At 37.2% G+C, this 144,179-nt stretch overlaps 3 protein-coding genes across 5 annotated transcripts; 2 read left to right on the forward strand and 1 right to left on the reverse strand.

Moving 5' to 3' along the window:
• Positions 1-33,979: 33,979 nt before the first annotated feature.
• On the reverse strand, positions 33,980-78,550 carry myom2b (myomesin 2b). Of its 3 annotated transcripts, none has more exons than XM_028474962.1 (39): positions 78,425-78,550; positions 75,854-75,957; positions 73,061-73,118; positions 71,809-71,963; positions 71,638-71,724; positions 66,996-67,084; positions 65,268-65,318; positions 64,957-65,121; positions 64,406-64,567; positions 64,124-64,265; positions 63,449-63,648; positions 63,260-63,313; positions 63,046-63,173; positions 62,745-62,928; positions 62,137-62,311; positions 61,933-62,054; positions 61,603-61,790; positions 61,322-61,448; positions 61,018-61,196; positions 58,893-59,007; positions 58,634-58,796; positions 58,437-58,543; positions 57,465-57,509; positions 57,058-57,194; positions 56,697-56,841; positions 56,140-56,202; positions 55,412-55,479; positions 52,046-52,159; positions 51,673-51,760; positions 49,631-49,669; positions 48,786-48,891; positions 48,110-48,176; positions 47,813-47,909; positions 47,330-47,366; positions 44,452-44,474; positions 44,311-44,366; positions 44,134-44,223; positions 34,877-35,002; positions 33,980-34,490 (listed from the first exon to the last, which is right to left on the reverse strand). In XM_028474962.1, exons 2-39 carry the CDS (start codon positions 75,934-75,936, stop codon positions 34,287-34,289), a joined length of 4,239 nt encoding a protein of 1,412 aa, XP_028330763.1. In that variant the 5' UTR covers positions 75,937-75,957; positions 78,425-78,550; the 3' UTR covers positions 33,980-34,286. The 3 variants fall into 3 exon arrangements, with proteins under 3 accessions (XP_028330763.1, XP_028330755.1, XP_028330766.1); XM_028474954.1 differs by having other exon boundaries at positions 34,287-34,490; positions 75,854-75,960; positions 78,425-78,547; XM_028474965.1 differs by having other exon boundaries at positions 34,287-34,490; positions 75,854-75,966; positions 78,425-78,547.
• A 1,863-nt stretch (positions 78,551-80,413) lies between these two features.
• Positions 80,414-89,072, forward strand: rnaset2 (ribonuclease T2). The gene is made up of 10 exons (XM_028437219.1): positions 80,414-80,581; positions 82,175-82,252; positions 82,507-82,561; positions 83,931-83,980; positions 84,173-84,230; positions 84,532-84,596; positions 85,935-86,048; positions 86,870-86,915; positions 87,006-87,080; positions 88,387-89,072. The coding sequence occupies exons 2-10, from the start codon at positions 82,182-82,184 to the stop codon at positions 88,585-88,587; spliced, it is 735 nt and encodes a 244-aa protein (XP_028293020.1). The 5' UTR covers positions 80,414-80,581; positions 82,175-82,181; the 3' UTR covers positions 88,588-89,072.
• A 1,125-nt stretch (positions 89,073-90,197) lies between these two features.
• On the forward strand, positions 90,198-111,872 carry rps6ka2 (ribosomal protein S6 kinase, polypeptide 2). Its single transcript, XM_028438135.1, has 22 exons — positions 90,198-90,768; positions 92,468-92,584; positions 95,638-95,719; positions 96,570-96,650; positions 97,199-97,278; positions 97,771-97,877; positions 97,957-97,994; positions 98,083-98,225; positions 99,337-99,407; positions 99,849-99,937; positions 101,176-101,240; positions 103,605-103,707; positions 103,853-103,995; positions 104,925-105,047; positions 105,733-105,822; positions 105,927-106,085; positions 106,270-106,431; positions 106,570-106,646; positions 108,339-108,456; positions 108,534-108,590; positions 108,675-108,755; positions 109,921-111,872. The coding sequence occupies exons 1-22, from the start codon at positions 90,664-90,666 to the stop codon at positions 110,080-110,082; spliced, it is 2,253 nt and encodes a 750-aa protein (XP_028293936.1). The 5' UTR covers positions 90,198-90,663; the 3' UTR covers positions 110,083-111,872.
• Positions 111,873-144,179: the final 32,307 nt, after the last annotated feature.

Genomic DNA, 144,179 nt, shown 5'->3' on the forward strand with positions numbered 1-144,179 from the left:
GTTTTAAAAGAAGTAAAGTCATTTCTTGCATTTCTACACCCAACTATTACTGAGTACGTTATTATTTTTTTTGTTTTAAAATGATCAACGGACATTGTGAAACTACAAAAATTAAAATGACCAGACAACAATCAAATGCATCACATTATAGCCGACCAATCAGATTTAACGTAATGCACGGAGCCAAAACAACATTAAATGAAAGTTATTTTCTCAGTTTTAGGGTTTTATCATTTAGCTATACTCAGTCTGAATTTTGTATTTTTTTTAAATTGAATTCATTGGTGTTATTTTATTTAAAAAAAATAATTGTACATTTTAAGTTGTGAGATGAGGTGTTTACTGTATGCAAGGGAACCGTGGCAAGATTCATTACCAAAAATAAATGTGTGGGGTGAAAGTAACTAGTAACTTTTACTTTGAGTACTATTTAATTGAGCTACTTTTTACTTGTACTTGAATATTTTATGTATGACTTACTTGTACTTGAGTACAATTTCAATCAACTAACAGTACTTCCACTTGAGTAGGAAATATCAGTACTCTTCACACCTCTGTGTTTGTTACAGAGGAATAAAAACCTACTGCTTGTTTTTCCATGTGTTATTCTCTGAGGAAATTGTTGCAGGTTGTTTTCCCTGGGTTTGTGTCAGTAATCAAAATCCTTTTCCTCCGCTGATAGGAGCTGGTTTTAATTTGATCCACAGCTTCTTTAAACATTTCACTGACTTTATCAACATAGCCGTCATCAACCGTCACAGACTTTATGTAACCTCAGCGTAGATGCTTATAATCTGCCTTTTTTTTTTTTTTCAAAGCAATGCACAACTTCAATCAGTCGCATGTGTCAGCTGCTGGATGCACACATTAGTGCAAAATAAGCACACAGACTGTTTTATTCTCCCTTTAGTTCACTCATTAACATCTCGTTTTAATCTGATTCACATCTACAAATCAAAGCCTTCAGTAGGTTTGTATCGCAGCGGCGCATACAGCAGTTCTACTCACAAGCATTTGGGCTGCAGGTCAGTCTTCTCTTTCCTCTTTTCTTTTCTTTTCTTTTCAGAGGATTATCCTTTTCAGCTGTGTGAGGATAATCTTCTTCATTTTACCCATCAGCTCATCGGAAAAAGGAGGAGGAATAGCTGAGCGAGCACTACGAACAAACAGAACCAGACAATTGTGTTTGTTTGCTAAGTGCACAAACTTTAAGTTCTTTACCTAAACTTTGTAAACATGTAAATGTGTTAAGACTTACCTACTCAACAGGGCTGAACTGCAATCATGAAGTACTATAGAGTTAAAAAAGTGCAACTGAAACTAAATCAAAGCAAAGGCACTGTTTCCTTTATGAGGTGCCAATCAAAGTAACATAAAGTTGGGGTGTTTTACCCCAGATTACTTGACCTACTATAGCACATATGGAAAGCTGGTTGAACATATATTAGATATCTTTGATATCAAAGCTCAGTTTCTTGTACTAGTGTAGTTTTTGACTGCACTAGTTACTAGTAGATCACTGAAACATGCACTAGTAAACTAGTAGAGAGGAAAAATCCCTACATGTTACCTAGTAAGGTGCTAAATATCCACTGGTTAACTAGTACCATGTATTTTGTGTTTACTAGTTAGAGCCAAGATGTCCACTAGTTAAACTAGTTTGACTATTTTTAACCTTATTAGTTAACTAGTTAGGATACACAGTTTTTACAAGTTAACTAGTAAAAGCAAAAAGGTTCACTCTACTAGAGATGGCTTTATACTTTTCATACTAGTGAACTGGTGAGGCTCTAAATTTTCACTAGTTAACAGAGAACATATGTCCACTAGTTGCACTGGCATTGTTTTTATGAGTCATACCAGTTAACTAGTGAGACTTAAATGTTATACTAGTAGACTAGTTAGATTTAAAATGTTACTAGTAACACTTGTTCCATAAAATGATAATGAGGAGGTGGGGAATAAGTGAAGATTGAGGCTTCCAATAGGTTCTCAAAATAAAAATAATATAAAATCAGGACCCAGGATTTTGTTATAACCCCACCCACCTCATTTATATATTGCACAATAGTCAACTAGTTGGTTTAAAGGATTTAAACAAGTTAACTAGTTGATATCTGTCTTCATCGTACTAGTTAACTTTTTACTTAACGTTTTTGGCCTCAGTAGTAAACTAGTGGAAGACTTTGTGTGGCACTAGTAAACTAGTTGTGGACTAATCAGGGTACTAGTGGACATCTGTCATAGTCAAACTAGTTTAACTAGTGGACATCTTGGCTCTAACTAGTAAACATAAAATACATGTTACTAGTTAACTAGTGGATATTTAGCACCTTACAAGTTAACATGTAGGGATTTTTCCTCTCTACTAGTTCACTAGTACATGTTTCAGTGTTCTACAAGTAAACTAGTGCAGTCAAAGACCTCACTAGTATAGGAAACTGAGCTTTGATTATCAAAGATATCTAATATATGTCTTTCCATACCACCAAGCATTGGCTACTCCGTTCACTGCAAGAAAATTACACATTTTGTCAGGATTGTTTTACCATTCTAGAGAACTGCACCTGACGTTGAGGGTTTACCTTGTTGAGCATCAAAGGAGAGACTGTAAATCTTTGGTCCACAAAGGTTTTCTCATGCTGTAAGATTGAGGCTAAGAGTAATCCATTTAAACAATTCAGAAAGTGGGCAAAGTCTTTTTCCAGGTTTTGTAATATTTGACTCTGACTGTTTATCTATGCTGTCAAATATTTTCACACAAGGCTTATTGGCTGTTTCTCTTTCCTTCTTCATTGAACAAACTTCTGTCACTTGATTTTTCTGAACCAAGGTAAAAGATGCCATTTGGCTATTATAGGTTATTACTTTTAGGACAAACATTAACAGAACACACGCAAAAGGTTCAAAGTGAATATCTATATCAATTGTTTCTCTCTTTCTTATTGCTGCATTGTTAACAGCAGTTTCCTACATATTCACTAAATGTCAAGTCAAAGAGCATGTGTTTAAAGGATTGCGTAGTCTGTATTTCTCCTTCCACACGAATGACCAACCCTTGACAATAATACTAAAGGATGACTAAAGTACATAAAAAAAATGCAAACATTTTACATTTCTGTGCAGATATTATAATGTCTTTCTTAGTTGAGAGAGTACCACTGACCCCTGCCACAATATGTGACATTAACAGTGACGTGCAGTAAGGGTAGGCAGTGCCTAAGCAAGGGTGAATTGACATTTTGATTATTTGTTTTAATTGTATTATAATTATAAATTATTTCCATTTCCGATAGGCTACAGTACCTATAAGATTGAAAGTGTCAGCATTTTGTGCTTTTCATAGCCCAAATGACTAAAAATTCCTATTTCCTGGTACGGCAGAGACGCTGCACATGTCTCAATCCGCTGTAATGCAGGAGGAGGCCACACCCCCTCCCAAAAGCACATTGCTGCTCTGCCTCTGTTCCCATAGCATGTTTTTATGTGTTTGCGCAGTCAGTTCCCCAAAATGAAAACTATTTACGTAAGAAGGCAGCTCTCTACGCTGCCTTTGGACGTAACCGTGCTATGCTAAATGCTATACGTAAGTTCGCAGTGCATTAGTGAATTGATATCACGTGGCCGCCGCTGCTACGTTCTTTAGCTAGTGGGTGGGATAACACTACAGGCAGGATGACAGCACTAGAGATGATAAAGAAACTTTCATTTGAGGAAAAACAACAGCTTTTAAAAGATGGAAGACCAACACCTGAGCTACCAGACCTTCAGCAAAGGTAAGGTCAGAAAACGAGCAATCCGCCATTTTTATTTCTCACTTTTATTTTGTAGTTCAAGCTCAAGGAAGCCGAAGTTATGAGAGGATAAGTCAAAATGTTTGGTTGTTAGATGTAGTAACCCACAGGCTTCATTACACCGTCTCCCAGCATCAGAACCTTTTCAAAGTGCCTGGTTGAGTTTTATTTTTAACAGAAATGTACCCACATCTGTGGTTAAGGTCATTTTTGTGTCCGCGAAGCACTTCAAGGATGACTGCTTCAGCAACCTCCACCAGTATAAAGAAGGATTTGCCGAAAGACTTTGTCTGATTGAGGGTTCAATTCCTTCTATCTTTAGACGACGAACAGAGCACTTCGGTAAGCTGTAAATAACGCTAAAAAGTGTGATGATGTCATTGTTTTGTTAGCATTAGCAGTTGCACCGTCTTCAGACTTCATAAGTTAGCGCTGTGTGCTCGTTTTAGATCCTTGATGATATGGCCTACGTGATTTAATTTAAGTCTAAAGTTTTCATTAGTCATTTCATTTTGCCGTTTTTGTCTCCGAAAAGACTAGATTAAAATGCATTTCGTGACGTTAGCTTGGCGCTAGCGTTAGCTCGGCGCTTGTATTAGCTTACTTGTTAGGATTCTGCAGGGTCATCATCTTCATTTTCATTTCGCGACGCCGGGTCCGACTATGGCTCGAACATGTAAGGCTGGATGGACAAGTCTTCTGTTGTTGACATTTTGTAAATAACGTGTGAATAAACATTTTCTGCGCCGCTAAATAATCGTATCTCTTCTATCAAACTACAAAAATGGCCGAACAGGGTGGAGTTGAACCGAGTGTCACCTCTGCAACCTGGAGAGGGGGCGGGGTATGGAGTGTCTCATTTGCATTTAAAACCAAAACGAGTTGCTCTCAGAAGCACATCAGAAAAGGAGTAGGAAAGGGGTGGAGCTATAATAATGAGGAATTCAGACCCAAGCATTGCAGTTCCGCTTTATATAGACCACAACTGTATGATTTATATGTAAAAAAGAAAGGATTTAAAACCATGATATGTCCCCTTGCCAGCAGAAACATATGGAATTGTCATTGGTGTTGACATTGGTGGTCTCGATTTGCAACGCCCTGCCTACCCAACCCTAGTGCTCAGGGCACGTCACTGGACATTAAACATTCAAATGACAGATCAGAGTCAATGGTAGATGCTCAGCTATTGCATTATCTGGCCGACATTGACCAACATTCTGTTTTAATGGTTGGGAAATTGGAATACTTGTTGAAAACCTGCATTTTTTTTTCTGATTCAGCTTCCTTAAGAGTTTATTTGTGTGCATGAAAAGGGAAGAACTGTTTAAACACTGTGCAGATCTTAATGTTTCATGTTACCGTGAGCGGTGACATGCCAGGAGGTTGCATTAAATCATCGCAGCGCAAGGGAATTAATTATTACGAAGTAGTTTTTATCCACCGGCCAAAACAAAACTTGGTGCCATCAAGACGATTGTTCTCTAATGTTACCACCTCAAGCTTATACAAAACTGTGGGAATTCTTATCCATCTCTGACAAGAGTGTGCAATGGGCTTTGACAAAAAAGAAAGAAAAAAACTACTGTCTTGAAGAACTAAAAGACCTTTTTTATATCATGGACTAATTAAGGAACATTGCTTGTGATTAAATCAATCAGACAAATCTCTACCAGATTTCTCTGCACACTGCTGGTTCCGTGGTTCCCTGGGATTTAACAGCGTGTGTTTCTCTGTCACATAATTACGTTTAAAGTTTCCCTTAATTTGTTTTATTCTCGGTTGATTTCCCAGTTCTCTTTTGGTCCTGTCTGAACATATGTGAACTTTGGGGCGACAGATGGCCACTGTGATGCTCTATTAAACTGATCTCATTACTCAAAACTGTTTTGTGTCAGATGAATCAGAATGAAAAAGAGCAGGAGAGACAGAGGGTCACATTTTCACTTATTTCTAGATGCACGGTTTATAAAAGTATGAGTTTTACTGCAAAAAAATATATATTTACAACAAAAAAAAAAAAAATCATTCAATGGTCTTTATAATGTAATATGTCTTTTTTGTGTGTGTGAGTGTTGCATCCACAATTAAAATACATTCCTCGATTGGACTGAGATCAATCGACATCAACCAACACCATTTGAACCACAGATCCAACCACCTAAACATCAGAAATTAGGCCCTTCAAATGAGACAACACATATTTCTAATCTTAGCTCTTGTTTCTTGATCTTGACTCGCAGCAGGTGTAACAACCTGTGTGATATTCTGCTCCTGATGAACATTAGCTTCAAGCTCTAAAATGTTGTGCAAGTATTGGTTTTCTGCACACCTTGGCTGCAAGAAACATTTCTATCATTGCTAACTCGTCTGATCATTCTTCTTGCCTCAGACTCTTTACGTGTATATCTGGAACTACTGTATGTAGCCATCATGAGATTAGCGGACATTAATGTAATTGTAAAATCCTGTGTTAAGACAATAGCAGGGTATTTAATTAATATGTATGCTACTGACGCGAGGTTATTGGGTATCAACTGCAAGGGGTTATTATTAAGGAATATTATGCTTTAATATGCGTAACTCAATCATTATGTTTTAATCACTGTAATATGCCAAGGGAGCTTATCAAGAGTTCAGTTATAGTCATATATAATTGTGTTAAAGATTTCATTGTTTGGATTTATATAGAATTTTTCTCATCTAAAATAAAAAAAAATGGATGGACAAAAATTCTTATTGATTAAACCGAAAGTCATACAGTCAGAGATAAACTACACAAGTAGCAAAAGCTGCTGTAAGGTGTCATGGCTCTAATTTTAGTGCTTGAGTTGAAATAAATAATGTTTTGAATTGCAGATTCCAACAGTAGAGTATCATACTAAGCTACAATATTTATCAACCAAATTGTACTGTTTTTTTAGAAAATAAAAAAAGTATTGGTTTCTTGCCTGTAACCAATAACCTTATATGGAAAAGCATAGAATGCTAAAATGCTAAGAATGCTACAAATCTTTACAATATATTTACATTCACAGTCTTTTCTTATGTTTATTGCCTAAATAGCAAAAATAAATCTGTTACAATAATAAAAAAAAAGTGCATGGTTCCTTAGAAGTGGTGGCCGTGTGTGTGTGCATGTGTGTGTGTGTGTGTGTGTGTGCATGTGTGTGTGTGTGTGTGTGCGTGTGTGTACGTGCGTAAAGAATAACATTGAGCCATGAAATATCTTGTTGTGTATATTTCTGGTTGAACCATGTCATGTCGTCCTGTAATCTTTATGATTGACAGGCTTATTGATACGTCTTAAACTTGTCATTTTTATCTGTCAGGGACCCTTTCTACATATCTGTTTTCTGAAATGTCACTGACTGTTTCACATAATCAATTTACATAATTAAGTTTTACCTTATTATGGTGCACTTGCCCCAGTTATCACAGTAATGCAGGCTGTACAATCTATTCACCCAGATAGGACATATGGCAGTGTTCCCGCAGGAGTGGGAGGGCTCTCGTCATGAAAAAATAGTCATCCTGATGTTTTGAGTTCCCTCGTGTTTATCAGTTAGGGCTTTTATTAGTCAAATATTACACTTGTTTGTGGATGATTTAACTGATTGTTAAAAACAGGAAGAAGTCTTCTGGATTAGGCTTTGATGTCTGTTGCTTAGATCAAAGGTCAGCGTTCCCCATGCTTTGGGTTTTTTCCTCTTTGACAAACAGCTGTTGATTTGACTGAAGGATGTGATTGGTTTGCTGTCACAGATTATTATTCTCAATGGAGTATCAAAACTAATTGATGTTTCAGTGGGATTTACACACTGCCAGAAAACATATCTTTGGGAAAAGCTGAAATGCTATTATGTGCTTATTGTATTGGCTGGTGGCCTAAAATGGGAAAATGCATTATTGCAGGGATTGGGACATGATTATCATTTTGGCATCGCTCGCAGCTGGCATGAAGAGTGAATCCTTTTTCCTCTGTTTGCTCATGCTCTTTCCTGTTCTGGAGATGAGTGTAGATGGAAGAAGGAATGGAGAAGTCGGGATTCCTATCAGGTAAATGTCACTTGTGTCTCCTCTCATTATGCACTCTGCTCTCTTTTGTTTCATTGCTCTTCCTCTTTGCAGCATGTGACTGTGCTCTTCTCTCTCTCTCTCTCTCTCTCTCTCTCTCTCTCTGTGTCTGTCTGAGGGACGAGGGTGGATATTCAGTGGGATGACTGGATGTATTCCGTTCAGCAGAGAAAAATAGGATTCCCTTTGAACTGAAAGCACAGCTGCAGAAGAACAGCTTTGACCCTGGAAGGAAATACTTGATCAGTTTTAACAAGGGTACACAAGTAACATGTAACATGAGGAATGCACAAAGTGTGTTTGTGTGTGTTGTGGTGTGTGGGGGGGGGGGGGGGGGGGGGGGGGGGGGGGGGGGGGGGGGGGGGGGGGGGGGCGTGAAGAAACAACAAGGAATGCAACACAAGAACTGTAGATGAAAACACTGCTGTGAAGAGTCCCTTCCATGCTGCACTACAGGATTTCACACTTAACATTAGATGACAGTTTCAAAATGCTGATGAATGCCTTGCAAGGACCAATTTCATGTTTGCCAATTTTACTCCTACCGCCTCAAAATATCAGTGTGGCAATGAATCTTATAAATGTCACAATGCAAAAATGTGGTCAGAACAATTCTAATGAAAATGGATACAAAACTATTTACTTAGAGATAAACATGGCTTTAAGACGATGCCAGAATATTTGAGGCCATTTTTGCTTATTTTTTACCCTTTTTCTGCAACTACACCAAACTTGCCATATTTAAATCTATTTATAAGTGTTTTTGCTACATTACTCCAATTTCTGCCACTTCTCAAAGGAATTGCTATACATTTTCTGCACATTTTATTTCCAGTTTAAATAAATTTCTGGCACTTATATACCCTTTCCACCACTTTTCCCACCTAATGTCACATATGTTGACCCATTATTGCCATTTTAACCTCTTTTCACCATATTTTTGCAAATTTAACTACATTCAAGAGTTGTCACGCCCATTAGTTGCCATTTTAAACTAATTGTCCCTCTTTTTTTGGCCACTTTTAAGCCAATATCGACACTTTGAACACTTTTTACCACTTTTTCTGTACGTTTTTGGCCACTCTAATTTGCAGCTTTTAACCAATTTCAGTGATTTTTAAAACCCCATTTCATATTTCACATTCCTATAACATTAATTGAATACACATTCAATATTTACTATTACTCCTATGAACTGTGTAATAGTATGGTAAAGGAATAAGTACTGCATTGTGCAAGACCTTCTTACTATGAGGTATAAGCATTAAGCACTACACCAAGCTTCTTAACTTAAGTACAGCTTTTGATACTGTCACAATCTATTTTTACCTGTCACTTTAATGTTTTATTTAAATGATAATGACATACATATTCACATTTAATTTTCATTGATCATTTTTGGTTAATATTCAGTCCGCACAAGCTGAACTGAGAATCCACACCAAGTAGATCCAGTGATGTGCCGTGAGCACTAGGGTTGGGTAGGCAGGGCATTGCAAATTGAGACCACCAATGTCAACACCAATGACAATTTCATATGTTTTGGCTGGTAAGTGTTAATCTAACAAAATCAAGATTGTACAACACCATTAAAGAAATGTAACATTTATTCAATAGCAGCCTCCATACTCTCCCAACAAAATATATCTCATGACACGGCAGCGCATCCGTTGTTTGTGTTGGAAACACAGAGAAAATGACACCAACCACTCAGAACAGCCTCAGTGAGGCGAATCCACAAAGCCAATCCTTCCTTTTGTACCATTCACTGTGGAAAGTACCAGCAATGTTCTGACCTTAGCTTTGCTGAACATGTAACAACCCTGGATCAATCTGTCTTATTATTATTATTATTATTATTATTATTATTATTATTATTATTATTATTATTATTATTATTATTATTATTATATTTTATTATATTTTTATTTTTATTTTGTCATTATTATTATTATTATTATTATTATTATTATTATTATTATTATTATTATTATTATTATTATTATTATTATTATTATTATTATCTTGTTATTTCATTTAGTTTTGCACATTCTAGTCTAACTACTGTTTATATTTAAGTTTATATTTATTATAATTTTTTCTAGTTGATTGTTATTATTTAATGTTTACACTATTAGAGAGAGCACAGTTCACCAAGTCAAATTCCTCGTGTGTATAACATACATTACTTGGTCAATAAAGTTGATTCTGATTCTGATTCTGATGCTGATGCTGATTCTGAAGGTCTGGTAGCTCAGGTGTTGGTCTTCCATCTTTTAAAAGCTGTCGTCTCTAGCGCTGTCATCCTGTCTGTAGTGTTATCCCGCCCACTAGCTAGAGAACGTAGGAGCGGTCACGATGTATCAATTCACTAATGCACTGTGAACTTACGTATAGCATTTAGCATAACACGGTTATGGCGAAAGACAGAGTAGCAATCCGTCTTTTTATGTAAAAGGTTTTCATATTGGGGAACTGACTGCGCATGCACAAACACATATAAACACAGGCTACAAGGACCAGAGGCAGAGAAGCAATGCGCCTTTGGGAGGGGGCGTGGCCTCTTCCTGCCTTTTACAGCACAGGACTGCCGTACCAGGAAATAGCGGTGTCATTTAGGCTATGAAAAGCACAAAATGCTAACACTTTCAAACTTATAGGTACTGTAGGCTATTGAAAATTGAAAAATAAGTTATAATTATATTATAATTAAAACAAATTATCAAAATATCAATTCGCCTTTGGGTAGGCACTGCCTACCCTGCCTACCCTGCCTGCACATCACTGAGTAGATCAGTGTTTCCCAAACTTTTCACAGTCTTGTACCCCTTCAGACATTTAACCTGATGCCATGTACCCCCTGCTCCTGCACAGTTAAAAAATACATAATATTGTAATGCAGTATTTTTCAAAATATGGGTCGTGATCCACTGTGCGGTTGCCTGGATTTCAAATGAGGTCCACTGAAAAGTCTAATATTTCATAACAATAGAAAAAATACTGATTAAAAATTCATTTTTATAATGTTTTAATTATTATTCTTTTTCAAATTATAACACCACCCACAAAACAATCTTAAACAACTGTATTCTTTCCCTTTCTGAAGTATACTGTAAATCTAGTTCAAATGAAACCCAGTATAAAAATATCTGATCTGGCACATTACTTTGTGCACTAATCCTGGCAACAACAATTATTTGTGATATTAAAATGGGGTCACGACTCAAAAAAGTTGGGAACCACTGATATAATGTCACAAACAGTACAATGTATCCCTACAGTGAAATTTGTCCCTGAATTGTACCTATCCTGTTGAGGAACAATATCTAAAAATAAGGTTTTGGAGGAGGTCTCATGGCTGTTTGGATGTTGTTCTGGAGCCTGAATCTGCGCTCGGCTGCTACACTGTGAACACGAATTACAAGCAGCACTTTAGCTAAAGTTTTAAAATTAGGGAACATTTCTCCATGGGATCAGAATTCGACAATCCTGATCCCAAAAGCACTCACTTCTGCAGGAGGAAATCTGGCACTATAGCTATTATGCTCACTTGCTATCAAGTGGTTAGGGGTGTGATTTGCAATCAGTAAAATGCACAATGGCTTTCAGTATTTCCATCACCATAGTAAAAATATGGTCAATGGCGGAAAATATTTGATTAATGCTACCCCTGTTTGATAGATAATTAATTGTGATTTACTCTTACTCTGGACAACACAGTCAATACTCCTTATTCAATGCTATTTGTGCTTTTTTTCGCTGGTCATAGAAAGCACATTTCCCCTTAGCAATAGATAAATGGAAATTGATTAAAATGACTTGAACATCTGTAAATATCTAAAAACAAAAGTGTACCTATATAGAGGAGTGTCTTCTCACACCAAGTATGGTCAAGTAAAACATAAATTGACCTTTTTGGTTTTCTTTGGAGCCTCTGGATTTTCTTCCACAATCATTAGCAAATAATTTGGCTGCTGGTATTAGTGTTGTGTAGATAATTGAATAATACATTAGGTTGGCTGGGAGGGACCACATGAAACCCAAAAGTGTAAACCTAACCTAAAAAATGCATAGACATTTTTTTTGTTGTTGTTAGGAGGAGCGGTTAAAATGACCCATAACCCCATGCAAAGACACACCTCAAGGTTTTTGCTGTCATGTAAAATCCCAATGTAATGGGATGTGTCAATGGAAGAGTCGGAGGCAAACAGAAAGTGCATTCCATTTCTTTTGTGCTGCCATTATAGCCTCGCTGTCTGCTGCAATATGGCTTCAAACAAACTCTATCCATGGAAATCCTTTTTGACCTGAGGCTGGCACTCATATGGAATCTTTTCTTCCCCATTGTCAGTCTTTTTTTCCTCTTTTCTTTGACCCAATCTCCTTTAAAGAACCTCATCATGTTCTCCTCCACTCTGCATGCATGGATTTTCTCTCAATACTCTTTTATTCCTCAGTCCATGGAACAGGTGTGTTAGAGAAATTGAGTGCATGAATGTGGTGGTCTTGCAACTGGTAGCCTAATGGGATGGATGGATGGATGGATGGATGGATGGATGGATGGATGGATGGATGGATGGATGTGATATTAGATAATAGAGACAAAATAGACAGACGTGAGTTGGTCTTTCAGTGGGGAATGTATGCAATACAAAGGGAGAATCACATATACTTTTGTATTGTATTGTATTGTATTGGTTTATTTGAAAGTGGACAGTGCAATTTCATATAACCCATGAACAAACATGGTTAAAAAAAAGCCAGAATTAGCCAGGAGGCTATTTTTCATCTGTAGTCCCCTGGCCAAGATGTAAAAAGGCATTAAAATACAAGCATGACAATACATGTGCAAGTCAATAACAACAATAACAGTACCTGTTACAATTATAAAACACACAAAAAACCTGTTACAATATTAAAACACACAAAAAGCACGTGTTCAAAAGGCTACGTCATCTAGTACAATACAATGCAGTGCAACATGCTCGACTTTTAATGTTGGCAGACGTACATGTTAATAAAACAAATTTTCAATTTTTTTGTAAAGGCCTTGTAAGTGGTTTGCTGTTTAACCTCCTCAGGTATTGAGTTCCACTCAGCAGCGCCCCTAACTGACCAGGCCGAGCGACTGAAAGCACTCCTGCGCAGAGGGATGACACAATCGCCTCTTGCAGAGCCTCACAAGTACATCACAGTTTCACTGTTTTCATTTCACCAGTGCAGTCCTTAAAGGTAGGGTAGGTGATTTTCAAAAGCTAGCATGATTTTGAATGTAGATTCACTGACGGCTCTGCCTTTACCCCACTCCCCTCTCTCCCCATGCTTCGTCTCCGTCACATGCACAAGCACCGTTGCTCCAGAAGCAGACCTCAGCTCATCGCTTGTATTGTGTAGAAACTTCATTGTCTCATGTCTTATTCAGCAGTAAGTAAACACTAAACTTTATCATTATATATGTTAAAAAACGTGACTTAAAACTCTGTTTTAGGTCAGTCACCAGTGACGGGCTTTGAGTGTGGGCTCGTGCACGCGTAGGGTCGAGAACGAGCAGGGAGACGTGATTGGTTAATAAAAAAGGAACCGTATTTTTTCATTGGTCGAAGTTATTACATGTCTTAATTTCTGTCAGGACATCAAGAAAATTTCAACCAAAAACTTATAAAGTGTATCTGGAGAAAATCACCTATCCTACCTTTTAAGGGCACAAAGTGGGCGGGGCATATCACTGCTTTAAATACTAAAAACTGCTTTACAGTTCACTAATAGCACGTATGTAAATACTGCTCAGATAGATGAGTTTGATGGCAAATTATCGCATATGTATAGCTGACATGTTGAATTGGTCTATTTCATGGACCTCATTTTCTCCTATTTTCGCACCAGGAACCCAGATGCGTACAAATCAAAGCCTTTTACATTCCTAATATTACATGCTTTCACTGTGTCATGGACCAGTAGGTTCTATTGTTATCATCTATTGTGGTGTCCATTATGAGGTTACGGAATCCTACCCTCACTGATATGTTCGAGACTTTTAATCCACCTTTGGTAAAAAAAAAATTGAATAAATAGACTTACCAATAGCAAGGCTACTTTAATCTTAACTGCATTGGCCCTGCTGAGCACATATTCCAGTGATTCTTATTTTACACCTTTCTGCACCGTTTGACAGCAGTCGATACATTTTTCCCACCTACAGTGGTGGCTCTGGAGCCTGACAGCAGCAGGCAGCTAGCTGGCAATGAATGGATTATAATCTAATATAGTTCACTGGGTGTATCTTTGAAGGAGGTGTCCTGCATCACGATGAAAATAGTAGATAGTCAAAAAAAATATAATAATAATACGTTTTTAGATTTCATTTCAGATTTGGGGGTTACAAACTAACACTATTAAAATACTACTTTCATCGGCCTGAATGTATTTATATGTTCAACAATAAGCACTACTTCATTAAACCCAATTTCATGTTTATTTGTTTGTTTGTTTGCGTTGCATTTTTTTAATTCTATAATTTTAATTCTAAAAATTTATTCTATAAATTATATGTGTATAATAAATAATGATACTTGATTGCTCTGAATATCCATCTTTAATAATTCCTGCTATCATTAACTGGTTTCTGCAAATCATGAATGTAATGAACCCTAATCTTATTGCATTTTTTTTTCTTTTTTTTTTTTTTACACCAAGTCATGATAGCAGCCAAGAAAAATAGTCCCCTTTTTGCAAAATAATTTCTTGAAAAAAATAACATGCATTATTGTTCAGTATCTCATACTGAACAATATAATATTTGACATTGTGCTTAAAACAACTCGTCAAGAATTACAAATTATTATACACTTACAAATAATTTTACACCTGTTTGTTTAAAACTACCCAGAATAAAAAAAAAAAAAAAAAGTATCCATATGCAATTAAGGTGGCAATGTTGTGTCAAAAGCAAATCTATGTCTCTGCATATCTGTATATATTCATGTGAAATCTTATCATATTTACTAGTACATTTACTAAAGCTTATGAATTTGCATCAGAACCCATTTTCCAGCGAGTTCAATGTATACGTTCCATTGCTGTGCAGATATACAAAGAATGCCTGCCTGGCTGCTTGAGCGGCCACCCAAATCCCACTTAAACCTTTTTCAAATACCATCAATTTGGTTTGCCAATGCAGCGAAGAAAATGCACTGACAGTAGGAGCAGAATGCGGAAGAGACAGAGGCAGTGACAGATTAAAAAGGGGAGAGAGGGACCGAGAGGGTGAATGAACAGACCAATAAGCAGATGAAGTCTGTTTAGCTTGTGGTGCTCTGCTTACAAAAGCAGCTGTCATAATCATCTGGCATTAGCAAACACACATACACACACTGTTAGACATCACACAATGTGATCTGCTGATTCTACTGCCACGTGCAGATGTGTGCAATGAGTACCACAAAAATATCATAGGATTAGCACCATTCACTCCAAAACTTTTTAAGGGAAAAATAAGATCCAAATGACAAGGATTTTCTGAATCTGAAGAGTTGTTTTACTGCCAGAGTCGGTACTCGTCAGCTTTTACCACACGCACACACACAAGGATTTTTACGTGTCTGGCTCGACATGTTTCTGAACCATTTATTGGGACAAAATTACTCTTCACACACCTGAGACCACAGAATAATCCTATAGGATAATCTTATAAAGTAAAGGAAAATCTGGTGTTAGCTGTCCTTGGTTGGGAAGGGGAAAATTCGGAAAAAACAGTTTGATTATCTTTCTTTGTGTACCCGATTTAAGGAAAATGGGTTATGCTCCATCCGATCCCTGTGATCCCAAAGCATTAACAGTTACTAATTATCTATCAGCATTCCTTCCTTCCTGCTTTTTCTGCAGCAACAGTGTTGTTTTTGGTCTGAATTATATGTTTGAATTCTTTAAATATCTAAAGAATTATTCCTCAATTTTGATGTAAGTTTTGCTCTGCATGATTTATTTGTGCTTGTGATTGGCCTAAATCTGCATTTAAATCTCCTGGTTTAACTTCATATCCTGCTGCTTTGTAGTACAGCTGCTCTGTGACGAAGAATATTTGGTTTAAGTGATGCCCACTACTGGAGAGATATCTCAAATTAGAAACTGAGATTTGTGCCACTAGAAAACTATTTTCAATAGTTGGTATTGCATTTGAAAGTAATAACTTGAATTTACTGTTTTCAAACTGAAAAATTGTATTTTTTCCCATTGGAAAAAAAATCATCTTAGTACATTCCATATATATATATATATATAAAACTCTTCCTCACCCTCCGCGGGCGGTCTCTTTTTTTCCTCCAATCTCGGGTCCTCTACCAGGCCTGGGAGCTTGAGGGTTCTGCGCAGTATCTTTGCTGTTCCTAGAACTGCACTTTCCTGGACCGAGATGTCTGATGTATTTCCTGGGATCTGCTGGAGCCACTCTTCCAGTTTGGGGGTCACTGCCCCGAGTGACCCAATGACCACGGGCACCACTGATGCCTTCACCCTCCAGGCCTTCTACAACTCTTCTCTGAGCCCCTGGTATTTCTCTAGTTTTTTGTGTTCCTTTTTCCTGATGTTGAAGTCGCTTGGTATTGGTATGTCGACCACAATGGCTTTCCTCTGCTCTTTGTCCACCACCACAATGTCCGGTTGGTTCGCCATTACCATTCTGTCCGTCTGTATCTGGAAGTCCCACAGGATCTTTGCTCAGTCATTCTCTACCACCTTTGGAGGTGTTTCCCACTTTGACCTTGGGGTTTCCAGCCCATACTCTGCACAGATGTTTCTGTACACTATACCAGCCACTTGGTTATGGTGCTCCATGTAAGCTTTCCCTGCCAGCATCTTACACCCTGCAGATATGTGCTGGATTGTCTCATTGGCCTCTTAGCACAGTCAACACCTGGGGTCTTGTCTGGTGTGGTAGATCTGGGCCTCTATTGCTCTGGTGCTCAAGGCCTGCTCCTGGTCAGCCATGATGAGTGCCTCTGTGCTGTCCTTCAGTCCAGCTCTGTCTAGCCATTGGTACGATTTCCTGATATCCGCCACTTCAGTTATGTTTCGGTGGTACATCCCGTGTAGGGGCTTGTCCTCCCATGACGAAACCTCCAGCACCTCATCTTCTGTTCCCCATTATCTGAGACATTCCCTGAGCACGTCATCTGTTGGAGCCTTGTCCTTGATGTACTTATGGATCTTGGATGTTTCATCCTGGATAGTGGCTCTCACACTCACTCACATATATATATATATATATATTTGGAATGTACTAAGATGATTTTTTGATTGATGATTCAGATTTACTGCATGGACCGCAGAGTTTAAGTAGACGTAAACAGGAGTTCCATGAATCAGTAACTGATTGCTCGACTTCGCAGACTAAGTGTGTCTCTGTGTAGTGAAATTGAATTGCATGCAGTGAATCTGAATTTGAGAAGCATAAATATGTTAAGAAAAAAAGAAAAAAAGAGATGCAGAAATATATTGAATTTTTGGAATGTGCTAACATGATATTTTTTCAACATGAAAAAATACAATTTAAAGTTACTAATTCAGCTTCAAAACAATAATTTCAAATTCAAGTTGTTACTTTCAAATTCAATACCAACTATTGAAATTCAGTTTCTAGTGGCACAAATCTCAGCACATACCTGATAAACTTATCCAGCTTCATAGTACAGGCCCTCAAGGATCAAGGCATACATGACACGCATCTTCGCTACGTGTCTACAAACATGCTTCAAACATTGTGTTCATTTTTTTTCCTGAGGTCAAAGTGCTGAAAAGTAGTGCAATCCCTCTGCAGCTTGTTGACGTCCTCTCCTCTACATGTTCATGAACAGAAACAGTGTAATAGCTTTGGTTGAGTGCTTCTGTTGCTCGAAAGCAAAAGACTGTGTGTGTGTGTGTGTGTGTGTGTGTGTGCGTGTGTGTGTGTGTGTGTGTGTGAGAGCTGTGGTCTTCTTGACAGTAATTGATCATGACATGAGAAATGCACGGACCTGGCTGCTACATCACAAAAACAAAAAAGATCTCTACACATGTTCTCACTAAAGAACTGGTTTGAGTGCTTTTGGTCTTTTCACACTCAACATTTTCAAACATTAGTCACTTCAATTTAATAATTATTCATCACTTATTTCAAATAATTAAATCATCTATTTATCTATTTCATATGGGTCTTTTTCTGTTTCTTAAAGAAAATTTTGCATACTACCATGCAGGGTTGGAGTCAATTATATTGTTCAGTTACAATTACGTTTTCAATTATTCTTGTTCAATTACAATTCAATTATGATTACAGTGACCACCATGTTTCCACAATTACAATTCAATTACAATTTGTTTTCTTCTCAGAAAGTCAATTACAATTATGTTCTAAATTACTAAAGTTCAATTTCTGTTAATTACAATTATTGAACCTGAAATAATTAATCTAATAAAAGTTAACATTATTCTTGTGTTAGCTTTCTGTTAGCATCTCTTATAATAAGGGGTCCTAAATTAGCTGTAAAACACACTAAAAACAAATATCTATCATCTAATTTCCTTCCTATCGATTGGTTACCTGCTTCCTAATCAATAAAAATATAGGTTTTAATATTTTTAGTGTGAGCGTCTGAGCCTTTTTTGTGTCACTATACACCTCGGTTTCAATATTTTTAAATGTGAAATGTGGGAAAGCTTGATATTAAATAGATTTTAATAATTGTAAACTAGACATGTTTTGAACTACATTGAACTGTAACATGGTTCCCTAGTTTTGCGTTAAATTATACAGTTTTCATGGCAATTACAATTACAAGTCAATTATCTAAACTCAATTACAATTTAACTACGATTACGACAGTAAAATATTTTTAAATGTACATTTAAAAATATAATTAAGCCATTATTGTAATAAATTATCAATTGTGGTATTACAATTATAATTGACCCCAACCCTGCACTACTTTCCTGTACAGATAGATAAGCAGTTCTACCATCGAGGCACACAAGTGATAAAACTAAGATATCATGAAACATGTAGAAGCAAGGGTTAAAAAAAAATGCTCACAGAATGTGACTATGAAAATGCTCTGAAATATATTATTCCTGATTGGGAAAAACCTGCTAACAGAGATCTAAACCCCTGTCATCGAAAGTGAGAGTAAATCATTTTCACAGAACTTCTTTTGATTTTTTGTTACATTAGGCATTTGTATCATCGTGGTCAAACTTCCCAGGGTTTTATCTGCAGGGATTCCTGTTGGATGTTGTTTTCTTGTGACAGAAAACAACATCTGTTTGTTTTCTAGCATCATGTCACCTTGTTTTGTGATAATGCCCTTGATGTAATGCCAGATTAATAATGTACATTTCACTATGCTGAGAGGTGGAGTCTTTAGTTACAATCTGTCAACTTGTCCTTTAACTCATACATGCAACATTTTATTTAAATTTTTTGTTTTGTTTTGTTTGTTTTTTGCAAAAAATGTTTGCGATTAAAATGTGAATAAAGATGAGTATTGTTTCATCCCATTCTGATCATACCATAGCAAATGATTATCTTATTATGGTCAGCTGACATTGGCACACTACTACAGATTGTTCATCAACACCAGAAAAAAAAAAAAAGAAAAAAAAAGTTAAGAGGCCAATATATTGTCCAAATTTTTTTTTAACTCGATCACCTTATGACTGAACCTATTTCCCTATCTCTTAAAACTGAATGGAAAAACAATGACATGTTTTATAAAATGAGTGAGAATAACTAAAGGCTCTCTGTCATCCAATTCCTGTTGATTCTTAAAGATTAGTTAATGCTTCAATTAAACTACATCCATTAAGGGATTGAAAACGTATGTTAGTATTACATTTTTAATGATGAATTATGATATGTTCCAAAAGTTCAAATGTTGAGAAAGTGAGGCACAAATTAAGTGATCACTCACCACTTCAGTGAGCCTTAAAACAGCTTTGTTTTTGTTAATATGTAATCCGTGTTTCAACCTTTGACTTCATAATCAATGAGCATGCTTGTACTTAGCCAATATGTACACGGTTACACACATCTGAGTCTTTCTCATTAGACTGTTGCAGATGAAAATGATCCTGATGACCTTGTGGGTAGAAGTTTTCTCTATTGAATTTAAGGTCAGGACCACAGGTCTCCGTGCATGCATAATAGTGCACATTCTCCAATGAAGTACAGCTATGGGTGAACTAAAACATATATTCAATATTAACTATTTATCCATTGTAGTAGAAATGTAATCTCATTTATATTTCAAATACTGATCATTTGAATATTTTTTATGATCAAATCCAATAGATGTTTTTTCAGGTTTTTAAAATGATTCAGTCGGATTACGTTTAGTGGGTATTCAAACACTTTTTTCCTAGTTTACTCCAAAAAATATTGGACAGTCAAGATCTGAACATCATTGGACCACTGTGGATAAGATCTGTCATCTCTCTGTTGAATGTAAGTATAAAGTATGGGAGAAGCAGTCCAATAATAGCTTTGTAAATAAAAGATAAAATGGTGCCATTGTGAGTGTCTATGCAAGGGCAGCCATTGTACTTTGTTGTATAGCTCACAGTTGTGTGTCAAAGGTTTAGCTCGCAAAGAAAATGGTATTGGCTGGGACTTTAATACACTAACCTCTGACCTCTATGCATCCCATTTAGAAAGAAAACATTCAGTTGAATCTTGTAGTTACTATACTGGACATTAGGGTGGCCATTTTGATTGAATCAAAACTGAATATTTGGGGGATAATTTCTTTCTTTCTTAGTAGTAAAATGGCAGCGTATGTGGATGCAGCGACCCCACAAACCACCACTTCTCAGCTTCTCCCTCGCAAACGTAAGATCCCTCACCAACAAAATAGACGAGCTGAGGCTCTAGACGGCTTTGGATTACTTCATCAGAGATTGCTGTGTCTTACTCATCACCAAAACATGGTTATATTTATCTATTCCGGACTCGGCTATAGAGCTAGCATGCTTCACAACACGGCACTTCGACGGGACCAGTGACTCCAGTAAGAACAAAGGAGGAGAGTTGTGTATTTACATCAACAACAACTGATGTAGCAATACAGAGACTGTAGCCAGCCATTGCTTCCCAGTTTTGGAATATTTGACTGTGAAATGCCTATCGTCCTACCTTCCTCGGGGATCTCCCGGGGTCATGCTAATCGTTGTTTACATTCCACCGGATTCTAATGCTAGCTAGGCCCTCGGACTGCTACATAACAACGTTAGCCTGCAGCAAAACGAACATCCAGACGCAGTGCACATCATCGCTGGTGATTTCAATCATGTGGATTTAAAATCAGCGCTCCCTAAACTTCATCAGCATGTAAAGTGTGCAACCAGAGGAGCCAATACACTGGATAAGGTTTACACCAACATCAAGCTGGGCTACAGGGCCATACCTGCACCACACTTTATACACCTACAATGAATCCCTGCATATACCCCCCTACAAAAATCTACCCTCGCCATCACTAAGACCATCAGGACGTGGCCAGATGGTGCTTCTCAGCAGCTGCAGTACTATTTCAACAGCACTGACTGCGACATCTTTGAGGGCGAGGACCTGGATGTATTTACGGACACTGTGCTCTGTTACATCAAGAACTGTGTGGACACGGTCACAGTGAAGAAACGCATCCAGGTCAACCCCAACCAGAAACCCTGGATGACCAGAGAGGTGAAGCAGCTGCTGAAAGACAGAAACACAGCCTTCAGAGCTGGCGACAGGGCTCTCTACAGCATGGCCCGTGCAAACCTGAAGAGAGGCATCAGGAAGGGCAAGGTGGACTTCAGGAGGAGGATTGATGACCACCTGGACAGCAACAACAGCAGGCAGGCATGGATGGCAATCCAGCACTTCATCAACTACAAAACCGGCACCAAAGCAGCTGTGGGCAACGCTGAGCTGGCAGAGGAACTCAACCTCTTTTTTGCCCGCTTTGAGACTGAACCTCCAGGAGCAGTCACATTGCCACCAGCTGCGGGGAGGCGCCACACCCTCACAGTGGGGTTGCACAAGGTGAGGCGCATGCTGAGGGGGGTCAACCCACGTGAAGCAACGGGCCCTGACTGCGTCTCAGGGCGAGTATTGAAAGACTGTGTAGACCAGCTTGCTGGAATCTTCACCAGGATTTTCAACCTGTCACTGACACAGTCTGCAGTCCCATCCTACCTGAAGACCTCCACTGTCATCCCCCTTCCCAAGAAATCAACCAAAATCAGCCTCAATGACAACCGGCCGGTGGCGCTCACACCAGTTGTGATGAAGTGTTTTGAAAAACTGGTTAGGAGTCACATCGTGACCTTCATAACCCCCAGCTCGGACCCATACCAGTTTGCCTTCAAGGTAAACAGATCAACAAAGGATAGCCGTGAATGCAGTGCTACACACAGGGCTGACCCACCTGGAGAAACAAGGTAACTACGCCCGCCTTCTCTTTGTGGATTATGGTTTGCTGTTTAAGACAATCCTTCCGTATGGTCTAGTGAGGAAACTGCTGAACCTTGGTCTATCTCATTCCACGTGCCTCTGGATTAAGGACTTTTTGACGAAGCACCCACAGAGGGTCATGATTAGCCCCCAGACCTTCGCACCCCTCACACTCAACACCGGTTCCCCTAAAGGCTACGTGCTGAGCCCCGTTTTTCACCCTCTACACTTCAGACTACACCCCCATCCACACCAACAACACCTTCATTAAGTATGCAGACAATACCACAGTGGTAGGCTGCATCACAAGAGGTGATGAGTCCGCTTACCGGGATGAAGTGCAACAGCTGATTGTGAAGTGTAGGGACAATAACCTGCTCCTGAACACATCCAAAACAAAGGAGCTCATCATAGATTTCAGGAATAACAAAACAGACATTTCCATTCTCATTGATGGAACCTGTGTAGAAAGGGTCAGTGACCTCTGCTTTCTGGGAGTCCACATCAAGTAGAAGCTGACCAGGAATAAGAACATTAAAGAGCTGATAAATAAAACACAAAAAAGACTCCACTTCCTGAGAATCCTCAGGAAGAACAACATCAACCAGAGACTGCTAGTGTCTTTTTACCGCTCCACCATGGAGATCATCCTTACATACTGCCTTTTTACGTGGTTTGCCAGCTGCACAGTGGCAAACAGGAAAGAACTCCAGAGGGTCACCAAAATGGCTGAGAAGGTCATTGGGTCATGGAATTGATCAGCTGGTCTTTCTTTGCTATTGGTCAAATTTCTCAACTAGGAGGACGGGCATTGGGAGAGTTCTTAAATCTCACCAGATTAGAATTATGACAACGGGTCTTCTGCTGATTGGATCTGGCATTTTCCTGATTTATTGCAAAATTCGGATTATGTTGCCCGCAATATTGGAAGCCTCTTGTCATTGATGGAAGGGGTCAAACTCTCTGATTGATTACACCGTGGTGAACTTTAAGAGTAGAGTGTTTTTCTCAAAAAAAAAATGGCCACATTATTGGATTATTGGATTGAATGACCAGGAACAATAGGGCTGGCAGTCATGTTGTGGCTAGTCCATCTGAAAACAACTTCTCTTATCTCGTTTGGCCCCCTGAGAACAGCCTGTCAAGGTCATCTCTACGGCAACACAGTCCCACGTCATCGGCTGGAGAACTATGAGAGACTATAGCAGAGTAAACAGACCTATCTCAAACAAACACTGAACTCCCACATTCACATGCACAACCTGTTTCTTCACCATCTCCTCTAGCCCCAACTTCTTCTCCTTCCCTGCAGCGGCAGCAGGAGGCATGCTGTAAGGGCAGCGCCATCCTGTGGCTGACCTGCGAACTACCCATCCTAAAGACCCATTCCCTGTGCTAACATGCTGTTGTATTGAATTGAATGTTGTGTTTGTTGGTTTTTGTCGCAATGTTTGCTGAAGAGTTTTTTCATGATCTCAAACTCTGCCCCTCTCTACAAGGGCGTAGTTTGGTTTTTTGCCTTTTTTTAAACCTCTTCTTGCTATCCATTGTTTCATATTTCTCACCTAAGAAACGGAGCGCTGCCCTGTTGTGGCTGCTCCCGAATACTCCCGTACCTGTCCCCCCATGAGATGTGTTAATGTATTTCATGTTTCTTGGCCGGTATGTATCTGAAACTGAATTGCCCCTCGGGGATGAATAAAGTTTTCTGAAACTGCTCTCTGCCCACACTGGAGGACTTCCATGGCTCTCACTGCCTCAGGAGAGCCAACACCAACCTGAAGGACTCCTACCACCTGGGCCACTTCCTGTTTGAGCTACTGCCGTTGGGCAGACGGTAGAGGGCCATCAAACCCAGGACTAATAGAGCTTCTCTGCACCATATGTACATACCTTTTATATTTGTGTTTTAGACTATACCTATTTAATTTTATTTCATCTTGTTATATTTTGTTTTTATTATTACATAGTTTATATATATATATATAACCCAACCTGACAACGCAGCTTTTGCAGTGGTTTTCTTTTATGTCTCAACCTCATTTTTATTCAAGCCTATTATTTAGTCATTATATATGATTAGATAAAATAGAGCTGTGGTGTGTGTGTTAGCAGGCAGAGAGTCAGGAGGTGGAGGTGATTCAGGGAGGAACTCTGTAGGTAATTAATCACAGTTGCAGTGCATGTGATTGTGTTTTTTATTCTGCTTGAGCGAGAGTTACTAGCAGTCTGCATGGAGCCGACAGCTAACAGTCTTGCACAGTAGAAAAAGCCTTTTGAACAGACAATACAGCTAATCAATTTGAAGCTTGCCTGTGTGTCTGTGTTCAAACACTTACCTGGTCAAGCTGTCTTGCTACAAATTATTATCTCAAAAGTAGAACAAATGAGCAGACTGTCAGACCTAATGCCGGACGTATGACCTCTGTACTAGACATTCAGATTACACTTATTTAAGACACTGGCAACCCAATACTAATTCAAATTGAAAGCCACTGAAACAAGGTCAAACACTTAAGTCAAACCTTATTTGTTTTTATCAATATTCCATCCATCAATTTTTGTTTGTGCGGTGAATGTGTTCAGGGAGAACATGCAAACTCCATAAAGAAAGGACCCGAGTGTCCACTCCAGGGCTTGAGCCCAGGACCTTCTTGCCGTGACGCAGGCGTGCTACTACCCCACCATGCGCCCATTATTAATATCTATTATTATTATTGTTGTTTTTGCGCTTGTCATCATTATCTAATTTGACTTTGCAATGAACCGTCACTCATAGATGAAGCGAGGCCTTCCTTGTTGGATGTTTCATAATTTTTCAGCAATTTTGAGGCAAGAACTCTGATACTCATTTTTGAATGAACATTGCTTTTTTTTTTTTTTTTTTTTTTTTTTTTTTTTTTTAATACCAAAAGAGGCCAAGCAGTCAACTTGTGTTTTATCTCTGTGATTGAAAGTTATCCATATTTCAATCCAGCCCTGGTTCTCTGTGTTCATTTAAAGGATAAACTGTAGATTTGTCTGTACCAGTATTTTTCTAATAGAAGTACGCGATTAAATAATCATAATTATGATGATGAAAATGATCTTGATTAGAGCATTAACTGAGAATACAAGGGTCAGACTTGGTCCCACAGGTGGGAGATGACCAGAATTGTTAAACTATAGAAATACATCTATTCAGGAAGCACTAAATACTGTGTCAGTCCACTTATTTACAATGTTTGATTCTTTAAAATGACTGTTAACACTCATTCATTCCATCATTATGCTCTATAGTTGTTGTTTTTATAGTATTCTCAGCAAAATTTGAATTTAGATTCAGAAATAAGAGAACAAGTGTACTTGAGCAGAAAAACTTTGAGAACCACTGGTCTCTACAGTAAACAGAAATGCATGAAGAGAATTCAGCGTCTGCTTGCCGCTCTCTACTGTTTTGTTTGCTGCTGGTAGCTTGATGTTTCCTGGCATTGAGAGAAATGTGGAATTTTAAGTGTCTGATTATGATGTACTCTAAGCTCTGGATCTGCCCCCGAGCCCGGGGAGAAGCAAACACCTGTTCCTTGCTCTCTGCAGTTCAACGCATAAAGCTGAGAGGAGCATATGATGGATGGAGAGGCAGGTGAGACCAGTCTATTGTGCTTACGTCCCATAATAATCTCAACCAGACAGCTTGCCCCCACGCATGAAGGAGAAAAAAATAAAAATTGTCAGCAGGCTTGTGCTTTTTCCTCATTTGCGGCACTTCGACTTGACATGTTGACGCGCGTTAGGTGCTGCACTAGTTCCATGAAGTCAAAAATGTATCAATGTGCACTATGGGACGGAAGAAGGTATATTGTTCCTAGTTTGTGCACAGATGTGCTTTTTGCAGCACAGATATGTGCGTGCAAGTATAAAAACATTATTTTTATCTTAATGATGGGTTTTGAGTCGATCCATTTCTGTGTGCCTCCAGCTGCATTTCAACTTTTTTTTTTTTTTCATGTAAGAGCTTTTTCCTGCATGCAAAAAGCTTCTGAAGTGACTCGATGGGCCCGTGCTTGTTGACACCTTAACACTGACAGCATTTTTTGGTTGGAACTTCTTGTTTTTGTTTCGATGGTTGTGACATGGGAAGCAGGAACTGAATCAAAGAGTGGTAGCAAAAAGACAAAAAAAAAGGAAAAAGAAAATGGTGATGGCAGAAAGGCTTGCATGTAGTTGTCTTTGTGGGATTTTCTCAGAAGATCATTTAAAATTTGGGGGAAATGCAGGAATACTCATGAGTGATTATCATCGGCCAGCTGTCAATTTCACAGTGATTGGAGAAAGACTGTGAAAAAAATAATGGGGGCAAACAGAAAGATAGAGAACATTGGGGGAAATGAAATTAAAAGATAATAGGAGTCTTTGGAGTGTATGATAATTGTGCGACTCTTTCCTGACAGTAATTCAGCCGGCCTTAAGGTAAGAATGGCGGTGTCTGACATGGTTCCACATCTTAGAAAACACTTTCACAACGGAGCTACAGAAATTGAATTAAACATCATTGCCATTGTCTCTCATTTCAACAGATAACTTTAAAATTACCCTGGAAATGGTTTCCACGAATAACGCACTGCGTTTCCTCTCAATTTTTTACTCTCCATCTCCAGTGAGAGCAGGGTGACACAGGCTCCCACAGATCATGAGTCACATTCATAAAAGTGAGCAATTTAGAGACTTCAATCAAACAGGGTTACAGATACGGTCAGGTGCACTCCACAAGGGAAATAATCACAAGTCAAAGTAAAAGACTGAGTTTCATAATCTGAAGGATGTTTTGGAGTTTTCCCTTAATTTTTACAGTATGAATTTTTTTTTTTTTTTTTAAAAAAGAAGGAAAAATGCCCTGTTTCCATGGGTTGTGTAAGTGTTATTATTGAAACTTCCTCACCCAACCCAACATGGTGATGAGGTTGCAATGCATGTAGTTGAGCGTTTCTCTTTTTCTTTTAAGAGAGAAAGGTGCACCCTTATGGTTTTTTTCACTCCCCGACACAATGTAATGCGCTGTGTTGACACCTTTAGATGTGGCAGCAGAGACTACACCATGAAATGGTAATGCTGCATTATATCCTTACACTAGAGTCCAAGCATTCGCCTGGCTTTATAACGCAGATGTTTAAACATGTACTTGCATTCACATTCGTCAATAATAACGTTGTTGTACACAGTTTGAATAAAACACATTTTCTCACACATCGATAATTATATTTATGGGGCGCCGATTGTAAAGTTGCACATGCTAAAATAAACAGCAATTTTTTGCAACATTTAGCAACAAACCATGTTTAAATATGTATGTGATTTTTTTATGTTCCTTATGAACAGATTTACAGCATTATTAGTGATTTTTTTAAATTTTTTTGTGAATTTTCTTGTAAAAATATAATGTCTATGTTAAATTTCAATGTTACATTTAAATCTAAATGTTAAATATTAAGTCTAAATCAAAATGTAAAATCTACATTTTAAATATTAATTCGAAATGTTAAATCTAAATCTAAATATTAAATCTAAATGTTTCATTTAAATCTAAACGTTACATTATTTAGATTTAACATTTAGATATAATATTTTACATTTACTGTAGACTTAACGTGGATGTTATATTTTTACAAGAAATAAATATCACAAATTTCACAAACATTGCAGTAAATCTGGTCAAAGGTAACGTAAAAAATAAATAAATTCACTTACGTTTTTTAAATGTGGTTTGTTGCTTTTTTTTTTCCAATCGGTGCCCCATATTATCTTGATAACTGACATTGTTATCTTACCATGTGAGCAATTTACAGATTTCTTCTTTACCAGTATGTGCAGACATATTCAAGGTAGTGTGGTATTGGGTATGTATATAGGTAAAAATGCATCAGCTCTATAATGTTTGCCGTCATAATTAGAATATTGTGTGTGGTAAACAATGATTATTCCCATTATGTCCTAGGATGATGAATTAGCAGTGTCCAGGCTGTAACCTTTGTTGTAATCTTGAAAGGGGTCCAACAGCACTTTATAGCAGTGGAAGGCCAAATAGGAAAAAAAAATATTGTTATGAAATGTTTTGACATTATCACTTACTTTATCTACATCTCTACCTTTACTCTTCTACACTTTTTTTTATCTTCATTTTACTAAAAGAGTAACCAAACCCCAAATTTTGGGTGGCATTAAATGCCTTCATTATGGGCGGGGCTTCTGGAGCCTTTAAGACAGTCAGTATGTGCCAGGGCAGCTATGTCTACAATGTAGCTTACCACCACCAGTGTGACTTTTGTGAATGAATAATGGTTTCTGTACACGCTTTGAGTCTCCTCAAAAAAAGCATTATATAAATCAAAGTAATTATTATTATTATTATTATTATTATTATTATTATTATTATTATTATTATTATTATTATTATTATTATTATTATCCATCCATCTTCAAATCCGCTAATTCCCGTTTATCAGAGTCGTGGGGGTCTGCCGGTGCCAATTTCCGGCTCTCATTGGGCGCTGGGCGGGGGTATACCCTGGACAGGGCGCCAGTCCATCGCAGGGTGACATAGACAGACGACCACTCACTCTCTCATTCACTCCTATGGGCAATTTAGAGACTCCAATCAACCTTACAGTCATGTTTTTGGATTGTGGGAGGAAGCCGAATTACCCGGAGGAAAATTATTATTATTATTATTATTATTATTATTATTATTAAGACATACCCAGTCTATATTATAAAATCTATGATATATGCTGATTACCTCTCATAGTTCTGATCTAATTCTCTCAATCCAACATATTTGCAACAGATTGCAGAGTCCACAGATGCTGGTTTTTATAGGAGGGGCGGGGCCAACAGTGCTGGTTCATGATGTAAGAAATCACCAACTACCATTCTCAGCCAATAGGAAAGTGTGATTGTAACAGATGGGTTCTATACCCATATAGAGGGAAGTCACATTTGCAATTTTACAACAAAAACATGCCAAATTGAAATACTTGTTGGACAGATTGATCAACAACACTTCTTTGTACACACTAGTCTGATTTTTTTTCAGCAGAAAAAAATTGTTTTGGGCATTTAGTTACACTTTAACACTAATTTTCTCCCAGTGCTGTTCTCTCATTCAATACAGCTAAGAAGTTGTGTCAGCTTTGCAGCATGTCATGCCTCCTTCTATCCCCTTTCTCTCACTGCTTTTTGGTTTGTCACTTGCCTTTTCCCCATCGCCTTGTGCTCACTTTTCTCTCTTTCTTCACTTTGGGGTAAAAATCAATAATCAGTATCATCACAACAATGATAAGCATTTATTCTCACATTGAGAATTGCAAATTATAAAATATGTTTGTGAGACAGAGTGCATGTGCACATAATTCCATTATTTAAAGTGTGTGTCATCGCACACCCAGAGAATGTATCTGCTCCTAGTTTATCTCATTGTTTGAACAGTACAGCTTTAATTAGGACAAGCCTGTCCATCTCCCTCCGTGTGTGTGTTTTTTTTTTTGAGAGAGAAAGCAGCATGGGATGTGTGCATGTTCCCATAGTGCCACCATGTGGAGTAGCAGTTGGGATCATGTATTCTGCAATCTTGTTTCTCGAAACACACACGCACACGTGCACACACACACACACACACACACACACACACACACACACACACACACACACACACACACACACACACACACACTCACTCCAATGACACAGTGTTATATTTGGAAACACAATTTCATGCTATTATCAGTACTGGCCAGCTATTCCATTTAGATAGCATCCATTTACGTGTGCGTGTGCGTGTGCGTGTGCATGTGTGTGATGTACTTGCCTCCACTTCTGCGTCTCTGAGTGCACATGCCGTATATGCGTCACATGAAGCAGTGAGTTTTCCCAAGTTTCCTGAAATTAATAGTCGGTAGTCATGGTAACATTTGGATTTATGGTAATTATCTTGATTAAAAATGTGAAAATTAATTAAAGAGTCAGAGAAATTATATGATGGCAGATCATCCAGCAAAACATCAAAATGATTTAGCTCACCGCCTCTAATGTTTCTCTCGTTCACTCTTTCTAATAATCACCTTGCTTCAATTTTTCCCTTCTCTTTTTCATGTCACACTTCACAAGTCCTTCACTACCATTCAGACTGAATTAGCAACACTCATTGCATACGCAAACTTTACCCCATAGTTTCTACTTTTTTTCACACCTGCTATTGAAGTGTCTCAAAATCACAAATGCAGTGTAGGCACAACAAGCCCTTCCCTGAGTGCTGCATCTCTGCTTTTCACCCCCAACTCATTCACAAGTTGTTAACAACGTGCCTGGCTTTGTCTCAGAGATATCGCAGACGCCACATCAGCAGCACCACTAATATGAAACACTACAACCTCACAGCCTCACTCTTTCTCTCCATCAACCTCTCCTTTGCTCCAGTGCTCCCACTCACTCAACTCGTCTCTTGTTCTCGAGTTCTCTCCTTCTGACAGGATGAATAAACAGGCTGAGCGAAGTGTAATCTCTTTCTTTTATTAGCAACAGCAAACAGAGAAACAATTACTTCATCCTCCGCCCCTCCCTCTTGTTTTCCTCTGTCTGCTCTTCTTCTCCCCTCAGCTTTAATGAACCACAAATCTCATCAGCTATCTTTTCATCAGCTCTGCCATCACAGCCTTCTGCACTTCAGCACAAATCTTTAAACCTTTTTTTTTTCTTCTTTGCACGACTACCTTTTGCTGATGACCGTGATGGCTGTACATAATTGATATTCAGCTTTAAGTTAAAATGCATGTGATTTTCTATAAATACCCTGCAATCAGGGATCACTTTGTGGCTGGTGAGCATTGCTGTTAGTCAGAGCAGAAATTATGGGTTTGAATCCCTCGGTGGCCCCCAAACTTGTCTCTCTAAGGCCCTTTAACTCATTCAGTGCCAGCCATTTTCAAGATTTCTACCACCATCAGCGCCAGCCGTTTTAGAGCATTTTGACTGATTTTTAAAGACCCACAGAATATTTTGTGTTATGACAATCTGACATCTGAAATATTAGACTCTCTACTTTCATTAGAAAAAAAACATTTTGTTTTTAGCTTGTTTTGTTCTTCTGTTATCAGCAGTTGAATAGAGGAAAGTTTCACACAAATTGCCAGTTTGTGACAAAAAGCTGAGAAAAACGGCTTTTTCTGAAAAAACCTATTAGTGACTTTGAAGCAATTTTTTTTTTTTTTTTTTGCTTTAGTGACACCTCAACATAGGTTTCCTTTTATAAAACTACAAAAACAACACTGAGACCGGGCTTTTGATGGCAACATTATTATTATTTTGCTATCTATGTCAGAGTTGAATGGTTTGCTTACTGTATTTTGGCCTTCCTCTAAGTCTCTGCCCCCGTTACTTCCCACACAACTTCCTCTTCCTCCCGGACATGCCGAGTGTCAGCGCTTGCCCCGTTTCTTTGATCGTTTTCTTTCACCATCGCCACACTCTCAATAGTCCACTTAGGTTCTAGACATGCTCTGGTCGAGTGTGCGCTGTTGAAAACTTCAGCATCAACTCTCGTAGCTCCATTTTCTATTTTCCTCTCCCTCTGAGCTCTGCCCGTAACGGGTGATCTGTCATCCAAAGGTGCACTGCTGCCACCTACATGTCACCAGTAGGTCACTACATCATTGTACAAGATAGATATTCACAGGAGAGTTTCGCCACACTGTCTCTTAGCAACCTCAGCCGAAAAACACAATTCACATCAATAGACGTGAGTGGCACTAAATGAGTTAATATTCTGCCATTCTTCCTTAAGCGTATGTCAGCTGGAATAGGCTTCAGCCAGGGTTAGGGGCAATTAAATTAATTACATTTTTAGTTATCCATCTTCAATTACAATTACAGTGACCAGCAATTTTCCAAATTACAATTAAAGTACAATTATTTTTCTTATCCTCGGAACATCAATTACATATCTCAATTACTAAAGTTCAATTACAATTAATCACAATCACTGAGAGTGAAATAAATAACCGAATAAAAGTTAACCTACCTCTTGTGCTAGCTTTCTGTTAGCATCTCTTATTATAACGGGTCCTAACGCAGCTGTAAATACACTAAAAACAAATATCTATCATAGAATTGTGTTCCTATCTATTGGTTACCTAGGCTTCCAAAGCAATGAAAATAGGTTTTAATATTTTTGGTGTGGGCGTCTGAGCCTGTTTTGTGTCAATATACCATTAGAATAAATTATTTTAAATGGTAAAATGTGGGAAAGCTTGAAATGAAACATAATTTATTTATTGTTAATTACACACAGTATGTGTACTGTACATAGAACTGTGACATGTTTCCCTAGTTTTACATAAAATTATAAGACATTATTTATGGAATGTTCATGGCAATCGCAATTACAAAGTCAATTATGTAAAATCAATTACAATTTAATTACGATTATGACAGCAGCTTTTTAAATTACAATTACAATTACGACATTATTGTAATTAATTATCAATTAGGCAATTACTGACAGCAACATATTTTCGGAATTACAACTACAATTTTAATTGCAACATAATCAATTACAATTGTATTTGACCCCAACCCTGGCTCCAGTATACCCTTTGACCCTGTAGAGGAAAAGTAAATACAAATGCTGAGACCAGACCAAACAGTTGAAGTGGATTTTTAAGTGATTTTGGTTTTGACATTTTCCAGTGGCAGGTAGGTTAGAGTGACAGTTCTGCTTTCCAGCACCGTTTTGGTTTTTTAGTTTGTTTGTTTTTTCATCGAGCCATGACTCACAGCCATCCAATCTGCAGCATGTTCAGGATCTCACTGAGGTGTTGTTATGGATGACAATTATATATATTTGATAGTGTTGAAGAGGTGGTGCTATAACGATTGCTTTGTATTTCCCGAATCAGCTTTTCTTTTGAAAAAACGCAGCGTAAATATCAATCTATTTGGCTGGCAGCAGCGACTGGGGGCTGTGATACGAAGCCTTCATTGTTGTAGGGAATTTTCAACAGCATGTAAATGTGTAAATCTCATGACAGTGAGACTGAGCCAAGCCACTGATCATTTGCCGAAGCACAAAGTGAGAGTATGCCCACCTCTCTCCACTCTGAGCCTTAATGTGACTTGGCTTGGCCCCATCTTCAAAGAATGTTGATAGTAGTGGTGTGCATGTGAAAGCATGTGGGGGGAATTAGGAAAAAGTGCCAAAGATGTCAGTAAACATGATATATTGTACAACATCAAAAATGCAGGCAACAATGACAAGTGGGACATGTCTTTAAAGACAAGGATTCACAGTCATATTTTGAATTTTAATGTCAATGCTTTTAAAAACACCATGCATGGATGTGAGGGGCTGTACAGAATAATAATTGTACTGTACTGTAGTGTAAATACGCAAACTCGTTGCCTAAAAGAAATCTCAGTTGACTTAAATCATAGATTTGATTAACCTATAAGTTAAGTTTACTTAGATCAAATAGATTTTATTAACCTTTAATCAAATCTTATTACTCTAAGCCAACATTAATTAGTTTTTCAAGGCAATGACTTTGCATAATTTTGCTAAGTAAAGTCCACTTTTCAGTCTTTACAGTGAAGGGTGACCATTAATGCAAGTGAAGCAAGATTTATTTCAATCTTAGTTTTATTCATGAAATGAAATTATTTGTTTTGTGATGCACAACTGCCAAACTAGTCTTTTTCACATTTCCAAATTGTATAGAATAGAATAGAATCAGCTTTATTGGCCATGTAATGTATGTTATACACATGGAGTATCAATAGTATCATTCTCGTTATCAGGGTTTACTTAAACTTTAAATCTAATTCTAATAGTGTAATCTATTTGATACCAGGGAGCACCGTAGACTTTCTAAATTACTTGTGGTCTACGTGTGCACCATTTTGGGCCTTATTAATAACTGTCATGCTTTTTACTTCCTCCTTGTGGGAGTGGGACTCTTCACCCCTCTTCCCGGTGCTGCCTTCGGAGGGCTTGGAGTGGAAGGGGCGGGGCTAGGAGCAGCCTGGGTCTTTGGCTGAGGGATCTCAATGGGGAGTTTAGGAGGAATAATGGTCTTAGGGGTCAGGGTTGGTTTTGCCTCAGGGATTTTCTCACCATGGCGGTACACGCTGACCTGGAGAGGGAAGGAGAAATGATGAATGTAATAGTTTAGCAACGATTTGTCCTCTTTTCCGAGATAATACTTTAAAGGGAGATAATACAAAGGGGAAAAGAAAAGGTAAGGCAAAAAAGCCTTCTTAAGAACTCACAGTACACAGGAGATTAATTTAACATTCTATGCAAAGAGGATTTCATGTATAAAGTATTTTACATGGATAGTGTTGAATCCAGTCAGACATAAAATAGTGTAATATCTGCCAATATGTCTGTTAGTTGTTGGACATGCAGACATTATCATGGCATCCTTTAATGTCATGCGTCATTTGCAATTTCTGTCAGATAACAGTGCACCGCACCAAGTAAATCCAGTAGTTTGCAGTTCATAGCAGAGATACTTGCCACTATGTCCACAGACTCCCCGCCATATTTATTCTGGACAATCATTGAATATCTGCCAGAATCCTCCACGGAAATGCGCTTGATTGTCAGACTGGCAAACTTGCCCTGGTCAATGGAGACCACGTACTGAAAGATGGAATTACAGGTTAAATAAGTAAAAAGGCAGAACAGCACAGGGTTTTGACCCCACATTATATAAATATCACTTCAGGCTTTATTACATCTGGATAACTTCGTTAGAAAAACATACTTCTTTTAAATGTGTTTTTTCCTCTGATTCATAAATATTTTCATGTTCTGGAGAAGTTTGAAGTTCTAATCCAAGCGTTTGTTCCTGAGCTCTAAATCCACTGTTTTCTTTACACGAGCAGAGCCAAACTGACGTGTAATACACTGCTGTATTTAAATTTGCAATGACACCTGATCTCAAACATGGTGTACTATAACCAATATTTATATAAAGCATGTTTATCACCTTCATAGTTGAAGGCTAAACAAGATTATATATTAAAAACATCACCACCCTAACCACCAAAGCTGTCACACAAGTTATTCACTATTATTTCATTTCCCTGCAGTTTATTGTTATGCCACCCAAAGCCAGAAACCAAGGGATTGAACCATCCTTCTTGTAATTAGTTGAAGTAAACTTACTTTATCACCTGAGCACTTGGTGACTAACTGGCAAAAAAAAAAACACAGGCCTCCTGACCACCTAAACTAACCTTTATATGTTTGCAGTCTTTCTCCGGACTCCTGGGACCAGAAGAAGTACATTTCTCTAGACCCAATCCATGAATGATGTTTCAAACAAGAGTACTGTATTTTTAATTTCCCTCTCATTCCGGCCCACTCATTTTAAAGTGGCCATTAAAACCTTTGTTGGAGTAGTGCTTGAAACAGGCTAATTATATTCCTATTGAAACAATTACTTTTCAATATAAAAGATTAAAAGTTCACAAAAAATTTCTAAAATGATGGTCATTTAGTAGCATTGTTATGTACTTTGGAAGTATTGCGTTTGTTTTTAAAAGAATGGTGAAGAAGGTTAATCTGAAGGCTTTACTGTGCTAGATGAAGCCAACTTAACATCAGTCTTTGTTAACATTATGAAGATCATTACCTGGACCATAGCAGTGATGCTTTTAATTCACAATGAGGCACACACACACATTTCACTGATTCCCAGAGACTGGGTCGCACAAGATTTTTTTTGGGTTGCCAAATAAATTTGCAATATTACTTACAGTTTTTTAAGATTTATATTTGCATTACACATTTGAGCCACATGAGGCTACCACTCTACCACACCCTAACAGTTGACACCAGTGACGTGCAGTCAGGGTAGGCAAGGTAGGCAGTTCCTACCAAAGGGTGAATTGACATTTAGATTTTTTGTTTTAATTATAATATAATTATACATTATTTATTTTTCCATTTCCTATAGCCTACAGTACCTATAAGTTTCAGCAATTTGTGTGTTTCATAGACCAAATGACTAAACAGTGCTATTTTCTGGTACGGCTGCACAGTCTCACTCCACTGTAAGGAAGGAGGAGGCCACACCCCCTCCCAAAAGCACATTACTGCTCTGCCTCTGTTCCCACAGCGTGTTTATGTTTGCGCATCCGCAGTCAGTTCCCCCAGATGAGGTAAGGTCAGAAAATGTTTGGTACTTTTCACAGTAAATGGTACAAAACCTATTGTTAGCCTACTACCAATACACTTGCTACAATATTCCCCCATCAATTTTATGAGCGTTATGTCTAACGTGGTGCAGGCTAGCCAGTTTGCTAGAAAACCATAACAATCCTGAAAGCAGCAGCAGCAGCAGCAGCAATATATCGTTGACTTGTATTCAGAACTTCCCTTGTTGTTACGCAATGGCCATGTAATAATATTACTGAACTATACGGTAACAACATTTGTTGTAGGTCAGCTCGTCTTCATCTCAGAACAAATCCAGTAAGATTTATTCATTCATTCTATGCAAACATTAACATGATCAATAGTATCTGTTGGTTCATCCTGAAATATTATTATACACTATTTACTTGAATTTATACTTGTTTATGAATAAATGAATCTATTGTAAATAATTTATATTATTTTAATGCTTCTATGCAGGAAAAAAGAGGAAGCTAATTTTCTTCCATTGAGCAGTCAGGGACACGGTTCATGGAACAGAACCAGCAAAACCAGGACCATGTCCATAACCTCCAGCTCATAATGAACTCCACAGCACTGGTTGGACTGGTGTTGATTCTGGAGCAGATAAAGACAGGCTTTGGCTCTTTGAAATAGAAAATCCAGAATCCTTTTTTTAAGTAAATGTTTATATATATTGAGTTGGTTTGTAAATCTATTTTCACATTGTGTAAATTAAGTTCCTTATTCTGTATTCTACAATGACTTTGTTACAGAAACGGTGATGAAAATAGTCAATGTTAATTCATGCACAAACTTGCTTCTCTCACAGTTTATCTACAAGGCCTATTGTGAATTGGGTCACGATGGTTTGTCATTTTTTAAAAAACGGGTCACCAGAAAAAAAGTTTGGGAACCACTGCATTAGATAGTAGTGTAACACAATTAAAAATAAACCTGTTTTTATAACTATATACTGCACAAAATAAAATGTCAAATTATATAATGGACATAAGTATATTCACACTTTAATTGACATTCCTTTTTCTACCATACTTTGAGATTTGGAATGATACTTTCTGCATCTGTATATGGTATATACTAGTGTTGTTTAGTTGACAAAACATTTTGGTCATAGTTTTTTGTCCACTACGTTTTTTTAACAATAACTAGACCGTGAATAATTCAGAAAAAAAAATGCATGAGAATGAAAAACATCTCAAAATATATTTATATTTTTGTCAAGTAATAAAAACAAAAAAGAAAATTTTGTCCCATTGGAGGGAATCCAATCAGAACTCAAGTAATCATGTGGTCTTATGTGTCTGTGTGTATTTAAAAAAAACATTAATACTATCCAGTCCGTTCTCATTAAGTTTATGACAAGGACACAAAATGGATTTAGATGAATTTTGCGTTAATCCACTGTGTGACACGTTTTTTGTTTGTGCTGTGCATCACGTATTGTTATGGTGCATCCTGGTGGATTGTTGTAAGATGCAATTGCAATAAAATACCTGGCAATCAAAATTGAATGAGTTTGAAAGTCGTGTACACAGCATGAAAAAAAAAAAAAAAAAAAGGCGGAATTCACCGTGGCAAACACGATAAAGTGAAACTATTGTTTTTGTGGCTGGGACCCATTTCCCTGTGAGCTCGTGTTGCAACATCCAATATCAGGCTAATGAATGGTAACCGAATCTTCAAAAAGTGCATAAACTATTGGGGTTAATATTTTAGTAAATTATATCTGTAACATTTTTAGTCGACTAAAAACCTTAATGTCATTTAGTTGTCTACAACTGAAATAGTGCTGATGACTACATTTTTACTAAAACTATGTTGCATGTTAGTCAAAAGACTATGACTAAAACTATAGCAAAATTTGCTATCAAATTCAACACAGGTATAGGCTAGAGAGTACAAATGCAACACTGTTTGTTTTCATGTTGTAAGCTTATCCTTTTGTAGTCCCTCTGATAACAAAAGTTAGGGGTTGAAGCACTTCGGAGGTTTAGAAAGCACTTCACCGAGGACTTCTGTTCTTTTTTCAGGCAGATTATTAGTAGATGAGGGACTGAATGAAGTAGAGGGCAAACTTGAATAGAAAAATTCCTCCCAGACCTGGATCTCTCAAACTTAAATCTTCAAAGCAGGGTAGGAGCCGCAGGATCCTGATACTGTTGAAAGAGCATTCACTTACGGGGGACCGACTGTAGAGTATAGACTTAAACTGATTGGTAAGTAGGGCAGTGAGTTACAGGTGGTGCATTTGTACCAATTTGTATGAAAATGATCGCGTTCACCTCAATGGTTAGATAGCTTGTGATTTAGCTGCACAGGCACAGACACAAGTATTGGTGCAGTTACCTTCAAACATCATTAACAGTGGACCTTATTTGTAGAGAGTTTAATGAGAAAAATGTTCCAGAAGAAAAAGATGATTCACAGCCAGTTCTCAGCTTCTAGGTCATTATTATCAGTGTTTTGTAGACCTTTGCTGCTGGGACAAAACCCTAAAAAAGCTTTTATTTGTTAAGAAGAAATATTTTATTATTATTATTATTACTACTACTATTATTATTATTATTATTATTATTATTATTAGTGAGGATGCATTGGCATCCTCACTATTGTATTCGTTCCCCTTTATTATTAGTGAGGATGCATTGGCAAAGTTTGGCAAACTTTTTTAACTTTTTAAAACTTTTTCAACCTTTTCAACCTTTTTCAACCTTTTCAAACTTTTGAACCATTTTCGACCATTTCAAACTTTTTCAAACTCTTAAACACTTTTCAAACTTCTCAAACTTTTCAAACTTTTTCACCCTTTTCAAACTTTTTGAATGCTAAAACAAGGCTATTGCTAACCCTATGCTAATGCCAACGCAATGCTAATGCTTGTGCAATACTAATGCTAGCGCAATGCTAATGCTAGCACAATGCTAATGCTAGCACAATGCTAATCTTAGTGAAATACTAACGTAATGTTAATGCTAGCACAATGCTAATGCTAGCGCAATGCTATTGCTAGCACAATGCTAATGTTAGCACAATGCCAACGCAATGCTAATGCTAGTACATTGCTAATGCTAGCGCAATGCTAATCCTAGCGCATTACTAATGCCAAAGCAATGCTAATGCTAGCGCAATGCTAATGCTATCACAATACTAATGTTAGCACAATGCTAGCGCAATGCTAATGCGAGCACAATGTTAATGCTAGCGCAATGCTAATGCTAGCGCAATGCTAATGCTAACGCAATGCTAATATTAGCGCAATACCAATGCAATGCTAATGCTAGCATATTGCTAATTTTAGCGCAATGCTAATGCTAGCGCAATGCTAATGCTAAAGCAATGCTAATGCTAGCACAATGCTAATGTTAGCGCAATGCTAATGCAAGCACAATGCTAATGTTTGCGCAATGCTAATGCCTCCGCAATGCTAATGCTAGCGCAATACTAACGCAATGCTAATGTTAGCGTAATGCTAATGCCAGTGCAATGCTAATGCTAGCACAATGCTAATGTTTGCGCAATGCTAATGCCTGCGCAATGTTAATGCTAGCACAATGCTAATGCTAGTGCAATGCTAATGCTAGCGTAATGCTAATTCTAGCGCAATGCTAATGCTAGCACATCGCTAATGCTAGCGCAATGCCAACGCAATGCTAATGCTATCACATTGCTAATGCTAGCACAATGCTAATGTTAGCACAATGCTAATGCTAGCACAATGCTAATGCTAGCACAATGCTAATGCTAGCACAATGCTAACGCAATCCAAATGCTAGCACAATGCTAATGCTAGCACATTAAGGCTAAATGTAAATGCTAACGCTAGGTTCATCAAACTTTTTCAACTTTTTCAACTATTTCAACTTTTTCAACCTTTTCAACTTTTTCAACCATTTTCAAACCTTTTCAACCTTTTTCCATCTTTTTCAAACTTTTCAATCTTTTTCAAACTTTTCAACCTTTTCAACCTTTTTCAACCCATTTCAACTTTTTCGACCCATTTGAACCTTTTTTTTTGACCTTTTTCAACATTTTTCAACCTTTTCAAACTTTTTCAACCTTTTCAAACTTTTTCAACCCATTTCAACTTTTTCAACCCATTTCAACCTTTTCAACCTTTTCAACCTTTTCAAACTTTTGCAACCTTTTTTGACCTTTTTTTAACCTTTTTTAAGCTTTTCAACTAATGCTTCAGCAGTTTGTTTACTTTCAGCTCATACTGGGAATTTACTTATACTAGTATATAAACTGGTTTTAGCGATTGTTGCTATAAGTTATTACAACGTTAAGGCTATTGCTAGGTTAATGCTATGCTAATGTAGTGCGACGCGGGCCAGCACATGCATCCTCACTTGCATTTTCTTCAGGAAATGCAAAAATTCTAGTTATTATTATTATTATTATTATTATTATTATTATTATTATGAGTAGTAGTATTTATGTATTTCTTTTTACAAATCAATATGCTTTTTTTCCTAAATTGACATATTATCATGTGTCTTTCTTATTTAAAATTCCACCATCTTTTCTCATTTTATTCATATCGGAATATTTTCCTTGATTTGGGTTGTAACTGGGCCTTCTAACAAAGACTGAAGGCAAACCATTTGATAGGCACAACTTTGGAGACTCTCAAGCCACACCCACTAGCACAGACACGCAAAAACCATAGACATTGTCTGCGCACTCAGTGAAACTAAACCAATGGCTCTGTCTTTCTGCACTTTAATTGAAAAATTTCTCTTTCCACTCCTTCTCTGAACAGTTCAATCACACTGGTTCCAGATCCATTTAACCTTTGCTGGTAATGTAGGTTTTTATCCCTTTTTTTCCTTTGGCTCCTCCAACCTGGCAAAGCCTGATTTGTGCCCTTTTGGATGGAGCTCATCAGTCCCACTGAGAACACCTGGCCATTTTCCCAGGGGAGTCTAAATACAGATGCAGCAGTCTATCACTGTCACTCCCATCTAACACAGAACAAATATCTTGGTTTGTGTTGTCCTTCTTATTTAACATTTGTACCATTCAGCATATTCCCCACTCATGTGTAACACTGAGCAATGCACCTCACATCACGCCTTTGTGGTGACTATTACTTTGATTTTCTTAATAAGCTAGAGTTTAGACTTCAAATCTCTGCACTTTTCTTACATGTATTATGACCTTTGAGCTAGAATGTCAAAAGTCCATTTACCTGTTTCCAGTGGCAATATTGGCTCTACACTGCTCCACACTCCTTGCTTTCGGGACCATATACTGTTTTTCCGGAGAGTTTCCATTGAGCACCAACCTGCGCTCGAAACTGCCAGACTCCACGGATTGCACCTTTTTGCTGCCATCCTCACAAGATTGCCAACAAAAATCAATAATGGCCAAATGTTTCCTCTCCGTGCGTGAGTTGATGACTCTACGCTGTGATGATTCTCAGACCCAATCAATGTCTGCTTTGAGCCTACGTCAGATTATCAGACCAGGGCTGCTTTTTTTGGAACCTCAGCAAAGGAGGTACTAAAAAAAACAGCATCAGGTACCATGGAGGAGGTACTTTTTCTCAGTGGAAATGCGCAATCAGAAAGTATAGCCGAGCCGAGTAAAGCCAATACTGCCAGTGGAAACGTGCAATTAAACTGCATCAAACGTTCTCCTCCACTCACGTTACCCATTATTTTTTTCTTATTATTATTATTAATTTATCTGAATATTATTCATTTGAGAGAGGAAAGATTGGGTGTTCGTCCGGGAGCCAAACCCCTAAATTTCAGTGAACATGGTTTTGTTGGCTTACTTTTTTCTGGTATTCTAGAGCATTCTTGTCATGTATCAGGGGCGTGAGGATTTATATCTGTTGGCCAACTCATGATATTAACCCCTTTCTATCGGACACAGCCAAATTCTGATTGAAACTTGACATATGCTTATATTCAGCAATAATTGATGTTAAAAGATTGTCAGAAGCATTTTAGGAGTACAATATTGCAAATTAACCCTTCCCCCTCAAATTTGCATGCAGGGTGGGCGTTGGTCTTGAAGGAACTATGGCTGTCATTTCTGTTTTGCCCCTCATGTCTTATAAATTAGTCGAGGGCCTAGTTACTGAAAAACACTTCAGATGACACTGTACAGTCACTATTGCTTTAAGCACATGTTTACGATGCCTTTCATCAAAGTTCTTTTGCTTAGGGAATACATCAAACCATGACTATCCACTGTTTTGAGGTCACCTAATGTCAGTAAAAGTACTAAAGCATCACTAGAATGAGGTATGTTTAAAGTTTGACCAAGTTTAATGCCAGTTTTAATTGTGTTTTAATAGGATTAGGCAAGCACTCAAAATGAGTATGTGCTAGCATCTTTTCAAAGCTAGCGTCATGATCTGCAAATTATATAAATGCCATCGTGATTGGAGAGGCAATGTTAAAAGACTTCAAGCATGGCCAGAGTGATTTTACAGTACAATATTTAAGAAGCTAGAGAACATTCCAGCAAATTGAGCATATTGTAATACAAAGTGTTCTGAACAGACAGTGCACTTTTACTCCTTCTCCTGGCCCTATATATGACCTTTATAAATCCAGGAGTGTGGCACAACCTTTCAGCCAATCGGAGATCTTTTTACAAACAGACTGCTCCATGAGGTGTTTTGGAGCCTAACTATTGGCTGCCTGACTAAAGTCGATGTGCGTTCACATCTTCTGTAGTAAAGTTCATTGGTTCCATCAGGAGAATTCTCCATCACACAACGGTTACACAGCAAAGACAGAGGAAAAAAGAAGACCCACGTAGAGAAGCAACCAAATAAAGGAGGAACGGACCCACGGAGGTCTTCAACATTTTGCATTATTCTTTCCTTTTTACTTCGGGTATTCAAAGTCTTGTTGACAGAATTCTGATAATTTGCTTTGTGACAATAACCAGAAAATGGTTAATTATTTTCTACTTGGATTCAGATGTCATCCAGCATTAAACACTGCGTAAATAAATATAAAGTTTCACAAATGTGATGTGTTTAGTGCAAATTAATACCATGGAATCATAGGAAATTCCCATGTTCTGATGATTTGGGAGTGTCAGACATGAATGGGTTAATAACTAAAATTGCCCAAAGGATATCAACTGTCACCCCCCGATTCATGGTAAGAAGAGAGAAAAAAAACTTAATCCGACAAAACCAGGTTCACCCTCCCGGACTATGTTGACCCTTGTAGAACTATTGCATCCCAAACAGTGAGCACATCCTTAGCTACCATTCCCAACTGCCTGTATTACCAAAATAGAAAAACAATCATACATGAACATTGAGCAACAAGTCTTATCCGTTGGCAAAGCTTACAAATAAATCAAGTGTTTTTTAAGGTCTATAACACCCCTAGCAAATGTGTAGGATTGCTAATTGGAAAACATGTATAAACAAGGCTCTTATGATAGCTAAATAGGTCAGAATGTCACATTGACAGGAAGGACAAAGCTCCCTGTTGAGGAGCTAATCATAACCTACATACATAATTCAATTATATGCTTAAGTGACAAGTAAAGAAGGAGCTGTGAAATACATTCTGATCCCTGCCTAACACACAATACCATGTAATTACCTGATCATCTGGTTCCACTTCTGCTCCATTCTTCAGCCATGACACCTGAGGCTTGGGGTCTCCGCACACAGTGCATGTTAAACTCAAGGTCTGGGAAGGTAATGCAATACCTTTTTAGACAAAAGCCATTGACACGTTAGAACAACAACAATAACTGCCCACAGACCAAACATCTACCTTCTTTTCCATAATTGTGACCACATCTGGCAGCCCCCCAATCACTTGTCCACGATCTGAAACAACCATTTCAGTAATGTATCAATAGTTGATTGGTCTTGCCAAAAAATTTTCACCAATAAATAAAGAGACTATATTTACTTTTCTCGGCATAGGCTTCGGTCCTGAAATACACAGAAAGTAGGACAGGTTGTTTATGGCAATGGCATCATTGATTACAATGCAATAACATCACCAAAGTCTTTTCAAATCCTTTTCTAAATTGCAGTCTTTTGTAGTCTTTTGGAACAAAACTACAATACATTTTTATGCTCCAATTGGTTTTTGAATCCTCATACAGATATGAAGAAAAAGTATTTTTGGACCCTGTGAGCAACATGGCAAGACCAGTGGTCAGCCACAGGACCAGATGGCTGAAGCTTTGGCGTGTTGATGTTCAATCAAAAGGGCAATGGGGTGTTTCTTGTTTAAATGTGTTTGTGAAATCTTGAGTTTAAATATCTCTCTTTGAATGTTAACTACAAGAGGGATTTGGAAGGTTTCCACTCTGCATGCAGTGTTTAGTGTTTGGAGTTTCAATCTTTTTCCTCCAAATGGATTTGCAAAATTCATTGCGTGGGGTTGCTTTGGCTCAATTAACCAAAAGACCCCAAAGGATCGCTCCTACCTGATGGCTTCTATTTATATTCTTGGTTCAAGCCTTAAATTTGGGCAAACTGTATTCCAGATAATGAGTTCAGAGCTTTTGGATTAACTGTGGTTCTTAAAATATTCAGCAAAGGCATTTGAAGCTGTGTCATCCATGAGCTTTGCCATCAATACACCTGAATGCAGCTTTACTATCTTAAGTTGAATGTATTACGAGTGCCTTAATATACAAAATCATCAAATAAAATGTACAGAAAGAAACTAATTGAGTGCAAGTTAGTATTTTAAAAGTGGGTTCTTTGTCAGAAGGCAACATTTACATTTTGAACCCGTTGCTGTTTCCAAACTGATTTCACTGCACAAAACATCCGTAAGCAAACATTCAAAGTCAAACAAAATTATCTTGAAAAACGACTGAGGTTTAAAATAATACTGCGGTCCCTACAGAGGGCTGAACGCAGTATCTCAAAAGAAAATAGGAGACAATAAACAGCCTGAATCCACACAAGAATTACTACCCAAGGGAACTTAGAAAATAATGACTTGAAGGGATGCGGGTTGGTCACACATTTGTTAAAGCTTATTAAACTGTGTTTTTAAATGTTGGTCTGTGTTTTGAGAAAAGTTTAACCAGACAGCTGAGCACAAAGATTCTGGCAGATTCTGCTCCTCAACGAAGGCGGACGGTTACCTCTTTGCTTTCCCTCCCTTATTTGCCCTACTGCTGCATGCTTCATCTTGCACTGTGCTTCATCTTGCACTGTCTTCTTGTCTGAATCGAAAAGGAACCTCTCTCTACATCTATAGCCAAACCGAAATTATGGAATTGATCAGCTGGTCTCTCAATGCAATCGACCAATTTTTTTAGAAAGGAAAATGGTCAGAAGTGAGCCCGCCTGTCCTAGTGGACTCATGGAAGTGGAGGATCATGTCTCTGTTCATCTTTTCCATGGAGGACATGGACAACATCGACATGATTGGAATTATGATAGCAGGTATTCTGGTGATTGGAGCTGGCAGCTATCTGACCTATTGCAAAGTCCGAATTACGTCAGCAGGTGGTTTGGGAAGGCTGCCAGTCATTTCTGATGGATTGGGCAGGGCTCACAACACTCAGACTCATGTGATAAACAAACTCAGATCATCTACACGGGTTGGAATCGAGCTTGGAGGAGTTAATTGCCCAGCAATCGGGTCAAGGTCACTGTATTGGATTTACTGCTGAGAGATGAACTAGGCTGCATGATAAAATTGTGCTGCCGGCCGAAAAACAAATCCTTCTCTGCATTCAGTTCCCTCACAGCCGAACCCTTCAAGGCTGGGTTATCTGTTCACCACGACGTTGTGTCGACTCAAGCTCCTCCTCTTCCTTTCCCCACACCACCACCTGGAACTTAGTTTTTGAACTCTGATCTACCTAAGATCATCTGACGTCATCTGCGCCTGGGCTGAATCAGTACAGAATGAAGCAAACGGATCATGTTTCCACACCTTCTTGGCCCCCATCCCCTCTCCTTCCCACACAGTGGCTGCTGGAGGGACGCTGCACTTGCGCGCCCCCTGCAGCCAGCTGCAATCCTCCCCCCCACAAATTCCCTTCCCCCAACCACAAGTGCAATGTCCTCTAATTTTTTGTTGTAATTGCGTATTTTTGGCGCTTCTGTGTGTGCCAAGGTTTTTTTTTCCAAATCAGCAGATCCCACACTGTGCTCCACAAGGAGCACAGTGTGGGATCTTCTTGCCTTCTTGCATCATGTTTTTCCCACTTCTCATTTAAGATAAGGGGTGCTGCCTCAGGGGTGACCCGCAGTTCTCTCTGCTCCTGTCCCCCCATGTTATATGTTTGTGATTGTGTGTTATATGTGATTGTCTCCATGTTTTCTTGGACGGGATGTAACTGAAACTTAATTGTTCCTCGGGGATAAATAAAGTATTCTGAATCGGAATCTGAAAGACCAATCTTAATCGATCTTTAAGTCATTTTCACCCCAGTGAAAACTGAAGGTTTATTTATGTGTTTATTTTTTTTTTTCAACCTGGAGAGTCTCATTGAAATTAAGAATATTTTTCAAGAGAGTCCAGGAAGCAGTAAGGGTTAAGGGACTTGTTAAAGGCCCCACAGTGGATTCAAACGAGCAACCCTCCAGTCAAAACCTGCTTCCTTAAGCATATATCAATAATATCACAGATATTTATTTATAAAACCGAATCTGTAATTTTTTTTTTTTTTTTGAGTTCGCTGTTTAGTAAAAAATGTATTCTTATAAAACAATCAGTAATACATTATTACTAGTAGAGTTATACTGATTCATTTATACACATAAAGACGCAATTAAACAGACATAATTCAGAATTTAGTGTGTTATCTTACTTGAGCTTCTGAAATCCAGCATATGCCGTCTCATAAACTGTAAGAGTAAAAAACAAAGAAAGGCTGTTACTGTTCATCACATTGAAGTTAGTCAGAATCATGGCACAAGCATTGTCACTATTGAAATAAAATCCCTCAACCTTAACTTTAAATGAGGTGTTCTTTATTCTTTTATGACAAGCTACAGCAGGGCTGTGACTGTTAGTTTTCTCTACTGAAAAAGTGGATGAACCACCTGAAGGAAGAAAACATTGTCCAGTACTTTTAGAATGCACAGATTTGGATGCATGTGCTGGAAAGTTATTTTATTCCTAAGGGTAAGACTGCAGACACTAAACATAATAGGTGACAACTTAACAGTCCTGAACTAAATTAAAAACAAGGCTACTGTGTTTACATCCTTTTTTTGTTTTTACAGTCTCATCAATAAAAACAGTGAAGAATACCAAAAAAGAGATTGAACAACAAGCAAAATGTACCAACCATTGCCGCTGAGGTCCAGGATACGTTTATGGCAGCCGTCAGAGCTTGCAATTTCTATGGTGTATAAGCCTTTATCCTTATCTGTAGGTTCAATCACCTGTAAATCAATCAAATAATGATCACCTTAAGCAGCTGATCAACAAACCTATCAATCCTGTTTGTTTTGGAGTACCTGAACCAGTAAATACAAATAAAAAACTGAGATTTTGAACTGCCCAATTACTGGAGAATATCTCACTGTAAGAGTTTCTTTAGTGCCATAGCTTTACAAATGTGTGATTGTGTTGTGCTTAATACCTCCATTGTCGCCATTGCAGGAGTTCCTCCAATCACGTTCTTGTTGCTGTGGGTCAGTTTAGTCTCGCTTTGGTAGATGTAAGAAAGGAAAGAAGAGGTTAACGTGTTTCTTTCTGCATGCAGTTTTGTATATGTAGAGAAGTCTGTTTGGGAGCTTATTGATTCGCCTGTTTTAAGCAAATCTATTGCTCCGTTTGGAGGAAACGATTAAGCTCACTAACTTGAACCTTTTCTGTCCCTTTTTTTTTGTATCCACCAGAATGTTGACTTAGCTCTGTTTTACCCCATTGCTGCACATAGTTTTATCTCAAGAGACAAATACCTGCGTTTACAAGCTGAAAAACCTCTTTATAGAAATAATAGGGATGCTAGGGAGATTTTACTGCAGCAACCGGGATAACAGAAGCACTTGCCAACAGCCATCACAAGTTTTATTGTGTAGCTTACTGTTTTTTGCAACTCCCAGTGGTTTAACTTGAGAGACAAAACTAAATGAGGCGTTTGTGGTAAGCATATTTATGGGAATACTTTAAAATAAGTACTTTAATTCCATCTGAATATTCTTTATACACCTAGAAATACAGGAGGTTGCCTTTAAAGGGTCTGTCACATCTCCGTGATGTTATTTTGCTGTGGCAGTGTTAGTACTATTAGTATTATAAATCTGTTTTCTTACCTATGATACCAGGTGATGTTCATCTCCGGAGTGTAATACTTCATGTGACACTGAAGCTGAATGCCTGTTCCCGTGCAGTTAATCACCAGCTCTGCTGCACTGGCTCCTTGAGGAGTAGATGGAGGGTAGAGCACAATTGAAATAAAGATGAAATACATGTTTACCAACTGTACTGGGTCTACTATGAGACCTATATCTACTCTGAGAGCAATGGCTTTGAGAATGAATCAACTGACACACTTTATTTCCTATACAGTCCATGTGTATGTAATGTTTTGTCCTGAAAGTTAGAATAAAGCAGCACTAATAATAGGCAGAGCACAGTACATATTTGTGTGCGTCATTCAGAAAACCATCAACTTCACTTCAACCCTCAGAGGTCTAGATCAAGTTGCTTCATTAGTTAAAAAGCTTCTGCTTCTGTCTTCTTTTTTCTCTCTACGTGGGACTGAGCTCAGTACATGTTTCAAGTGGACGATTGTGTCATCCACCTGGTCACATCGCCATGGTTTCCCATTATCACAATGCCGGCCCTTTTTCTCTTGTGCGACCACTGCTCTAACAGTTGCTGCAGAGCTGTCAAGTGATGGGAGGAAGATGCTCCTCCAACACAAATGCTGACAGCACAGAGGATTTTTAAAGTGATTTCACTGCACGATGGCATGATGGCCAAATGCTTCCAGCATGACAACTTCTGTCACACGCAGATCAGGGTCTCTGTGTGTGTGTGTGTGTGTGTGTGCGTGTGTGATTGCACTGGTGGTGATGGATCTAAATTTCTTATTGCGGTGGTGTAATTGCCAAGTTACATTTAGTGTGTGTGTGTGTGTCTGTGTGAGACCTACCAGCCAGCTGGCTGAGCTTGTCTAAGGCTTCATCAAAGACTGAAAGGGAAACAGAATATCATGAAACCAGTGACACAGTCAAAGAAGAATCATGCTGCCCTCTGTGGGCCACGTCTATATCTCAGTCTGTTTAAATCCAACACATTCCTTTTGCAAAGCCTGCCGATGAAAGGACACCCAGGGGGAACGTTTAAGTGACACAAATCAAAACTCTACACTTAAGTAAAGTTAAGTGACAGCGAGCTAGTTAAGGGCAGCATGGAGAAGTCTATGTTGTTGAGCACTCCCAGCAGGAAGGCCTCATGGCTAGAAGTTTCTGTTTTAAGCTAGCTGCAGTTTTCCATTGCTTGGGTGAATTTAGCCTGGACATACTCATTTCCTTCCACAGTTGAAGCACGTAGGGTAGGGTATTTGGTAAATTGTAAATTGGCCAAGGGGGTGAATTGGTTGGTGAATCTTGTTGTCAGCTCTGTAATAGACTGCATGGTTTTTCTGTTCAGGGTGTAATTTGCTTTGTTCTAAATGTCAAATGCTATGAGCTCCAGCACACACATCCTTTATAAACTGTGACTATTTAGAAATGTGTGAATCAAATATGAAAAAAATTACATTTAAAGGCATATCTGTCAAGTCGTTTTGGCTGAGAAACTACCATATTTTACCCCTCTTTCACGCCATCCTCCTGTATTAGTATTAACCCGTAAATATCCAGTATTATAATAATAATAATTATAAAATAAATAAATAAAAAAACATTCCTCTGCCTCTCCAAACTAAACGCTGTTACTAGCCTCACGAGAACGGCCACCTGAAGTGGCCTGGGTGGAAGAAAAAAAATAAAAATAAATAAATATATATATATATATAATTTTGTGTGTGTAGGAAAATATGTCATGGAAATAAAATGTCAAATCTAACTCAAAGACAAACAATGTGAAATTACAGTAAATATGCAATGTGTTGACTAGTATATGAACTGTAAGTATATTAAATGAAAAAATGTGCTTCATATTCTCTATATATATATATATATATATATATCTTAAATTATAAGGGTTTCTGCTGGAGCTTGGTTGGGGTGAAGGGGAGGCTTGTAGCGGGTGCCAGATAATGTCCCATATTTTCAAATCGAAAACTTGACAAGTTTAAAGGAGTTCAGTTAAGAACTCCAAACGGTGATTGCACTCATTTGAATAGTCAGTTCATAAATGAAGTGTACACTGTGCTTTAAAATCCCAGATGGATGAAGAAACAAACCTAATGAAATGTTAAATAAAAAGCTATTTGTCATTTCCTTCTTTTAAAATAGAATAATGTTCACATGGAGGAGAAAAGGTATACTGCTTACAGACAATAAGATGAACACACACGTGATGGCGTTAAGCACCAAAGGCTTCCAGTGTAAGCTTGCTCAACAAAAACCCTTTCAGGGATTCAGATGGATCTTCTTCAGAATCGATACAACCAGGAGCCAAGCAAGCTGCTTTATTGCAGGCTCCATCTTTTATGCTGATGAAAGTGAAACATTGACATTGCACAGTTTGTTAAAAATTCATTAGGTTATGCTGTGCACAGGTATAGAGATGTATTATACATTATTTAGATCCTATTTTTCCTGTCTATTATCGGGGCTCACAGTGTTGAAAGCAAACCCACTCTTTTCCACATCATTACACTGTATGTTTTTATATATTATGTTGCTCAGTTAGACAGCACAGACATGCACCCAGATGAAAAATTAATCCAGGTCCTCTATCTACTCATATTCCATAATGACTGCGGTACATTGCTTGGAAACGTTGTCGGATCATCACAGGGCTGACACGAATCACTGCCTCACACATTCAACCCCGTGGCAAATTTCTCTAATGATAACGTTCTTGTTTTTAGAATGGTGGGAAAGTCCCTGGAGTAAGCCCATTAATCCTCATGGAGAACCTGTAAACTCCTCACAGAAAGATCTGGCAATGGTGATTTCGAGGCAGCTATAATGACTCAACCAATTACGGTGCACACCCACTGAAACAGAAACAGATGTTTACCTTTTCCAGAAACATTGATTTGGCTCATATCTTTCCCTCTGTCATCACTAATGGTTGCCTTGTAAATTCCTGTTGTCTCTAGTGAAAACTGAAGAAGAAGAAGAAGAAGAAGAAGAAGAAGAAGAAGAAGAAGAAGAAGAAGAAGAAGAAGAAGAAGAAGAAGAAGAAGAAGAAGAAGAAGAAGAAGAAGAAGAGTAAGTGCATTCCAAATGCCTTGTAATTATATTTGGAATTAAAACATGTTTTTTTTTTTTCTAATTTAAAAACAAAAACAAACGTGCAATGCTAAATTAGTTATCATACAATTTAAAAGTGTTTTAGTTACACATTAGATTTATTTATAGCCTGATTGATGGGAAAACTGGTCAGTCACCTGTTTAATTGGCAGTTTACAGACTCCTGCTCCGAGGTCAGGCTTCACATCAGGGATAATCTCTGTGTCTTCTTTGAACCAGTGAAACACAGACTCTTTCTTCAAGTTTGCAACCTGCAATGAGACACATGTCATTGATTAAACCTATACAATTAAGGTTTTTTATTGTTTTTTTTGCCTTAGCACTTTCTGTGCAATCAATTAACTCAAGGGTTTCCAGTAGGAACAGGACAGAAACAGTTTTCTTTTCCTGACAACCTATCGATTATGCCAGGTGTAATCGCTACATTATGAATTACTGTCTAGTGAACCATTAAGATGGAGCAGTTTTTTTCTGCTATAGCAGCACACTTCAGTTAATATGTGCCTCACACGGTGTGAATCTATCCAATCAGGTGTAGTGTTTTGTTTATGGTTATTTTATTCTGAAAGGTTTGAGACCATTAACTTGTATTTGTATGCAAAGTTTTGATAAATACTAAGATTGACCTTAAAACCATTCATATTTCTAATGTTTTTTTTTTCTTTTCTTTTTTTTAAGTTAATAGTTTAAAAAAACACATTTCCTGTGCCGCTGAAAACACAAAGCATTATACATTTTAAGTCAAGGATTCCCAGGTCCCTAATCAACATGTTCCAACACACCTAGGGTTGCCCTTCACCCCCTAAAAACGGGATTGTGTCATATTTATTGAACTGATAAGTCAAATATTTATGTCTCTACCTCAATATTTGCCCTATTTGAAAATCTAATAGTCTGAATGCTAAAATGTTTTTATTTACAGCTAATATGATGCCATTATGTTCATTTCATAGCATGGCAGCAGGGTGAAAAAAAGAGCCCACGCAACAGTTAATTTTTATTAAAAAATGTCAGCAGAATGAACAGAATTGTCAAAACAGATTTGACAGCTACTTAATTACCGACTATACTGTATATATCTATTACAACTGAGGTTCACAAACTAAGCAGTTTGATTATATAATAATAATAATAATAATAATAATAATAATAATAATTATTATTATTATTATTATTATTATTATTATTATTATTATTATTACTTTACATACTATAGTCTTACTTTATTTATAGTTTTATTGTAAGACAAGACATACATTTGTTTCATTCATGCCAAACCACATAATGACTAGAACATTTCCAATATATTTGCATATTGTCAGTCAAAATAATTTTCTTTATTTACTGGTATTCAAACAGAACCAGTTTTGAGTCTTGTGAGTGCACCTTAATGCCTGTGATTGCTGGTGTGTTTGTTTTTTTTGTTTTTTTCAATATGTTTTTCCAAGCAACAAGACAAAGTGATAAAATCATGTTGGCATGAACAAAACAACAGATAACTAACATGACAGTTTCTCTATTCCCCGTGAGATTCTGTTGGACATTTAGAGGATATAGCCTCTGTGTGTAGAGTAACACAGAGCAGGACTCCAGCCATTATAATGCTGCTGCTTCTCTCTTTTTTGCAGTCATGTGGGTGTTGTTTTGTTCCTCTTTTGTGCCCATCAGACCAGAAAGTTGTCTTGGTCATCCAGATCTCGTATTGACTTCCCTAGTTCTCCTTGACTGCCATATCTTAATGACATTTCAGCCGGTGGAAACTGCAGGCTGGAAGTGCTTTGGGAGCTATTTATAGTATTTTCTTGCAATGTGGAAATCTGTTGGTTTCATTGCACTTTATTGCGTTCCGTCTCAGTTCACCTGCTAGGAGGAGTCGATTATTGTTGAGATTTTGCCACAAACTTGAGTCAAAGCATGTTTTCTCTTAACCTATCATCAGGTGAGGAGTAAGTGCAATTTTGATCCAATTTTTACACTTCAAACCATAGAAAAAATTAGGTTTTAACAGAGATGTCCAGAAAAAAAGTAGTAGGCTTTAAAAAAAAAAAAAGTGGAAGGCTTAAACTTGCAGAGAGTTGCCACCGCTGCGCGCGAATGACGGGGGGTCGGGGGTAATGCCCCCCTTGGAAAATTTTGCTGGTGCTTATCTCTAGCTCTCATTGAGCGTTAGGCGAGGGGTACACCCTGGACAGGCCCATCGCAGGGCATCACCCACAGACAACCACTGTCTGGTCATAGCGGGAGGAAACTATCATTAGCTTTAGTATTAGAATTAGCTAGCATTAAAACAAATTAGCATTTGGTTAGCATTAGCATTAGCATAGCATTCATTAGCATTAACATAGCAATAGCTAGCATTAACATTAATATAACATTAGCATTAACCTAGCATTAGCATTAACCCTGTGTTAACACTATCTTAGCATTAGCCTAGCAATAGCATTGAAATAGCATTAGCTAAGCATTAACCTCGCATTAACATTAACCTAGCAATAGCATTAACTGGCATTAACACTAGCATTAGCATTAACATTTGCATTAGCCTAATATTAGCATAATATTAACATTTGCATCGCATTAGCATTAACATAGCATTAATAAATATTAACGTAGCATTAGATAGCATTAACATTAATATACTGTAACACTAGCATTAGCCTAGCAATAGCATTGACCTTACAATATCTTAACATTAGCAATAAGGTTGAAAAGAGTTAATTGAAAAGGTTGAAAAAGGTTGAAATGGGTTGAACATATTAGCTGAACATGTTAAACGTTGAATAATTGTAATTTGTTTGCAAAGATTTGAAGGTAAAAACAGGAGCAGCTCCTCTACTCTAGCTGTCCACTGTAAAAATGGGATCAGAACTGAAAAGTCAATGCTGTTTCACAAAAAATGTAATAACTAAAAAAGTTTAAAAGTTACTAATTATAAAAGCGATAGCATAAATCTCTGGAACTTTCTGAACGTTTTGATAGCTTTTTTGTCAAAATCGGACAAACGCAGACGAAAGAAAAGAAACGAATAACAATAGCGAGGATTCCTCCTGCATCCTCACTAATTATATATGGCAACAATTATGGCTAGCTTTTTCATTTAAATGATAAACTGAATAATTAATTGCATTTTCCCACAACCTAATCTAGCATGCCCGAAAAGAAATTAGCAACAAAATTAACAAATGTGTGCTCAGAAATAACAGCTACCGTGTGAACAAAATGTTTTTGGGATTCACATCCTTTAGAAATGTATTTTTTTCCTTTGTAAAAATGCTGTCTTAAAAAAAAAAGATGAAGGAACGGATTAAACCAAGATCTGCTCCTTAATGTCTGGAGGTATTCGACATCACTTCATTCTTCAACAGGCTTCTAACAATGCAACATCGCAATGACAAAAGACACCATTATTACATCTGAGCACGGACTACAAAACAATTACAATTCCACCTCTAATTAGACTTGATTGTGGGTATTTAATAGGTATTGAGCTCGGCTGTGCCTACCTTACAGACCAAATTGACTGAGCAGTCGTCTCCAACCTGGAGTGACAGGAACTCACTGAAGTGGGGTCCTGTGATGGACAGAGATACCAAGATTACTGGAAAGCGACAAAGACTTGTACAATACATTTGAAAATGCATCCTCCATTATTACAAATGACATAATTAGACTTTTTTTAAGCAGCCAGAAGGGTTGTTATAAGGCTTCATCTGGGGTCCATTTAGTATTGCAGATGCGCTGTAGTAGTGATGGACCCTGATACAGCCTTGTAAACTGAGTTTGTATAATGTTCTAAATGAATTTGCTAACTATAATGTGGTTTCACTACATTATTTTGTAATTATAATGTAATTTAGCTTCGGGCTAACATTAGCTTGTATCCTTTTTATAGTGTGTCAGAATCACACAGTTTAACTGCAAGAAACATGTGCGTTGTTGGCCTATTTTAAAAGAAATAATGAACAAACTTTAAACTTACAGTAATATCAAGGTTTTTATTGTGAATGACTTATTAATCCAAATAAATGCCTCTTGCACTGTAGCTTCTCCACCCCCTGGCAAAGGCACTTGTGGTGCCTACATGGATACATCCCTCCAGTAGGGCCGAGAACAAAAAGTAGCTTCCATCCCTACATAACCACTACTTAGAAAACTCAGTATTATCTCAGTCCAACCTGGGGAAAAAAAGCTCATTAAACATTAAACATGTATGAAGTTTTGTATTTCTTACCCTCCTTGACTCTAATATACTCTCTCCTCTGGTAGTCAGCCTCAGCCAGTGCTGTTTTGAAAGCTACAGATACAGATACACAAACAGAAGATGATTAAAAGATCAAAGTGTTGCCGTTAGTTGAGATATATGTATATATATATATATTTTTTTTTTTTTTTTCATTCAGCTAATGGTCTTCTGTAAGAGAGTAAAGTCACGGTTTATGGAGTTATGAGAGCAGCCTGATTACATCAAGTGTTCTTCAAACCCAATGTAACATAACGAGGGCAATACATTCTATATTTGCATTCTATAATCTATATGGTAGCGTTTCCACATCTCTAGCACAAGGTTCATCAGCTTATCAACTGATCTGTAAGGAGTGGTATAAATTATCACGCTTCTTTACTATTTATATCCGTGCAGTGTGTTACTGTGTGAAGAAAAGAGTGTGACAGTCACTGTTGTTAATGTGGCAGCACTAATTTGTCTCTGCATGGCGATGAATGATTCTACTGGTTTAGAAACGTATCAGGAGTGCAGTAGATAATGGATCAACAGTGTCACACCCTTACCATTTCCAATCAGAACCAATGAGCTCTGTGCTTTGCCGCCTCCGTCTGTGATCTGGCAGGTAAACGTTCCCTCGTTCTCAACAGTAAAATGGTCCATGATGAACTCAATGATACCTGTAGCGACGTCGTGACCCATCTTGTCTGGCTGCAGAAAATAGCCAAGTAGATTTTCACAGAGGCAAATGATACACTTGATGATAGACTTTGTAACCATGGATACATTTTACACTCTAAATGGGGCTTTTATCTTGCGTCTGATACCTTGTCAGGCCAACAGACGGTTTATTCACCTTAGAGCTGAATTGAATATTTTCAAACACTCCTGTCTGTTTCTTGTTCCTTAAACTACACCATGTCTTACATCAGCTCCAGACAGTTCTTTGTTGTTTGCAAAGAATTTGTAGGTGACTTTGGGGGAAATCTCTTCAGCCTGCAGCCAGAACCTCATTCTGCCTCTCTCCAAAATCTTATAGGCCAACTCAGATTTCAGTGGGATGACTATGAAGGGAAAGGAGAAAAAAAAAGGGGAGACAAGAAGAGAAAAATGATGGTTAGGCAGGTGATGCAAAAGCAGGTAATATTTTTTTTCAATCAAATGAAGAAACATAATATCCCTCAAATGGGAAAGGTTCAAAGGTGTTGAGAAAAACTAAAAAGAGAAACTGGGAGAATTGGTGAAACGGATTAGGATGCAGCAACACCATAAGGGGGAGTAATAAGAAAAAAGGGAGATTGTGAGACATTGACAAGGCAGTCAGAGGTACGTACTTGGGTGTCTGAGCTCATAGCTGAGTGCCAGCATTCTGGCCATTTCTGAAAAAGAACAACAAACCGTTTGTACTCATTCATTTGCAAACAATCAATTAAAACATAGGCTTACTGTAATTCAAGCATGTGGTTGTTTTTTTTTTTTTTTTACAATCGCCCCCATTCAAAATGGACAATTCAGACACTGATCATGAAGAAGGCTCAAAGCTTGTAAGTTTGTGATCCAAAATGTATCAAATAAATTATTTTACCATCAGCTTGTTGGATTATTTAGCCCTTCAGGAATACTTGTGATACAAGTAAAAAGATTAAACTGTATATAGTAAAAGTCAAGAAAATATTGAGAGTTACTGTGCAGTAACTGTGGGCCAAATGGGAAACAATCAGAAATATAGAGCAATGAATAACACATTACAACCCAGCTGCACAGTCGTGCAATAAAGGGGAAAAAAAAAAAACATTTGTGCAACTTTCAGACTGAAAGACTTTTTTGCCAAGGAAAATATCAGAATAATGCACACTGCCAGCTTGGAGATATTATCCCAGCAATGCGCTGTGCTTCTTTTCATCAGATGAGTAATATGATTTTTTTTGTTGCCTCCATATCTTTGTTTTTGTGGCTACTGATCCTTTGCTTTCATCTTTATTTCCTTTCCCTCAGAAACTTTGTTCATCAATACATTTCCCTTGGATTTTTGGTCAGGTCTGTCTTTTTGATGTACTTCTTTGGTTGTTGCTCTATAACTGCTAAAATATTAACAACCACTGCAAGAAAAACATTTACATGAAAATCCCTACCAAAATAAGAATATCGACTCTTAATTTTTAAATAATTTTCTACCTACTGATAAAATAATTTAAAAAGTTGACTCATTATTAAAATGAAAAATAACTAGTTCTAATAGTTTAATAATAGTTTAATATCATTTTTGGTACATATTAAAAGTTTGGAATAAAAATCAAAGCGTATACCTTCATCAGAAATCGTATAGCTAGAAGACACTCCATCTGTGTTAGTGGTCGACACAGAGAACGTTCCGACATCCTCCTTATCTGGATTCTTGAATATCAGCTGAGAGCTGTCATACAACACAGGCACATGAAGTTCATAAGATAACACACAACAGAAAGCGACGTTTAAAAAGACGCAGTGTTGTCTGTGGTCATACATGCTGCCTTCAGTCTTGATCTCAATTCCTTTAGAGAAATCTGTAACTTCTTTATAATCTTTCTTCCACATGAACTGAGAGCCGACGTTCATCTGACAAGCCTCAAATGACAGAATGATGTTGCCTGACTTCTCATCCACCACACAGGACACCTCCTGGGATCCTGAATAACAAAATAAACGTATATTTTGTCTGTTCTATGGCTGAAACGCGACTGAATTATGTTTTTCAAACCTCAAACTGGGCTATTAAATATCACCTGCTATGGCCTTGGCAGTTACAGGGTCAGATGGCATTGAAGCCATTCCGACTCCTGCTGCATTGGCGGCACGCACTCTGAATGCATAGCTCGTGCCAGTCTCCAGACCAGTTACCTAGGAAACAAACATACAAGGTGGGGATGAGAATATTGATATTAGATGTTAAAGTGTACCTCTAGTGACGATGCCAGAAATGGTGTTTTTAGGTAACTTCTTATTAATGTAAACATATTATAGACTTCTGTTTTGCAAGGGTTGATGTACCAGCATTAGAGAGCATACATTTCACAGGGTTTTTTCATAAATTTGGACATCTAAATAATAACAAGAGTATGGGGCACCGTTTGTAAAATTACGCATGCTAAAATTATATATATATATATATATATATATATATATATATATATATATATATATAATATAATGTCATTGTTAAATATACATATAAATGTTAAATCTAAAGGGTGAATCTAAATCTAAATGTTAAATATAAATCTAAATGTTACATCTAAAATCTAAATATCACAAGTGAAACTAAATATTTAGATAATATGCAAATTCACCGGAAGTACCAACATAAAATCTCATTCCGATTTCACATGTGACATTTATATTTAACATTTAAATTTAGATTTAGATTTAAATTTAGATTTAACATTTAAGATTCACATTTAGATTTAACTTTTAGATTTAGATTTAACATTTAGATGTGACATTTAAGATTTACATTTATATTTAACATTTACATTTATATTTAACATTTAGATTTAGATTTTACATTTACGTTTAACATTGACTTGTTTTTACAAGCAAAAAAAAAATCACACATTTCACAAGTATTGCTGTAAATCTGGTCTTGTCGCAAAATGTTGCAAAGAGTTGCTGTGTGTTGTTGCATTGTTGCTAAATGTTGCAACGATTGCTATTGTTGTCAAATTGCCCACAGATTCATCAACTTCTATAAAAAGCAGGCTCATTCACAGTGCTTGGATGGAAAAGGTAAAAAGATCAAACATATTGGTGTTGATAGCAGCTAATGTGTAACGAGTATCAGCGCACCATGAATCAACCCCTTCAAAAGACTTCTCAGCTATTGATTATATTCTACCATAACCAGTAAATCAGTAACAGTCTGATGACTTTTTTGATTAGATGTTTGGTTTTCACGACTACTTCCTTCATCCACTAGATGTCAGTGTCAAACAGATTATTAAGACTTTACCACTGCGTCACCTCTGATCTTGTGACCACAGTATGTCAGGAACCTTGTGCTGCAGGTTATTTTTGGAGCAGTAACAAACAAGATTTTTGAAATGTTTTAAATAATTGTGTCGGCTCTATGTAATACAGGATATACTGTAATTCATAGAGCTGTGAAAACTATGTAGGGAGCAGCAATAACAATCATAGCTACAGCTTATTTTACATGTATGTCCTATTTATGGTGCTCTAACAGTGCTCTAGATTTTTTTTCCACGTGCACTGCATATTTTGTTTCACTGCTAAAAATCTGGTGTAAATGTTCCCCTAAAATATTGCCTTATGTTGTCAACCAAAAATTACACTCCCTATTTTTATTATTCTTTAAAGCACGGCTCCAGTATAACCTGTTCCATCCAAATCTTTCCTTAGTTTAGATCGTCCATGCACAGCCAATAGAATGTGCCAATAAAAGTTACTCCTGTTGTTCTTGTGTCAAAAATGTCTCCACTGGGATTAACTATGATAATGGATATTGAATATATATATATATTTTTCTTCCACCCAGGCCACTTCAGTAACAGCGTTTAGTTTGGAGCGGCAGAGGAATGTTTTTTTATTTATTTATTTTATAATTATTATTACATTATTATACAGGATATTTTATTTATTATATATATATATATATATATATATAAATCAACAAATCAACATTGTTTACAACAACAACAAAAGCAATCTCAGTTTTCATCAAAAGTTTAAATTATCCAACCTGGTTGACTATTATTTATTGCCTACAACTGTAAAAGTATATTTTGTATGACCTTTTTACAGAGAAGTGTCCTTTGTTTCCATCAGTGGACAACATAAGGTCTAAACTGTGTTCAGATGTTTTCACTGACATTTTTTTGATTCCGTCCTCACCTTCATGAAGCGGTGACTGACAGAAGTCTCGTTGGCTCTGGTCCAGTCATTGCTGCCCTTCTTAGCATACTCAACATGATATCCTGTGATTGGTCCAGAGCCTGTGTAGATGGGCTTCTGCCACTCAATCACCAAAGAATCATCCCTCACTTCACAGAAAGTCATGTCATAGGCGGGACCTATACGATATAGAAGATGTCAGGAGGAGGACAGACCTAGGTTTGTTCAAATAGTTACTCACTTTAAGGGCTTTTTTATCTGTCAGAAAACACAAGGAGGAAGAGAGAGAATGACATTTACTGACCCGGTTCTGGCATGTTCCAGGCTTCACACGTGTAATCAGCTGATGGTTTGGAAACTGGCCCAAGGCCAGCCAAGTTGGCAGCGTACACCTGGAACTGATAGACTGCTCCACTTGTCAAGCCCTCCACCTTTCAAAAAAAAAGATGAACTCTTTACCATTTTATCAAATACAATAAGAGACACAATTCTGGGTTTATTGAAGCTAAGTTGCCTACAGAAAAAAGAAAGAAATGCAATCTTGACGTAATTAAGTGCTTCTTTAAAAGAAACCAAAAGCTTTACCTTATAAACTCTTTCTTTGACTGGTGGGATATTGACTTCCCTCCACATGGTGGTACCACTGCGTCTTTTATCCACATAATACTCCTTGATCTCTGCTCCTCCAGAGTGCAAAGGCTTCTTCCAGTTGAGTACCATTGAATGACCATCACAGTTCAGCACCGCAATGTCATAAGGAGCAGAAGGAGTAGCTGAAAAGAAAGTGCTGATGTGTGAATACATTGTTTTCTTCACTCTGTTTAAAGGCATCAGTCTTGAAGGGTGAAGTGAGGCAGACCATTAATATTTTCATTTTAACTGGATTTGTGAGGAAAAAGCAGCAGTAATACTCACTAAGAGCAGCCTTGACAGTAAGTGGTGCAGACTCCTGGGACTCATCACTGAGACCCAGTTCATTGATAGCCTGAACACGAAACATGTAGGATTCTCCTGTGGTCAAACCACTAACCACAAAACTGCGGGAACAGTCGCAAATCACAATTATTTATTTCATGCTTATTTTAAAGAGCATTATTTGTTTATCAGATTAATTCATACCTAGTCTTCTTGTGAGGCTTGTGATTGGCTGAGGTCCAATTTTTGGACCCTAAAACACATTGGTCAATATAGTAACCAATCAGGTTGTTGGGTTCTTTTGGAGCAGACCATTGAATGAGAACAGATGTGTTGGTTTCCCTTGTAGAAATCACCTGACCAGGAGCAGATGGTACGCCTGAGAAAACAAGGAAACAGCTTTGATCAGTTTTACCATGAAGAATCAGAATCAGAATCAGAATCAACTTTATTGACCAAGTAATGTATTGAATACACACGAGGAATTTGTCTTGGTGAAGAATGAGAGAATGATCAAAGTGAACCATGCCAACTTTCAGTTAAACAGTTTTTGATAGGTAACCCTAACCTTGAAAAACCTTGTCTGAATAAACAAAACCTCAACCTAACATACTGTTCAAAAAGAAGACAAAATTAATCCTTCTAGAACTATTACATGGAAGTCAAGTGAAAATTCAAAGGAACCATCAAAGGTGATCAGCAGAACTCCTCTGACAAAGACTGGCAGTTGACAGATAAAAAAATTCCTAAAAAACTTTGAATAAATAAAACCTCAACTTAACATAGTGTTAGATGGAAAACGTTGACCAGACCTTTGAGTTCCAGGGTCTTGATGAGTGCACTCGGCTGAGATGGCTCACTGGTTCCATGGATGTTTGCGGATAAAACCCTGAACCTATATTCTTTTCCCTCAGCCAGGTTGAAGACAGCATAACGAGGAGATCGAATAGGGACCTGGGTGTTGACGCGCTGCCAAGCACCACTGCCTTCCATGGACTATGTAGACAAGGACACACAGATAAGATGTGTATTTAGTGTATAATCTTACCTAATATACTAAGTTTGAAAAAAAAATGGCTCTGTGATATAACCACTGATACAACTCGTGACTACCTTTTCTATGTAGTACCACATAGGAGCCTTGCTGAAATACACTGGAGCTTTCCAACATAAAACCACGTAAGTCCTGTCAATTTCAGAGGCCTCAACTCCTGAAGGGGCGCCTGGGGGCTTTCCATCAGCTGCAGCCATAAAACATTCCCAGAGTTTATAAATGACATTATCAAAACCACACATGCAACACATGAATATTTATAATTATTTTTACCTTCAACTTCATCATAGTAAGACACAATGTCCACGTGCCCACCAAGGTTTTTGGCTACAAAAGAAAAAAAGTTCACTATACAAAAGTCAGCTTGAGATTGATACTAAATGTAGATAGATAGATAGATAGATAGATAGATAGATAGATAGATAGATAGATAGATAGATAGATTGATAGAGTTAAACCAACCATGGAGTCTCTCAAACTCAGTGGGGTCCAGTGCAGCGATGGGATCGGACATGCGGGATGGTTTACTGATTCCATGCGAGTTGACAGCTCTGACTCTGAAGTAGTATGAGTGTCCCTCAAAGAGTCCAGACACTGGGTATTTACAGATCTTTATGGGGTGGTCATTGCACTGACTCCAGTTCTCAGTTCCCACCTCACACCTGAGGTACGAAAATGTATTATGAGGTAAAGAAAACTTAAAGTGTATTTTGTAAAATGCTATCAATATACACATTTATTTTTGTAAACATGCAACAGTCTGAAGTTTTTTGTATGTTACAAGTAGTTTCAATCTGATAACCTAGATTAAAATGAAAAATGATTTTTTTGCTGGGTTACTAACCTTTACATTATAGACATTCCCAGTTTAAGAGGATGTTTTTGATCATTTGGTCAACTACACAATAAGTTGGTCAGCAAAAACAAAAGTACTAAAATGTAAAAAGGTGCTTGATTATGTCCTACATGGCTGACATAGAACAATGCAAAGAAAATACACTAAAACTCATAAACAGTGCTGGGACTGAAACCAACCTGATAACAGACAGAAATCGGTTAATTCAATAATTTTGGCTGCTTTGGCGGTCTTTGTTTTTGTTTTGTTTTTTTGGTGATGTGTGTTGCAGTAAATCCTACTTGTCCACAAAATATCCCAGTATTGGACCTTCTGTAGTTGTATTAGGAGGCTTCCATGACACAATAACATAGTCTCTATTGGCGTCATGGATCTTGATATCCATAGGAGCACCAGGTGCAGCTGGCACTGGGGCAGGTCCGTCTGAACAACAGGAACATATGAAGCAAACGATGTTTAGAAAAAAAACTGCACATTTTTAAACAGGCAATAAATAGTATTAAATAGTGCGTGCTCTATGAAGTCTGTCAAAAATCCTGGCTATGTTTTATCATCCATCTCACCTGCAACCGACACAAATGCACTGTGCTCTGCAGTGCCTCCCTTTGTCACCATCCGAAGGGTATAGACTCCTTCATCGTCTTTGTAGAGGTTTGGAAGGCTCAGTGTGGAGAATCCTCTGCCAGTTTCAATCTTCACCCACTTGGAGTCAGACAAGCGAATGTCTAGAATTAAAAAGGATGAAATCATATCACCTTGTATTTTATATTTCAAATGCTTTTATTTAGAAATTTCATGACTAGGGTTATTTGACAAGCCTTTAAAAAGTACAGGTATATATATATGTACTTTTTAATTCTTTCTGACACACTCATCAAAGCAAGCACCTAATGAAAAGGGAATATATATTACAAGTGCTTGGCTAACGATTTTCAATATAAGTAATTGATAATTAAAATAGTCTCCCTAACATTTTTTCCTTTTCCTGTGCAGTGCCTCTGGCTGTGTGTCTTGATGATTGGCTCTACCAGTCATCATTACAGCCAGGAAGCATTACTAATGATTAGAGGGTAATCACGTACTTTGTCATAAACTGCTGCTTTATAACTATTACCGTCTCTGTACCACTGTGCCTCAGGCTGCAGGTTGGCCAGGTTGGGGCTCAGAGTCATGGAGGCAGACAGAGTTGCAGAATCTCCTTCTGTAGCAAAAACTGGACCAAACTTTTCCACAAAAGTGATGCAAATTTTTGTGTAGTGTATCTGTGGAAGCATAGCAGCTGGGAATAAAAAAAAAAAAAACAGTGACAAATCAAATATGGATAAAGTGTAACATAAGTTACAGTAAAGGTAAATACACACGTATTTTAGACATAAACTGTTTAGGGTAAAAGTGGAGGCGAAATCTGATAACAAGACAATCTACCTGTAAAAGGCAACCAAGCGTAGGGACAGGTCTCCTCCTCCTGCCTGTATCCTGCACGAAAGATACATTGGTCATGTCATCAAACAAACTAGATGTATTATTGATGCTTTAGACCACTGCATGCATGTGACAGATGTATCCCTCTTCTAACACACCTCACTGTATATTTTGTGTCATCATGCAACTCTGTTCAAAGCCTCATCCATGTTTTTACTACCTGGTGTGATATGGTTAACAATGGCTTATAGTGAAAAAAAAATTTTCAAAAAAAGAAGGCAAGATGTCAAAGGAGTAAAAGGTTGGCTAGTCAAATGACATTTGGTGCAAAATGTGGGTAGCTCCTGGGATGAATTGTTGAGTATTTTCAGTTCCTTTCACTGTGCTAGTGAACGCCAACATTGTTGTGTGCTTTATGTTAGGAGTGGGGCAACATTCAAAGCTCACAAGACACAACGATATACGATACTGGGCTCACAATACTGATACTGGATGATATTTTTGGGAAGGAAAAAAAAGCAAAAAATAACCATTAAATAGCCATGCTTTTAATTGACATTAACTCTGCTTACATATACTTTGGGTATAACCTTTTCAGCTCAACTGATTATAAAAAATAAAGTAAACGGTAACTTAAATAAGACCAATTTTTCCCATATACAATGCAAAAAGTGCAAATAGAACACAAAAACAGAGACTGACAATTAATGCCTGTCTAAAATTGAAACCAAATCATGTCATAGCATGTTCATTCTTATCTTTTGCAGGAACTTGGACATTTTATCTGGAAGAATTGGTCTTTTTTCCAGAATATTAGCCAATTGCTGCCATTACTACAGTATGTGTCCTACAACTGAAAAGACACTCGATTTGGACGGATGTTACTGTAGCTGTGTTTTCATTGCCCTTGGAAATGCACAAAATCAAAATAGCGAAATAAAAACTGGTGATGGAAACACCTGAAAAAACACTTGCTAAAAAGTTTTCACGCTTTCATGATGAGATTTCTCGGGAGTTACAAGGCTCCTGTCCAAAACAACCTTCAATGGAAACATTCAAAGCGTGATTATACTTTATCGACATTTAGAAATATCACTTTTATTTTGCAAAAATCTGTAATGGAAACCCAGCTAGTGATAACAGATGTTCCACCCACGCAATATCGCAATACCACAAGTACCATCAACGCTATATCTCCTTGTGACATTGAAATATCGTCCCACCCTTACTTCAGTGATATTCCGCAGAGGGATGCAGGTTCTCAGCAAGCTGTAGTTAAACACCGGTTTGTTCGTTTTTCATGATTCTGTTAGCATTCTAAGACATGTGTTGTGCTTTAGACTGAATAACCATTTGGATAATGATGCCTTTGTATTTTCTTGTCTTCTTCTGGTCACATGTTAGAGATGTGTCAATTATACCATGGACAAAGTCTTGCCAGGTTTGAGGTGCGCTTTCTGTTTTGTGTTTCTCTGATGTCAAATTGTCAAAATTATCACAAAAAACTGTCATATCTATATTATTTTAGGCCTAGCCCACACATACAATAGATGTGTTTGTAGAATATACACCTGTGCTAGGTTTGTAATACAGCAAGATCCCAATGTCATATATTTCAAGCCATAAAGACATCATCTCTATTGTTATTGTCACTCGGGAAATCTAATCATTTACAAGGTCAGAAGGAAACTGTTGACATGCCATATTATCGCTCTAACCAAAACAACTTACTCTTGACAATAACAGACGCCTGACAAGAAGCTTGTCCATGGATGTTGGAGGCCACAGCTGTGTACTGGGCAGTGTCGTCAGTCGAGCACCTGTTAAGAAGAATTCAAACAGGCTTTATTACAGATTTCTCTTGGATCATTTTAGGATTCCTCATGACTGTTTATTTCAGAATAAAGCCATTATTAATGTTTGATGTTGTCTCTGAAAAGATGAAAGATGCATACAAACCAGGCACGCTGCGTATTTACAAGGATCAGCTGTGACAGGCCCAACTGTACACCACTGAATAAATGCCAGAGCATATTTACTCTAACAAGGTGTATTAAGCCAAGATACAAATAAACACATATGTAACCCTTCATTGCTTTATGTTCCATGGGATTATCATCGGCAGTGATTAAAGCCCCAGGCCTAGTTACAAGTGAAGCCACTCAGGGAGTACCACCTGTAATGGAAAACCAGGGGTTTCCCAACATTTAGCTAAGAATTTTATGGCGTAGGCTGGGCAGAAATAGTAAGCCCTGAGGAATATTACTATTTACATTAGACCTGAAGACAAAGATCCACAATATGTGCTTGATGGTGACATAAAAGCAGAATGTACTGACCCTTTTCATGTGAGATCTGCTGAAAAAATTGCATGAACATATTGAAATAGAGTGATAATGTGTCACCTCCCCTACAGTGCTATTTTTATTAGCTATTACAGCTCCATTAAAACAAATTCCCAGTGGCAAACTGAGGAAACAGGATACTACAGTTGTTTACAATCAGATGTTAAACCAGATTCAGGGTAGACTATATTTGGTCCAACTGATTTTAAAGACATAGAAAGGTAACAGTTTCCATTTGTTTTAGTGGCAATATGAATGAGAGACTTAAAGGACAGGATTCGAGGAAAAATAAATAGCGCTCTAAACCAAAGAAAATGAGCCCACACATATTTCTACCTATTGCCTTGAAAAGTTTGTGTGATACATTTTGTACTGCTTTTCGGAGTCACATTTTCCCGCCCAGTTCTTTGGACGTGGAGTCAAATGACGCTGGTGCGTGTTCACGACGACGTGGAGGTTATTTTGCAGTCACGTAACTAATACGCATTTGGGTGCCATGTCAAACCATGATGAACTTCATCTGAGTTCAACCAAATAACAGCGCAATTATTGCTTCAGCAAAATGGATGTTCAGAATAAAAATGAGAAGAAGCCTTAGAGAGAGAAACTCAACAAGTACGCCAGAGACCGGTATTTAGAGAAGCTTACCTCAATTAGCAATGTAGCTCCATATGAGTTAGCAGCCAAGGCATGGACAACCGACCACCAACAACAAATATGGTCATAATCTTGTTAATGGGGTCAGTGCCTATACATTTGTGTTATTTTTATGTAATTTGTTGTATTTAATATGGCTTTAACTGACTAATAAATTTTGGGTTTTTGCAAGCCTTTCTTCACTGTCTGTGCCGTAGTTTAATGGAAAAATGCCTAATGGAGAGCAAAAGGAAACTCAGGTTTGTGGCTTTAAATAATCTTGTGACACAACATGATTTTAGCCATTTGTGTGTTTATTGGAGGCAACAGTGTCAAACTACTTACAAAGAGTTGGGCACAGATTTATTCATGCACAACACATTGTAGCCACTTTAAATAAAAGGGTGACATCCTCTCCTTCACATTACAGTATGAGAGAGATTGGCACTGTACCAGACAATATCTTATAATCCTGGCACACATATCCGATCAGCCTTTCTACGTGTATTCTCAGATGAGCAATTTTCCTGGTTTTCTCCACATTTTTTGCATCCAGCTCAGACATGCCTTTATAGTAAAAGTTGGTATTTTAACCTCTGCACACAACATTCCAACATTTTCTTGAATATCAAAACCCCTGTCAGCCAAAACAATGTCCCCTGGCAACAATTTGTCCAGAAATCCACTATTCAGGGTCGTATGTTTGTCACTTGTACATAAAGTGACAGACTCCAACACCAACAATATTTCTATGAACGTTTGATGATCTGGCAGTCCTGTGTAGCACCTCACTTTATCATCGTCAGCTACAGAAAAAAAAGCAGTCAATTTTCCTCTGTTAAGATGCTGCCTCAGCTCTCAATTTATTGAGAGCTGAACGGATTCTTGCTGAACAGTAACATCAGCAGACATCTCAGCCTCGTCCAAGATATGATGGCCACAAACGTCTCCATCCTGCTCGGCCACCGTCTCAGGCTCCTGCTGCATGCTGTTCCTTAGCTGCTCATGTTTACATCGTCTTTCAGAGCGTCACACTGTCAGTTGGTTTGACGTCAGTGTGTCCCAGATGTAGGGATGAATGGAGACCAATCAGCATCACTCTCCATCATTTCATAAGCTGGCTGACCTGCAATCACATTATGAGATGATAATACAAACTTTGTTATGTCAGGAATACAGTGTTCTCTACATCTATCTATCTATCTATCTATCTATCTATCTATCTATCTATCTATCTATCTATCTATCTATCTATCTATCTATCTATCTATCTATCTATCTGTCTGTCTGTCTGTCTGTCTGTCTGTCTGTCTGTCTGTCTGTCTGTCTGTCTGTCTATCTACCCATTTATCCATCTATTTATTTATCTATCTATGTATTTATCTATTTATCGATTGGTGTATTTATTTGTCTGTGTATTTATTTTTCTATCTATGTATTTATCTTTTTATCCATCAATGTAAATATGTATTTATATATTTATATATTAATTAATTTATTTTTTTATTTTTTTATCTTTTTATTTATCTGTCTGTCTATCTCTATGTATGTTGACTTTGATTCTGGCTTTATCTTAGTTACGTCTTTTGTCCTTGTTTACTAAATAGGTAGATCCTGGTTCAGTTTTGACTTATTGCTAGTTTTTAGTTCTAATTTAGACCACATTGGGTCAAGTTGTGTTGAGGACCTTGTTACAGTTATTATTCATTCATATATTTAATAGCAACAACACAAACTTTATTATGGCATATATAATGTCATACTACGTAAAGTACATCATGTTCACTGTAGTATCACAGACCAAAGGGGGGGGAAAAACATGCTTACTACCAACTTACCTTTATGAAAATGCCGGGAACAAACTCTCATGTTTGCAGATATTTGATGGAATGTAATTTCCTTGTGCCTGACAGCCGCAACTCAGGCTAATCACCGTCTTCTGGTTTTCTTCCATTTGCTGACCGCGGTCTTTCCTATAGAAATCTGAAAAACCTTATTCCAGAGTATCCCGTTTTATGAGAACAGCCATTTACACACCACCAACAAGCTATTTAAATTAATGTTTTGAAAAAATAGAAAGTATGATTTAGGTTAAACCACTTTGTCACAGTTGGGCAGCTGTAGCAAAGAGGCACGCGATTGTTGTTATCCTCCAACAAGGTACTCGATCCCCGCAATACACCAGGCGTGATGCCACGTACAGAAGAGCCATTACCCGGAATTAAAAAAGAATGAGAAAAAGACGGCTTGGAGACAAGCACAGTGGATTAAACTATTGTTTGGTTCCACAGATGAATGCAGAGGCATGTGCACAGGTCTTGCAGTGAACAGTCAATGAACTGCGAGTAAATAAATAACCGTGTCACAGTTGGAGTACGGATCGGCCTGCATTGTCTTGTCCGAGTCCGACCAGACAATGAAAACCTAATTTTTTAAATCCTGCCCTGTACTCCTAAGTTCTCAGCCATCTTGGCCCAAATTGGTGACAAACAGATTCAAGAGATTAATCCTTAAAGTCTATCACTGTCTATTTTTTAAAGTATGAATAACACCTTGAAAACCCTTTCTTAGTAGCTGCTGTTTTGACAGTTCCAACAAGGTGTTTATTCTGTTGGTGTATAACCGACGATGGGAATCCTGTGATGAGATCTAAGGAATGAGAGATTACTAAAAAAAAAAAATAAAAGAAGATCCAAATGCATCACGTAACACTGAGGTCACCCTTTGAACAGCTAAGCTTTCTAAGACTGGAAGGAGTGTGGGGGTGTGCTCATGGTCACCTGACTCAAACAATATCACAGAACCACACTCTTTTGTCAACTGCAGGTATGCTATAGAAAGTTTTTTTAAGAAACACAAGATTTTTATCAAGAAAATGTCACAAACAGTTGCAATATATGCAATGAAACATTTCCATATTTCAAGAGTCTGATTAGAAAACGTAACTTGAATATGCAGCTACAAATTGAATACTAGATTGACACAGAATTCCTCAAAATGATGTCATAAATTGTTACTTTTCTTTTTCTATCACTGGACAAAAATCATCTATGGGGAAACATTTCATATATATATATATATATGTATTTTTTTTTTAGCCATTACTGATTTTTTTTGTTGTTGTCTAAGAACAGATTCTCACTCTGGCACTTTGGTCAAATATTTATGGTTCAAATTTTAAATGTGATCAATATTTGGAAATACATTATAATTACAAGGTTGCTATATCTTTGTCATATTTAAGTAACATACTTTCAAAGATGAACGTAATGTCACAAATTGTTCTTCTGAGTAAAACTACACTGACTTTTACATTATATATTGAGGAAGTTGGTTCAAAATTTGTAGCAATTATTCAAAGTTTAAATCACAAAATCACTAACGTGCATTACCTTGGAATCTCCAGGGAATGGCTTCCACCTTTGGTTTCAACTAAATACTTTCCAGAAGACAAGTTCAGAGCCACACCTTCTTTGTACCTAATAAAATATAGGAAAATGTATCTTAAATTCTGTAAAGTTAAATGACACTATTGAAAACACAAGGTATCAGTTTATACTTACCATTTCACAACAGGCAGTGGGAATCCTTCAACCGTGCAGAATAATTTAACTGGAGTGTTTTCAAACACGGTGTGAGATCTGAGTCTGACCAGGAAGCCTGGTCCTCTGATCATGGGCTCCTCGTGCACATATTTATCCAGCTTCTTTGCACTTATCTACACAAATAAACATGTATACGGATAAATCACTAGTTGGTTCTCTCACATCCAAAGTGTACCCCTCGAAGATAAAAAAGAATTTCTCATTTTACATACAATGTCTGTCGACTTTGTATTAACGTACATGTAATCTAGAGCAGTGGTTCCCAACCAGGGGTACGTGTACCCCGAGGGGTATTTGAGCACATTGCAGTGGGTACTTTGAAACATTGATGAATCTATTTCCAACCTGATGAGTCATTTTTAAGCCTATTTCAGACACTGTGCATGCTGATCCAACATCTTTTCCACCTGTTGACAATAAACGGCATTAATGGAATAAACAATATTGTGGCCTTAATATTCTACTAAATTGTTACTAACATGTTATGCACATTACTAAAAATGGAGGTAAATATCTTCTCTGATATACAATAATTGTAATTCACAAAATTGATATTTAGTGTGCGTGATTCAGATGCGTGATTACGTGTTGTTTTGTTTCCGGTGTCACGGTCTGAGTTTACCTCGTACTGAGATCGATTATGAGCATATATGCACATGCGCGCGACGCATGTTTATTTACTTTTGGCAAAGAATGGAGTCTGTTTTGGGTCCCGGGCCAGCAAAACCTTATCGGCCCGTAACATACGGCAACACAAAGAGAATGAGCAATATCGGAAGCAAATGGTAGATCATGTCGTGCTTTGCACTGTGAATCTTTTCTTTTTTTTTCTGTTTGTAGCCTTCTATTGAATGCAGCTGGCTAGCGCTAGCAGTAACACAGCACCGAGCTGTGGTCTAAAGCCTGCAAAGTTGTTTTAACATCAACTCACACACTGTTTCGCATTTTCAGATGTCTGTAAATTTCAGCAAAATCTCAGGCTTTGGTTATCCTGTGCAAATGCTCAACATAAAAAGCAGACAATGAGGGGGTCATTTATTTATTAGATGTGGTCCGTACGTAAAACTAATCCTGTGCGAATGGTGCTTAGGTTAAGATGTTTTAACTTTGTTTGTGTTTACCCCACTTGATATTTTCATTTAGATAACATTTTTCTTCATTTCAAAACCAAAAAAAAAGAACTTATATGTAGAAATGGATGATGTCTTACCATTTCCTGGATGTGAATTCTTGTTTTGTGTTCGTATCTGTCCTCCATCTGCTCAGAGCTACAAATAAACAACAAAATTGTTTCACTTGGAAATATTGCCATTGTTTTCTAATACTAGTACTAAGAATTTAATGAATTGTTTGATATTAGGGTTAGACTATCAGCAATTTAATTAAAACTGTAAATATGTGTCTTAGGGTTATACATTGGGATGCACAATGTGACGACTGTGACTCGATTTATTTTATTTTGGTATTAAGAATGTTCAGATGGTAAATGAAGCAATATCACATAAGAGGGAGTGATCCAGTGTGATGTTGCTTTTATACAGCAGCTCTAGAAGTGCATTTTTATTAGTCATCAGTAAGAAGTGACAAGAGATTATGATTTGTTTGTTTATTTAATCGTTCGGCTCAGCCAACAAAAATAGTTCCACAAATGGAGAGCACACAGTGTACTACGGTGTGTTGCCCAGGATGTATCAGTAATTAAAGCTATTTAGACCATCTGTACAGTGGAGGGATATGATCCGGTGCTGTTGTTACTCTATATCAGCACTCATGGAATGGCTGCTGCCCAATCAAATTACTTGGTCGGAATTAACTGTCATATAATAAGCTTTAAATAGTCATTACACAGGTGTTGCCGTGGTTGTGTAATTGTCTCGTTGCTACCATCCCAAAAAGGACAATGCCTATCATTGGCTTTAGGTATTTTCCCACCAATAACCCAAATAGATTAAGGGTTAAATGCTGTGTCTGTGTTTTTCTTGTCCATTCTCTTTCCTCTTCTGTAATCTTTTTAGGTGCAACACTTCCTGCATCGCATCCTAGTGCAATGCACTGCATGAAAACAGAAAAGGCAGAGGGCAGGAAACAGTATGTCATCTAACATGCAACGATATATTTCAGCAAGAAGCTCAAATGTGCAGTGGGTACTAATGATGGTAGAAAAGAGCACTGACTGTTTATTTTCCTAATATGTATAATCTGTTCATTGGTACTTTTGCACAGTCAGGTTTAAACGAGTAGACGAGTAAACAGACTTATAAGGAAGTATTTGTGACACCATCGCCTACAGTTTGGTTTTGTTCTTGTTTCATTTTGACACTTCCTGTTTCTGACTTTCAGGCTGCTTCAAGCTTTCAATCAGCCTCATCAGTTTCACCTGTGTCCCAAACTGTCACAGATATCACTATTTATCCCCAGTCTAATAATCTCTGCTCCCTTAGTTTCTGTTTGCCAGATTATCTGTGTTTGTTCTTGTGCAGTGATCCAGAGTTACTCCAAGTGCTTATCAGTCTGCTAGGTACTCATCGGATGTTTGCCTCTTGTAGCTCTGCCTACCTGTACCTAAAGTGTGTACCCAATCCTTTTTGGAAGCGATTACAAACTCTGCCTCTGTGGTACTGCATTGGAGTCCTTTTCAGTTGGTCCAGTTTTACAGGCAGTATTAGAGAGAAATCCAATTTGACACACAAAATAAATGTATTCCTGCCTGGCTAACGAAATGCAAGAAGAAGTGCAATGGACCTTAAATCTAGCTGTCAACACACACCCATGACCAGTTCCTGTGTGATGGCAGCACCATTTAGAACAACGAAGAGCCAGATGAAAAAAGATTAAAAAAAATAGAAAAAAAATAGAAAAGAAAAACTTAGGGACAACACATAAATTTGGCCCACTTGAAAAAGCTTGCTTTTTCTCTCTAACTCATCATCTTCCTTTATTGTTACTCTCTGTTTGTTCTCCTTTCACATATGTATAGCTGACTCATGTTTCTTGTTATTTGTCTTGGAGACAGTGCAACAAAGAAAATAAATGTTGAAGTTGAAAGCTGACATCATTTAGATGCCAGGAACTTGAGCGTAACTCACTGAAATGTATACACAAACTGGAAGCACATACACCAGAATGTAAAGAGGAACTTACAGTAAATTTCAATTTTTATCTTAGTGTTTCATTTTTCTACAATCTCTTTTTTTCACTTTTATAAAATGAAGTGTGGAGAAAAACAATTAATACAACTTTTGAGGTAAAATAATTCCTGATTGTTTCCTTGCAGGAAACACTTTCTACTTAAAACATTAAGAAGAAATCTGACTCTACACAAGCCAGAGTGCTGCCACGAAAAACCAGCATCTGTCACAGAGCTTTATGCAAATGAAGAGATCTTCATTTGCTTTGGTTAGATGTGGTTAGAAAAAAATAAAAGATTAGCAACAGTTAGTGTGTCCATGATGTAAAAAAGAATTGTTGGTGAGTAGTAAAAGAAACATGGCAGACTGAGTACTTCTTGGTGGCAGTATTAAGACTCTGCCCATTAAAAAACACAAAGAGGGACACAAACACACACACACACACACACACACACACACACACACACACACACACACACACACACACAAGTTGTTTTACTCAAGGTTATGATTAATATTTTTTTTTTTAAAATGGGGGGAAAATGGGGTGCTAACTACTGTTTCTGCAGTCAAATTGCATTTCTTTATCTTAATATTAGTACAAAGCAAAGGTAATGCAGCTTGAACATTAAATAGTACAAGCTAAAACAAAAAAAAATTCGGGTGAATGACCAAAAACATGAGAATAAATCATGTTTTTATTCATGTTTTGGTAGTATCAGGTTTAGTTTTGTTTAAAGCTAAGTTAATGTTTTATTCCGTGTTGGATTAATTTGACAAAAACTCTTAGTAGTAGCAGCGAAGCTTGCTTCTAAATACTGTTAGCAATGATGGTTGTTAGCATTAGATGGCTAGAAATAGAGAAGGTCCTGTACCTGGAGTACTCCTTAACCACATATTTGCTCTGTTTGTGGTGATATTCATGGTCGTAACTTCCTCGTTTCAGCCACTCTGACATGATGACACTGAAGATACTGACCTGCTGGACCAGTGGCACAAACACACACCAGCACAACATGGTAACGAAACAATGATCACATAGAAATACGAGCAGGAACACACACTGCCTAACAAACACTGACAAACGTCACAACAGTGGAAGACTTTAAGAGAGTTTCCTGGAGTGAAGTAAGATTGGAAGGAAGATCATCAAAGAGAAAGAAGTGATGCCAAACACAAGATACATCAAAGATAATATGACAAACACACACACATAGAGACACACACTAACCCAAACCCTGTAAAATGACAAGGTGACACTACAGTGATTTAAAAGCACAAGCACTTCAGGCACACGTGTACAAAAGTGTAAACAGACTACTGTGGACAGGCATTGCGCATATACAGCATGTGATATTATATAGAGAACTCTCATCAATTAACATAACAGCACTAACAGCTTTGATATTGAACAATTACTCTTCAGTGAAATAACCATTTGGAATTTGTGCGTGAAGCCGCAATACAGCATAAAAAACGACGACAACAATCACGATGGAGCATTGAAACAAAAAAATCCCAGAGCATCTAATAAAGCCATACTAAGCATTTGATCATTTTCAAACTTCAAATCCAATGACATGTTTTGTACAGCTTCATAAAAGGGAGTTGTTTCTTCCCACTGTCGCTAAATGCTTGTTTATGTGGACCTTGTTGGGTTTTTTTCTTTCTTATTATGAATTTTATATTTTGATAAGCGCATTGAGATGACTTTGTTGTAATGTGCGCTATACGGATAAATTTCAATTGAATTGAATTATCAAAAAGTCTGATGAGAGCATGTGTGCAGTCGTCTTGCATCACACATTTACAGTTGTGTTTAATTGCCTTGCATCATCTCATGGTCATCAGAGTCAAGCAATAATAAGGTCAGATGAAACATGAAGCAATATTCCACCAGCTGCACTTTACGCTGAGGACGTGCTGCTCGGGATTAGACACAGTATTCTGTTTCCACTTTAACTTTTTCCTTCAAAATAAAATCACAAAGAAAGATTTTGTTTGAACGTATGCGCAAACATTAAAAAAACAGTGTTGGGGCAATAATTCATAGAGCACTTTAACTTCACGAGACTTATTGTTTTGAGTTTAAAATCTATCTATAAAAGCAAAAAAGGTCTGCGTGAGTGTGCGTGAGTGCGTGCGTGCGTGCATGCGCGTGTGTGTTTGTGGAGCAAATATCTCCTCGGCACGATCACTGATTGACCTGAAACTTTGTCAACGGCTTCCAAATGTCCAGAGTGTGTGCATCTGTAATTTTGGAGTAATTTGGTCAATCCAAAAGCAATTTAAAATCAATTTGAAATGACCAACCCACACTGTGGAACTCCTGTCAAACATTGTTTTAGAACACTGATGATGTCATCAACAGTGATGTCATCAAAGTTCAATCAGAATGTTCCAATCGATGATGTCATCAACAGTGATGGCATCGGTGTTCCAGAAATGTTGAAACTGATGATGTCATCAACAGTGACTTCATCATCAGTATTCTATTCTGCTAATGCTAACGCTAATGCAGTGCGACGCTGTATGTCTGTACACGATAACTTGAAAAGTTATGAACGAATTTTGATGAAATTGTCAGGAAATGTTGACAATGGGTCAAGGAACAGCTGATTAAATTTTGGTGATGTTCTGGCTACCAAAATAATATATATATATCATTCATTTTCCCATCCACACTGTGGAACTCCTGTTAATGTCAATATAAATACATACCTCCAACGGCCACTGTACTAGTTAAAAAAAAAAAAGAAATAGTGGAGATCGAAAATAGCTTTACTGTCCTTCCTGCCTGGATTTTTGCACAGGATTCTGTAACAGCACACGCATCTGTCATTGACGCTCAACTCAAGCCTCTGAGATGTAACAGTAAATATCTGCCTTCACCAAACAGCCATTCAAATGTAATGCCACGAAATCCAAAAACTGCTGGGCAGTGATGACAATGATAACACCCACAACAACATTGATATAATTTATGTTAAAAAGCAATCAAATGCAAGTATCAGCCGAACATAAAACCAATATATCATCAGACTTGAAAGTGCATGCAGGGAAATCTGTAAAAAAAAAAAAACACCTTAAAACTCAATTTACTGTCAGTTACTTGAAACCAATCAGTGTTGTTCTGATCAACAGTCGGTATTATGACAAATGACTGATTGGCTAATAATAGCTAATGGCTAATAAATCTTGGTCACTCATTTATCTAAATTGAGTAACTCAGCATCCCTAATGAATAATAGAGTCTATCAGTAATGAGGAAGTATAATTATCTGCAGTTTAGAGCAGTCAATCATCTCCACTGGTCCCCTTGCTATAACTCCAGCCCTGCTCTCATCTGCTGCTCTTCATTTATAAACACCAGAAAACAAAAGTGAACAGGCAATAGGACGGAGAAGACATTAGCATAAAACAGGATTTAAAATGATGTTTCTTACCACTTGAGATTTCCTATGCAGCAACTTTGGTTGTCAGCCTGGATCCACAGGGAGTCGGCCTGAACCAAGCAGCGGGAAGGCCAAACCTCCACCAGTCCTCCACCTGCCTCTCCTTGAGGCCTTATAAGGAAAGAGCTGCCTATATATAACTAGTATCCTTCAAGTCTTGTTGCCACTACAGCTAGAAATATATTTGTTGAACTGGTTTTTATTCATTTAAATTAAGTACTAGTCTCATTTTCTGTGGCATAATACTCTGACACAACATCAGCAAACTTGCCTATTAGGGCTAATCTTGACAATGCAGACAATTTACCATGTGAATATTATGGTGGGCAAATAGCATAAGTGCACTAAACAATAATAGGGAGTTCTTTCCCGTTGCATATCATCAGTCATTACTTTTAACCACTTACCTACGGCAAGAACAAAAGCATTAACAACAAAACTTGCTTTGAAGTTAGAGTTTGCAATATTTATCTGTTTTATATTTCATTATTTTTACAGATGTTCAGGCTTTTACACCACATTAGTTTCACAAACACATTTGTAGCTGTAAAGCAAGTGGACGAAACCTTCTCCAAAGTTTTTTTCTTGATCTGCAAACGGGATTCATCTTGACTTGGTGCGTCTTCCACAGCGGGAGCATTCTGAACTTTGGCCAGTAGCTATTTATAAAACTACAGTTACAGCAAAACTATTCCTGACCCCATGAAGGAGATGCTAAACACATTTTTACATTTGAGACTAACTCGTATGAGTGGACAGCTTGAAACCCTTTGGAGAAGAAATAATGGAGACATGCACAGGGAGGGCTTGGAGAGTTGTTTGGGTGACGTAGACGGGCTGAGGGGGTACAGGAGGGCAAGGAACGTTTTTTTTTTTTTTTAAATCAAGTGTGGCGACAAAAAACTACGCAAATCACGGCATGTTTTGTTTTGTTTTTTGATGGGGATGTAGGTGTTACATCACAGTGCATCACTGGCTGAATATTTTACTGTATACTGATAGATATAAACACAATCTACTGTATAGAACAGGGAAGCACTATTCAACTACACTTGGGACAGGAACTCTGCACTCACCCCAGGTGACAAATCAAAATGTGTGACAAAAATCAGCCTTTAAGTAAATTGTGACTCTTTGTGTGACTGTAAACAATTCACAACAAGATTGCAAATTGTTTCAGGGATGAAATGCTTAAACAATTAAGTATTTTTTCCATTTTTCACAGTCTACAATCAAATTTTAGGTGAAATTAAACACTTTTGTGACAAACTCTTCAGAGTAAAAACAAATGTACAATTATGTGTTATGTAATTGGCGCCTTCTATATTCACTTCAATTCAAGTTTATTTATATCGCGCGCCAAATATAATAATAAGTCATATTCCATGAATTCCAAGTATTTAACCAATAATGATGACATTAACAGCATTGTCTAGAGTCACCTACACTGTTACTCTTCATATAATAAACATTTGAATAAAATAGAGAAATGTCAACTTTCAGTCACAGTTGCAAATGCTTACCGCTTTATTATTTGATATATGTATCTTGTCACTGTCTTGTGAAGCTGAAGAAATATTTTTAAAAAGATCAGATTTCTTCATGTTTATGAATTAACACATTTCAAGTAATTAGAGGAGTTGCAGTTAAACGATAATAGGAATAAAACAAAGTAGAATAGAATACAATCATTGTATTGTCATTGCAAAAAGTACAACGAAATTGCACATACCCATCCCAACAACATTCAAGTACACTTCAAAGATTCCAGCCACACAGACATAATTATCATAAAAACAACATAAGGTACGATAAAAAAAAAAGTCAATCAGTACAAATTATCATCCATATAAAAGTGGATGAGTAAAAATAAAATAAAATAAAATAAAATAAACTTCCTGTGTGAGCGCAAAGATACCGGAAGTGGGGCTGCTGGTCCGCCCTGTTAACAAAGCACGCACGCGTCACGGTCGTTGATGACGCAGTACGTACACGGCATGTGACTGGTTGTGAAAATCAGGCAGGGAAGCGGCTGACACACAGGAAACAACGAGCAGTAGTTTAAACAATAAACAACGTGTCACATCTGCGTTATTAAAGCTTGAAAACAAGCTACTACGAGTCCAACTGGGACGTAAAGAATCTCAGGTGAGCCTGTTTCACGCTGTATATTTGGTTAAAAAAAAACAACTTCCTATTCATTCTGAAGCTGAACAAAAGTCTCGGAAGAGCTCATTTGGCAAAGTCCAGCTGTGCTGTGTTTATTTATTACTACTGTTTAAGACATTATTCATTTACAGTTACTACAAAAAGCATGTATTTTAAGCGTAACTGTGCGTTAACGTTATGTTTTCTCTCTGAGGGAAAGACTATTAATGACAAGCCAACTTGTCCTTCATTGTTTCACTTTTGTTACTTTTATTGCTTTACTCAAGTTTTGCACTAATGACGCACAACCAATACATGTTTCCCTCTAGTTTTTAGTAGTTTAGCACTTTTTAGTTTGCTTGAGACTCTTTGTCTGTTAGTTTCTGTCTGTACAATGACAGACAGACACAAGTACTCAGTCACGTTACTGTAATTTAATTGAGTTGCTTTAATGCAGGGGTTCTGAGCTGGTCTCACCCTGGGACCCACATTGTGCCATAGTCATCAATCGCAACCCATTTTTTTTTAGAATTCAACCAACCAAATTTAGTTTTTCAAAAATAGATCTTGAAAACACATGTATGATTTTTCTTTTTAAAATAAATCGATATATTTTCCTGTGCAACATGAATTCCATAGCATGCCTGTCCTAAGAAGTTTCTTTCAAAACAAAAGACAAGTCCAACATGAGAGACATTAAGTAAGCCATTTATTTATTTTTGACCAGCTGTCCGTGACCCACCCAGTACAGGTCCGCGACCCACCAGTTGAGAAACACTGCTTTAATGGGTACTATTACATTATTCTGTATGTTTATGAATCAGTAATTTCACTTGTACTTAAGAACGTTTTAAAAGAAGTAAAGTTATTCAGTACATTTCTTTACCCAGCCATTACTGAGTAAATTATTAATTTTTTTATGTGTATTATTTTAACTTAGTTCTGATCCATGGTCTCTTCATAAACTGCTGATCTCACATTTGACATAACCCATATGTTCTTAGTCATTCTTTTTTATTTCTTTTATTCAATTTTAGAATATTCTTATTCTAAAAGCTAATGTATATATGTAATCCATAGGTTTATAATTCATTGGTCTGGTTTTTTTTTTTGTTTTTTAAATTTTTTAAATGAAGCCTTTTCTAACATTCCACAGTACAAAATAACTAGCTATACTTAGAGCCTGATAATGTATTTATTTTCATTTGAATTTAATTTATTGGAGTTATTTTATTTTTTAAAAAAAAGGAGAAAAAAAGGACTGTACTTTGACAAACATTTTTTATTTTTATCCAGATGCCTTTGTGGAAAATAAATTAAGTTCCAATTGTGCAAGATTTGGTCTCTTCCTTTTTAAGTTTATACATGAGATGTTGACTGTATGCAGGGGAAGATTTATTACCAAAAATACACATGGGGGTGAAAGTAACTAGTATACTAGTAGTATAATTTCAATCAATCAAGTACCAGTACTTCTACTTGAGTAGGATATATTCGTACTCTTTGCACCTCTGCCCATTTTGTAATGTGCGTCTTCTCTGATAGTCTCTTCTGGAATGAGGACAAACCTAATTCTGTGTTGTTGTGTTTCAGGTTCATCATGAGGCGCTACGTTCTTATTCTGGTCTGCCTGGCTGTAGCCACGTCCTCTGCATTTGTCATTTCGCATCCGTAAGTAGCTGTTGGTTTGTACATAACATTATATGAGTAGGTAATGTTTTACACACATTTTAAACTCGAGAACTGTTCATTGTGACTGGGTAAGAAGTGGACTTTTAATCGGAGGGTCACAAGTTCAAATCCAACCTGGGCCATCACTATAAGTTGTTAAACATAGTTAACCCTAACTGCTCACGTTCTGTGTCACATTAGATTAAAGCATTCGCTAAATGAAATTCTGATTTTTTTGTAATCTTGTAATTCAGGAACACATGGACCAAACTGATACTGACCCACAGCTGGCCAAGCACCTTCTGTTCTGTGAGTGTCTGAATGTATGCTGTACTTTATGATGTTGGTCTGGGTCATACACTTAACTTAAATATGGTTGCAGATTAAAATTTCTAAGTATTTTTCAAAGATTTTTTTTAATGTGCAGTCCATTTTTTGGGGGAATTTGAATGCTGAATTCAAACCTCAGTATCTAATACCCCCATTTTTATACCCAAGTGCAATCATTTTAACACAGCTATGCATGTTTTGTTATTGCAATTAAATAAAGGAATTTTATTTTACTGCATAATTGTGACCATCACCAGCCCTCCCTGAGGAAGGGTAAGAAACATTTTATTATGGGGAGGAAATAAAAAGAGATGGCGGTGTTACCCCTAGGTGGAGGGGGAAGGGAATAGGGAGGAAAAAGAAGGGTGATTATTTTATTGAGAGTGAGACATGAAGTTGTAGTAGAACATATTGTGCTTATTATGTTGTGTAATCAAGCCAGTCTGGTGACCAGTGTGAAGCTTAGGTATAATGGTGGTGGCTGTGGACAGAGGGAAGGAGTGACTGGTAATACCTAAAACCGGTATTTGGGATCAACATGTCTAAGGTTAAACCCAGTACGAGTTTTATCCCACATCCCAAGGCATTATCCCCTTTTTATTTATTTTTCAGTCTTGCGATCAACTTCTCATTTAAAACCATAATTTAAAAAAAAACACAGATATTCTTTGAACCTGACACTTAAAAATAAATAGAAACTCAACCCCACTCTTTTCTTTCTTCTTCTTTTCTTTTTATTATTTTTTTACTGTACTAGACCATTGATATTGCATCAGACTGCCTGCCATTACCTTTAGAAAGCTGACATGCAGGACAGAAAACCATTTAGACTTCTTCTGGCACATTTAAAATCATATTACTGTGTCACACATGTTATCTAGATGGCGTTAGAGGTCATAATAACGTGGTTATTTTTGAATAATATTCCTAATAAGTGAGATAAGGACAGAGAAGGCTACGCTGATGTTTGCCACAGTTGTGTTGTTTGCTGTGGCTGTTTCTTCTTAACAAATTATATTCTGCTCTTGTCATGTGACATCCAGTGTCCCAATCTTTAGTTGCATCGGTCGACTTTCAGTTTGTGGTCACATGCTTTGAGTTTGGAAAGAAACCTCACATTACTCATGACTCAGCACTTCAATGTTCTTTAGGCTTTTTTTGCAGAGTCAGACTTCAGAAATATCAAATAAATAAAATGAGTATTCAGGCTCTGGCTGTAATATAGACATAATAGACATTGTGTGTGGATACTGATTGTTCCTAAAGGATGGTCATTGACACATTTATTTGTCCTGTTACTTACAGCAGCTGATTGATAACCGATTATTTAATAACCAACTCATTTCAGATGGAACACTGTCATCCTAACATTAGCTACTGGACATTACATGGACTCTGGTAAGTTTGTTCTGTAAAGTCTATCTTTGTATTTTCACAGTTTTTTCTTTTGTTTGTATTATATAAAAAGCTTAACGTAACTGTCCACTTGATATAAGAATAAATTCCTCCATTGATCAGATTGATATATTCATTTCTTTAATACGTTTTGTCAGCAAATGGATAATGATGTTCTTTTTTTTTCTATTTTAGGCCAAATAAAGGACAAGCCTGCAATTCATCATGGCATTTTAATTCCTCAGAAATAGAGGTATTTATTCTGAACCCCAGACAGACTGACATTCTATATGAATTTGGCATTTGTTTGTACAACCAGGGCTATTGTAAAGCAGTTCAATAACAAACACAGAGCACGTTTCCTGTTTTCTAAATGGTCTTGATCATAAAATATTTTACTAACAGTAAAAGCAGAAACATTTCCATCAGTGTTTCTGATCACATACAATTTTTTTTTTATCCCTTCTTATGGAGCACGTGTCAAATTAGTTGTAATTATAATGAGAAAACTCCTCCTACATATGGATACAATAAGTGTGTTGTTGGTTTTGCAGGACCTGCTTCCAGACATGTTGAAAAGTTGGCCTGACTTGAAGAACCCCACATCAACTACATTCTGGTGCTGTCTATTCCTTCCTCACTTATCTTTATTATTGTTTAACAAGCTTTTAATTAAATTGTAATTGTAATTGCCATGAAAGTTCTATAAAAATTGTCAATTATAATTTCAAGCAAAAATGGGGATACACATTACAGTTCTATGTACAGTTTTACATATATGTAGTTAAAAGGGGTTCGGCTATATATCGCGATATTACGTCCCGCGATTCTCGGATCAATTCTAAATGCATCCATATCGATTTAATTTTAATTAAAAATAAAATACATATTTTATTTATGTATTTATTTATTTATTTTCTTTTAACCTTTATTTAACCAGGAACGTCTTTTCCACTGCAGGAGACATTGTAACTGCACAAAGAAGCGCACTGAAACCTGGGCATGTAGACCAGCTTGTGTTTTTTCAATAAAATCTAAAAAGAAAGGACTAACTTTTTGCATTTATTTGTTGTTCTAGGCATATACCTCAGTTAAGTTGCACTAAAGTCATGTTGCACTAAAGTCAAAGTTGGTTTAAAAGCCACAGGCAGATTGTGTTATTTTTTATTTTAAGTTGTTGGCACATGGCATGTTAAAGCCAATGTTTTGAGTGTAAAATATGCCGATAAAATATATTTCATACATAATGTTCTCATGAAGGTGTACACATGTTTCTTAAGTCACATATTTAAAAAAAAAATCACATTAATCGCCTTCTACTTTAATATCGGGATATGTTGTATCGTATCCTGACCTATGTATCGGGATACAAATCGTATCGCCAGATGCCAGGCAATATACACTCCTTAACAGCAATTATTAAAATATGTTTCAGATCAAGCTTTCTCACATTTTACCATTTAAAAAAAATAAATAAAAAAATCGAGGGGTATTCTGACACAAAAAAGGCTCAGAAGCCCACACCAAAAATATTAAAACCGTTATTTTCGTTGATTCAGAAGTCTAGCAAGGTAACCAATAGATAGGAAATAAATTAGATGATAGATATTTGTTTTTAGTGTTTTTTACAGCTGATGTATGACCCGTTATCATAAGAGATGCTAACAGAAAGCTAACACAAGAGGTTAACTTTTATTAGGCTATTTATTTCAGGCTCAGTAATTGTGATTAACTGTATTTGAACTTAATAATCTCGTTTTATTTACCTGTTTTGTCAGTAAAACAGTAAATAGACTTAATATTGTTGATAGTGCTCAATTGAAGAGTTTTAGAGCGCTCTAATTAGAGGTTGAGCTGCCGCATGAATTGGCATCTTATTGCATTTTTCACTTGTGGAATTGATTTTGTATAGAAATGATTAGATGAATAACCTCCTGCTTTTTGTTTGTTTCAACAGGAAACACGAGTGGGATAAACATGGCACATGTGCAGCTCGAGTGGAGTCTATGAACAGTCAGTATAAATACTTTGCCAAAGCACTGGAGCTGTACCATAAACTAGATTTATATAGGTAGGTACAAGGTACAAACACACATCCTCTCCAGCTAAGTGTTATAAGTGTAGCCGTATTTGGAAAAATATATTTGTGTTGTCATCGTATTGAAATTGTAATTGAGTTCAGATAATTGACTTTGTAATTGCAATTGGCATGGAAATTCTATAAAAACATGTAATTTACAATTTAATCGAACGCAAACCTGGGGAACCATGTTAGGGTTCTATGGCGTACACATGTGTAGTTAACAATTATTGAAATATGTTTCGGATCAACTTTAACTGTCATTTCTCTTGAGAATCATTTTACCATTTAAAAAAATGAAATCTAGGGCTATACTGACAGAAAAAAGACTAAATATTAATGCCAATATTTCAATTGATTAGGAAGCCTAACAAGGAAACCAAGAGACGAGAAACAAATTAGATGATAGATATTGTTTTTTAGTGTATTTACAGCTGATTTAAGACCTGGGTCAAACTGACTCGTTATCATAAGAGATGCTAACAGAAAGCTAACACAAGAGGAAAGATACGTTTTATGGGTTTATTAATTAAAGGCTCAGTAATTGTGAGTAATTATAATTGAAATTTAGTAATTGAAAATGGAATTGTAATTGACTTTCAGTGGGGAAAGGAAAAAAAAATAATTATTTTAATTGGAAAAAATGCTGGTCACCATAATGTACCGGTAATAAATATATATATATATATATATATATATATTTATAATTCAGTTGTAATTGAAAATGGATTTTTGAAGACGTAATTGTTATTTTAAAATGTTATTGATTCTGATTCTAAAATGAGCATGTGTGTGTGTGTACGGTATTGCAGCGTCCTGCAAAAGTTTGACATCATCCCATCTGAAAAGAACTACAATGTAAGCCTAATATTTTGTTTACATTTGTTTGTTCCAAAATAAAATACTAAAATAATGATAATAATCATGGTTTATGATGTGTATTCATAGTTGTCACAAATTGAAGGAGTGATTGAAAACTTCTACGGCATCAAACCCAAAATCCAGTGTCTACATCCCTCCAAGGTATCAATCAATCAATCAATCAATCTTTATTTGTATAGCGCCAAATCATAACCAATGGTATCTCAAGACACTTTACAGTAGAGCAGTCTTAAGGACGGACTCTTCATTTTATGGATACACACATATGCATATATACGTATATACACATACATATGTTTCCCACACCCAACTTGGATTCATCATGGCGGCAAGGAAAACCTTCTGTTAAGCAGCAGGAACCTTGTGTGGATCCCATTCCTATGATGAACAGCCATCCACGTTATGCTGTGTTGGGTGTGTGCAGAGAAAAGGGTGGAGACAGAGTTGTTGAGACTCTGTAACTCCACACTGAGGATCCCACGGACCTGCAAGACAAAAGCCAGAAGGAGTACAGGAGCAAACACACAAGGGAAGAAGCAGACATAGAGGAAGTGTTTGAGAGAGGAATGGGACCCTCTCCGGTCCCTCTCTAACCTAAATGACCTCTCTCTTAACGCCTTCTCCAACCTCTCCAACCTCTCTCCACCAATTAGAATGAACACACTTTTGTTTAAATGATAAAAAAATAAAAAATCATGTATTTTGGGGTTTTTTCTTGGTGTTTCATTCCAAGAATTGTGTGTGCATAAATGTGTGTCAGAAATGCAGAGGTGGCAAAAGTACTAGTCTTCAGTACTCAAGTAAAAGTATAGATACTTAATAAAAAATGACTGGTAAAAGTATTGACATTGCTCCCTTACTTGAGTAAAAGTTAAAAAGTACATGCTACTCGATGTACTTAAATAATAAAAAGTAAAACAAATGTCCCTTCAATAAAAGGATAGGGTTTATAAACCAGAATTTGTAGAATATTGATACATGGAAACAAGTTAAATCTGTTACCTTTGAACATCTGGAGAATTTATCACTCATTAGAGATAACGTTTATCAATAAAATGTGTTAAGAAAAAAAAATGCCAATGCTCAGTTAAACCCAGAGCAGCTTTGAGTTTAACATATTTAAAAACTTGAAAATATTAACCATAAAACTAAGGAACCTGCCAAACAGAAAAAAGCTCAAACTACCAACATTTTGTATCTTTTTATGTCATGGTATCATCTTCAAAGGTCTTAAAAGTAACGAGCCTATTTTTTAAAATGTAAGAAGTAGAAAATACAGATATTTGTTTTCAAAAAGTATCGAGTAAAAGTAAAAAGTTGCCAAAAAAAATAAATACTAAAGTACAGATACCAAAAGTACTTTGTTACTTGTCACTTGTGCAGAAATGTGTTTAAATGAATTGTATTCAGTCTGGTAGATGTTGATTCTCTTTGTTCTGTTCTGCAGGAGCCTGTCACCCAGATTTTGGGACAAATTGAAATCTGTTTCCAGCCTGACTTCACTCCTGCGGACTGTACAAAAGAGCTCTCTGTGGAAGATAAGGCTACTGTTGGGGATGTTAACGCTTCTGAGCTTAGCGTGTGTAGCCATACTGTGCCAGTGTACTACCCACCCCACACTTTCATGAAGTACAAAGGAACTAACTGAAGTCAAAAACGCAATACAGCACTTCTTTTTTTATTATTATTACCAGCTGTTAAATCAAAGGCATTGTTTCCTCGATTGTACTGTGATATATGTTAATCAGTGTTTACATTTACAGCATCCACACTGTTATTAATAATGGAAGGAATCACATATATAATCATATTGAACAGTATATAATATATTTTTGTTGGTACCAACATTTTTCAATGTGTGTCTTAACAAAAAGCTTGAAACCTCAGTGTACTTTTTTTTTTAATCGTGTCTGGAAGTTTTGGTGGAAGAATTTGGCTGTTTCTCACACAGATTTAAGCCTCTAACAAATCAGTGTCAGTTGAGTTTCAGCCTTCATATGAAACTGAAAACATGTTTCTTTCTATATTTGGTCATGCAGTTTTTTTTTTTTCTTGGGTAACGAATGAAATGTATGTGTCAACTTCAGTTGGTAATCTGTATATGAGAAAATAAATCAATTAATAAATCGTTAATTGTCATTGTCAAATAAATATCACAGCGAAATTTCGTTCAGAGGATCCATACACTGCATGGCAGCAAATGGAATAAAGTGTGAAAAAGGTGCTGACACAAATGCAATGTAATAAAAGATCATTACAATAGCATGACGGACAAATAATCAAGAAGAGCAGTAAAATATGAGACGTAATGTTTTTGTTTACCGATGTGGGAAAAACATGTTTTATAACACTCTTATGTTTCAGCCTGTCTGTGTCACTGTGGCCACGTCTACTCTGTGTATTAATATTAATATTGTGATCTCCTTACAGAGCCTTAATCCCACTGGGGCAAAGACACCATTCTATAATCCCAAATCTCCTCCCACAATACAGCGCAGCAGATCGACTGAAAACATCCCAACATGTCATAGTGTTTGAGTTCCCGGAGATGATGTGTTTGATGTAATCTTGTGAAATGTATAAAACAAACATCACTACAATATTTGTGGTGATGTTTGTGGGTCTACGATTAATAGTCAAAGGGACTAAAATATTTGTTTAGTGTTACCTAAACTAACCTGGTGACCTTTGACTCCAGTGTTGTGGCAATCCTTGCTTTATCCCCTCTTTTCATCTTACAAAATCATCCTCATCCCTCCAATTTCCTTTTTCCATCCATTTCCATCCCTCTCTCTCTCTCTCTCTCTGTCTGTCTGGGGTTATGTAACACTGCAGTTCTGTAAAGCTGCTGATGTGACACGTCCAAATGCCTGCACACATAAACACTGCTGGAGATCGACTAGATCACACTGTACCCTGTGTGTGAGTGCTGTCCTTGTCTGTCACTATCACCCCTATCACAGCACTGACATGCCCTTGACATTGTATTGAAATCCAATGCCGTGTCATCAGCTGGGATGTATTTTGTCTTTGCGTGGGTGGGATTGGATGCCATGCCAGGCTTTTTTAGAGTGACAAGGCAGAGGGAAGAGGGAGACACAGAGGTAGCAGTGTAACACCATGTGACCTCACCAGCTGTTGCTGTGTACTGTGGGGAGAAGAGGTGAGAGGCAGAAACAGGAGGAGGGGGGAGAACGTAGCTGCCTGTACACAATGTGACTGGTGACAATCCCTTATTTACTCTGCAGAGGGAGGCAGCAGGGGATGAACTCATATGGGGGATATATATGCAAAGAGGGAGCTCACACACATACACACACCTCCTGATTCAGCGGTACAGATTTATTCGTCACCTCTCCTTGTGACTTCACGCAGCACGCTGGGTACAAGGCGATCCCAAACCCAAGCAGCACCTGCCCTGTCCGTCATCCCTCTGTCACAGATCACCAGCTCTGTTTCAAATTGGAGTGCTTGCTCACTTTTGTCCACTGCAGTGGAGAGAGCGACTGACAGAGAGGAGGGAGAGTCAGCAGAGGGTTGGGAACCCCACAGCGTGTCTATGATGGGCGAACTGGAGCCCTGCATCATCCACGATGGATCAATGACGAGTCAGCAGGACAACTAGGAAAACCCCAAAGCTTATTTCTCCCTCTCTATACATCTGGACTACCTGTCATTGAAATGCTCATCATTATGGGATAGATGCAGTCATCTGCTTGTTGCTATGGATACCAGCACACGAAAATTCACAGTGCGAAGATGGTTTTCTATTTACCTGAAGAATAAGGCGGCCAGGAACAAGAACAACTCTGGATTCTGTCAACTTGAGGTGAGACAATCTTTAGTGGGATGTTGCTGTTTTATCTCTGCATGTGTCTGCAGGTAAGGGGTGGGTGGGGGTGAGGTTGCATCGCAGTTGCATCATATTGTGTTTGTGCAAAAGATATCAGCCCAGCCCTTATCAAAGCGTATGTTCTCATGTGCAGGAAGGAGTGAGGAATCTGTGGGAAATGGGTGGGGAAGGAAAAGCTTGTTATATGCTAGCTAGTGGGTCAGGACTGTTGCTACAGAGACACTGTTTGGAGACAGGTTATATGAAAATGTAGTTGGACAGAAATGCTAAGAGGCAAACAGACAGCTGGGCAGGCAGGCTGATAGATGAATGATACAGACAGAGAGACAGACAGACAGAGTGATTGAGTGGACAGCAACAGCAGTGAGGGTCTATTTATAGCCCAAACAAATCGGCAGGGCAGAGGCAAGGGCAGCATATTTGTTTTTTTCCGCACATCTACACATACCTGAATGCTTGGCATATTGAGTTAAGAAAATAAAAGCAAAACAAAACATCACTTGCATTATACATAGTGTTTTTGGCCCTTTGTGCATTATTATGTTTGAATGAGCTTAAAGGATTCTCTACCTGAGAGCGTGCACCTTTGTGTTAGTCGGCCTGTTCTATGACAGTATACTGTGACGCATCAATGTTTATAAAAAGTTCTACCCCCCCCATGCCCACCTAGTGGTGATGATCTCATCAGGCTTGAACTTTTTTCCTTTCAGACTTTTGAATATCACTTCACAGTTAGATTAATATATTTTTGTTGGATTAATCTTTCAACTTTTTTTTCTTTTTTTTTTTTTTTTTTTACAAATAAACAAATTGTCAAGAATTATCAGAGGTGAAAGTAATGGATTACAAGTACTCACATTACTGTAATTGAGTTGCTTTTACAGGTTTATTTATAAATCAGTAATTTTACTTGTACTTGTGCACATTTAAAAAGAAGTAAAGTAATTCATTACAATTTCTACACCCAACTGTTACTGAGTAATTTTATTATTATTATTATTATTATTGGTTTTTTTTTTTTTTTATATTCGACCAACCATATTAAATGTAATGCGCGGCACCAAAACTGGTGGTTTTTTTTCTGTTTTAGAGTTAATAAATTTAGCTATACTTAGAGCCTTAGAATTTTTTTTTATTATTATTTTGAGTTCATTGGTGTCATTTCATTTAAAAAAAAGAATTATACATTTTTACATAAACCTTTTATTTTGTACAGATGCCTTTGTGGACAATTTATTAAGTTCCAATTGTGCAAGATTTGGTCTCTTGTTTATACATGAGATGTTTACTGTATGCAAGGGAACCGTGGCAAGATTTATTACCAACAATAAACTAGTAACTTTTACTTTGACTATTATTGACTTCTATGAGTATTTGATTTATGACTTTCTTGTACTTGTACCTGAGTACCATTTCAATCAAGTAACGGGGGGCGGGGGTCATTTCAAATGACAGAAGACCATTATGATTGTCACACTGATCAAACTGAGCTGTACTTATTGATTCTCTGCTTCACTGAGCAGACTGAATAGAGTTAAAGGTGAAGCTTGCACAATGCATCACAGTGAGAGGTTTTTAGATTATACCATTCCTCATGGGTACTTTTATGATGTAAAGGATACACGTGGAACATTTTGATATATTTTTTCTCTAAAGATATTCTCTCTTCTTCCAGGACGACAGTGTGCTTAAGGAGATTGACATCAGTCACCATGTCAAAGAGGGCTGTGAGAAAGCAGATCCATCTCAGTTCCAGCTGCTTAAAGTGTTGGGACAAGGCTCCTATGGAAAGGTACTATTGATAGATATTCATTATGTCGACCTGTAAATGCAGACGTGGGTGTTTTTAGACCCTCTGGGGGCCCTGGGCAAGAAGGACTATTGGGTCTCCCTGCACCAGAATGATGATAAATGAAGTCCAGGACGACAGATCAGTAAAGAAATACTTCATTAAATGATAAACATATAAAATAAATAATGAAAAACATAACTAAACTGAATGCAAACTTTACACACAATATATTAATGTTAAAAACAAACACAACTGAAATGTGCAACATTTTAAGTATGATAAAAATGACACCAAGGACTGCACGTTGATGCAGGGTAGTAGTGGGGCACCATTTGGCAGGTTCCCGACGTGTCATTGTAATGTGTCCAGGCCCAGGGGGTCTGTTGGGGCCCCCTATTTGCAACTGTCCAGTGACTACTCGGAAAGGGCCAAGTGCGGGGTGAGTTTCGATGCGCTGTCGTTGCAGCGTCTCAAAGCAGTTATATTATTTTGTCACTGAAATTGACTAATGTCAGCCCTCCCTAGGGGCCCCCTTCAGCTAGGGGCCCTAAGCAATCGCCTGCATTGCCTACCCCATTGCGGCGCCTCTGAATGCAGATGTATATGGCCAAACAACAATACCTTTCTTTTTACTTTTACCTGAAATGACCTCCACTCTTAATAATGCTGCTGCATGCATATAACGTTATGTGGTGGTTGCAGATTTGAGTGTTTTAATTTGTGAAATTACCCTGGTGAAATTGCCTGCAATCATTTTGGTAATTTTTCCTGAGACAGCTTTAGACAGCACTGAGAAAATCAGCTCTCAGTCGCACACTTCAACATTTAATTAAGGCAGAAATGTAGGGCAATATAACCTGGCTCGTGGTCAGGTTATATTGCCTGTAATTCACGCCAAAGCTCTTGGACTCAATTGACGTCAGCTTTGTGCGGTCAAGGTTTTTCACACTGAAGTTGGAACGCCATTTGTCAAGTCGTGCTTGTTGTTAAGAAATTAAAAACAGGTACTCAAATGTAGCTACTCTAAGAATGGAACGGTGTCTGAGTATCTTTGTGTTCATCAAGACACAAACTTTGAATATACAAACAAGCAGGGTTGGGGTCACTTATAATTGTAATTGGTAATTGGTAATTATTACAATTATAACAATTGTAATTGTAATTGAAAAATATGTTGCTGTTGTAATTGTCGTAATTGAATTGTAATTGAGGTCAGATAATTGACTTTCAATTGTCATTGAAATTCTATAAAAACTGTCATTTATATTTGAATTAAACTCAAACCTGTGGCACAATGTTACAGTTCTATGGCTTACACATACTATATATAGTCAACAATTATTGAAATGTGTTTCATGTCAAGTTTATCTGTCACTTCTTTTGAGGATCTTTTTACCATTTAATTTTTTTTTTTTTTTTTTTTATCTAGCCGAATTCTGACACCACCAAAAAATCTTAATACCAATATTTTAATTGATTAATAAGTCTAACAAGGAAACCAAGAGGTGAGAAACAAATTAGATGATCTATTCTATTTTTTAGTGTATTTTACAGCTTGTTTAGGACCCGTTGACTTAAGAGATGCTAACAGAAAGCTAACACGAGAGGAAGGTTCTGTTTTATGGACTTACTTATCAAAGGCTCAGTAATTGTGATTAATTGTAATTTAACTTTAGTAATTGAGAATGTCATTGTAATGATTTCAGTGGGGAAATAATAATTGTAATGTTAACTGGAATTGGAAAAAAATGTCAGTCAACATAATCGTAATTGAGTTGTAATTGAACATGGATAATTGAAGATGTAATTGTAATTGATTCCAACCCTGATACAAGGCATACAATGTTTGAAACTTCTGATGTATTTTCATAATATGATAGAATGGAATTAGCAGAATCTTTACATACTAGTGTCTATTTAAAAGTTACACCATTTCTTTTTTTTTAAAGAACTATTGGAGCATTGACACCTATAATGTGACTATAGGTCAGTGGTCTCATGGTCTGCATGGGCCAGAGATGTGGACCCAACGGATGTTGTTGGGTGGTGTTTAAAAAGCCTCAGGCAGGCACATTATGTAACAGGTTAACGTGAATGACATCCATAGGATTATGATTACGGTGACATAGCCTTACCTTCTTGTGCAGTTGTTATCTACTGTTAAAGAAGCTGCAGATCTAAAAAAAATGAAAAATAAAATAAATGCAAAGTGGATTTTTCTAAAAGTTTACAAAATTGTACAAATCTAACATGTTCTAGGATTAGTTAAAAAGTTGTTAGTTAGTGGCTAACGTAAAGATTTCCTATAGGAAATGTATTGAAAATGAAACAATTGCATGAATTAAGAAAATAAAGTGTTGCATGTTGAAACATTTCTCACCTTTTTAAGTTACTGCTACTTTTCCTCATTATCTAACCACTTAATTAAAGTGAAACCAGGAAAATGGAATATTTAAGAATTGTATATCAAATTGGTAGCCCTTCTGATTATTCACTAGCTTTTAAGTAGCTCACAGGTTCAGAAAGGTTGGTGACCCCTGGTCTTGCTGTTTAATGCTGTTAAACCAAAAACTAAAGTTATAAAGATGAATTTGTGACGCTAACTAGTTCCCGACCCGATATCGATATCAGATATAGGTCTTAGCCTGAATACGAATATCGGATATCGGATTCAAATTTCCGGATTTTCCGATTTATTTATTCATTTTTTATTCATTTTTTTTATTAATTTTAATCATTTGTAGAATACTGTAAATATTATGTTGAAGGTTGAAATGTATGTAGCCTATTGGTTAATAATAAATGGGTCAGTTTTTCTCATGATCAAGCCTTTTCTTACATTCCACACTACAAAATAAGTAACTATGTTTTTTATTAAAGAAAAAAATTAAAAATTTATGATTCACGCTGATATTTGATCAATATCAATATCGGCTGATAAGCAAGGCTGCAATATTGGTATCATACTGGAAATGAAAAAGTTGTATCAGGACATGCCTAATGCGATTGATTTTACATTGACATTATCTAACGTATGATGGTGAATGTTTCAGGTATTTCTTGTCAGAAAGATCCGTGGAGTGGACAGAGGCCAACTGTATGCAATGAAGGTCCTAAAGAAAGCCACACTGAAAGGTAAACAAACGGCATGGAGCGCTGCATGCTATAAATATGCTTATACAGGGATTTAATATATCCTTGAAAACTGACTGCTTCAGTATGAGGGTAAGAATACGGTCACTTATTTTCCTACGTTACTACAATTTTTTAAAACGAGTTTTTAAATAAACTCAAAGCAATCCAGTTATTTTAATGACGGTTCTCCTCTATCTTTACATGAAGATATGTTTTCATATAGTTTTTTAATATAAAGTGTCAGTAATTTAAAGGCAGTAAAATACTAAATACAAAATTAAGCTGGCGCTATACATCAGCGAAGTTAAAACCAAAACTAGCCTTTTTTTTTAATGTTTTGACTGTTATGCTGCATTTTCAATTTATTTGGTTGTTTCTATCCCTGTAAAGTTCATCCTTCTCTCTATGGTCAATAGCTGCTTTATTAAACATGCTTTTTAAATAAAAACCTAGGCTTTAGGCATGGACACTGTCACAATGAAAACTGAAAATTAGAAATCTGAAAATAGATTTTTCTTTTATTATCCTTTAAAAACAGACTAATATTGATTAATGATAAGTGTGCACAACAGTTGGTTTAAATTGTCATCTTTAAACAAATGTTAAGCCTCTTCCCCTGCAAACAGTGTTACTGTCTCATCTTATCAGAAACAGATGGTACAGCCGCTCTGCTATTGGGATTTTAGTGCTCTGCACATCAGCATCAGTTTAATTTGGCTGGCATTACACAACTAAAACAAAAGTGTTTACTGGAGGAACCCACTAACACAAACATGTGCTTCATTTATCCTCTGCTAACTAGAAGAACAGAATGCTGCTTTGTCACGTTTTCGCTCTTTGTCTCCACCAGTTCGCGATCGTGTGCGCTCAAAGATGGAAAGAGATATTCTGGCGGAAGTCAACCACCCATTCATAGTTAAACTCCACTATGGTGAGTTTACATTCCTGAATTTGTCACATGAAGGAGAAAAACTCCATCATCTGAGGGCGAAAAACGATACTTTAAGTACACATTAGGCCAGAAGATATTCTGTTAAAGTTGTCATGAAACCATCTGTCAACTGGAGTGTTTAAGTAGCATCACGCATCATTCATTTGTTGTAGTTTTCTAAAAAATCTCTTTTAATCTGTAGACATTAAAGATATTTTGAATTGGACTGTGTAATGCCAAGTGCTTTGTGATTGTAGAGATACTTTCTGTTGCTGCAGGAAGCAACAGAAAGAAGAAGTGATCCTCAGAGTAGCTTTGGTTACCTCACTATGTGGTATTTTATAGAACAGAAGCAGAATTGTTAGGATTTGCTCACAAATAGTGACATTTGCAGTGCTAATATGCAAGTGCAACAATTTTAAGTTTTTAAATGTAAAATGTATTTGACAAGTTGCCATTTTTAATTTTCATGAATCTCATATCCAACCATATGTAAATCCTTTGAAGAGCTTATAGATGAGAGTGTGTGTATGTGTGTGGGTGTTTAGCCTTTCAGACCGAAGGAAAACTCTACCTGATCTTGGACTTCCTGCGAGGAGGAGACCTTTTTACTCGTTTGTCAAAAGAGGTAGGGGTTCTTTGCTCCAGCTAAACTAAAACTGTTCACAAAACACTATTCATACAATAAAATGGCTTTAACCTTCCTTTCTTCTTCCTGGTGTATCAGTACCGTAATAATAATATAAAAAACAAAAATAACAGATGTGAAGTGATGGACAAAGTTTTATAGATTTTTGCATGTTTTAAATAAAGAGGTTGGACATCTAAAGTATTTCTGCAGATATTCCAATCCACACTCCCCCCTTCTTGATTAAATCAATAAGCAACTTTTGAGTCAAGTGAAAAGACATATAAAGAAAAATGTTGCATAGTTTTGTTGTTTACATTGCATTCACATTTGGTTAATTTAAGAGGGGATACTTTCTGCGTCGACATCTATTATTGTTGCAGGCAGATAACGAAAGAGGAACAAACATGAGCTCATTATGAGGTTTTTCATTTTTGTTCGTGGTTCTTTTTGGAAACAAAAATCTATTCACACGCCATATACTCTTTGTAGGTGATGTTTACAGAGGAGGATGTGAAGTTCTACCTGGCTGAGTTGGCTCTGGCACTAGACCACCTCCACCATCTAGGGATCATCTACAGGGACCTGAAACCTGAAAAGTAGCTCCTGTTTTCTGTGCTTTTTATTCCAACTTGCTATTTTACAAGTTGATATTAATGTTGTTTTTTATTCTTACAGTATTCTCCTGGATGAAGAGGGACACATTAAGATCACTGGTCAGTGCAGAAGTACTTAGATGATCTAAATGGGAACTGATGTAATAAGTGTTTTTTTTTCTCATTGTGTTTTCTAATCTCTGTGCAGACTTTGGACTGAGTAAAGAGTCCATTGACCATGACAAAAGAGCGTATTCCTTCTGTGGAACAATAGAGTACATGGCTCCAGAGGTCGTGAATAGGAGAGGGCACACACAAAGCGCTGACTGGTGGTCGTTTGGGGTACTAATGGTGAGAATCCCATTCTTTAGATTCTAGGTTAGTAAGTAAGTGATCTTTATGTATAGAGCGCTTTTCACAGGTAAAGTGCTTTACACAAATTTCAGTATCATCCCGTCTAAATAGAACATAGAAGAACAGTAGCAAATAACATGGGAGACAAGAACGGGAGAACTGTGGGTCGCCAAGGGCATTGGATGCACCCCCGTATTTAGATGAAAAAAGGGAAAACAACATAAGGAGAGGCGAGGGTAAAAAAACAGATTATGAACTGAATTCCCAAAAGGAGAAACAAAATACAGAACCAGGAAAAACCTACAAAAACAAAGAATTATTACTTTGCATCCACAGGGCTATTTTTTTTTTGTTTACTGTGAATTATTCTGCATTTTTCTCTTGGTTGTTTAGTTCATTTATTAATTCATTACGATTTGGATCCCAAAGGATCATCATCTAGTCTTCTCTATTAGCGCAAAAACCTACATCCTTCTCTGCAAAGAAAATGTCACGCTTTTCCTTTGCTTCTTCATCAAATCATGAAACAAACAGAGAAAAGACACAATCCCACAGGAGTACATTGTTTATCATATTTCAAAAGGGTCCCCAAACACCTGGGGACTAACGGATGGTTTTTGTTTGTTTGTTTTCCTAATCCAGCTATTCTTTTATTATGTTTTTTTTGTCTTTTTAAATAAATAAAATATGACTAAGTTTACATCCGCTTTTCTCATGCACCTGATTGGTGAAAATACACCGTTTCACAACTATAGCCACTTGATAGAATGTTACTCCAGGTGGTAAAACGGCTAAAGTCTCGAGGTTTGATGGCTTATTTGCAAGGGGAAACCTATGTAGAGGAAACTTTTTGCACTTTAAATAGGAAAAAAGTGTCTTATTTATGTTATTTTTAATTTATATTTCATTTTCATACTCATAATAAGTGTAGGTCTGCCCAGAGTTAACGTCAAAACAAAACGTTTCTTTGTCTGTTTTTCCTTTCCAAAAATATTGTTATAGAGCCCAGTATTTTGCATCGTCTCGTTGTGTGAACTTTGTATATCGTCCCACCCCTACTGGTATAGGCTTAGATTTCTTCATATAATGTCCATGTTCTTTTTTACAGTTTGAAATGTTAACTGGATCATTACCATTCCAAGGAAAGGACCGTAAAGAAACAATGGCACTTATTCTAAAGTAAGACATTCTTTCACTGCACGCTTGACTCTTTTCAATGTCAATGACTTAATCATTCATTTTTATTATTTCCGTGCAATAGACTTGTAGCATTTTCTTTTTTCTGCTGTTAATGAGTTGTTTGACTCAAGGTTAGATAAGGTAAACTTTGTTGTTTTATTTCTTTGTTGCAGAAGTTCTCAACAATGCAGCATCTACAAAATCGTACATAAATCATATCATGTAGGCTACTCCCATGTTTTGCACAACAGCACATAAAAATTTTACCATTTCACACAACAAAATCAACAGATAGTGGCTACATAGTAAGCTTTATCACCCTTATCTCCCCAGCAAATGTCACTGATATGCATGAATGTGAAAAAAAAAGTGTTGGCATGCTAACTCATGTCTGTTATTTTGTATCTCTCTCTCTCTCTCTCTCTCTCTCTCTCTCTGCAGGGCTAAGCTGGGAATGCCACAGTTTCTCAGCCCTGAAGTGCAAAGTTTATTAAGAGCTCTCTTTAAGAGGAACCCAGCTAATCGACTCGGTATGGTGCGCTAATACCTAATCACACACACAGACATTTCTAGCTTTGTGGGGGATCCTTTGAAATTAGCTGTTTTAAGGCCCCAAGTTTGCCAAATTATAGAGATTCCTAATTCCTAATTTCCTACAGTCTGTAACAATCTGTTACACTTTACCAGCTAAACAGGCAACAGTCAGGACAACCCTTCATTACAATCTTCACTTGAGTCATTCTGCAGCTCTGCTAGGACTGAGCTAGTGGCTTATGGGGCTCTGTGCATTTGCATAGTGCGCATATAGCCAGAAACAGGGGTGGAGCAATGATTTTAAAAGTAAGGGTGTTCTAAGCGTAGGACAACCATCCATTCCCATTTTATTTTATTAAATTACCAAGATAAAGTCAGTGATACTCAACATGTGGCTCTTTATGTCATAATTTGAATTATTATTCCTTTTTAACATCTTTTTATCTTTTTCTTTGGTCATTTTGCAACTTGCTTTGTCCCATTTTTGGTCTTTTTCATTCATTATTATTATTATTATTATTATTATTATTATTATTATTATTCTTATTATTCCAAAAAAAAGGTCCTAATTTTCGTCCGTTTTTGCCAGTTCTTTTTTACGCTTTTATTCAGTTTTTGCCAATTCTTTAACCATTTTTTTTTGCCACTTCTCATCCAAATGAGTTAACTTTTGCCCAATGAATAACACTTGTTTCCTTTTTTCCCCCATATTTTGCCTCTTTTTGTTCCACATGTTTGCCCTTTTTCACTATTGTTTGCCACATTTTGCTTATTTAAGCTAACTTTTATTATTACATACCACCTGGTTCCTCTTTTTTGTCATTTTTTTTTTTTTTTTGCCACTATTGACTGCTTTGGGCCCATTTTAGTCACTTCTCACTCTTTTCATGTCACATTTTTGGACCATTTCTGCCTGGCCAGAAACCGCTCTGCAAAACACAACAGATTTTCAACCAGTTGATGAAACATTGAGTGCCTGCATTGTGTATTGCGTTTTTGTTTTTGTTTTTTGCCCATAATCAGGAAAACATGACATTGAAAGTGACAAAGACATAGGAATCTGACTGCTTCTACAGTCTGCACATGTAATATGATATTCACATATTGGCTCATTCCTCAATTCTGTCTGTGTTTAATGTTTAGCAGTTGCTATCCTACCCAAATCACAGTGACTTTTATTAGTTGCTCATGCTCTCTTTGTCCTAATGAATCACCCTTTTAATGTGACGGACAGGTGCAGGACCAGATGGAATCGAAGAAATCAAAAGGCATCGCTTCTTTGCATCAATCCACTGGAATGTGAGTGCTACAGTTTGTTAGCCACATTTTCCTCTGCTTACAGCACAAGAGTACACTAGTTAAACACATGCATGTACTAATTGGTGAAATACTTGACATTTTTTCATAAATGTGTCTATTTGTGTATCCTCTTCAGGTTTAAAGAACACTAGAGCATATTTTTTTGTATTTATTCACTGTGTTTCAGTTGCTAGGCAGTGTATACGCTAAGGGCACGTATTGCAAGTTGTTTATGAACCCATCATTATTGTCCTGTTCACTATTGTCATTAGCCTGTTTTTTTTTTCCTGCGTTAATTGTGCTCATTAAAAAGAGCAATCACTGACTTATTGCAAACCCTCTTTACGAACTCTATACAAATAAAACAACCACGGACCCTCGAAACTGTAGTATAAATCTTGCAAAATGAAATATTTCTACAGCTAATAATAACCCTGAATTAATTCATGGTTTAAATTACACTTTAAATCCTTAACAATGTGGTGACTATAGTTTTATGTCTTCAAGCAGCTGTAATTGTTCCTTTGCATCCTCAAGCGTTGCCGCAACAATCATGAATCCTTTGTGTGAAATAATGGCCAAATCTGTAACTTCCTTTTTTTGCCTTCCTGGTCCAAATTTATATGAACTAATCCTCTTATCTATAATACCCTCTTCTTCTCTCAGACAGTGTGCTCACTGCTCCCCGTGCTATCATTATCTACCCTCGATACACACTCCTGTGCGGCTTTAAAGGGATCACTGTGTGCAGAAAGTGCTCTTGCTCCAAGTTGCATGTCTGACATCACTGAGTCATTTAGCAAAGTTGAAAGCTATTCCTACCATCCCTGGTTCGGGACATGTGAGTAACAGGCGAGCAACCAAAGTTGTCCTCTGCATATTTGAATGAGCCGTGAAACGACTGATGGGATTTCACCAACGTATAACCTACATCATATCTGCTGTATAATCCACAGTTCACATATAACTAGTTATGTTCATATATCGTTGTCATTCTGCACCTTTTATTTCTGCTAAACAAGACATAGGCAACTGGTGGCTCGGGGGCCACATGTGGCCCTTAGTCTAATTTTGTGCAGCCCCAAAAACAAATCCCCCAAAAAATGCGTTTCTAGAATTTGGAAGAAATAAAGAGTTCATCATAATACACAAAATAACTCCCAAAACACACAAATTGACAGCAAAATGCACCAAGTACACAAAAATAATGACAATGACCGTGACACAAAATGACAGCAAAAACAAACACAACAAAATGACTATGAAAACACACACACACAAAAAACCCCAAAACATTACAGAATAGCTCCAAAGACACACAAACTGTCAACAAAATTGCACAAAATGACAGGGAAATACAGAATACTACAACAACAATACAGAAAGTGATCCCAAAAACACACAAATTGACAACATCAATGCCAGAAATAATAATAATAAACGATAAAACCACAGACAAAGATACATAAAAAGACAACCCCCCCCCCCCATATTAATGCTTAGATCAGTCATTGTTGATAATGAGGCCCTCGGATTGGATACAATCACATTGATAGAGTTGGCCATTCATGTGCTAAACCAATCTCATTGAGAGTGATGCAGCGTTTTGGGTGTAGGACTTAGATTTATCAACTCACGTTTCAAAGGATGCTCTATGATGATTACATGGACACTACTCAACAACCCCTACTCTGTGTGCTCAGCCTCTCAGCCCCATTTAATGTCAATGTTTTTTTTTTGGTTTTTTTCTCAAATTCATGTTTTCTACCCTCCTCACTTAATTTGAGATGAAATAAAATCAGTTTGTTCCATAAAAACAATCATTGTGTAACAGCTCACCTTCATTACAGTTACAGTACATCTTCATCAGCGTAAAAAAGAAAGTTTCCCAAATCAATGGATACAAATTTATGTTACATTTTTACACCATCTCTTTTAGGTATTTGTGTATATGACTCAATCATCATGACACACTATGGTATCACATTCCCCTTCTCTAGTCTGTTTTATTTCCTCATGTTTAGCTCATTTTATCCCATAAATCTGTTATTACAATGGCAGAGCTGGTTCAAGGCTCTTGATTCTCCTTGGGCAGCCAACAGATATTAAAGCATGTGACACGACTGACATCTACAGGCCGTTTGTAGTAATACACATATATATATAAATCCAATTTTGTTTTTTTCTGTGGTCCTATTTATGAAACAGAAGCATTGTTTGGAAACGTTGAATAAAGCAGTTTCATGACATAATTTTTCCTTATTTTACAGGATAGTTAATTTGGTCAGAAAACACTGTACAAGTAATATGTTTTATTGTTTCATGTTTTTAAAAATCTGCAATCATGTTATTTATTTTGAATAGAAGTTGTACAAGAGAGAAATGAGGCCTCCTTTCAAACCAACCGTTGGCAAACCTGAAGACACTTTTCACTTTGACCCTGAGTACACCTCCAGAACACCTACAGGTAACCGAGTCTTTAACTAAAGGGGAAAAAATCTTTACAAGACACGCCAGTTCATTAAATTACCTTAAATCAAAGGAAAATAATAATAATAAAAAAATCTTGCTTTTCTTCTCTTTCTACATTGTTTGATACGGTGTTTTTATAGATTCTCCTGGCATTCCTCCAAGTGCAAACACACACCAGTTGTTCCGAGGTTTCAGCTTCGTTGCAACGACTCCCAGTCAGGAGCCCAGTGTGGCCACAGTGGCCTGTTCTCGACAGGAAGTAAACATCAACCCTATTACACAGGTATGAACGCAAGGGTTGGAGTCATTTGTAATTGTAGTTACAATTATGGTGTAATTGTAATTGTAATTTCAAAATCTTTTGCTGTCGTAATCATAATTAAATTGAAATTGAGGTCAGATAATTGTCTTTGTAATTGTAATTTCCATGAAGACTTTACAACAGAAAAATCAATTATATTTTAACGCTAAACTGGGAAGCCATGTTACAGTTCTATTTACAGTTCCACACATATGTAGTTAATAATTATTAAAATATGTCACATATCGAGCTTTCCCACATTTTACCATTCAAAAAATTTGAAATCTAGGGCTCAGACGCCTACACCAAAAATAATAAAACCTATATTTTCATTGATTAGGAAGCCTAACAATGTAACCAATAGATAGAAATACATTAGACGATAGATGTTTGTTTTACGTGTATTTTACAGCTGATTTAGGACCTGTTATTGTAAGCGATGCTAACAGAAAGCTAGGTTAACTTCTATGAGGTTATTTATTTCAGGCTCAGTAATTGAACTTTAGTAATAGAAAAATGTAATTGTAATTGACTTTATGAGAATAAAAAAAAAATTGTTATTTAATTGTAATTGGAAAAAAATGCCCGTCACTGCAATTGTAGTCAAATTATAATTGAACATGGGTAATTGAAAATGTAATTGTAAGTGAAAAATGTAATTGATCCCAACCCCTGATGAACACACACTATTACACAAAGTGTATAAATATAAATGTATTCTCAATGCCAAAGTAAATTATTGATATGTCGTTCATGACCTTTTGACCTGCAGCATAAATAACACAGTTTAGTTTTCTGCAGCCATCATGTTTGTTACTCACACACTGACATGATTTATCTGAGGTGTACAGTCTGTGAGTGACGGTGATGAAACTATTAAACGGGCGTTTTGTGATTTGTGTCTTCTGCAGCGTTTCCGAGGTGATTTGGCCTTCAGTGATGTTTATGAGCTCAAAGAGGAAGTTGGACAGGCGGGAACGATGGTGTGCAGAAGGTGTCTGCACAGAGTCACTGCTGTGGAGTATTCAGTGAAGGTAAAGGACACACACACATTCAGTTTGCATTCATGTTTTAATTGGAAATGTATTATAAAAGTGAAATCTATAACATTAGGTGATGACTCTAGAAATTCAGTTCAAGGTTAGAATGTGACGAGGAAAGACATTTTACACACAAACAGAAACAATCCAAAGCCCTTTGTGTTTTTTCCCTACACAGACACGTTAATGTGTTACAATTGCATTAATGTTTTTTGCAAATTTGCTTTATTTCAGTCAGGATCACTTTTTTTAATTTGTTTTATTTAGCATGCACTTTAGATTTGGAGGTAAGGCCCTTTTAGCAGCTGCGTGGAAAGCCCGTTCCATGAGCTAGATGGAGAGGCATAAGCAGAGAGAGCGGTCAGCAGGACCTATTGGAACAGAAACACAGACGTTAGATGCCAACAGAGACACTGTTTAATTAGACAGAAGAGGAGGAGCTGGGGTGGGGGTGGGTATAAGACATATACAGACGAAGCGTGCAGAAGTAGGCGTGTTGCCGTGATTTATATACAGCGCTAAGACTAACTCTAACCAATGGGAAGCATGGAGCATGATCAGCTAGATGATTAACTGATTAGGGGATGATGCTGTCAGTTGCTAATAGCTACTGACAGATGAAGGGACTGGACTAGCTTGACTGAACTAACGCAATGCTCAATTTCTCTTTTTGTGGCAGATTATTGACAAAGTAAAGCGAGATCCTTCAGACGAAATTGAGATTCTGCTAAGATATGGACAACATCAAAATATAATCTCCATAAAGGATGTGAGTGCAGCAAACAAACAGTCAAACGTTTCAAGGAAAAGCAAAGATTTCATTCTTTCCACAGAGCAAAAATGATGTAAACATGTTTTGTTTTGGTGTTTCAGGTGTTTGATGATGGCCATTGTGTGTTTCTGGTCCAAGATTTGCTGAGAGGAGAAGAGCTGCTGGACAGAGCTCTGACACAGACGCATTTCACTGAGAAACATGCATCAGACATCATCTGCACACTCACCAAAACTGTGGAATATTTACACTCGCAAGGGGTAAGACGGACAAAAAAGGATCATTTTGAGCTCATTAATTTTATTTTATTATTTTCTTCCTCTTTGTAGCCTAGAAAACAGGAACCAAATGCACATCTATAGCTGTGACAGAGAACTGTACGACAGTGTCAGCTCTGTGTCTGAGCTGAGTGTATTATTATTATTATTACTATTATTATTTCAGGTTGTGCATCGAGACCTGAAGCCGAGTAACATTCGCTACTCTGATGACAGCGGACTCCCAGAATCCATCAGGATATGTGATTTTGGCTTTGCAAAACAGCTGAGAGCTGAAAATGGCTTGTTGATGACTCCCTGCTACACAGCTACATTCATGGCTCCCGAGGTACATTCACGACAGAAAGACCATTATATTTGGCAAAAAAAAAGAAAAACTGCTGAGGATCAGAAACCCTGTTTTGTGTGTGTGTGTGTGTGTGTGTGTGTGTGTGTGTGTGTGTGTGTGTGTGTGTTGTATGTGCAGATCCTAAAGAAGCAGGGCTACGATGCCGCCTGTGACATCTGGAGCCTGGGAATACTTCTCTACACTATGATCGCTGGGTCAGTTTAATCTAATTGTACTAACAGAATGAGACAGGGTTGGGGTCAATTATAATTGTAATCGCGTAATTGATAATAATTACAATTATGGTGTAAATATAATTGTAATTGTAATTTCAAAAGATCTGTTGCTCTTGAAATTGTAATTAAATTGTAACTGAGTTCAGATAATTGACTTTGTAATTGTAATTGCCATCAAAAATTTGAAAAATTGTCAATTATAATAACGCAAAACTGGATAACCATATTACAGTTCTACACACATGGAGTTAACAATTATTTAAATATGTTTCATAGCAAGCTTTCACACATTTTAACCATTTAAAAACATTGAAATCTAGGGCTATACCTACACAAAAAAGGCTCAGATGCCCTCATCAAAAATATTAATACTAATATTTTCCATGATTCAGAAGCCTAACAGGTGCAACCAATAGATAGGAAAGAGATTAGATGATAGACATTTGTTTTATTGTGTATTTTACAGCTGATTTAGGATCCGTTATCATTAAAGATGCTAACAGAAAGCAAACAGAAGAGGAAAGTTAACCTCTTTGAAGTTATTTATTTCAGGCTCAGTAATTCTGATTAATTTTAATTGAACTTTAGTAATTCAGAAGGTAATTGTTATTGTAATTATTATAATTGTAAGTGAACATGGTTAATTGTTAACATAATTGTACCTAAAAATATATAATTGAGCTCAACACTGGTGTGAGAATAGAATCTAAAATAAATGAAAATATAACTTCATCATAATGAATCCTCAACATAATTAAACAACTTTTTAATACACTTTGTCATGTTTCTTCCTGTTCTTCACCATCAAGAACATATTCATGAATTATCTTTTTTTTTTGTGAGTGACACAACACATTGTTGCACTCAACTTTTATATACAGTGGTAGTATGCATTGGTGCGTTGGTGCATTATATTTTGAAGTGTGTTGGAATACGTAGAAAATAATTAAAACCAAAAAAAAAAAACAACTTGATGAACTGCATTCCACAAAGAAAATGCAGGCAAGGATGCATAAGCTGAACCTTTCGGAGTCAGTATAATAACTCCTCAGTTATGACTAAAGATCAGAGGGTGCTATGGGGTCAATATAGACTGTATAAATAGTGACTAACAGCAGGGGGAGCTGTGGGACCGATTCAAACTGGGCACTATTCCAATAGGTTTGGATAGGGACATTTTTTTTTAATTAATTTGAATGATTTTTTTTTTTTTTTTTTTCACGGTTTCCATAGTAAGGATGCTCATTCATCCTCACTTATTATGGTCTTAAAGGTTTTTAATCTCTACTAACAACAATAATGGAAACCTACTGTTCCTCTACTGTACATGTGTTGGAAAATATTTCAAAATCAAAACACAAATTGTTTTAATTAAAAAAAAAAAAAAAAACATCAAACTTTAAACGTTACAAAGAGAAAGTCATATTGACTCAGTGTTTCTATACAAATTTTACTGTAAAGACAGGCCAGCAGATATTGTTATTAGTTTTTTTTATTGCGGAGGCCTCTGAGTTTATAACAACACAAATACACTCGCTCTTGTGAGTCTTGTTTTGAATGTTTCCTGAAAATTTCAGAACCAATGTCAATAAATGCGTAGAAAATTATGAATTAGATTTTTTTTTTTACTCCTATTTCACATGAGCTAACTGGTGTTCATCATATGAACAGTTTCAGCCCATTCGCAAGTAGCCCTGAAGACACAGCGGAGGAGATTCTGGCTCAGATTGGCTGTGGGAAATTCATCATTACAGGAGGAAACTGGGACCTGGTGTCAGATGCTGCTAAGGTTAATACATGTTTTCTAAAATACATAAAGTCCATTTTCAAATTCTGCTCTAACCTTTAACTGTCTACAACTGACAGGATATTGTGGTAAAGATGCTTCACGTGGATCCCCATCAACGGCTGACCGCCCCACAGGTACAGTTAGCCTATAGTCCTGTTAACCTGGCATCAGATTTTAACTTACTGGACAGTAACTTTCATGTTTTAAATGTGTTTCAGATTCTTCGCCACCCCTGGATTGCAGACAGAGAACAGCTTTCTAACAAAAGTCTCACCAGACAAGATGCCCTCACTGTCAAGGTGTGTTCATCTTTTCTACTTATTTTGTTCAAATTAACTAAGCTCTAACAACTTGTATTTCCTCAGGTTTGTAAGACTGTTCCTACGTAAATTCAATATTTTATGAATTTACTAGAAGCTACTTTTTTTTTTTAATGAAACAATTGCACTCAAACATATACTTTTTTTTTCATATTTCACTATAACTCTTTGAGAATCAGTCCAAACCAAAATTAGTTTCACACAAAAGGTCTTTTTTTTACCAAAATGTTTTTCTTAACAAGGCATTAATCACTTTCTAATTTCTTTTTTTCTATTTTTTTAGTTTTGATGAGATTTACAGTCAATGGTAAATCTAAATGGTAAATCTAAATCTAAATGTTAAATCTAAATCTAAATGTTAAATATTAATTGTAAATTAAATTAAAATAATTAATTAAAAGTGGGTTGTCCAATAACCAAAGGGTTCGGGGTTTGAATCTTGCTCTAGCCAAGTCATTGTTGTTGTGTCCTTGGGCAAGGCACCTTACCCACATTGCCCAGAATGAATGTGGTGTATGATTGAGTGGTGCCACAGGGGCTGGACGCACCATGGCAGCCTCACCTCTGTCAGTCTGCCCCAAGGCTTACCACCAATGTGTGTGGAGTGAAAGGATAATGCACATCAATGTAAAGTGCTTTGAGTGTCTGTGATTAGGTGATGTATAATATATTATTAAATCTAAATGTTAAACATTAAATCCAAATCTGAATATAAATAAATAAGTATAATTGTTAAATCTAAATCTAAATGTTAAATCTAAATGTTAAATCTAAATGTTAAATCTAAATTTTAAATCTAAATGTTAAATCTAAATAATGTCACGGGTGAAACTAAATATTTAGCTAATATGCAAATCCACCGTTTAGATTTACGTTTTTTTTTGTACATGGTTTGGTTTGTTGCTAAATGTTGCACAAAGTTGTTGTTTTTTTTTTTCTTTTTTTAGCATGCACAACTTTACAACCGGCACCCCATACACGTGAACCATAGGACTTATCTGACACAATAAAAGTTAGAGTGATAAAATGACCAAAATGATAGAAAAGTACACAATTAATGTTTTGAATTCCAAGGTTAGTGGTACACAGGACAAAAAAAGATAGAAAAACACTTGTAAAGATGGGACTGTGTATTGTTTTGTAGGGGGCGCTGTCTGCCACCTACTCCGCCCTGAGACGTAGTGCGCCTGCGCCACTGCTGGAGCCTGTGCAGTCCTCTGGCCTCGCCCAGCGGAGAGAGATGAAGAAACATGGAAGCCCTAAAGTGACCTCAGAACCCAAAGAAAAACAGCAAAACGAGTCCTAACAATTCAATTGTGAAACAAGTATATTCAAACTGAGACATTGGCCCTTTGTGAAAAAGCACATACTAGCATTAGCCTATTTATAAAGACACACAATTGCACTATTACCAGAATAAGCTTTGGTTCACTCTAATAAACGTTAAATCCTTTTAAATAAATTGCTCCTGAGAACTGTCGATCAAAATGTATATTATTAATTTTAATCAAGAATAACTGTATTATGAAATTATTATTATTATTATTATTATTATTATTATTATTAGGTGTTTATCGGTAGATGCTGCAGTATCTCTTGTTTATTTCTTAATCAAATATTCTTTCTTCTTCTTCTTCTTCTTCTTCTTCTTCTTCTTCTTCTTCTTCTTCTTCTTCTTCTTCTTCTTCTTCTTCTTCTTCTTCTTCTTCTTCTTCTTCTTCTTCTTCTTCTTCTTCTTCTTCTTCAAAACAATAATAGATATTTGCAGTCCAAAATCTTTGAACCCCCTCGTTAGTGAAACATTTTCAGTCCTGGGAACATTAAACTTGAAATCATATATTGAGGCTATACTAATAGAACATTTATTGCAAAGAAGCAAAGCTAAAATGAAGAAATAATCTACCAAACAAACTTACTTAATTTTTTTTTTTTTTTTTAATTCAATCTAAAACGTATAACTGGGGTTTAAATCTAGAATGCAGATGCCTTGTTACATGCCTTGTAGTCATTACACAGTTTGTGCTCAAAGCTGTAAAATCCACTGCACACAATCATTGATAAAGAAAACACCTCAGTTGTGGTTGACATGTCAACAAAAAGGATCGCAATAACATCAATATCTTTATATTCTTAAACAGATATTGTAGCTAGCATATGCATTTACGTAGAAATGTTGTGAAATGTAATGTTTTTCCTTCAAACTCATGTTGAAAACGTAAATATGGTACCAAAGGAAACATTTTTTTTTAGTTAGCTATAAACCACTAAGTCTTATTGTACATAAGATGCCTGATTATTCTCTCTGTCTATCAGTGTCTTCCATATTTACAGCCTACTACTCTTTACAGTTATGGTGATGTTATGTTCTATTACATTAGAGAAAGTAGTTGGTAACTTATATGAACAGCGTAAATGGCACTTCTGTCTCAGCTTTGTGTGCAATAGCTTGTGTGTGTGTGTTTGTCAGTAGGCCTCTGTTTCTGTATACAGTATGAGAATGTTTGACTGAAGGTTTTTCCATAGCTTCTCTTATCTGCTGCTCCCCTCGATTGTATATGTCGAGGTGTACAATCACATAAACGAGGTATGAATGGCCTGCGCGTGAGTAGCACTGGTACACTTTACATGAAGGACCACATTTAACAAGTCCCTACAACTTTTTGAATTCATACATCATAGAGGTCAAACAACACACTGTGAACGAGCACTGTGATATCCAGTTATTCTCTGAGGATGTTTGCTGATACTTTGACTATGAGGTGTGCGCCGTACAATAACAAAAAAGCTGTAGCTTGAGCCGATGCACTCACCCAGACACAGCTTTAGATTCTGTGCAGTTCAACCATTAGAGGCAAGGGTGTAAATAATGTATTTAGGCTGTATATATACTCTCATGGTAAAGGCATCAGATAGGGGATCAGATTTTATATGCTTTTAAGGGTGTTGAACTATCTGCAATCAAGAAAAGTGTTTATTTTGTGTTATCTGCTGTACATATTCTACTGTGTGACTGTAAATATGAGATCATTACCTGGCCAATCATAAAATGCCAAAGTTTTACACAAAAAGGAAGGAAATAAAATGAAAGGAAAATAACAGATGACGTTTGTTGTTGTTATTTCAATTGTCAGATTTCTTATTGACACCAAACAGAAGCTAAGCAAGGCAAATTTATTTGTATAACACATTTCATACACAAGGCAACTCAATGTGCTTTACATGATCAAAAAGTGCAACAGAAAACATCCAACAGCTTAAAATCAATAAGAACATTGAAAATCGGCAGCAAAAGTACATTTAAAATAATCAACAAAAACATTAGAACAATAACATGACCAGAAATCGCCTCGCAATGGAGGTAAGGCTATGGTAAGGCATAAAAATAGGCCAAAACTTTTAAAACGCCTCGAAACGGAGGTAAATCAATAGTAAGGGAGAAAAACGGGCGACAAATTTGAAAACGCGACCAAACTGAGGTCAGGCATAAAAACGGGGGCAAACATTTCAAAAGCCTCAAAACTGAAAAAAGAAGGTATACTGAAATGAAGGTAAAGCTACAGTAAGGCATGAAAATGGGTGAAACATTTTCAAACGCTTCAAAACAGAGGAAAGGCTATAGTAAGGCATTAAAAAACGGGCGACAAACTTTCAAAAGTTTCAAAATAAATGTAAGGCTATAGCAAGGCATAAAAACGGGCGAAAAAATTTCAAACGCCTCGAAACAGAGGTAAGGCATAAAAACAGGCAACAAAGTTTCAAAAGTGTCAAAACAGAGGTATAAGGGTATAGTAAGGCATAAAACCGGACAAAAAATTTCAAAAGTATCAAAACGAAGGTAAAGCTACAGTAAGGCATGAAAACGGGTAAAACATTTTCAAACGCCTCGAAACGGAGGTAAGGCTATAGAAAGGCACAAAAACGGGTGACAAACTTTCAAAAGTGTCAAAACAGATGTAAGGCTATAGTAAGGCATAAAAACAGGCAAAAATTTTCAAAAGTTTGAAAACAGGCGATGAATTTTAAAAGCCTCGAAAAGGAGGTAAAGCTATAGTAAGGCATGAAAACGGGCGAAAAAATTTCAAACAGCTCAAAACATAAAGCATAAAAACGGGCGAAAAATTTTCAAACGCCTCGAAACAGAGGTAAGGCTATAGTAAGGCATAAAAACGGGCGACAAACTTTCAAAAGTGTCAAAAAAAGGTAAAGTTACAGTAAGGCATAAAAACGGGCAAAACATTTTCAAAAGTCTCAAAACAAAGGTATGGCTTTGGTTAGGCGAAAAAACAGGCGAAAAAATTTGAAACGCCTCGAAACAGAGGTAAGGCTATAGTAAGGCATAAAAATGGGCGACAAACTTTCAAAAGTGTCAAAAAAAGGTAAAGTTACAGTAAGGCATAAAAACGGGCAAAGCATTTTCAAAAGTCTCAAAACGAAGGTAAGGCTTTAGTAAGACAAAAAAACAGGCGATAAATTTCAAAAGCCTCGAAAAGAGGTAAGGCTATAGTAAGGCATAAAAACGGGCGAAAAATTTTCAAACGCCTCGAAACAGAGGTAAGGCTATAGTAAGGCATAAAGACGGGCGACAAACTTTCAAAAGTGTCAAAAAAAGGTAAAGTTACAGTAAGGCATAAAAACGGGCAAAACATTTTCAAAAGTCTCAAAACGAAGGTATGGCTTTGGTTAGGTGAAAAAACAGGCGAAAAAATTTGAAACGCCTCGAAATAGAGGTAAGGCTATAGTAAGGCATAAAGACGAGCGAAAAATTTTCAACCGCCTCGAAAACAGAGGTAAGGCTATAGTAAGACATAAAAACGGGCGACAAACTTTCAAAAGTGTCAAAAACGGTAAAGCTACAGTAAAGCATAAAAACGGGCAAAACATTTTCAATAGTCTCAAAACGAAGGTAAGGCTATAGTAAGGCATAAAAACAGGCAAAACATTTTCAAATGTCTTGAAACGGAGGTAAGGCTATAGTAAGGCATAAAAACAGGCAAAACATTTTCAAATGTCTCAAAACGAAGGTAAGACTATAGAAAGGCATAAAAACGGGCGAAAAAATTTCAACCGCCTCAAAACAGAGGTAAGGCTATAGTAAGGCATAAAGACGGGCGATAAATTTTCAAACGCCTCGAAACAGAGGTAAGGCTATAGTAAGGCATAAAAACGGACGACAAACTTTCAAAAGTGTCAAAAAAAAGGTAAAGTTACAGTAAGGCATAAAAACGGGCAAAACATTTTCAAAAGTCTCAAAACAAAGGTAAGGTTTTAGTAAGGCAAAAAAACAGGCAAAAAATTTCAAAAGCCTCGAAACGGACGAAAGGCTATAGTAAGGCATAAAAACGGTCAAAAACTTTCAAAAGTTTCAAAACGAAGGTAAAACTGTAGTAGAGCATATAAACGGGCGAAAAACGAAGGTAAGCATGAAATCAGACGAAAAAATTTCAAACGTCTCAAAAAAGAGGTAAGGCTATATAAGGCATAAAAACGGGCAAAACATTTTCAAAAGTCTCAAAACGAAGGTAAGACTATAGTAAGGCATAAAAACGGGCGAAAAAATTTCAAACGCCTCGAAACAGAGGTAAGGCTATAGTAAGGCATAAAGACGGGCAAAAAAAACGAAGGTAAAGCTACAGTAAGGCATGAAAGCGGGTATAACATTTTCAAAAGCCTCGAAACGGAGGTAAAGCTATAGTAAGGCATAAAGACGGACGACAAACTTTCAAAAGTGTCAAAAAAAGGTAAAGTTACAGTAAGGCATAAAAACGGGCAAAACATTTTCAAAAGTCTCAAAACTAAGGTAAGGCTTTAGTAAGGCAAAAAAACAGGCGATAAATTTCAAAAGCCTCAAAACAGAGGTAAGGCTATAGTAAGGCATGAAGACGGGCGAAAAATTTTCAAACGCCTCGAAACAGATGTAAGGCATAAAAACGGGCGACAAACTTTCAAAAGTGTCAAAAAAAGGTAAAGTTACAGTGAGGCATAAAAACGGGCAAAACATTTTCAAAAGTCTCAAAACGAAGGTAAGACTATAGTAAGGCACAAAAACGGGCGAAAAAATTTCAAACGCCTCGAAACAGAGGTAAGACTATAGTAAGGACTAAAGACGGGCGAAAAAATTTCAAACGCCTCGAAACAGAGGTAAGGCTATAGTAAGGCATAAAAACGGGCGACAAACTTTCAAAAGGGTCAAAAAAAGGTAAAGCTACAGTAAGGCATAAAAACGGGCAAAACATTTTCAAAAGTCTCAAAACGAAGGTAAGGCTTTAGTAAGGCAAAAAAAACAGGCGATAATTTTCAAAAGCCTCGAAACGGAGGTGAGGCTATAGTAAGGCATAAAAACAGGCAAAACATTTTCAAATGTCTCAAAACGAAGGTAAGACTATAATAAGGCATAAAGACGGGCGAAAAATTTTCAAACGCCTCGAAACAGAGGTAAGGCTATAGTAAGGCATAAAAACGGGCGACAAACTTTCAAAAGTGTCAAAAAAAGGTAAAGTTACAGTAAGGCATAAAAACGGGCAAAACATTTTCAAATGTCTCAAAACGAAGGTAAGACTATAGTAAGGCAAAAAAAACAGGCGATAAAAATTCAAACGCCTCGAAACAGAGGTAAGGCTATAGTAAGACATAAAAACGGGCGACAAACTTTCAAAAGTGTCAAAAACGGTAAAGCTACAGTAAAGCATAAAAACAGGCAAAACATTTTCAATAGTCTCAAAACGAAGGTAAGGCTATAGTAAGGCATAAAAACAGGCTAAACATTTTCAAATGTCTCAAAACGAAAGTAAGACTATAGTAAGGCAAAAAAACGGGCGAAAAAATTTCAAACGCCTCGAAACAGAGGTAAGGCTATAGTAAGGCATAAAGACGGGCGATAAATTTTCAAACGCCTTGAAACAGAGGTAAGGCTATAGTAAGGCATAAAAAAGGGCAAAAAAAACGAAGGTAAAGCTACAGTAAGGCATGAAAGCAGGTATAACATTTTCAAAAACCTCGAAACGGAGGTAAGGCTATAGTAAGACATAAAGACGGGCGAAAAATTTTCAAACGCCTCGAAACAGATGTAAGGCTATAGTAAGGCATAAAAAAGGGCAAAACATTTTCAAAAGTCTCAAAACGAAGGTAAGGCTTTAGTAAGGCAAAAAAACAGGCGATAAATTTCAAAAGCCTCAAAACAGAGGTAAGGCTTTAGTAAGGCATAAAGACGGGCGAAAAATTTTCAAACGCCTCGAAACAGAGGTAAGGCTATAGTAAGACATAAAAACGGGCGACAAACTTTCAAAAGTGTCAAAAACGGTAAAGCTACAGTAAAGCATAAAAACGGGCAAAACATTTTCAATAGTCTCAAAACGAAGGTAAGGCTATAGTAAGGCATAAAAACAGGCAAAACATTTTCAAATGTCTCAAAACGAAAGTAAGACTATAGTAAGGCAAAAAAACGGGCGAAAAAATTTCAAACGCCTCGAAACAGAGGTAAGGCTATAGTAAGGCATAAAGACGGGCGATAAATTTTCAAAAGCCTCGAAACAGAGGTAAGGCTATAGTAAGGCATAAAAACGGGCGACAAACTTTAAGAAGTGTCAAAAAAAGGTAAGGCTTTAGTAAGGCAAAAAAACAGGCGATAAATTTCAAAAGCCTCGAAACGGAGGTAAGGCTATAGTAAGGCATAAAAACAGGCAAAACATTTTCAAAAGTCTCAAAACGAAGGTAAGACTATAGTAAGGCAAAAAAAAGGGGCGAAAAAATTTCAAACGCCTCAAAACAGAGGTAAGGCTATAGTAAGGCATAAAGACGGGCAAAAAATTTTCAAACGCCTCGAAACAGAGGTAAGGCTATAGTAAGGCATAAAAACGGGCGACAAACTTTCAAAAGTGTCAAAAAAAGGTAAAGTTACAGTAAGGCATAAAAACGGGCAAAACATTTTCAAAAGTCTCAAAACGAAGGTAAGGCTTTAGTAAGGCAAAAAAACTGGCGATAATTTTCAAAAGCCTCGAAACGGAGGTGAGGCTATAGTAAGGCATAAAAACAGGCAAAACATTTTCAAATGTCTCAAAACGAAGGTAAGGCTAGAGTAAGGCATAAAGACGGGCGAAAAATTTTCAAACGCCTCGAAACAGAGGTAAGGCTATAGTAGGGCATAAAAACGGGCGACAAACTTTCAAAAGTGTCAAAAAAAGGTAAAGTTACAGTAAGGCATAAAAACGGGCAAAACATTTTCAAATGTCTCAAAACGAAGGTAAGACTATAGTAAGGCAAAAAAACAGGCGATAAAATTTCAAACGCCTCGAAACAGATGTAAGGCTATAGTAAGGCATAAAGACGGGCGATAAAATTTCAAACGCCTCGAAACAGAGGTAAGGCTATAGTAAGGCATAAAAAAGGGCAAAAAAAATGAAGGTAAAGCTACAGTAAGGCATGAAAGCGGGTATAACATTTTCAAAAACCTCGAAACGGAGGTAAGGCTATAGTAAGGCATAAAGACGGGCGAAAAATTTTCAAACACCTCGAAACAGATGTAAGGCTATAGTAAGGCATAAAAAAGGGCAAAACATTTTCAAAAGTCTCAAAACGAAGGTAAGGCTTTAGTAAGGCAAAAAAACAGGCGATAAATTTCAAAAGCCTCAAAACAGAGGTAAGGCTATAGTAAGGCATAAAGACGGGCGACAAACTTTCAAAAGTGTCAAAAACGGTAAAGCTACAGTAAAGCATGAAAACGGGCAAAACATTTTCAATAGTCTCAAAACGAAGGTAAGACTATAGTAAGGCAAAAAAACGGGCGAAAAATTTCAAAAGCCTCGAAACGGACGAAAGGCTATAGTTAGGCATAAAAACGGTCAAAAACTTTCAAAAGTTTCAAAAAAAGGTAAAGTTACAGTAAGGAATGAAAACAGGTATAACATTTTCAAAAGTCTCAAAACGAAGGTAAGGCTATAGTAAGGCATAAAAATGAGCGACAAACTTTCAAAAGTGTCAAAAAAAGGTAAAGTTACAGTAAGGAATGAAAACGGGTATAACATTTTCAAACGCCTCGAAACGGAGGTAAGGCTATAGTAAGACTTAAAAATGGTCAAAAATTTTCAAAAGTCTCAAAACGAAGGTAAGACTACTGTAAGGCATAAAAACGGGTGAAAAAATTTCAAACGCCTCAAAACAGAGGTAAGGCTGTGGTAAGGCATAAAAACGGGTAAAAAAATTTCAAAAGTTTAAAAACTGAGGTAAGACTATAGTAAGACATAAAAAAGGTGCAAAAAAAACGAAGGTAAAGCTACAGTAAGGCATGAAAACGGGTATAACATTTTCAAAAGTCTCAAAACGAAGGTAAGGCTATAGTAAGGCAAAAAAACAGGCGATAAATTTCAAAAGCCTCGAAACGGAGGTGAGGCTATAGTAAGGCATAAAAACAGGCAAAACATTTTCAAATGTCTCAAAACGAAGGTAAGACTATAGTAAGGCATAAAAACGGGCAAAAAAATTTCAAACGCCTCGAAACAGAGGTAAGACTATAGTAAGGCATAAAGACGGGCGATAAATTTTCAAACGCCTCGAAACAGAGGTAAGGCTAAAGCAAGGAATAAAAATGGGTGACAAACTTTCAAAAGCGTCAAAACAGATGTAAGGCTATAGTAAGGCATAAAAACGGGCAAAAAATTTCAAATGTCTCAAAACGAAGGTAAGACTATAGTAAGGCAAAAAAACAGGCGATAAAAATTCAAACGCCTCGAAACAGAGGTAAGGCTATAGTAAGACATAAAAACGGGCGACAAACTTTCAAAAGTGTCAAAAACGGTAAAGCTACAGTAAAGCATAAAAACGGGCAAAACATTTTCAATAGTCTCAAAACGAAGGTAAGGCTATAGTAAGGCATAAAAACAGGCTAAACATTTTCAAATGTCTCAAAAAGAAAGTAAGACTATAGTAAGGCAAAAAAACGGGCGAAAAAATTTCAAACGCCTCGAAACAGAGGTAAGGCTATAGTAAGGCATAAAGACGGGCGATAAATTTTCAAACGCCTCGAAACAGAGGTAAGGCTATAGTAAGGCATAAAAAAGGGCAAAAAAAAACGAAGGTAAAGCTACAGTAAGGCATGAAAGCAGGTATAACATTTTCAAAAACCTCGAAACGGAGGTAAGGCTATAGTAAGGCATAAAGACGGGCGAAAAATTTTCAAACGCCTCGAAACAGATGTAAGGCTATAGTAAGGCATAAAAAAGGGCAAAACATTTTAAAAAGCCTCAAAACGAAGGTAAGGCTTTAGTAAGGCAAAAAAACAGGCGATAAATTTCAAAAGCCTCAAAACAGAGGTAAGGCTATAGTAAGGCATAAAGACGGGCGAAAAATTTTCAAACGCCTCGAAACAGAGGTAAGGCTATAGTAAGACATAAAAACGGGCGACAAACTTTCAAAAGTGTCAAAAACGGTAAAGCTACAGTAAAGCATAAAAAAGGGCAAAACATTTTCAATAGTCTCAAATCGAAGGTAAGGCTATAGTAAGGCATAAAAACAGGCAAAACATTTTCAAATGTCTCAAAACGAAAGTAAGACTATAGTAAGGCAAAAAAAAGGGGCGAAAAAATTTCAAACGCCTCGAAACAGAGGTAAGGCTATAGTAAGGCATAAAGACGGGGGATAAATTTTCAAAAGCCTCGAAACAGAGGTAAGGCTATAGTAAGGCATAAAAACGGGCGACAAACTTTAAGAAGTGTCAAAAAAAGGTAAAGTTACAGTAAGGCATAAAAACGGGCAAAACATTTTCAAAAGTCTCAAAACGAAGGTAAGGCTTTAGTAAGGCAAAAAAACAGGCGATAAATTTCAAAAGCCTCGAAACGGAGGTAAGGCTATAGTAAGGCATAAAAACAGGCAAAACATTTTCAAAAGTCTCAAAACGAAGGTAAGACTATAGTAAGGCAAAAAAACGGGGGAAAAAATTTCAAACGCCTCAAAACAGAGGTAAGGCTATAGTAAGGCATAAAGACGGGCGAAAAATTTTCAAACGCCTCGAAACAGAGGTAAGGCTATAGTAAGGCATAAAAACGGGCGACAAACTTTCAAAAGTGTCAAAAAAAGGTAAAGTTACAGTAAGGCATAAAAACGGGCAAAACATTTTCAAAAGTCTCAAAACGAAGGTAAGGCTTTAGTAAGGCAAAAAAACAGGCAATAAATTTCAAAAGCCTCGAAACGGAGGTGAGGCTATAGTAAGGCATAAAAACAGGCAAAACATTTTCAAATGTCTCAAAACGAAGGAAAGACTATAGTAAGGCATAAAAACGGGCGAAAAATTTTCAAACGCCTCGAAACAGAGGTAAGGCTATAGCAAGGCATAAAAACGGGCGACAAACTTTCAAAAGTGTCAAAAAAAGGTAAAGTTACAGTAAGGCATAAAAACGGGCAAAACATTTTCAAATGTCTCAAAACGAAGGTAAGACTATAGTAAGGCAAAAAAACAGGCGATAAAATTTCAAACGCCTCGAAACAGATGTAAGGCTATAGTAAGGCATAAAGATGGGCGATAAAATTTCAAACGCCTCGAAACAGAGGTAAGGCTATAGTAAGGCATAAAAAAGGGCAATAAAAACGAAGGTAAAGCTACAGTAAGGCATGAAAGCGGGTATAACATTTTCAAAAACCTCGAAACGGAGGTAAGGCTATAGTAAGGCATAAAGACGGGCGAAAAATTTTCAAACGCCTCGAAACAGAGGTAAGGCTATAGTAAGACATAAAAACGGGCGACAAACTTTCAAAAGTGTCAAAAACGGTAAAGCTACAGTAAAGCATAAAAACGGGCAAAACATTTTCAATAGTCTCAAAACGAAGGTAAGACTATAGTAAGGCAAAAAAACGGGCGAAAAATTTCAAAAGCCTCGAAACGGACGAAAGGCTATAGTTAGGCATAAAAACGGTCAAAAACTTTCAAAAGTTTCAAAAAAAGGTAAAGTTACAGTAAGGAATGAAAACGGGTATAACATTTTCAAAAGTCTCAAAACGAAGGTAAGGCTATAGTAAGGCATAAAAATGGGCGACAAACTTTCAAAAGTGTCAAAAAAAGGTAAAGTTACAGTAAGGAATGAAAACGGGTATAACATTTTCAAAAGTCTCAAAACGTAGGTAAGACTATGGTAAGGCATAAAAACGGGCAAAAAAATTTCAAACGCCTCGAAACAGAGGTAAGGCAGTAGAAAGGCATGAAAACGGGTGAAAAAATTTCAAACGTCTCAAAACGGAAGGAAAGGCTAAAGCAAGGAATAAAAATGGGTGACAAACTTTCAAAAGCGTCAAAACAGATGTAAGGCTATAGTAAGGCATAAAAACGGGCAAAAATTTTCAAAAGTTTCAAAACGGAGGTAAGACTATAGTAAGACATAAAAACGGGCAAAAAAAAAAAAAGATAAAGCTACAGTAAGGAATGAAAACGGGTATAACATTTTCAAACGCCTCGAAACGGAGGTAAGGCTATAGTAAGACTTAAAAATGGTCAAAAATTTTCAAAAGTCTCAAAACGAAGGTAAGACTACTGTAAGGCATAAAAACGGGTGAAAAAATTTCAAACGCCTCAAAACAGAAGTAAGGCTGTAGTAAGGCATAAAAACGGGTGAAAAAATTTCAAAAGTTTCAAAACGGAGGTAAGACTATTGTAAGGCATAAAAAAGGTGCAAAAAAAAACGAAGGTAAAGCTACAGTAAGGCATGAAAACGGGTATAACATTTTCAAAAGTCTCAAAACGAAGGTAAGGCTATAGTAAGGCAAAAAAACAGGCGATAAATTTCAAAAGCCTCGAAACGGAGGTGAGGCTATAGTAAGGCATAAAAACAGGCAAAACATTTTCAAATGTCTCAAAACGAAGGTTATAGTAAGGCATAAAAACGGGCAAAAAAATTTCAAACGCCTCGAAACAGAGGTAAGACTATAGTAAGGCATAAAGACGGGCGAAAAAATTTCAAACGCCTCGAAACAGAGGTAAGGCTATAGTAAGGCATAAAAACGGGCGAAAAACTTTCAAAAGTGTCAAAAAAGGTAAAGCGCCAGTGAGGCATAAAAACGGGCAAAACATTTTCAAAAGTCTCAAAACGAAGGTAAGGCTTTAGTAAGGCAAAAAAACAGGCGATAAATTTCAAAAGCCTCGAAACGGAGGTGAGGCTATAGTAAAGCATAAAAACAGGCAACACATTTTCAAATGTCTCAAAACGAAGGAAAGACTATATTAAGGCAAAAAAAACGGCCGATAAATTTTAAACGCCTCGAAACGGAGGTCAGGCTACAGTAAGGCATAAAACAGGCGAAAAATTTCAAAGGCCTCGAAATGGAGATAAGGCATAAAAACTGTTGCAAAAATTTCAAATGCATCAAAACTGAGATAAGTCTATAGTAAGGCTTAAAAACGGGCAAAAAACTTTACAAACACCTTTAAAAAAAAAGTATTGCTATAGTTAGGCACAAAAACGGGAAAAAATTTTTTTTAAACGCCTCGAAACTAAGATATGGCTATAGTAAGGCAAAAAAACAGGCAAAACATTTTCAAAAGTCTCAAAATGAAGGTAAGGCTATAGGCTTGAAATTCTTGCGCCTATTTTTATATATATTTATACAGCCTTACCTTTTTTTTACACTTTTGAAAATTTTTGCCCGTTTTTATGCCTTACTATAGCCTTACCTCTGTTTTGACATTTCTGAAAGTTTGTCACCCGTTTTTATTCCTTACTATAGCCTTACCTCCATTTTGAGACAATTGAAAATTTGTTGCCCATTTTTCAGCCTTTTTATAGCTTTACCTTTGTTTTGAGGTGTTGCCTTACTATATAGCCTTATTTCAGTTTTAAGGCGTTTGAAATTTTTTCACCCATTTTTAAGCCTTACCTTAGCCTTACCTCCGTTTCAAAGCATTTGAAATTTTTTCGCCCGTTTTAATGCTTTACTATAGCCTTCCCTTCGTTTTGAGGCATTTAAAATTTGACGCACATTTTTATGCCTTACGATAGCCTTATTTTGATTTTGAGGCGTTTGAAATTTCTGCACCTGTTTTTATGCCTTACTATAGCATTACCTTTGTTGTGAGACGTTTGAAAGTTTGTCGCCCGTTTTTATGCCTTACTGTAGCCTTACCTCCATTTTGAGACATTTGAAAATTTGTCGCCCGTTTTTATGCTTGCCTCCGTTTCGTGGCGTTAAAAATTTGTCGCCTGTTTTTTTTGCCTTACTATAGCGTTACTTTTGATTTGAGGTGTTTGAAAATTTTGCGCCTATTTTCATGCCTTACTTTCATTTCATGGCGTTTAAAATGTGTCACCCGTTTTTATGCCTTACCCCTACTTTAGGGTACGCGATGGCACTACAGGGTGTACTTAAGAGAGACAGTGGAAAATTAAATTAACAAATGAAAGCATTAAAAACATAGGCTTTCATGATGTTTATTTTTTGTTTAAAATGCTTATTATATTAATGATATAATAGTGATGCACCGAAAATTAGGCCACCGAATAATCTTTGGCCAAAAATGGCCCAAAAGTGCATTTTCAGGTCTTGGCCGAAACACTTTAATTCACCAAGACAACCAACAAGAACAGGCCAGCGCATGTGAGTCTGGATGATTCTTGTATTCTTTGAAGAATTAAAATTAATTGATACAATTGCAATGAGATTTTAGTGAGGTTTGTACACACTCAGCCATAAATGCAATGGTACTAATAATTTATTTCGGTGTTTTGGTTTTCTCATTTTTGGTATTTGGTTTCGGCCAAGAGTTTTCATTGCAGTGCATCCCTAGAAATAATTCTGTTTAGTAGGCACTGAATACTGTTTCATGCCACTTATTTACAAAATAAGATTCTTTAAAAATGTGTGTTATCGCTCATTCATTTCATCGTCATGTTCTGTAGTTAGTTTTTTAATACAATTCTAAGCAAAATCTTGTAGACGGATAAAAGGGGGTATTTGCATTCAGAAACAAGAGAAAAGGGGTACATGAGTCAAAAATGTTTGAGAACCACTGATATATGAGACTAACTGTCCTCTTACAGTAAGATGCTATTAAAAGCAGTAGCTACACACGTTAAAGCCACAAGATGGCAGCCAATCACTGTATATTCGCTCTCTTAATACACACACACACACACACATCAGCAGATAAAATCTCTTCAGAGCTCCATCTTCTGGAAAAGGAGAAAGCAGAAGATGAAGAAGAAAAAAAACTCTTTAATTTCTATCAACTACCAGGTTCACACTCCATAAAAGCTTTTAGCAGGCACTGCAGTGATGTGTCAGGTGGGTGTGCCTGGCTCATCAGCCCTGACATTTAAGTGCAGTAGTGATCAGAGCAAAAAAGAGAGAGTAGGATATGAGTAGATACAGATGACAAGGCCCCCTGCGAGGATGATTGCAGTGGAGTGACAAGAGGAGACCAAACAACTGATAGAGCAAGGAGAAGATGTCAGGAGGGAAGAGATGAAAGGCAATAAGAGAGAAAGCTTAGAGAAACAATAACTCAACCCAACAATTACAGCTTTCAGACTTTAGAGTGTATTTTGGACAAGAAAAACTTCAGAATGTGCCACTCTTTAGGTTGAGCTCACTGTAATGTGATTTCTGTTTTGTTATAATATCACATTATCACTGTTTTGCAACCTCGGCCGAGCATTTATTTTGATGAAAAAAATGTGGTTCATGAATACATGTTTCTAAGGGGACACATTACTTTAATTGACCGAATCTGGCCCTTAACTCTGATCAATATGTGCAAAGATAAAATCTAATAATACACAGCAGGCCTTTAAAACTAATGCATAATAGCTCTGAATTACATTTACCAAACAGTGATTAGGATGCAGCATAGTGGTGTATTGTTCAGAACATGGATTTTTTTTTCTGTGAAGGGTTTGCATTAGGAATAGACCGATACGGATTTTCTTTTTAGGGCCGATGCCGATAGCAATTTTTTTTTCCCATCAGCCATAGTCGATGACCGATGCGGACTGCCGATTTATTTGAGCCGATATTTGGAGCTGATACTACTTTTGCTTTCACAATTTACATAATACAAATTACACAATGATGATAACAAATGATACGAGTCTCAATTTTTTAAAAAGGAATATTTATTGAAATGAACAAAGGTGAGGTAGAACAACAACAAGTAAAACATATTTAATAAATATTAAAAACAGGTGATGTAGAACAAGAACAAGTAAAACATATTAAATAAATATTAAAAACAGGTGATATAGAACAAGAACAAGTAAAAAATATGTCAGCTCTCTGTAAATAACGCAGATCGACAAACTCAGCAGCCCTCATTAACCGATGCCAATACACGTAAAAAACGCAAAAATCTGCCGATAATATCGTCCGGCCGATATATCGGTCTATCATAGTTTGCATTGGTTTTCTCTCGATATTAATATATCCTTCAACAGTTAAAAACATGCATGCTAGGTTCATTAGTAAATTTAATGGAAAACCTTTAAAAAACATTAATGTTACATGATCCTCCTCTAATGAAGGACATGCTTTCTTTCACTTTTTACATCTCAACAATGCCTGACTAGTATCTAAAGAACAAATAGAGTAGTATAGATCAATAAAATGAAAATAACTTAATCACATACGAAAGTAGAAGATTCAAAATTGTCGCTCAAAACAATGTGTGCGTTGACAAACGGAAACAGCCAAATGCTGAGTGACTTTATATCACGGGGAATAGCTTGAAAACAGTGTAACAAAAATGGTATCAAACAATTCAGTTCCTTCCATCTCTGGCAAAATACACAAGAACTCATTGTAAGAAAGAAGTAAAAACATTCCCTGAAGAATTTTTTCTCTTCTGCATCGTCATTTAATTCTTCTACGGGGTTCCCACAATGCAATGCATGAAACTTTCCCAAAGTCCAAGACACAAGAACATTTTAGTCAAGAAACTGTTTGTGGTGGAGATCAAAACAAAAACACATTGTAATGAGTCATGTCAAAGTACGATTTTGAAACATGAATGAAATGCTGTTGAAATAATTTATTTTGCTTGTTTTTTTTCTTAGGGGGGCATACTTCAGAGTAGAACTCAGAGCCATCTAGTGGAGGTAACATACCCAGTTTTAAAGAACAAACAACAAATATTGGTAACACTTTATTTTAAGTTTTATACATGATGCTGACATTGCAATATCATTATCTGTCATTAGCATGAATAAGGTGTCATGAAGGCTGTCATTAAGTGGTGTTTGCTAAATTATGACTCCTTTCCCTAAATTATGACACCTTTGGAGCTATGTTGGCATTATATTAGGTTAGGTGGAGAGATCTAGTGGGTTAGGTAGGGTTAGGGTTAGGGTTAAGTAGGGTTAGAGATTAGGAGGGTTAAGAGTTAGGTAGGGTTAGGGGTTAGGGTAATGAAGGGTTAAGGTTAGGGTTAAGTAAGATAGGATAGGTAGGGCTAGGGTTACGGTTACGGTTAGGGTTAGGGTTACGGTTAGGGTTAAGGTTAGAGGTTAGAGGTTAGGGTTAGGGATAAGTAGGGTTAGGGTTAGATTTATTGTTTATGGGACTCGATGAAACCCCCCGAACAGTCCTCGGACCATTCAGTTTGGAATAGGGAATCAAAGGCAAGACACGGGCCGACGCATGTCGTCTCGCTCCCCCCCAAACCGTGCACATTCATCAGAAAAGTTTGTGGAAGTGGGTTAGAGATTAGGGGTTAGGGTAAAGTAGGGTTAGAAGTTAGAGGTTAGGGTTAGGGTTAGGTTTAGGGGTTAGGGGTTAGGGGTTAAGTAGGGTTAGAGGTTAGAGGTTAGGGTTAGGGTTAGGTTTGGGGTTAGGGGTTAGGGTTATGAAGGGTCATGGTTTGGGTTAAGGGTTAGGGTAACAAAGGGTTAGGGTTACGAGTAACACTTAATGACAGCCTTTATGACCAGGCGTCATGTCTTAATAATGACAGCGTAATGTTCGCCTTATGTATAAAACTTCAAGTAAAGTTTTACCCAAATATCTAATTTATTTACAACCCATGTAATGCTAAACATCACGAATGACACTGATGGACAATAACACAATATAGCAAAGTCTATTCTCCTCATCTAGCAAACATTCACTCTTCATCACACACAAGGGGCAGAGGACTGAAGACAACAGCTTACACACTCTGTTAGGAATGTAGATTCCATCACCTTTGGCATTGGATGCCACACACACACATGCACACCATACACACACCCTCAACACCCTGTGGCACTACAGCACGACCTGCCACTCGGACATTCACAGAATCAGACGGACAAATCTTTACCAGACGGCTCCTGACAAAGAGATTATCACCGTGACAGAAGAAGTGTGTGCAGCTGTGGGTGGTGGAGTTTATAGCAGGGAGATAGAGGTGGTGCTGGGGGTGGGGGGGGGGGCACACTCCTTCTAAACATTTGGCTCCAGACTTGCATCACAGCAACCAAGAGAAGCAAAGTTTTCCTGGGAATACAGTAGAGGAGAGGTTTCAAAGTGATAAAAATAATAAAAATACAATCATGAAAAAACACAATGGTGTATACTGTAATCAAACAAAAACATATATACAGTACACCTCGTCAATACACTGTTCCAAAAAATTTATCAATCATCAGATATATGAAACAGTGAGCCTGCCTGCTATGTCGGAAGGGCAACACCTTAAAGAATGCCACCCTAGAAAAGTGTAGAACTCTGTATATATTTTTATTTTTATTCTATTTTTATTGTTATTATTGTTTTTACTTCTTATTTTGGTTTTATACATCCCTGTTATGGAAAAAAAGAAAAAGATGAATAGTAAGGTCTTGTTGTATTTAATATGGATCAATCTTCTTATGACTGTTTTACGATCAAGATGTACAGCATCAAATACAGATGTGAAATGTATATAAATGCAATGTAATACTCTGAAAAAATAAAAACAAAAAAATATATAATAGTTACTGTAAATTGTAGTTTAAAAAAATAATCTACTTTCCATTTTAGGTGTCCTGTGTAACTATTTGTATCCTCATAGTCTGCATATGAAACAGCTCTGTGGTGTCGACAATATCAGGTGCTTTCATTTACCTCTTTAGCTGAAAGTTGCCCACAGCATTGCACATGCTACAATGCTAAAATGGCAGGAGAAAAAAACGTTTAAAAAATAAAAATAATAATAATAAAATGGCAGGAGGACTTGGGCTGTGTTGCCGCTGTGCTGGTTAATTGATTTCCTTTGAGCTGTGTTGTTTTTCAGCAGCAGGTTATTTTCTATGGTTTCTGCGGTGGTGACAAAAGATCTATTAAATTAGTAGCTGGACAAACCAGCAACATGCACAAAATAAATGTTTGCATTGTAATTACAAGGAATACATCAGAAATCAGAAATGTTTTTAATGGCCATGTACAGTTTTAAGGACAGTACAAGGAATTTGTCTGGGTAGTTGGTGCACAAAACAAACAACAACAAAAAATTAAAAAAAACAAAGAACAACCCAGCAACAATAATAATAATAATGATGATAAATATAAAGGATGAGGGTTGCACATTATATACAATGCAATACTGAAAATCAATATGAATATGAATCTAAAGAACAAACTGGTGTTCTCCAGTTACATCCAGACATTTTTAAGGAATACAACATGACTGATATTGTTTATTGTGTCATGGCGTCTGCTTTTGCTAAACCTGGCCCACATTGGGGAAAGATGTGTTTACCCCCTTGATGGGACATCAGTCACCTGTCACTGGACAAATACAATTTTCATTTTTTTGTTTTTTTTTTTTTGTTTTAAATGCAACACTGTGAAAGCGTTTTGAAATGTATGACAAATATATGAATAATTATTCAACACAAACTGATTTTACCATATAAAGTTGGGGATTGTGAGTAAAGTGATGAGTAACACTAATGTCGAGCTGACCCAAATTGTGACCAAAATTGAAATTGTCTCAATAGAGGCAAAATAAACTCACAAGGTGCTAGTGGAGGATAAGTGAAGCTCTGCAGAAAGTCAATTAATCTTTTCAGCAGTTTCCTTTGCCTTCGCCTTGCTTAAAAGCTTCATTTACCTCCCATGGAGAGGAGATAGAAACACCATTAGTGAGCTGATGGCAAGACTGGAAAGGGGAAAGGAGAATCTCACAGTTGGATGAGCTGAAACAGTAGAGACCCCCATCTCCACAAAAAGTCTGTGTGAAAAGGCGAGAGCATCTCCTGCATGGGTGAGCTCAATTAGGTCCTATCTTGATTATCAAAGGTAGTGGTGTACAACTTTCAAGGCGGAAGTGCGCCTGGACTCCTGGGGATGTCACAGGGTGGGCTCGACTGGCAGAGTGAACCACTGTCAGGGCTGAGAAGATTAGAGCTAAGGCTCAGGTGCTTTGTGTGTGTATAGGGTGGAGACGCTATGCAATACAATACCTACCATCATTTCCATAAGTGTGTGTGTGGGTGTGCCAGTGTGTGTGTGCGCGTGCTGCGTTGGGACCCCAGCTGGATAAATGATATTCATGTGTGTTTACATGCACACATTTGTGTGTGTGAAATGCCAGTGAGCATATATGCTCTGCTTCAATGAGCTTGGCTGGCTACTGGAGCACAATTGGGGGCCTCTCTGTGTGAAAGAGGTCAAAATCCACACACACACACACACACACATTTAGTGAGACACAAACACAAATAAGGAAGTTTGGATGATAGCACAAAACTAATATTCAAACTAGATGCAAATAGACTCCTTCTCTCACCTATGCTGAGGCTGACACGTCCAACATGGATCACAGAATCAGTCACATTGTGCTGCAGAAACTCAGATTTATCTCAGTGTTGTAGCATTGCATATATTTCTCTTGACATTTGAATTAAAGCCACTTGACTTCACAGGTAGGAAACGTTACGTCAGCGAACGTAGTACAGGATATTTTCCTGTTTCACTGCCGATCTAAACTTCTATATGTGTAATCGTGTTACACCAGGTGCTATTTTTCAGTTGTTGCAAGTTGTTGCAAGTAGAAGTTTAAATGTGATATGTTGACAAAGAGAAGACAGACGTAGGGATGACTATGAGCAAAAGGCCTAATCTCTGTCCTTTTAATTATAGGGGCTTTAAGTGCTGACCCCACGGACAGATTCAAGCTGAAAACACGCATGTTGTTTAATACTTGTTTGGTTACACGCAGCTTGAGCTCCTTTAGGGGCTAACAAGCCCTGGGCAGATTTTAAAATGACCCAACCAATTACTTGAATAGGGAATTGTGGGATATTAGCAGCAGTGTTGGGAGTAAGTAGTTATTTTTGTAATATATTACAGTAATATATTTCCTTTTTGAAGTAGTGAAACTCATTACAAAAGTGAAAATTGGTAATATATTACTATTTACAATTAAAGTAACTCAAGTTACATGCATATTTAATTTAAGTGCACATTTGCTTTGTTTTCTCACTGTTTGAAATTATTTGAGGGGAAAAAAGATGATAATTATAGTTAAATATAACTTATTGGGAAGAAAAAAGAACTTTCTGCTCCTGAAACAGCAGAAGTATTTGAAACAAAACTTAGACTGTTTAACACTAACAGTGTGATATAATTAGTGTTCTGGACCAAAAGTAACTCAAAGTAGTGTAACTCAGTTACATTAAAAAAAAAACTAAAAAAAAACTGTAAAATTGTAATACAAATACAGTATATTACATTTTTTATCCCAATAACTTGTAATATAAATATATTACAAGTTTAGAGTATAACTTACCCAACACTGGTTTTCAGTAGCTCTTTAGATGTCAGTCCACTGGTATAAATAAAGAAGAAGTTGGGAAGATTTGGGAGAACTGTTCTTTGAACGTAACAATGCTTCTCAAGTTTGACGAAAGGAAGAAGATAAGAAGCCAATAGTTTATTCAGTTTTGCCCAAAGTGAAATAAATTTAATTTAAGATTATTAAGGAGGATTTGGATCATCTTTTCTTTGTGTGTGTGTGTGACATAGTGCAGAGTTTTTGGAGCGATGTTCAGATTTGGTTTCAATCTAAAGGGATTCAGCTTAATATGTTCACTGTATCAGATGTGAAATCTGGCTTGTTTGTTAATGATAAGATGATTGGTTTTAGTTTGAATAATAGAGTAGAATGTGTTGTTAGGCAAATACTATATTCATAAACGTTGTTTCCTTAAATCTAATCCTAACTTTAGCCAATGGAGGAACGAGCTTATATTTGTTGCTAATTCTTTATCTCGTCTTCATGGCAGAAATGCACAGAAAAAAACTTGATGTTTTTCAATAGCCCATTTTGTTGTTTGTACTTTGTTTTTTTGTCTTTTATTTTGTCTTCCAACTTTGACTATAATCTGTATTAAGGTGAAAGATGCCTTTTTGTTTTCTATCTGTACTTGTTCAATAAACAAACAACAACAACAACAACAAAAAAACAACAAAGCTTCTAAAGCTATAATAATCCACAGGAATGTCTGTTTTCAATGTGACCACTTTCATTAGGAACATGCATCTGTGGGATGTTCAAAAGAGTTAAAAAATGAAAGCTGGATCCATATCTTGCGCTCTTATTTACCAAATTATTTTAACTAATACAGCTTTTCATCATCAGCAAAGAAAAGAGTTGACTTACTCTAGTTTTACACCTGAAAGTTTTAAGTTAGAGCACAATAGGTTTCAAATTGCATGTTGTTACTGAAAAAAAACTGAACACAAAGCCATATGTGTGTGTATGCACATCTCACACACACACACACACACACACACACACACACACACACACACACACACACACAAACACACACACACCCACATGCACACATGCTGTAAATGTGGCAGCCGGAGGTTAACATGCTGCTGCAGACACTGGGCCTGTCCGCCTGGTGTGGCCCTTTCTGCACCAGTAGAGCTGGCACTGCCTCCTGCCTCTGCCCGGCCGACTCACAGCACGCCAGCTGGGTGCTGCCATGAGAAGCCCTGTAGAGAGTGGACGCTCTTACAGCTGTGACAGGGAAACATGGTGAGAGGAAGAACGTGAAGGTGTGGAGTAAAGTTAGAGGAGGCTAAAGCTAGAATAAAAATCAATAAACCCCAAACTGAAACTAAAACATATTAATTGTTATTTAGACCAGTGGTCCTACATCACACCTGAAGTGGCTGAAAATCTTTAAGGAGGTTTTAAACAAATATCTACCGCCTGTTTTACCTGCCTCTTGTGATTGTATTGTGGATCATTTTAACAGTAAAATTTTGTCTTTGTCTAGATTCTGTGGCGCCACTTGTGACAAAAAAGATGAATAAAAAACGTAAAGCACCATGGAGAAATTAATAACTGAACAAGCTAAAACAAAGATGAAGGGCGGCAGAAAAGAAGGTGGAGAACCAACAAAACAACAATTAACCAAACAAACCCTCCATGAACAGTTAAAATCTTATAACAAAGCCAAACATTGTGAATTGCTCTCTTCAGACGGGAACCTTCCCATCAGCTTTTAAAGCAGCAGTGGTGAGGCCCCTTCTGAAGAAGAGCAATTTAGATTTTAATGATTTGAATAATTATCGACCAATATCCAACTTCCCATTTTTAGGCAAAATTTTAGAAAAACTTGTTTTTATTCAATTGAACAATTTTTTTTAGCTGATTTTAATATTTTTGAAAAGTACTAGTCTGGTTTTATAGTCAACCACAGCACAGAGACCCAAAAACACCGTAGACCACACCATTCTTTTAGATAGACTCAAACACCTGGTGGGCCTCTCTGGTGCTGTTCACAAATGATTTATATCCTGTCTCACAGACAAGATTTTAATGGTAAGTTTGGATATTTTCTCCTGTAGAGTCTATAAAATAACATGTGGTGTGCCTCAGGGATCAATTTTAGGCCCTGTTTTATTTATTCTATATATGCTTCCTCTTGGTGATGTCATCAGGAGGCACGGAGTGAACTTCCACAGTTATGCTGACGATACACAGCTGTATATCTCCGTGTTTCCTGATGACACCAGTCCAATGGATGCTCTTTTTAACTGTATCTTAGAAATCAAATCCTGGATGGCAGAAAACTTTCTCCGGCTCAATCAGGACAAAACTGAAGTTTTTGTTCTCGGTCCTGAGGCCCAGAGAGAGGAACTTTTACCTAAACTTCGAACAGCATCTTTGACTCCTTCCACACAACTTAAAAACTTGGGCATTATTTTAGACTCTGAGCTCGATTTTATTCCCCACATTAAAAACATAATAAAATTATTTTTTTTTATCATTTGAAGAACATAGCCAGAGTCCGCCCCGTTCTATCTCAGGCCAACACGGAGACGCTAATGCATGATTTATCACCAGTTGGATTGACTGTAATGTCCTGCTTCCTGGTTTTCCCAAAAAGAGTATTTCAAGTTTACAACTACCACAGAATTCAGCAGCACATGTCCTGAAAAAGAGCAGGTGAAGAGAACACATAACAGCAATTTTAAAATGCTGCACTGGCTCCCTGTGTGTTTCAGGATCAATTTTAAGGTTCTCTTACTGGTTTTTAATAGTCTTAATGGTCTTGGGCTTTTTTACCTTTCAGAACTACTTTCACCCTATGAGCCTTCTTAAACCCTGAGATCCTTCAGTGCTTTCTTTTTAGTAATTCCTACAATCACAACACGTGTCGTTGCAGTTTTACGGCCCCCGTCTGTGGAACAGTCTGCCGGAGCACCTCAGGGCTGCAGAGAACGTTCTATCTTTTGTGGTTTTTATAGTTTTGGTAGTGTTAAGATTGTTATCTTTTATGTTGTTTTTTATAGTTTTAGGATGTTATCTTTTATGTTGTTCTTATAGTATTATGATTGTTATCTAAAATGTTGCTTCTATAGTTTTAGATTGTTATCTAGATTGCTATATTTTATGTTATTTCTATAATTTTAGGATTTTTACATTTTATGTTGTTTTATGGTTTTAGGATTGTTATCTTCCTCGGAGGGATCCCTCTGTACTAAGGGCTGTGATGGGCCGTAGCAGCAGTGGTCCTGTATCGCGGCCCTCAGTGTTAGTGAATAGCTTTTGCTGTTTTGCTGGACTGGAGGCTCTGTCTCACTGCCCTGTGCCTCCGGTCTGTGTCCTGCTCCTTGTGATGTCTCCTTAATTGGATCTTTTGCGCCCAGCCATGTGCCATTGTCCTTATTTTGTCCTTATTTTAACCTGTGTGTCTGTGTGTTGTGGATGGGGTTGGTGCAGGGTGGGTATATTTTTAATTATGTAAAACCGCTTTGAGTTTACACTTGTTGTATGAAAGGTGTTTTTTTTTATAAATAAAATTTGATTGATTGATTTTGCGTTTTTTTGTTCCACATTTTTACCCTTTTTCACTATTGTTTGCCAAATTTTGCCCATTTAAGCTACCCTTTAGCCATTACATACCATTTTTGGACAGTCTTGACTGCTTTTGGCCCATTTTAGTCACTTTACACTCTTTTCTTTCCACGTTTTTGCAACTTTTGGACCATTGGCCACCTGTTACCATGTTTGCCTCCACTAACTCGTCAAAAAACTAAAACGTAGCTGACTGGACTGGCCTACTTCGGGTAAACGGCCCACCGGGACGATACCCGGTACGCCAAATTGCTGCTATGAGGATAAGAGAAGGCCCCATTCAACCCAGACTCAGATTGCTATGACATTGCCACCATGGCACAAGACTCTTGATTAAGCTCCACTATGGAATGGAATCCAGTAGCTACAATCATTGAGACCACCGGAAACGTGAATCCACTCACCTACATTCCTTTGCCCCACCTCAGACTCCTCATCCTGACTCTTCTCCCACCCCTCTGACGGCGGCCCTGGGTCCCTGGCTGTGGCAGGCTGGCACAGCTGTGCCGGGAGCCATGCTGTCACAGGCAGTTAGGGTGACAGCCACTCACACTTCATAATGTCCCTCTCACAGGTCACCGAGCGACAAGCTGGGTCACCTCGCTCCAGCAGGCAGCCCCAGGGGAGCCAAAGTGCCCCACCACCACCTTTTCAACCCCCACCATGTTACCCTCCCAGGAAAACGCAGAGGCAGGGGGGCAGATGAAGGGAGAAGGTGCTCTTCATTTTGTTGGGCTGGTCACAATCATTTATCCAAACTAAGGACTAGATTTTAAGTGGGCGCACCAATGCTTAGTACTATATATTATTGTGGGTTGGGGTTCAGAAAGAGCTTCTTTGACAGGGACAGTGAACCTCAGATGAACATGATGATGATCAATCAATCAGTTACAGTAAATCACATACAATCACAGCATATTACTTTTTTTGGGAAATTAATATATGATCATGTTTGTTTGTTTTTATTGTTTTTTAAATGAAAAAACAAAAAAAAAGATTTCATTGGCTTACAAATCCACTTTTCTCCATATGGGTGAAAGGATGGTATGAACTTGTTTGATAGGCATGGGAGAGTACCATATGCTCTTGAAGTCTGTCATCCAAGTGCTGCAGGTTTCAAGTTGTGTTAAACAGTGTCTGGCAGAATAAGTTGCCTAAATAAGTAGGTTGAGCCTCAATAATTTTCTCTCATGTGTATTATATTACAACTCATTCTCCGAACTCCTGTATACGATTTTCAATTTGGACTGAGACAGCTTTCTTTGAAACATTCATTCCAGGAAAAGAATCGGTTGATATCAACATGAGAATACAATAATAAGGCTCATAATAATATTACAGTCAGGACATTTTTTTTACATCTTAATTGCTCATCGGTGTATGATGACCTGTTGCTGTCACATACTCAATAACAGCCTATATTTTCCTTAACGATACAGTAACGTATCAACTTTGTGCACTGTACCTTAATTTGAAGTTTATCATGAAAACCTGGGTTGACGTCATTGGGACATTTACCTTTACTGTAAGCAACACAGATGTTACACCAAACCTCCATATTTACATTTCAATTAATTGCTGTGTCTCACATTACATGGGATGCATTGATTTACCCTGTAAGGAAAGCACAAGGCAAGGAGACGTGATATGGAGTCGTTGCCCAGATGGGAAAACATAAACTGAACAGCACATTAGCCTTTGCTATGAACTGTGTCCTGGTTTTTAAATGCTTTTAAAATAACATAGATTTAGATAACCCACGCAGATATTAACACACTGTCATTGGTTGAATTGAAAAACAGGTCAGAACAAAATAGGGTGTTTTGTCATCCCGTTGGAATAGAATACTGCTCTTTTTGACATCTTTATTTATCTCTAGATCTTGGGATAAGTTATGGTGCTTTTTTCCACTACACCCACCTTAGTGGCATGAGTAAAAGATTGGAATTGGGACAGGTTGAGGCCTTTCCTATGACCTTTTACAACAATATCAAACGTGATGTTATCATTGAGGTAAATTCATTACCAAAGAATTGCAAGATACATTGGGATGCAGGGTTAGTGTATAAGCACCATTAGCTTTGGAGAGTTTTCTTGTTTAGAGAAAAGAACAATTTACTTCAAACGGTGTTCACCAGTTTTATCTAAATAATATAACCCTCTTTGTTGGTTTATCAATTTTAGAAGTTAATGGCTATTGCAAAAAAATTGTTCTCTTTTTATTTTTTGCAGAAATATGGCAAATATTTTGTAATAATGCATAATTGTACAAAAACAATATTTTATTGTCTGTGATTAAAAAATGTCAGGGGCCAAATTTAAATTGGTATGCATTATATAATACTTTTCTTTTTGGGCTTTTGGCATGAATAACATAAATAGGTTTCCAGTGGCCTTGAAATAATTCAGTTTGTATGAGGGCTATAGTTGAATAAAAAAGAAATGAAAAAGAATCTTGCAATTTAGTTGAGAGTTGACTTTCTCAATATGTACAAATGGAGTAATCATCATCAAGTGTTCTATTGTTCTGTAAAAATAATAACGTTTGAATTTTAAATTTGCCAAAAAAGTAGGGGAATTTATTACACAGCCAAAATATTGGCCAAGTAAGAGTGAGAAATTGACAAAAATGACTATAGGTATGCATCACAAATTAGGTAGTGCATAGCAGTATTAAAAGAATTTAGAAAAACACAGAATGTATGCCGTGCAACACACATTACATGATGTTGTTTGCGAAACTGTTTTTCCTCATCACGCGTCAACAAATATTAAGCTAAGCATGTGAATTTGGGAACTGTTAAGCTAATTGGATCCAATGCCTGGAGTTGGCTTCAGCTGTGAGTGAGAGGCCTCGCACCTAATTCCCGTTTTCCAAACAGTCGCACCCTGTGAGCGGTTAATTCACTATAGGTGCGTACACAGCCACTGAACAATGTGTAGCAATTAATTTCGCTCTCCCTCCCACATCTGGCGCTTCAGTGTGACCCTGCCTCTGCTGTGCGGTGTCGCTCAGCCTGGGCAAGCCTTAGCAATTTCACACGTAAAGGACCCCAATGAAACGTGAAGAGAATACATAGCATTGTTAAATTGCATTAAAGAGTTAAAAACAATGAATCTACGAAGCCCTACCCCCGAACATCAGGGTTTCAGTGAAAACAAAGCATAAAATTTGATCAAATGCACATTGATGAGACGTCACGTGACATAATCCCACAAACACACAGGATGCATTTTTACAGAAAGGAAATTTAGTCTTCTGTTTTGATAAACCCTTTTGATGGCAAGTTGGGGGTCACACTGGACAATGTATGAACCTCTCCTAATCTGCCTAACATGGAGAACAGGTTATTCCAGCTACTGTCTATAATTTGACGTTTAAACTTTAACAATTGGGAAAGCCCTTTATAACAAGGTTTTAATTTTGAAAACATGTTTTAGGGAGAAGGGTGATCAAGTCTAATGATAGTACATGTCTTCATGCAGAAAACACAAAAAAAACATGAGCTATATCCTTTATGATTAGACAGCATCTCTATAAAGCTTGTCAGCAGAAGAAAGCATGTGTTCTAAAAATGTCCTGGTAGATGCTACGTTGACTGTGGACTTCCGAAAACACCAGCAGATGACGTGTCAGCCCAAATCATCATTGACTGTGGAATTTTGTGTCATTTGGAAAGCAAGGTTCCAGAGTCTATAGTGAAAGAGTGAAAGAGTGAAAAGGCACACAATCCACGTTGCTTGTCCAGTGTGAAGTTTCTACAGTCAGCAGAAGTGTAAAGAGTAGTGATATATCCTACTCAAGTAGAAATTCTGTTACTTGATCGAAATTTTACTCAAGTACAATTAAAAGTAAGTCATACATAGAATAATCAAGTACAAGTCAAAAGTAGCTCAATGAAATAGTACTCAAAGTAAAAGTTACTCGTTACTTTCACCCCCAACATTTATTTTTGGTAATGAATCTTCCCTTGCATAGTGTAAACATATCATGTATAAACTTAAAAAGGAAGATAACTTTAATAATTTATTTTCCACAAAGGCGTCTGTATGAAATAAATGGTTTGTCAAAATGTACATTTTTTGGAAAAATAAAACAACACCAATTAATTCAATTCAAAATAATAAAATTCTCAGGCTCTAAGTATAGCTACATTTATGAACTCTAAAACATGTCAAATGTGCCATGTGGGTAACAACATAATAGGTAGAAACCCCAACCCTGAATCATAGAAAGTGGCTGGGTGTTGATCAGTGTTGGGCAAGTTACTTTAAAATTGTAATACATTTTATATTACTAGTTAAAGGCTATATACCAAATAAAGGGTTGTATAACTTAAACCAAATGTCTAAATAATAGAATAACTTAGGACCAGAGCATAGTCAAATGGATATTATATCACAATGCAGAGTTTTTTCTTCTACGACACAGAAAGAGGTAGAATTCACAGTTGTGTCTTCAACACTTTGACTCTTTTTTTTATAGTTTTCATTGGAATATCAGTGGATTTCATTAAAGTCTTCATGTAATTTGCGTTACTGAGATTTTAACGAGTAATATATTGCTGATTTTTGTTTCAGTAATGTGTTATATTACTGCGTTACTGAAAAAAGGAATATATTACTGTAACTCGTTACTTTTGTAATGCGTTTCTCCCAACACCAGTGTTGATCAGAAATGGAACGACTAAGAACATACGAATTATGTTCAATGAAACCATGAAACGAAAATAAAAATATAATCACAAAGAAATATTGATTTACTAATAGTTGGGTGTATAATTGTAACAAATAACTTTACTTCTTTTACAACATACTTAAGGAAGAGAAAAATGACTGATTTAGATATATACTCAAAAAAGTACAAGTACCTAAAAGCAACTCAATTGCAGTGACATAAGTATTTGTAAGCTGTTACACTCACCTCTGACAGTCCACCGTCAACGCAAAATCTACCGTGAAATCTTAAAGCACTTAGGGTTAGGGTTAGTTTTCCGTTTTCCAGCGTCTGGTACCAAAAGCTGCTTCAATGACCATGGTGTCACTGTGATGGATTGGCCACCAAACTGGCCTGATCTGAACCCAATAGAGAATATATGAACTATTGTCATAAGGAAGGAGAGAGACACCAGAGCCATCAATGCAGATGACCTGAAAGCCACTATCAAAGCAACCTGAGCTTCCATTACACCGAAGCAGTGCCACAGGTTGATCGTCTTTATGCCACGCCGTATTGATGCAGTCATTCATGCAAATTTTATGTTGTTTTTATAGTTTTAGAATTGTTATCTTTTCTGTTGTTTTTATAGTTTTAGGATTGTTCTTTTATTGAGCATAGCATTAGTTCAGACAGGCTGCGGACGTCAAGCCAGCCACACCTCCAATCAACCAACAGCCCAGATTGGCTCCCTATTGGTCAAAGCATACAGGAAGCACTACTTAAAACGCGTCAGATGCCTTTTACCTCCTCAGCAAGCATATCGCAAGCATCTAAAATGATTTCGCTCAGATCATCAGATGCCTCATTTTGCTTACCTTGCTGCTCATGCTGTAGAAGATCCTAGGCCAAGACGAGCTGCAAAGCAGATCGAATTGAGGACTCTGAAGCAGATAAAGCCATCTGCTAGCATACTCCGTATTCCCCCGGAAAAATAAGGCGAGTGGCAGGCAAGTATTCGCTCAATCAACGCCAAATCTTCACAGGAAAGCCGTGGAGAAAAGGAAACATCTTTCCACCATCCTCGCTGCAGCACGAGCCCCAACTAGAGGTGCTCCGGCCAACATGCACGCGCAGCAGCTGGCCGTCAACTCGGGTCCCAGCTGTGGCCGTCCTCGGGACCCTGGGTAACATTCAGTCGGACCTTTCCAGCTTCAGCTCTCGCATTCAAACCTTGGAGCCGCTTCGACTCCCTCCAACAGCTTCCCCCTCGGGCAAGCGGCTTGTTTACTATCCCAAGCGCAAACGTTTAAGCCCCCACGGCGCAAACAAATGATGATGTCACTCCGGCGCAAAGCCCCCTGGGAAGCATAGTCCTTTTCTCACCGGGTCTGTTCGAAAGCCTCTGGTCCAAGTTTTCACAATTTTTCCTCCTTTCTTCAGTTGGCGTGCTTTCCATGCGATACTTGTATTCTGCTTCGTCAGGTTCTCGTTCATAAACACCATCGTTCCCACAAGTTTTCTTCCTTGTTTCATTATTTCAGCTTTATATTTCACGTTGGTAAATGTAATTTTCACATCTCTGGTATCTTTGCGTTATGGCAGCAGCTGGCAGTAGTTGATGTTGTCTGGGTTCACTTCAATGCCTTTCGAGTCCAGGTAATCAATCACCTGTTCTTCAATCGATTTTTCGTCTTCGATGGTCGGATCCTCTGCTTGTCTTGTTGCACTGGCGTAGCTCCTTGGCCTTATCTTTAGGCCCGTGATGATGACATCCTTTTCTCTTTCTTTTCTTTCCAGATCTTCAACCCTCACATCCAGCGTTTTTATCTTTTCAGCATTCTTTACATTTTCTTCTTTCAGTACCTTGACATCATTCTCCACGCTTTTCAATGATTTCTCCAAGGCAGTCGTCATGTTCTCTATCTTCGTAGATAGTTCCTGTCTTAAGGACATGAGATCCTGTCTCATCTCCTGTCTCATGTCCTTAATCATTTCTTTAAGCTCTTCCATAGCCGGATCAGGTTCTGGATCCGGTGGTGGCATTTGATTTCCTTTTTTTGCTGTAGGCATGTTCTGGGCCCAGTTTTCTCAGTTTTCTCAGGCTTTGGCTCCCTTCAGATGCAGCTGGTCGCTGCTCGCTGGTAGTCAAGGTCGCGTTATCAGACGGGAGTATAGCATTCCCGGAGAGCTCCTGAAAACACGTCCGCACTCTTCCTTGGCTCAGGAAGAACTGTCATATCCCGCGCCTGGTTTCGTCAGGCCTTTACCTGCACTGCCAATCCAGCGGACTCCCTCCTCAACGCTACATGACTCATTAATTCGGCGTCGGAGTAGCATCCATAGCACCAGTCTCTACGACAATGGCTACGGAATGTTGCACATCTTCTGCCTATGAAAGGTACCTGCAGCCTGAGACTCAATCCATCCTTATGCTCAAAAGAAGCGATGAGAGCTCCGTAAATGCTGGCATTCAGTATGTAAACACCTCAGAAACGAATTAAATCTATTGGCTTTGCGATGCCTGGCTCTAATCTTTGATCCATGCTGCTTAACTGCTAGCCCGGCATAATACGGTCTTGGGGGGGTCTGGCTGACCGCGCTCCTTACTTCAGGCATTCCATGAGGGCTCATGTAGGGAAAGGGAGGAGTGCTCTTCCCCGCCTTGGGATTTTCCACGTCGGTGCTTGGAAAAGCTTTAGGAGAAGCCATTGCGAATTCACCCATAACAGTCTATATTAAATTCATATCGCTCAGGTGCCAGCCGGCTAATGTTTGGGGGGTCTAGCTGACCACTCTTCTTGCTTCAGGCATTCCATGAGGACTCATGGAGGGAAAGGGAGGCGTGCGCTCCCTGCCCGAAGTCCTCCTAAAGCAAGGAGGACCCCTTCACCTTGGTTTAGAAGAACCCATAGCAAATTTATATTGCTCTAGCATGGCGTTGTATGGTGTCTTGGGGGATTCTGCTAACTGCTCTCCTTGCTTTAGCCTTTAGCTAGGATTCAGGGAAAGTCAGGGAGGAGTGCTCTCCCTACCTCCATTCCACGTAAGCTCGCGGATAGGGCAAGGAGGTTGCGGAACAGACCCATACCATCAAATATACGGTTGCATGCATATCCATGTAAAGCGCTCAAAGACGCTATATAAATCCTAATGAACATTTATTGTAAATAAATCATTTTTTTTACTGTAGCAGTCCTGACTGAAATGTTGTTTTTATAGTTTTAGGATTGTAGTTTTTAGGTTTATCTTTTAGGATTACTGTCCCAGTATTTTCTCGGAGGGGGCCCTCTGCACTAGGGGTTCTGATGGGCCGTGGCTGCATTGGTCCTGTACCGTGGCCCTCAGTGTTAGTGAATAGCTTTTTCTGGACTGGGGGCTCTGTCTCAGCTCCCTGTGCTCACAGTATATGTCCTGCTCCTGGTGCAGACAGCTCCTTGTGATGTCTTCTTACCTAGATCTTCTGTACCCAGCCATGTGCCATTGTCCTTATTTTAACAAAAGTGTGGTGGATGGGGTTTGTGTGGAGAGGGTGTATTTTTATGTAAAAGCACTTTGAGCTACGTTTATTTGTATGAAAAGTTCTTTTTATGAATAAAGATGGATTTGGTGCATATAAATGAACATACTTGTCAGAAGCCTTACATTTTTGTTTAAAATATCCCTTTTTTATTGATCTTATGTAATATTCTAATTTTCCGAGACAATGAATTTTGCATTTGCATTATCTGTAAGGCTTGAAATATTTCATGTCATGAGTCTATATCATATATGGGTGTCACATTCTGAAATGAGTGGAAAAAAATATTGGATATTCTTATGATATTCTTGTAATACACCATTACAAAGTGTCAAGTGTTTTGAATATTTAAATATATCAGACAAATAATGAACCAAAAATATCTAACTGAGAAATATGAAAGGATGAATGTATATTGTGTTGACCATTTTGAGTTTTGTTATGTATTATTTATGATTGTATTTTACTTTTTAATTGTTATTGCTTGAATATGACACTACCATCTTGAATTTTGAGAACATCTTTAGATGTAAAACAAGTTAGTTTTTCTTGGATCATGGCTCATGTAACACATTGTATTGATGTTATTATTTCCCACATGTGATGCATAAATAACTCTGTAAGCTAACCTTTGGCATTAAGAATATAAATGCTGTTAGGAAATCAGAAATGTGGTATCAAATGCCAAACAAATGATTGTACTTTACTTTTTTTTTTACGTTATTCCTTAGGATATAAGGATTTAGACTTGTTAAAAAGTTGCTTCCTTGAAGGAAAACTTGAACCTGCATGTTTGTTAGCGGTTAGTTTTTTTCCAAACCCATCCTTTCCCCCTAAGTTCCCGCAATGCACCACCATTGCACTCTCTCTCTCTCTCTCTCTCTCTCTCTCTCTCTCTCTCTCTCTGACTGACACTGTGCCAGTCACCCTGCTCTAGGGCTCTGGAGATATTTCAAACATATCTGGGAAATCAATCTTACTGCAAACTGAAGGAAAACATCGAATGTCATTGAGCAATAAGTATGAAGCCTGTCAGATGTGGAGCTGAGAGCTGGACCTGCGGCAAGCTGGGCCTGCCTGTGTCCCAGTGAGAGGCCTTGTCAGCTTGGCCCCCTGCACCTCCACTGAGGACATACACACATACACACACATACACAAAAAAAAAATTATGCACTTACGTGCTTTTTCATATCCATTACCTGCTTTTAGGACTAACATTGGAATACACAGATGTAACAATCAAAAAAGAGAGAGAGAATAAAATTCCACTAGGGTAAAGAAGAAAATCCAGGATCGGACCAAAATTTTTTGGCCAACTTTTAAAGTACTGTGTTATCTTACTTTAATCAAGTTAATTATTCAGCTAGGTCACTTTGTTATTAGAATGTCCTTTGGGGTTCTGTAAAGGTACAATTGTGTATATTTACTGTATAGGTTTCTAGCATCTTCATTTAACCTAACAGGCATGTTAGGAGGCTGGAGAAAACCAGTGCAAAAACAAGGAGAACATGCAAACTACAAAGAAAGGTCACCGGAAGGTTCCCCAGCCAGGAATGAAACCAATAACCTTCTTGCTTTGACAATTGCTAACCACTATACCATCATGCTACTAGTCTTTCAACCTTAAAGCTGATATCTGGAGATTCTGAGAAATCGATGTTTATGTATGATTCTTTTGAAATGCAAAAAAATACCTAACTAGTCTTTTACTATGGTCTACTGCTGGTGGTCATTCATATACATTAATGTATATAAGTCCCTCCTTCATCCTATAGACCCCTATACAAATGGAAACGATTGCAGAGTGCACCCAGCCAATAAGATTTGACTTCCTGTTTTTGAAATTGTCAATCAAAGTGAATGTGGAACTGTGCACAGAAACAAGTCCTCGTGTCACAACAGCAAACAGGTAAATATGGT

Source organism: Gouania willdenowi, chromosome 3, assembly GCF_900634775.1.
Source record: "Gouania willdenowi chromosome 3, fGouWil2.1, whole genome shotgun sequence".
In the NCBI taxonomy this organism is placed as follows: Eukaryota; Metazoa; Chordata; class Actinopteri; order Blenniiformes; family Gobiesocidae; genus Gouania; species Gouania willdenowi.

Excerpts from the sequence above, each read along its gene's own strand:
- myom2b (XM_028474962.1), bottom strand. The coding sequence starts at position 75,936 with ATGTCAGAGTGGCTGAAACGAGGAAGTTACGACCATGAATATCACCAC. Across the intron at positions 65,122-65,267 it reads CGCTTGGTTGCCTTTTACAG|CTGCTATGCTTCCACAGATA; the intron begins GTAGATTGTCTT and ends TTTTATTCCCAG. Across the intron at positions 62,929-63,045 it reads TGTGGTACTACATAGAAAAG|TCCATGGAAGGCAGTGGTGC; the intron begins GTAGTCACGAGT and ends TTGTCTACATAG.
- rnaset2 (XM_028437219.1), top strand. The coding sequence starts at position 82,182 with ATGAGGCGCTACGTTCTTATTCTGGTCTGCCTGGCTGTAGCCACGTCC. Across the intron at positions 82,562-83,930 it reads GGCCAAGCACCTTCTGTTCT|ATGGAACACTGTCATCCTAA; the intron begins GTGAGTGTCTGA and ends AACTCATTTCAG. Across the intron at positions 84,597-85,934 it reads CCCACATCAACTACATTCTG|GAAACACGAGTGGGATAAAC; the intron begins GTGCTGTCTATT and ends TTGTTTCAACAG.
- rps6ka2 (XM_028438135.1), top strand. The coding sequence starts at position 90,664 with ATGGATACCAGCACACGAAAATTCACAGTGCGAAGATGGTTTTCTATT. Across the intron at positions 92,585-95,637 it reads GACAAGGCTCCTATGGAAAG|GTATTTCTTGTCAGAAAGAT; the intron begins GTACTATTGATA and ends TGAATGTTTCAG. Across the intron at positions 97,279-97,770 it reads TTACTCGTTTGTCAAAAGAG|GTGATGTTTACAGAGGAGGA; the intron begins GTAGGGGTTCTT and ends TACTCTTTGTAG.